Raw genomic sequence first — 144,179 nt, 5'->3', positions numbered from 1 at the left:
TTAAGACTCCACCCCCCCTTCGAGATGGTGTGCTCATGAATCATTAAACCAAAGTGTAAAAGTGTACCACAGAGAATGAAGTCACACTCTAACCTTATAACACCTATGGAAATTAACTCAAAATCAATTCAAGATCTAAATAGAAGAGCTAAAACTGTAAAACTCTTAGAAGAAAAAAGGAAAAACTTTCTGACATTGGATCTGGCCATGATATTTTGGGTTATCAGGTATCAACAACAGAACTGATAAACTGAACTACACCAAAATTTAAAATTTCTGTGCATCTGTAAAATACACAAACAACAGAGTGAATAGGCAACCCAGAGAAAGTGAGAAAACATCTGCAAATTACACATCTGATAGGGACTATTATCCAGACTACATAAATAACACCTCTAATTCAACAACAAAAAATAAACAATCTGAATAATAATGGGAAGAAGTTTTTGAATAGGTGTATCTCCAAAAAAAATACACAAATGGCCAACAAGTGTATGAGAAGAAGCATGACCTCACTGATCATTAGGAAAGGCAAATCAAAACTACAATAAAGTTCACACCAGTTAGATGCCCCTATTACAAACAACAGAATAACAAGTGCTGGAGAGCATATGGAGAAATTGGAACCCTTGCACACGATTAGTGGGAATGTAAAATGGTGCAGTTACTTTGGAAAATAGTATGACAGCTGTTTAAAAAATTAAACATAGGAAAAAGAAGATACAAGAGAACAGGAAAAAGGTAATAACTCAATAAAATAATGACTAAGAAATTCTCAGGACCACTGAAAGACAATTGCCAGATCTGGAAAGCCCAGTACATTCGTACACTATATAACTGATATTATTTGCAATAACCCCCCATACGACTGTACAACCATCTTTTGATTGTTATCCTTTAGCTTTCATTTACATTTTTGTAGGTTAAGTCTCTTTTCTCCCCTTTATATTAGGATATAAACTTAATTCATTTGTTTTTTTAACAAATTTAAAAGCCTCTTTAATAATTTTAGTAAGTTTAAAAGTCTCTTAAGCGTTACAGAAAGGTACAAATTAATCTTAGTTCTCTGTAACTTAGGATTCTTCCTGAATGACTGACCAAAGGTCAATTATCTTAAAATTTGGTTTTAAGGATTTGCTCTAAGGAAACCATGAGGGACAAAATGTAAACCAAGCAAATTACCAGGCCTCAGTTCCTACTAACCTCCATTTCCTGTCTTAACCATTCTTCTAATTCAGTATTCTTCCGAGCATGATGAGCTATTAGATCTGATCCTCCAATGATGTGTGGAAGTTTTCCTGCTCCAAGAAATGTGACCTGTTATATAGTAAAAATAGTAAGGTTAAATGCATTAACAAATTAAGACCATCTCATTTTTTTTTTTTTAAAAGAGAGAGTGTGTGAACATGGGGGCTGGGATGCAGAGGGAGAGGAAGAGAGAGAATCTTAAGCAGACTTGCCACGAAGGCAGAATCCGACATGAGGCTCAATCTCATGACCCTGAGATTATGGCCTGAGTTGAAATCAAGAGTCAGATGCCTAACCAACTGAGCCACCCAGGTACCCTCAAAACCATCATTTTCTTAAAAAGCTTAATAAAAATCACAATATAAATCATGTATAACATAAGTGCCAAAGATGTTTATTCCTACAAATGGAAGTGAGAGAGTAGTAACTATGCTAGACCCATGTTTCTGCCCTATTTATTTTTGGCTGTTGCTCTACCCAGATTTAGATGTCACTGTACCAAGAATTTAGTTGAGATTTTTAATTGGGAGTTTTTATTAAAAAATGGCCTTACCTCATCATTTAGCAGTTAAAGCAACTTAAGGTGAATATAGAGACTGTAAAGTATCATATTTTGTTCTAAAGATTTCAAAGTTTAAGTCTTGTCTAGTACTCATGAAAATTTATGTCCTCAAAACATTCTAATTTATAGATCTCTAGCAAAAGATGTTGGAAATAGCAACAGTTTATGTTTTTAATTAAAATTTTAATGGGCTATAGGGGCACCTGGGTGGCTCAGTCATTGGGCGTCCGCCTTTGGCTCAGGTCATGGTCCCAGGGCCCTGGGATTGAGCCCCACATCAGCCTCCCTGCTCAGCAGGAAGCCTGCTTTTCCCTCTCCCACTCCCCCCTTGCTTGTGTTCCCTCTCTCGCTGTGTTTCCCTCTGTCAAATAAATAAACAAATAAATCTTTTTAATAAATAAATAATAAAATTTTAATGGCGTATAAATAAAGAGGTGCTAAAAATATTGTGAAAATGCAAATCAAGCCACTGTTAATATTGTATTTAGGAAATAATAAACCCTTAATATCTATGAGACATACATTTAAAATGTCAACATATGAAATGGAAAGGGAATTTTAAGACTTTTAAATTAAATTTATTTATGAGAGAGAGAAAGGAGAGAGAGAGAGAGAGAGCGTGCGCGCGCACGAGCGGGGGGAGAGGGAGAAGCAGGCTCCCTTCTCAGGGATGTGAGCCAATGTGAGCCTCGATCCCAGGACTCTTGTAATCATGACCTCAAAATCATGACCATAGCTGAAAGCAGACACTTATTACACTGAACCACCCAGGTGCCCTGGAAAGGGAATTTTAAAATAGTTTTCATCATTGAATACTATTTTAAAAGCACAAATAGGCCACATCATTAGATCTGGGCATATAAAGAAAAACACAAATTCTTTCATTAGAGCCAATTTAGTTAAATCATTCTGCCACATAAATTTTGCTTTGAATTTCTTTTACAGTCTCAAATAAAATTCCTTAATCAAAGGTATTAATATTTTAAAGAATTTTTAATTTTTCCAAGTTACTTTCCAGAAGTTTGTATAACTCTATACTCCTTCACCATGCCTGGGTCAACAGTGAGTATTATTACTTTATCTTTGGTAACTTCATTAATAACAAAAAATACTATGTCTTTTGAATTTTGATTTAACAATGAGACTCAGTAACATGATCCTCAACATGAAGTAACCATATGGTTTAGAATGACCCTGTGGTATTCATGAGCCACACCTTTCAGATGGAAAAGAGAAAGTGGGTGCCATCTAAGTGGGAGATATCTCCATCTTTCACTCCAAGTACAAGAGATGGGGTTTAGAACCTTTTACACATTGTCATAGTATGCAAAAAATTAAGTGACAAATGTTAATAGTAGCTCACATTAGAGAGAAAAACTACAACACCTCACAGTATAGCAAGAATCATACAGATTATACTCTAGTGAAAAGCAGTCTACCACAGAAATCACCTTGGACAAAATTACTGTATTCTGATTAAATGCTTAAGCAAAAGGTAGCAGTAATAAAAATGGGATAAGAAGCAAATATTCCAGAAAAGACAACAAAAGAATACAGAGTAGATCAGAAATATTCTTTTAACTATACTGATAAATTAAACATCTTCCCAGTTCCTAGAGAAGAAACAACTCAGGTCTGATGATAATATTCAGGGTACATATTTATATTTTTTATATATACATGTAATAGTAAAATGCCTACTTTTCATTATTTAATGTGCTCAGCTATTTTCAACAAATCTCTTATCTTCATAAAGCCGTGAGTTAATGAATTCCTTCAGGTAAACATAGATGATTATTAGAAATAGAAGACCCTATCAGTATAACCCAAAGCCTGCTGTTTAAGGTGGTGAAGGCCAGGTAAACAGTACCCTTTAAGGAATTCAGTCTTTTTTTTTCTTTTTTAAAGATTTTATTTATTTATTTGCCAGAGAAAGAAATCACAAGTAGGCAGAAAAGCAGGCAGAGGGGGAGGGAGAAGCAGGCCCCCTGCTGAGTAGAGAGCCTGCCGCTAGGCTGGATCCCAGGACCCTAGGATCATGACCTGAGCAGAAGGCAGAGGCTTAACCCACTGAGCCACACAGGCGTCCCAGGAATTCAGTCTTAATGAAGTTTGTTTCCAAGTATTCATTATATATTCATCATACATTTACTCACATACTCATTACTTGTCAGTTCATGCCCTTCCTAGAGTAATTTTAACTGTTTTAAACAGAAGAAATAAGAGTTTTCAGTATGAACTGCTTTTACTATTTAGCATCAGTGGTATTTCTAAAAACATTTCAAACACTGCCCTCTTGTGATATTTTAAAGGAGTATCATACCTTTTTGAACTTCTTGAAATTCTTCAGTTGACCATAATCATTATTTACACTGGACGCATTTCTGGAGGGAGAGTTACTAACCACCAGTGATCTAAATTCAGTTAATAACACCTTCCTTGGAAGCGTATCACCATCATCCTGAAGTTCATCTTTGATCTTAAATAGGGTTAAGATGGATAGATACATAAGCAGAAAAAAGTAAGGAAAAAGAAAATTACTTGTCATTTGTGAGGCTACAAACAAAAGTTCAAATACGTAAAAAAAATAGTAAAAACGGTTTATTTCTGGCACCTGAATTTTGTATTTGGAATCAAATCATACCTATGCCAAATAAGAAAATTACTCAAATACTAACTTTAGAAACATTTATAACTTCTATGCTAGACGACTAAAAGCATATAGCATTTTAATTTAGTAGTTTATTCTAATAGATATCATCTCAATATATAATTTTTCTTCCATATATTTTCTTAGCAAAAAATCTCAGTATTGTTGACTTTTCATTAAAACCATAAACTAACATTGTTACAATGATCTGTTCTGTAAGTTCTCATGTAATATATTTAAGCTTTCTTGGATTTTCAGTAATTTGTGTTTTATTATTTTTGACACCTCCAAAAAGTTATTAATTCTGGATATACTACTTCATTAACTGAAAGCCACTTTTTAATCACAGATTAATAGTTATTAAATCAGCCTCAAGACTCCTTCTTGGTGCTGGGTAAGTTTCTTTATGTCATTCATTACTAACTAGTTACATATCAACATTGCTACAGCTGCTCAAAGCTGACCATCTTAGTTTTTTAAACTCTTTTACGATATATTAAATGGCAAGTGGCAACAGGACTAAAATGAAGATGGAAACAAAGGAAAAAAGTGAAAAGTCAAAAGACAAGGTTCATCTACTAGTGACAGAACGTAATTAGGAACTCTTAATTAGTTAACAATGACCTAATGCTTTTGTATTGTGTTTTATCAGTTCCAAATATTTTACATTCATTACTCTATTTGGTATAAACAGCCGCTCTGCTGGAAAAGTGTCAACTTGATTTCAAAAAGACTTGAGGTTCAGAAATGTGAAAGTGACTTGTTCAAGATCACACATCTATGCAGTGGAAGGCAGGAAATTACACTTAGGCTTTTCTCCATAATCTTTTTGTTATATCATGGTTTTTTGTTATATCATGGGTTTGACCTAACCATTTCCAGAGGAGGCATAATTATGAAACAGATAAAGATTACAGACAGGGAAATAATTAATCCTAAGAATGTAAACTGACAGAAATTGATGAGATGTTAGTTCTTAAGTCAAATCTTTATAAAAATTAATAAAAATTTCCTCACAGATAGTTCTTCTTTAGTTGACCATAGTGAATCTTTCTTGAGCTCACATTTCTTCCCAATTTCATTTTCTTGCTAAAGAAATAAAAAGACTTTGTTCATAGAAATTACAAAATGGTACCTTTAAAGATATTTATGTTCTTGACCCCACTATTTGATTTTCAAGTATCTTCCCTAGAGAAGCTATGAGATGAGAATAGAAATATACAGAGAAAAAGACATTGTAGTATGAGATACAAAAATAAAGATTTGGAAACTATCTAAGTTCATGTAAGTCATTTTACAATATGAGAAATAATCATAAATGAATATAAAATAGTACAGAATAGCATTAACAGTTGATTCTAAGTTTGCAAAATAAGATTTAAAAAAGAAAATACCTAAATATTAATTATGGTTATCCACAGACTGTAGGATTATCAACAAACTGTTAGGTTTTTGTCTTCTATATTTCTACACAATTATGTATTACTTTATTTTTTAAGATTTATTTGACAGAGAGAGAGAGATCACAAGCAGGCAGAGAGACAGGCAGAGAGAGACGGGGAAGCAGGATCCCTGCTGTGCAGACAGCCTGATGCAAGGCTTGATCCCAGGACCCTTAGAACATGATCTGAGCCAAAGGCAGAGGCTCAATCCACTGAGCCACCCAGACACCCCTATGTATTACTTCTATAGTCTAAAATAAAAAACTGTTAAAAGATTCTATCTAAACGTATGTTTAGTATTTAATTTTGAATCACCCTTAATCCAGGAGAAAGGAAACAGGGTTACTTTAATTGCTCAAGATATTTTTCTGCAAGAAAATGGAAACTGCTTTGTATACAATCATACTATCCCTCACATTCATCTATCCAGACCAGGTTCCAGGTGAAAGCATAGTACATAGATAGCTTTCCAATACTTTCAGTAAAAAATACAATCCCTAGGGATACAGTAGGTGGGCTTATTGTTTTACATCAAATTTTCAATGATTCAGTAATAAAACCTGTAGTAAGAAAAATTAGAAAAGGGCAGAAAAATAAATGTAAATACTTTGTGTTTGCCTAGGGACTAAAGAGAATTAATGTTTTCCTTTTTCAAAAGTAAGATGAAAAATTTATAGTCCAAGCCTATCATGTGCTCTTTCACCACTTTCATATACATCATCCTACAATCAGAACAGTTTACTCCCCACACCTTGTCCCCAACCTGCCCTACTCCCTCGAACTTGCTCATCCTCTTGAGCAAGTTATTTCCTGTCTCAGAGAATCATATCATAACCTACCAGGCCTTCAGACTCTAAGCCTGGGAATTATCCTATGCTCTTCCCTCTCTCAGTCACCAAGTCCTGGAGATTCTACCTTTAAAAGACCTATCAAACTTATCCTCTCAGACTGCCTTTCATGTCAGCATGCCCACTGCGTAGAGTAACTGAGTATATGACACTCTGAGAAAGTTGACAAAAGGACAGCCAAAAAAGAGCAGAGCAGTCCTTTGTTTTCATCCCAGTTCAAAACCCAGCTAAGTGACATTGCCAAGTTACCAAATACCTCCTACTGTCCCTTTCTTTCTTTCTTCCTTTCTTTCTTTCTTTTTACTGCCAGTTTCTTAACCGGTTCAATACATACAGTACTGCTTCTTCACTGCAGGGCTGCTGTAAAGAGAATGATGGTAACCAGGAAGTGGTAGGTATTACTACTAGGCTTTGGAAGATGCTATAGTTAAGAGAGAGGAGGAAACCTTTAGAATAGGAGGGTGTGGAATGAGGTGAAGAAAAGATGCTCTGTGGGCAGTGGGAGCGTTTAAGAAGAGGAATGTAAACAAAGATGATGACTCATGTTTACATTTTATGGAGACTAGGAAATTTTAAGGCCAAGATTCAGGCACAGGGGTCATATTTTTAAAAAATCTATATATATATTATTTATAACATAATATAATTTATACACATAATTATATTATACATGGATATTATATATACCATTTTTAATATATTTAATATATTTAATATATGGATATGGATATATACCTAGCAGGAGTATCTAGCCAACAGCTTTCAATTTCAGCTTATAGGGGTGCCTGGGTGGCACAGTAGGTTAAGTGTCTGATTCATGGTTTCAGTTCAGGTCATGATGATGAGCTCCATGCTTAGAGCAGGGAGTCTGCTTGTGATTCTCTCTCTCTTCCTCTGCCCTCTAGCCCCCACTCTCTCTAAAATAAATAAATCTTTAAAAAAAAGAAAAAATTTACAGATGTGCTAGAATCTATATTAAATCCCAAAATAGAAAAAGAGTAGTTCTACCATCAACATATTTTAGAAATTACTTTTCTGAGATATATGTAAGGAATCCAATGTTAAAGGGAAGTATCACAGTTTTGCCTTAAAACTGCAAAAAGTTTTTTAAATGAAAGGACTTTTTTTTTAAATGAAAGGACTGAGAATTTTTTTCCGATCACTTACAAAGCTAGAAAAATTTAGTGCAATTCCTTTAATCCATGAACATCTAGAAGGACTTTCCAACAAAATGATAAAAATGAAATAAAAATAATCTCCCAGGGATGCCTGGGTGGCTCAGCGGGTTAAGCCACTGCCTTTGGCTCAGGTCATGATCCCAGGGTCCTGAGATCGAGTCCCGAATCAGGCTCCTTGCTCGGCAGGGAGCCTGCCTCTCTCTCGGCCTCTACCTGCCTCTCTGCCTGCTTGTGTGCTTGTTCTCTCTCTCTTTCTGCCAAATAAATAAATAAATAAAATCTTTAAAAATAATAATAATAGGGGCGCCTGGGTGGCTCAGTGGATTAAGCCGCTGCCTTCGGCTCAGGTCATGATCTCAGGGTCCTGGGATCGAGCCCCACATCGGGCTCTCTGCTCCATGGGGAGCCTGCTTCCTCCTCTCTCTCTGCCTACTTGTGATCTCTCTGTCAAATAAATAAATAAAATCTTTAAAAAAAAATAATAATAATAATCTCCCATTGTTTGAGTAAGATTGATGAACTGCAACAAGGTCAGTTTCCTGGCTGTGATACTGTACTGTGCTTACATAAGATGCTACAATTAGGGGAAACAAGATGAAAGGTATATTGGATCTCTCTATATAATTTCTCACAACTGCATGTGAATCAACAATTATCTCAAAATACAAAATTGTCAAAAATTATCTTACACTGAAAGCAAAAATACTTTTGTAACAGGTTCTTACAAAAACGGTACGGTGCTAGAACAGTGATTTAACTTTTAGCATACCCAAAGTGTATCACACAATCAAATCACTATCATTCTCCAGTCTTCTGTAACACTATTTTTATTCAGAATGTTATTAATTCTAAAATAGTAAAATAAGGACAAAGGAAATTTAAGCTTCAGAACCAGAGAGCAAAATAAAATGACTGTATTCCCTGCTATCATTACAAGGCATGTAAATCTTGGCTATTAAATGAAAGGTCTTTTTAGATGACAAAAGACTGCAATGGTTTCTCTATCACTGGTGTATAATGCTCACTTCCTGGCTCTTCCACTCTGGGACCTAATGCCCAGTTGCTTGGGTGACCATGAGCCCTGGGAAAATGTATAGTCAATGTAGAGTATTCAGGAAGATTAATCAGCAGTCATACAGGAGGGATCGAAGAGTTCTGTTTTTAAAGTCACAACCACTTCCAGACAGAGCTGCAGCCACTGTGAGCAGGGGACCAATCTGGGATAGAACTTAAAAAAACAAAAAAGGCTATTAAAAGTTAAAGCAGGGAGTAGGACAAGAAACCTAGAGAAAGAAAAGAAGAACATGTCAGAAAAAACTAGAATTAAGTATAGGGAGAAGAACACGGCAGGGAAACGCATTTCCAAAGGTGTAAGGAAAATAATATAAATAGAGTCTAACTTTCTAAAAAGATTAAGTAAGTGCTTGTAACATTAGTGGTCTCAACACAGATTCTGGAATAGTCCGGACGTAAAATAACACCGTCAAGTTGTAATACAAGCAGAGTAAACATAACTTTAAAAAGAGATAAATAAATTTACTAAACTTATTAAATAAATAAATAAATTTACTAAACATAGGAAATCAACCCTTGGATTTCACTAAATCTCACATTAACTTCCACTATAGTAGAAACCCTAAACTTACAGGATAGTAACTTGTAGGATATATAAACCCACTTAATTCAATTTACCTCTTCTGTAAAGTACCAGCTAATCTTTAATAATAAAGAATACCTCTTTCTCTGAAGTTCTCAATTGACTTAAAGATATCTCAGTATCCGATCTTTCTTACTTATCTAATGCTTAGCTTGCTACGGACCGCAATGTGCCAAGCTTGAAACATTTCCCATACTCTCTTGTAGACTGAGGGTGAGGGATGGGGAGTGGTGCGGGCCAGGACTTAATTCTGGTCAATGAGCAAAGTTGTAAAGTGGGGTTTCTGACAGAGTTCCTTACAAAGTGAGGAGGAACTCAGTGGAAAGGTCTTTACCCTGTCCCCTCTCCACCCTGTTTTCCTCCCTGTAACGCTGACATGATGGATAGCGATATAACCTTGTAGAGAGAAAAACAGATGCCTAAGAAACTTATACCACAGAACTTCCGAGCAGCTTTGGTTACCTACTTCTGGACTTCTTTTATAGGAACAAAATAATCCTATCTTCTTTAAGCCACTGATTTTAGAATTTTTAAAGACAGCAAAATGAATTATTAACCCATAAAATGAGGAAACTTTTTCTGGGGAAAAAAACTGGATATATTACATCAGGATCTTCTGTGGTTTTGGTCTGGGTATCTCTATTTTTAGATAAGCTCACCAGCTGATTCTGACACAGCTGGTCCACAGAAGGGCACTTAGTATTCACTCAAAAGAAATAATGAGGAGTCTCTCCTTTACACAAAGATGCCAATATTTTGGCTAATCAGGACATATACTTTGTTTTTTCAACAGTAGTTATAGATTTATAGTGCTTGATACATACTCAATTCTCAACAAATACCTACTGAATCACTGTACTTTCCAATCACTTAATCCTTATCCTTCTACTTAGTCCTGTCCTTATGCAGTAGCCATTTATAGGAGGGGATGACCACAACCATGAATGAGAGGGAAGCTAACGGACCTATATGAAAGATCAGAATATTACCTTTTAACTTCATGTGGTCAGTGCTCTCACCTAATGACCTAACTATTCTACAGAGAATAGGCAACTTACTTACACATAAAATAGAAAATAATCTGAAATGGTAAGACAAATTTTCAACATTCAGGAAAACAGGATAGGATGTTATATATCAAAATGAAAATAAAAATTCCTGTAATGTTACACCTATTTCATGCTAAAAATTTATTTAGTAGCTTGTTTTCCTAATTTTCTTCATTTTTCTGTGTTTGTTTTCCTCTGTTAAAGCATCTCCTATACTTACCATCAAGGCCAAAGGTCTGATATAGTAGTACAATAATAGTACAGCCTGGAAATCTATTAAAACAATCATGAATAATAATAAGCATGAGTTTATTTTTTGTTGCTTATTATATATTATAGAAGAAACACTGTATTTTTAACATTTACCTTATCAACCAACAAATTCTTATACTTAATACTGGGTATTGAAGATATTAATTTTTTCCTCAAGGAAACAGAATGAATGCTTATACTGTCACAAATTTCTTTTTAACATTCTAAGTTTCTATTTGTAGTACTTCTCATTAAAAAATGTTACTTACAGATATTCTGTTATTTTCTGATATTGCTTCATCAAAAGTGCCATTTGTTTCTATATCCAATCTTGACTTTTTTCTAATATTGACAACTTCCTTTTGTTTTTCAACTTTCACTCCAATTTCTAACTCTGATTTTGTGTTCTTGAATAACTGATCTAATACTTCATCTTCTATGGCTAAATCATCAATTTCTTTTCTTTTTTCTGATCTTAGTTTTTCTGTAGAAAGAGATTTATTGGCAAAATTTTTCACAGTGGATTTTAAATCTCTATCTGTAAGTAAATTATCTGGTTTCTTTTCCATAGGCTTATTCTGAGATAGATGCTGCTCCTTATTTTTCCATACTGAGGGTGCAGAAGGTTGTGTTTGTTCTAAAAGAGAACAAGACATTTCTATTCTTGCTGATTTGGGTGAAGAAGTTTCTTGATTTTCTTCATCTCTTTCCCTTAGATTTAAAAAAGGAGAGAAGAAAGCAAAAACAGAAAATAAACACAGCTAAGTAATTTTTTGGCTTGACAATATTCACTCCCCACTGAATTCACAACATTCTTAATTTAATTAATTAATATCACTGGAAATTAAAAAATGGGACATCTGAAAAAAAAGCATAATTTGTATGGACCCTAATGTTTTTGTAGGACTGTCAAACCAATGGCTAAAGCAATAGGAAGAGATCTATCTTCTCTGCCAAGGTAGTAGTAGCTGATAAATCAATGCAGAGGAAAAGGTAGAAAGATATAAAAATACAAAGTACTTATTGCCAGGAAACAATAGCTTAATTTATAATGTAGGGAACTTGTAGGCAGGGAAAAACTACCTTGGGAATAAAACCTGATGAATTAATGAGAGCTAGACTCAAGATAGAAAGTCAGAGTGGCTAAATCCAGAATATAGTACAGACTATGTATTGCAAGTAATATATGAATATATGACTAAGAATTTTCTATACAATATTGTTTCATTCATTAAGTACTGAATAAGTACTTTACTCATTTAAATTGTACTAAGGTCCAAAGAGAACATCTCTGCTTCCAAGAAGTTAACCAAATTCATGTTAAATTGGAATAGTCAAGGTGATATTTTAATAATACTAATCTACTATCAGGGTGCTGGACAGACTGATTAAGAAGACTCTATAATAATTGAGGTGGTCAGAATGACTCAGAGGTCTGGCAAAACAAACAGATGAAAAGGGAAGAATTTATAAAACAATGAAAATAAGAATCGCAGTGCTGTTCTGGGGAGTCAAAAGAGAAAGAGTCCAAGATTTTGACAAAATGAACTCCTAACAAAAATAATACATATTCAATGACAGAGGGGAAAAGGTTTAGGACTATTATTTGGGAAAACGGCAGAAAATTCCTGTAGAAAAGTAGAAGTGACACTTAAGAGGTAAGTTAGGACCAAATATATTGATCATCTGTAATAAAGTCATGAAACTCTGAAGGTACAGTATGTGGCATATAAAAAGTAGTGGTAGAGGGGCGCCTGGGTGGCTCAGTGGGTTAAGCCTCTGCCTTCAGCTCAGGTCATGATCTCAGGGTCCTGGGATCAAGCCCCGTTATCGGGCTCTCTGCTTGGCAGGAAGCCTGCTTCCTCCCCTCTCTGGCTGCTGCTCTGCCTACTTGTAATCTCTCTCTCTCTCTCTCTCTCTCTCTGTAAAAAAAAAAAAAAAAAAAGTAGTGGTAGAAAAAGGAAAAGTCCCCAGAGGGGGCAAAGGGGAAAGTGAGAGAGGCAAAATAACCAGAAGAGGCCCACACTACAAAAACTGAGAAGACAAATACAGAGAAGAAAGGTTTGAAGAATTGAATAGCACTGAAAGGCCACTAGAATTGTCAAGTATGTCAATGGCTACTTTCAAGGACATCATGTCAAGATGAAATATTGCTGGTTAAGAAATATTTCATACAGAAATGGGAGCACTAACAATAATCTCCTTTTCTGAGAAGTTTAACAATGACTGTGAAGAACAAGAGGCAGTAGCTAGAGGAAAGAACCAAGTCAAGGGAAGGTTTTAAAAAATAAAAGTGAGATAGAGCTTCTGAATAGAGAAGGACCTAGAATAATTAAAAGTGCTAGAAAAAGAGAGAATAATTGAGGGAGCATGGTCCTAGAGGAAGTGAGAGAAGTTCAAAGAACTGAGGTGTGGGAAAGCTCTTCTTCAAAAGGAGTGCAGCAAAGTGAAACAACAGAGAAGTTTAAGGTACACAGGAAAAAAGGGATGAGGGAGATTCTATCTATAATGACCTTAGTGAAGGAGATATGGACGTTTCTGAGAGGGAATGGGGTTAAAGGGTCCGTTTTCTACAGAAAGCATATCCAAGCAGAATACAGACTAAATGCCATTCTGTTAATATTTTAAAGAGACACAGAGAGGTTTTATTTTAAAATATACCTTTTTTTGGTAGAAGGCTGAAAGTAGTTTTTGATGGAGTTGGTCTGTAGCTGCTGAAAAGGTTGATCTCTACTTTTATTTACACCTGAGAATTCAGTTGGTGAAAGCTGACAGGTTGGGATTTTCATCCTTTCCAGAGTATCTGATACTGCATTATTATCATCAGAGCTTATTTTGGGGGGTTCCTTCATAGTGGATGTTTCTTGTGAAGGCATTCTGAATTTCTGTTCCACTCTGCAGATTTTGATTTCTTTAGGTCTTTCACTAAAATCCATACTGTAACAAAATTAGAATGCAATGTCAAAAATCAGATTAATAGCAATTTTTATCAAGAAAAAAGTCTTCTAAATAGTACTAATGTAATACAGCTTTAGAACATAATTATCTTTAGACAATAATTAAGGGGAATATATTTCACGATACCAAAAAAGTCCCTCCTTTTTCATCAAAGCTCCCCAAGGACAAATGATAACTTTTTCTTCTTCATTCCCTATAGCATACAATGTCTGGCATACTCTGCTCTAAGAAACTGTCATACATATATGGTGTATCAACCTAGTATTCTATAATAAATTAAACCAAGTGATAATCTTAGATAATTTTTGCTTTGTTTAAAATTTTACAATTATTTTCATGCAAAAAATTAATTAAAAAAGGAAAATAAAAAAAGAACAATCTCCTATAATTCCAGCATCATACATAATGAGATATTTAGATCCCATTTAGATCTAAATGAGATGATTTTAGATTGAGATGAATTGATATGGTTATATTCCAGCCAGATGGCAAGAATATAGATGAACTGATACGATTACATTTTAGCCAGATGGCAGTCCCTAGAATAGAATATAACTCTCTACTACCAGATAAATATTTAAAACACACACACACACACACACACACACACACACACACACACACAGAGTTCCACAATGTATGGTTACATAAACTACCCTTAATATTCTTCATTTCAAAAAAAACAAGTAAACTGGTCATATACATGACTCTCAAAACATTAATAGTTTCTCTTTAAAAACTTACATCTGAAAAAAAAACAACTTACATCTGGCCTCAATATAAAAAAACAATGTATTAAAAATTTAAATACGACCTAAAATAGTGATATCACAAGTATTTTTTAATATGAGTAGTTCATTAATGTATTATTTAAAAATACAATACGCTCTCTTAAATGAAAAATACCACAGAATACAAATGACCTACCCCTGCTCCATGAAACCCTCAAAGAAATACAAAAAACCTCTTCGAACAGAGAACCACTAGAAAACTACCTTTATGAACAAATATTAGTTATTTAGATAGCCAGGAAGACACATAGAAAGTATCTCCAAAGTTATACTCAGATAAAAGCAATATTATAGTACAAATTTATTTCAAACTTGCTTCAATGATCACAAATAAAGTACTATAATTCTTTTTTTTTTTAAATTTTTTAGGATTTTATTTATTTATTTGACAGGGAGCGATCACAAGTAGACAAAGAGGCAGGCAGAGAGAGAGGAGGAAGCAGGCTCCCTGCTGAGCAGAAGAGCCCAATGCGGGGCTCGATCCCAGGACCCTGGGATCATGACCTGAGCTGAAGGCAGAGGCTTTAACCCATTGAGCCACCCAGGCGCCCCAAAGTACTATAATTCTTTACAGTCTTCCATGTGCATTTGTAAGGAACAAAAACAAAAAAACTTTATCATCAGACAGGGGTTAGCAAACTATGGCTTACAGGCCAAATCTGGCTTGCCACTTGTTTTCATAAATTAAGTTTTATTGGAATACAGCCACGCACATTCATTTACATGTTGTCTAAGGCAGCTTTCATGCTACAAAGGCAAAGCTGAGTAGCTGTAACACAGATCACTCACTCACAAAGCCAAAAAGATTTACTGTCTGGACTTTTACATAAAGCTTACTAATCCTTGACCTACTGTATTATTTTCCCTGGCATCCCGTTCTCCCATGCTTTATCTCCTAAGAGCTGATCTGATAAAGACAATGACTTTACTTCTTGAGCATACTATTAATTTACAGATATTATGAATAACAATAGTTTGTTAACAATAAAGCTTTACCATGTATCTGCTTGTGATTCCGTGTCTGCTACGTATGGTGTGGTATTCGGTGGGGCACTTGGCATTAGGTTTTCGTTGACTGACAAGCCTTGGGAAAGGCTTGGCCCTGGAGTCATCTTCAATGCTGTAAATCACACAAGTGAAAGGAAGAATCAAAACTGCTAGACATAAGATGGACATTCTGTCACTTAAAATGCTAGACTGTGTCATGCTGAGGGAATTAAGTAGGCAACACAGAACACAGCTACCTTCACTCAGTGGAACCAACAAATATTTAATGAAATAGCCCTATAAAAGCAGCCTGTTGGCATCTGTAATGGAATCATTTAAATCAAATCATTTTAAAGCTACATCAAATCCTTTGTGAAGTATTACCAACTTAAATAAAAATAAAATCAACTTATGTTATAATTCAAATTATGATTTGAGTTAGGAGACAAAAACTGCATTTCTTCCCCACAGAAAGAGTATCAACTCTACTGTTTACACAAATAAAAATTAACGTGAGTTTCACTTTCTGAAGGAATACTATTTGAAAAGAAGATACAAATAGTTCAGGCATAAATTCCGTGGTCACTGCTGAAAACCATTACTGATTACTTCATCTTTTAATTTACTAAAATAGCAACTTAAGTCAAGTGATACTCTTCTGGCATACTTTCCTTGAAGCTCCCACAATGAATCAGGTATCCTTCATTTCAGCTTCCATACTCCCTTTACATCACTCTGCTAATTTTTAACACACTAATCATCAGCTGCATGCATTAAGTTATTTAACCTCTTCATACCTTAGCTTCCTCATCGGGACCATCTCGTTTTGAGGACAAAATGAACTGATACATGGGCAGCACTTAGAAAAATGCTTGGAACACAGTAAGTACAATGCAAGTATTAGCTGTTATCATCATCATCACTTTATACTACACTTGTTTACTTGTTACTTTCCATTATTAGACTTGGAATCTCCTTGAGAATAGGACCTGGTTCTTGTTCATTTCTAAATCTGCAGTCCCTGAGCAAAGTTTGGGACATGAGAGATATAAATAAGTTAATGGAATTAAATCATTAAATGAAAAATTTAAAAAGTTGACATCTACTAAGTATCTAAGCAAAATCATCACTGGTTAGGTCCTCATGACATAGGTCCTTAGTAAATGTTTATTACTGATTCCAAATTCTGCCACTTTCCTTATGTGATCTCCTTAGAAGCTCATTGTCATTTCCTTAAACACACATATCCCTAGAATTCATTTCAGCTTACACAGAAGTTTGTAAAAAATAGTAATTACAAATGCTTATATTGTCACTAAAAGAAACTGTAAGTTGGATTTAATGATCCCAGAATAAGGGATCTTTGTCAACAAAAGATTTACAATGTTCTCCTTGCTAAAAATATTACAGGGGCAGGGCTTTGATTTGCTCACTTTATCCCAAGTATTTAAAATAATTACAGGTATGTAACAGATGTTCAATAAATGCTTGCTGAATTCATAAACAAACATAGATGGAAGAAAATAAGGAGGGAGAAAGGGAGGGAGAGACACATGCATTTATCCTATTCCCACCCAATGGGTTGTATTCTAAAACTGTTTATAAGTCACATGTCTAGGACTTGGAGCCTACACAGACCCATCTCTAAGTATGTGCAAGAAATAATACTACTAATTAAAATGCTGATTTTCACTCCTTATGACTCTGTTTCTATATGAAATGATACAGAAAAGGTACTGGTCTAAATGTTCAGAAAACTCACATTTTAGGATTGGGTTGGCCATGAATCATTTATGGAGTCTTAACTGTTCTCAGCCTTACGAGCTTGCTTACCTTTTTATAGAAAGACAGATTAGATGATCTCTAAGGCCCTTTTGGCCATGAACACATTTCCAACAGTGGATGATAAAACTTTGTTGCTCCACACTGGCAAAGATAATCCTGTGTGCCAATAGTTTAGTTTAATTAAGCAAATATTCACACCCCGTACAAACAAGTACTGTGCTTGGTGGTGCTGTCAGGGGATCCAAATTAATTAGAGCTTATAACTCATTTAGTGACTAAAAAGGCATGGAACCAACCGCTTATATTTCAAAGTAGGAAGAAAATCTAGCAAGAATGCAAAAACGTTATTGGGGTATAGAAAATAACAATTCTGACTTGGAGAAGAATTGTGGGAGAGAAAACAACTTAGAAAAACTTCACGAAAGAGGTGAGCACCTGCCAAATGAGTCAAATTTTGAAGAGCAGTGTTAGCATTCTAGAACAGGGACCAGGATGAACAAGATTGCGAGTGTGGAAATTATAAATAATATGGCACATATAAACTGTAGGGAGATATATTTTTAAAAAATAAAGACAGGAGGAGAACGGCTAAACTGCTGAGGACTCAGAACTCAGGACGAAGGGCTTGGGGTTTTATTTTATAAATAATGAGCTAGTAAAAGGTTTTAAGAAAAAGTGGATTCTACTGGCAAAGTGAAATGTTAACTGTAGAGATGAGTATGGAGGCAGGACCATTACTGCTGGCAACTATAAGAGCCCTCAGGAAAGAAAGACAACGTAAAGTTCAAGTGCGGCAGTGGCTGTGAGAACGGATAGTGGCAGACCTCTTGAAGAGAAGCTGTATGGAGAGAATTTCAGGTCTTATTTTAGCTTTTCTTTGGTGGCTGGCTTTAACTGAACTTATCAGTTGTGTCTTTTGCCTATTAATTGCTTGAAGCCTGAGCTTTAGAATATTAAGTTCACAGTAACAGATACCTTTTTTTACTTTATTCACCACTGTATCTTCAGCACTTCTTTAGAAACGGTGCCCAGTAGTTCATGGCAGCCACAAATATTTATCAGGTAAATAGATGAGTTTCAAAAGGTGGTGAAAATCGTTATCCCTAACAAGTACACAGTAATGTGCACAGAGCTATCACCAAGTTACAATTAAAGCTGTTAAAAAAAAAAATCAATAAAATAATGTTCTCATTACCTGTATTGGGCTGGCCCTGAGGATCACAGTAATTCTCTGTAGTCATGAAAATGACTGCCAATCCAATTTCTGCTTCAGGAATAGGTCTAAGCCCCTGCCTGTGAGAATAAAATAGTTTAAGCATGCTAATATATTAATACTAACAACCTCTATTCACATGATGTCAAGTGAAATCTTTTTATTCCTTTCCCAAAGAGATAACACAATTTAGTGGTAATGGAGAGAATTTCAAATACACAGAGTACTGGCCTACTCAACTGGGGAAATATTACACTGGGCAAGCCCACTACCTTTAGCAAGTCAGTCATCTCACCTGTAAAATAAAGACCTAGAGTAAAGGAGATAGAGCCTTCCACTTCCAAAATTCTTTAACTTTCAGAAAAAGAAAACAGTAATACCAGATGAAGCAATAAAATAAGTTTTTGTAAGCTCATCTATTACTAGGATCCAAAGATAACACTTAAAAGACAGAAGAGGGCAGAAAGGGACAGAGGCAGAAAAGTTCAAAGAAATATCATAAGCTGCATCTCTACATGTTTTGTAATTTTAAGTTTAGTAAATAAAATCATTTTACCAAACTTACATGTATTAAGGAATCTTCTTAAAGGAATCTTATAGTGAACCTACCTTCTGGTCTATTATGTGAATGAGACAAAGACAATTTAGTAACATTGCTATATAAAACTATACCTCAGAGTTTAAGACCTATAATACTCCTCTTTTTTTTTTTTTTTTTTAAGATTTTATTTATTTATTTGAGAGAAGGAGTGAGTGACAGAGAGGACAAGCTGCGGAAGAGGGGAAGAGGGAGGAACAGGCTCCCTGCTTAGCAGGGTACCTGATGCTGGGCTCCATCCCAGTACCCCGGGATGATGACCTGAGCTGAAGGCAGATGTTTAACCGACTCAACCAATCAGGCGCCCCAAAACTACTTTAAATATTTATTGCAAAGATGCGTTAAATGGTTGTAGTAGTTTTAAAGATATTTTTCAAATGCCTACTGTTTGTTTTTTGCATGTCCTGGGTTAATGTAACAGAACTCAACTATATGTGCAATTATAATATGAAAATATATTTTTAAAGTATTATAATCAAGTGATCACATATATATACTTACAGTTCAGGCAATTCAAAAATTGGTGTTTTATTATCTTACTTTTTTAAACAATAAATATATTATGTAAATTAGAAAGAATGGCTCCATAAAATAAAAACATTTTAAATATATAATTAATAATAATATTATACAGATAATTACATTATTCTAAATGGGGAAACATCCTAAATGGAGAAACACAACCTTTTAAAATCAATAGCGAGATAAATGTGGCTACTAAGACTACCTCTACATAACATTGCTCTAGACGTCCTGGTAGGTACAAAACAGAGAGAAAAAGAAGCATCAGAAGTATATGGCTTAATGGGGCGCCTGGGTGGCTCAGCGGGTGAAAGCCTCTGCCTTCGGCTCAGCTCATGATCCCAATCGAGCCCCGCGTCCGGCTCTCTGCTCCGCAAGGAGCCTGCTTCCTCCTCTCTCTCTGCCTGCCTCTCTGTCTACTGGTGATCTCTGTCAAATAAATAAATAAAATATTTTAAATTAAAAAAAAAAAGTAGTAGTATACGGCTTAAAAAAAAAGGATAGAAACATTATAAATATGATTTTTACAAAAAAAGGACTATAGATACATTAGAAATAAAAGGGGAGTCTAACAAGGTGGCAGGATATGATTAATATCTAAATGTTTATTGAATTTATATATACTAGCAATAAACTAGAAAATGTGATTAAAGGCATAATATTATCTATTTATATTCTACATATCAGATACATAATATCTACCACAGAATATGTAGTACCTTGGAATAAATCTAATAAAAGATACTCAAGATCTTTACAGGGAAATTACAAAACTTGTTTAATTCTCACCAAATTGATTTGTAAATTCAATGGAATTCCTAATAAAAATCCCAACAGGATCTTTGAAAAGATGATTCTAAAATGTATATGGAAAAATAGAGAGCCAAGAATGAACAGGATGCTTCTAAAGAAGACCAGAGACATTTGCCATACCAAATATGAGGACTCACTTGAAGTCACAGTAATTAAGACAATGTGGTAAATGTGGTATCGGTATAAGAATATATTAACCAACAGAACAGAGGAAAGCCAAAAACACTCCTACGTATGTATGGGACATTGGTATAAAGTAGAATCAATTCCAAATAGATTAAAAGCAAATTTCAAAAAGAAAGTATCAAAACACTAGCAGCAAATTAGTAAAAAATTAGGTGAATATCTTTTTGATCTATGAATAGAAAGAGATTTCTTAAAATACAAAAAGTGCTAAGAAAGAAAAGGTTGTTAATTTTTAGTATATTAAATTAAGAACTTTCATGTATTACACAGTAAAACATTAATTATGAAGTGGTAAAAATTCTGCAACATATATGAGTGAGAAAAGGATTGAGAAATAGAAAGAACGTCTACAAATAAAAAAGAATACACAAATATATAATTAACATATACAGGAATTACACTCTAGGGCATTTATTCCAAAGAAATGAAAACTTACATTCACAAAGAAACTTGTACATGTATGTTTACAGAGGTTTTATTTGTAACAAAAATTGGAAAAAATGTAAGAATGACTCAAAAACTAGTATATACACACATCTATATATACATAATACTACTCAGCAATTAAAAAGGATGAATGATACAACTTAGATGAATCTCCAAAAAACTTTGCTGAATGAGAAAAACCAGTCCTAAAGTGCATATACTATGATTTCATTTATATAACACTTTTTAAAAAGACAAAATATTAGAAATGGAGAATGAATTAGCGGTTTTCTAGGATCTGGGGACATGGAGTGAGAGATGGGGAGGGAGGGAGGGAAGTGGGTATGGTTATAAAAGAATAGGATGGATCCTTGTGGGGATGGAACTGTTCTTTATCTTGACTGATGTGGTGATATATGTACCAACAAGTGATAAAACTGGACAGAACTAAAACACATACACATGCACACACACACATGCAAACAAACAGGGAAATCCGTATAAAAAACTACAATTAGAAAACTGGGTAAAAAACATGAGCAGAGGAGCGCCTGGGTGGCTCAGCGGGTTAAGCCTCTGCCTTGGGCTCAGGTCATGATCACAGGGTCCTGGGATCGAGCCCCACACTGGGCTCTCTGCTCAGTGGGGAGCCTGCTTCCCCCTCCCTCTGCCTGCCTCTCTGCCTACTTGTGATCTCTGTCAAATAAATAAACAAAAATCTAAGAAACAAACAAACAAAACCCAAAATCATGAGCAGATATTTCAGAACAGGAAAAACAGACACCCATTAAATATCAGAAAAAATGTTAAACATCACTGGTGATGAGAAAAACAGAAACAAAAATCACAGGATATGATTATATATCCATTTAATTAGCAAACACTGTAAAGTCTAACAATACCAAGTGCTGAAAACAATGTACATCTACTTGAGCTCTTACATACTGTGGGCGGAAGTACAAAATGGAAAACAAGGGTGATACTCCCGAGGTTGAGTATTCACATAACCTGTGACCCCGCGGTTCTAACCCTAAGAATATTCTCCAAAGAATATCTTGCAGAAGCACGACCATGAAATGTACAAAAATGATCTCAGTAGCAGTTTTTACACAATAAAATGTAATTCTTGTATATCCTTCTACATTGTTAATTCAGTACAATAAAAAAGTTACAGATAAAAGGGTCTTTATTTTTTTTATTTATAAGGATAATTCTGTACCTCTGGAGTTGATCCATAATTGAGTGAATCCATTTTTTCTGAGAGTCAGGAATTAGAGTCTGTGAACTTGTTATTCCTACATCAACGACGCAAATTCCAGGAGCTGAAAAGAAACTATCTTTTTCTTCATTTTCTTCTGTTATCAACCTGGCACTTCCTCCTCCAAAAACAATTGCTGAACTTAACTTTTTATGCTAAAAATAGAAATAGAAAAAATATAATGAAATAGCCACATTCAATTCCTTGAATACATTCTTTTAAATTTATTTTAATTCCAGTGCAGTTAACAGTGTTCTATTAGTTTCAGATACACAACATGGTAATTCTACATTTCCGTATCACCCAGTGCTCAACACAAGTACACATCACAGTCCCCATCACCTGTTTCACCCAGCCCCCCACCTCCTCCCCACTGATAACCATCAGTTTGTTGTCTATAGTTAAGAATCTGTTCCTTGGTTTGCCTCTCTTTTTCTTCTATTTGCTCGTTTGTTTTGTTTCTTAAATTCCACACATGAATGTATTTTGTCTTTCTCTGAATGACTTATTTAGCTTAGCATTATACTCTAGCTCCATCCCCATCATTGCAAATGGCAAGTTTCATTATTTTTTATGGCTGAGTAATATTCCATTGTATATATACATCTTTATCCATTCATTTATATTAGAGAAGTAAAATAAAAGTAGAACTGAAATAGAATTGGTTAGCTTCCACTCAGAAAATCCTCAATTCACCAGATATCTCTGTAGCCTTGGAACTGTTACATTCTTTGCATTACCTTATCACACTTAATTCACAGTACTCTGTAGGCTTGCTTACATTTTCTACCTACAACATAAACTCTTTGAATCCCCATTTCAGCACACTGAAGACATTCAACACCTATTCACTAACTGACCAAGTAAGGATTTAAATTAGTTTTCTATCCCCACCTCCTCACTTATATATTTATATAAACTTAATTAATTGGCCAATTAACATATGTCAAAAAAATATCTCATACATGAATACCAGGCAAGTTCTGTTGCCTAGACAGTTTCACTTAACACTTCCATATAAAAATTTCAAAAAAAATAACTATTGATAACAGTAATAATTTATCTAGTTGATAATGTTTTCTTCAGCAAAATTTAGCTCATAAGATTACCTGTTTGGCATTCAAAAATACAAACGTTTTCCCTTTGAAGATTTTCTTTCTTTCTTGTCGTTCTGACAGATCAATGTTTTTATTTCCAATAGCTGGTTCATCAATAGGTGGGTAAAAGCTGAAAAAAAAATTTACAGTATATTTTAAATATATATTATTCTCTATGTATACTGTTATACTGAACAGAGTGGCTATCTAAACATTAGGAAGGTTTAATTTTCACAATATCATTAATTCATCATTAAACTATTATTTTTTTAAAGTAAGGGTTTTATCTGGGACAAAATGGAGACAGATGCCAAACAGAACAGCATAACTGTTCCTTATTTTTGAAAAAAATATAATCCAAGGGTAGACAATCCTAAAGTACAGTTTAATATACAAGAGTTGAACAAGTTTCGTGAATTACAGAAGGTTGAAAGAGACACTGTCCACAAAGATCAATTTCTGTTCGTATCTTGTGTTTCCCGGGAACCAATGTGTGTTAACAATGTTCACATCCAATTCTATGAACTACTATTTTAAGTGTTTTATTAGAGATCCCTTTAGAGAAGCTCAGGAAATTATAAAACTTAAAATATTTGTCAATTTAAATAAAATTTTCAAAGTGAGATTAGAAAACACAATCTTTGGGGGCACCCAGGTGGCTCAGTTCATTAAGTGTCTGACTCTTGATTTGAGCTCAGATCATCATCTTGAGGTTGTAGGAGCAGCAGGCTACACACTGGGTATGCAGCCTGCTTGGGATTCTCTCTCCCTCCTACGCCCCGCACCCAAAACACACTTTTAGCTCTTTAACATAATGCTGTAAGATAAGAACATCTTAATCATCCATGACAATGAGGGAAAAGAAGAAAATACATAAAATCAACAGGTAATTCTTAAGCCTCACATCAGTTCAGTTTCAACTTTCTGTACAATCAAACCTTCTGCTACAGCAATTTATAATTGATCAGTCCTTCAGCTTAACTCTCTACCTTCAGGTAAAAATTACTAGTTACTAATGCTCATGGATAAGAAAATTCAAAATTGTCAAGATGTCAGTTCTTCCCAACTTGATCTATAGATTAAATGTAACCCCAGTAAACCCCCAGCAAGTTATTTTGTGGGTACTCACAAACGGATTCTGAAGTTTACATAGAGGCAAAAGATCTAGAATAGCCAACATAATATTAAGGAAGAACAAAGTTGGAGTACTAATATGACCCAAATTCAAGATTTACTATAAAGCTACAGTAATCAAGAGAGTCTGGTATTATGAAAATATAAAAAAATAGAGAGCCCAGAAATAGACTGACACAAATTAGTCAACTGATCTTTAATAAAGGAACAAAGGCCATTCAATGGAGCTCAGATAGTGTTTTCAACAAATAATGATGATACTGGGACATTTCACATAAAAAAAAAAAAGAATCTAGATGCAGACCTTACAGTATTCACAAAAATTAACTCAAAATGGATCACAGACCTAAAGTAAAATGCTAAACTATAAAACTCCTAGAAGATAACATAAATAATAGAAGAAAATCTAGATGACCTTTGTTATGGCAGTGACTTTTTAGATACATCAGGCATGATCTATGAATGAAGTAATTATAAGCTAGACTCACTAAAATTTAAAACTTCTAAAAAAATTTTTGAACTCCTGCTCCATGAGAGATGTCAGGAAAATGAGATGTACCAGAAAGTGGGAGAAAATATTTGCAAAACTCACATCTGATAAAGGTCTGTTACCCAAAATATACAAAGAACTCTCAAAATTCAACAGTAAGAAAACAATCTGATTAAAAAATGGGCCAAATCTTATAGCAACTTCTTGCTAGACATGTCTCCAGAGGCAAGGGAAACAAAAGCAAAAATGAACTACTGGGACTTCAGGATAAAAAGCTTTTGCACAGCAAAGAAAACAATGAAATCAAAAGGCAACCTAGGGAATGGAAGAAGATACTTGCAAATGTCTTATCAGGATGTCTTTATACATCCAAAATGTATAAAGAACTTATCAAACTCAACAGCCCCAAAAAAATCCTATCAAGAAATGGGCAGAAGACATGAACAGACATTTCTCCAAAGAAGACATACAAATGGCTAACAGACACATGAAAAAATGCTCAACATCACTCCTCATCAGGAAAACACAAATCAAAACAAAAACAATATCATCTCACACTAGTCAGAATGGCTAAAATTAACAACTCAGGAAACACCAGACATTGGCAAGGATGCAGAAAAAGGGGAACCTCTTACACGCTTGGTGGAAATACTTGGTGGAAATACAAATTGACGCAGTCACTCTGGAAAACAGTATGGAGGTTTCTCAAAAGGTTAAAAATAGAACTACCCCACAACCCACAATTGCACTACTGGGTACTTATCCAAAGGACACAAACAAAATGATTCAAAGAAACACAGGCACCCCAATATTTATAACAGCAATGTCCATAATAGCCACAATATGAAAAGAGCCCAGATGTCCACTGACAGATAAATGGATAAAGATGTCATGTAGATACACACACACACACACACACACACACACACACACACACACGATGGAGTTTTATTCAGTCATCCAAAAAATGAAATCTTGCCATTTGCAGTAACATGGATGGAACTACAGAGTATTATGCTAAGTGACCTAAGTCAGTCAGAGAAAGACAAATACCATAGATCTCACTCATATATGGAATTTAAGAAATAAAATAGATGAACATAGGGGAAGGGAAGGAAAAACAGAGGGGAAGGCAAACTATAAGAGACTCTTAGCTACAGGAAACAAACTAAGGGTTGCTGGAAGAAAGGAGGGTACATAGGGGATAAGGAAATTGGGTGATGGGCATTAAAGAGGGCACTTGATGTAATGAGCACTGGGTGTTAAATGCAACTGATGAATCACTAAATTCTACCCCTAAAACTAATAAGACACTATATGTTAACTAAATTGAATTTAAGAATTTTTCTTTTGAAAGGGCCAAAATCTTAACAGCTATGTGACCAAAGAAATATACTGATAACAAATAAGCACAAGATGCTCAACACATCATGTTATCAGGAAAATGGAATTAGAATGAGACACTACTATACATATATTAGAATGGCCAAAATCCAGAACATAAGTAACACCAAATGCTTCTGAGAATGGGGAGTGCCAGGAACTTTCATTCACTGCTTATGAGAATGCAAAATCGTAAAACCACTTTGGAAAACAATTTGGTACTTTCTCACAAAACTAAACATATTCTTACTGTATGATGCAACTGCACTCCCTGGTATTTATCCAAAAGAGCTGAAAAAATTAAGTCCATACTAAAACCTGCAACAGATATGAATAGCAGCTTTATTCTAAACTGCCATAACTTGGAAGTAACCAAGATACCCTTCAGAAGGTGAACAGATAAACCATAGTATATTCAAACACTGCAATTATTACTCAGCACTAAAAAGAAATGAACTACCAAACCATGAAGACATCGAGAAACTTTAAATGCATGTTACTAAGTGAAAAAAGCCATTCTGAAAAGGCTACCTACTGTATTATGCCAACTATATGACATTCTGGAAAAGGCAAAACTGTGGAAACAGTAGAAGTTCACTGGTGGCTGGGAGTTGGGGGAGTGGCAACAATGAATAGGTAGGGTACAGAGGGTTTTCAGGGCAGTGAAAATACTCAGTATGATACTATAATGATAGATATATGTCATAATATATTTATCCAAACCCACAGAATGTACAATACCAAGAGTAAATCCTAATGTAAACTATGGAGTTTGGGTGATTATGATGTCAATGTAGGCTCATGCTACTTTGATGGAGGTACCCCTGTTGAGGGAGGCAATACATGTGTGGAAACAAGAAGTACTTGGGGAGCCTCTGTACCTTCCTCTCAATTTTGAAATGAACCTAAAACGGCTCTAAAAAAAATCTTAAATTAAAAAAGTTACTAAAATATCATGGTGATGTAGGATAGGTGATGTAGGAAGCAATGTAGGATAGGCGAAATACACAACCTGGACAATAGGTCACTAAACAATCAAGACTTAGCCATCTGCAGAGAGCAAAAGCTAACACAGTAAAAATATTTAGGTCATGAGGATCACTCTCCCACATTTTAGAACAAATTTCCTTACATTTTTTCCCCTCAGATTTCTCCTTGACAACAGAGGTATTTCACAAAGTTAGCTAAGTCATTATTAAACAACTACATTAATTTTTAATTCTTATAACTGATCAAACCACAAATGTATGTGTTTTAACTGCTATAATGGATACTGTACATCTATTCTAAGACAGGGATTCCTAGAATCCGCAGTCTCAAATAAATGAGTTATCTGCAGGCAACAGCTGACCTAGCCAACAGAGGGAAATGCAACCCACTGCATTATTCTGATTTCTAAACACCTGACTTTACAATTCTATTTCTTTACTTTTAAAGACCCAGAGAATAGTGAAAACTACTTTAACCATTTAAGTTATATCTACAATAAGAAAAGTTAGTGCTAGAAAATTAGTAAATATTCTAATTCATAAATAAGATAAATTTTACTATCTCTCTGAATGACTTTTATCCTCTCACTTTTAATAAGAGTTATTTCACATATTTCACACTTCTTTTAGTATGAAAGGCAACTATCACTTCACTTACACACAAATGGCTAGTTCACGAATTAGTGTACATAGTACTGAACACCAGATGATTGAGCCAGTCCTATGTAAAAATGGTGCATAAATGTTTAACACATACATATAGCTGAGTAGATGTGAGTCTTACTGTCTTCCAATGACAATGAAATATGATTTTTAAATTACCTACACCACTGTTAATCACACTGTCATTCTTAATTTTATCCCAACTAATAGTTTACTATACCCAGACAATAGTTAATTATAGTTTAGTTCAATGAAAATTGAACATTTGTTAAACCTTGAATCACGTTCCTAAAGATAGGAGCATCATATACCTTTAGTTTTTCTTGATGGCACTATCAGAGTTCTAACTTTAATGTGTGTCATTTTTAGTATTTGGCTCTTCTACCAAGTGCCATGAGGGCAGAAACTGCAATGCTTTTTGGCTCATCACTATATCCTCAGATCTATATTGCCTAATTCATGATAGGCATTAAGAAATATTTGGTGGTAAACTGATAGTACAAAATATAAATTAAAAGTAGACAAAAAATTATAAACATCCCTAACTGCCCCTATATATAGATTTTAGCATTAAAATTCTGGGACTGAAAAAATATATTTTTGTTTTCTTTCTTTCTTTTTTCTAAAGATTTTATTTATTTGACAGAGATCACAAGTAGGCAGAGAAGCAGGCAGAGAGAGGTGGGGGGAAGCAGGCTCCCTGTTGAGCAGAGAGCCTGATGCGGGGCTCAATCCCAGGACCCTGAGATCATGACCTGAGCCGAAAGCAGAGGCTTAGCCAGAGCCACCCAGGTGCCCCTTGATTTTCTTCTAAAAACAGTGGTAAATTTGAGCCACTCAGTAAGACTGATCTTGCAAAAAAATACATCACTGTATTGTGAAGAATCTAACCAAATGTTGGGAGTCAGGTACACATGTGTATACGTACATACATACATGTATGTATGTATTATACATATATGCATATATAATATATAGAATTATTGGTAATACAGCGAATACACTAAGCTCTCAACTTTATATACCTAGACAAGCCTTCTTCTCTTTACTAGTATAAGGATGAGAACAAGAAAAGAAACTAATAATAAATGTGAGGAAAACATCATTAAAAATCAGTATTTCTAAAGCAGTATGTTCTAGAAGTTTTAAAGTATTTCTGAGGCTCCAGTGATTTGACAGTAAAAAAAATCTGGAAGAGTAAATGAACCTGGCAGAGAGCAAGGTTAGAGGCACATTGCCTAAATAATTTCTGTAATTCATATAGAAACTTTGAGAGCTACAAATAATGTCTTATTATCCAGTAACTAGTACATATAATTCACAAATTCTAGAAAATATTAATCTAGAAATACTGACTTTTTCCTATGTACATTTTTATGGCTTTTATTTAAATTCCTTAAATCATCTTAAATAAATTTCATTTAATCAAAGAACAACATCTTAGTATCTGTCCCATAAATTTCATCTAATTCAAAGCACATCATCTAATTTCTGTCCCCAAATTTTTCAAATACAGAATTTTTCTCAATTTATGTGTAATTCTGGTCATGGAAACTGTATTTCAAGCCACAACATTCATTTGCCCAACATCCGAACAGCTGTTTATTTCATTAGTCAGTCCTATAGCCCTATGTTCATGATTTGTACAAGAACTTATTATACTGCTTCCTTTTGGTGATCTCTGAAAAGCCCAAATTACAGTGACATTCAAACTTGTAAAAATATAAGGTTATATTGTCAGGAAAAAATTTCTGCTATATGTTAGATTTCTTTGCCTTGAATTTTGATAGATTATATACCCTCAACTCTATTAACTAAGACTGTTTCAGAGTAATGTGTCTCTTGGGTCTGATATTTGACTATAAGCCAGTTAGCCTGTTCTTGTTTCGTGGATGTGGGCACAAGACACAAGCCTCCTGGATCAGAGACAATGAGAGCATCATGCCTCAGCATATCTGTGGTAGATCTCCTCCCTGACCAAGTCCTGTGGGGATGATATAAAAGGGACATACAGTAGGTTGTATTACAGGAGAGAGGAACAATGAACTTCAGAATCCATGAGTTTCACAGCAAACTATAAGCAGGACTGTTCTCTGTCCCAAAAGGGACACTACCTCTTCCCTTAAGGCTTCTCACGGCAAACTGTAAGAAATGGCCTGGGTATACAGGGCAGTCAGGGCCTTGCTCTTTTGGCACATTCGACAAGTTGTATTACATGAATGCAAAGATTAATCTTCTCCCAACAGTGTTTTCCCAAAAACAATGCTTTTTATTTGAAATACAGGAATTGAGAGAGCACTCCACAATATGAAACTGTAAAAATTCAAACAAAAGTAACTCCTTCTCTTTTTTAAGGAATCATTTCTTTACATTCAGAAAATACACAATATTTTTATGAGTTTCCTTTAATAAAGTACTGATTATCAAAATAAATATTTTGAATGACATCTTCTAAAAATGACTTCATCTACATTGGTATTTTGATGACAGTTTAGACAAATGAGATACCACAAATCATGTCAGGTACATAAAGCTTAAACTCTGTCTTACCCTGTCTCTTGCTAATAGTGCAAGAGATGATGACAGAACTGTACTAAATAGAACTAGACTTTTTGTTAGGTTAAAAATATCCCTTTTATTTTAAATACAGTGATAATGCTTTTTTAGAACTAGAAGAAGAGACTGTTACATTTTATTATAGAGCCATCACATTTATTTCATAAACCTTTTATAACCCATCCTACTATTTAATATTTAAATTGAATCCTTTTTCTATTTCATAGTTGAATACATAGTCAACAAAGACTTCAACATGGATATCAAAATGGGTCCCAGTAAGATGAAGGCGAAAATTAATTTTTCAACGTAACATAAAATGTGATCATCAGTTGCCATTATCAAGCATAGGCTAATGTAAATGCTTTTCATGGTTAAGACTGAATGAGAAGTTATTAATCTTACATATTTTTAATATGTTTTAATATAGTCATCTAAGTTATGTTTTAATATAGTCATCTAAGTTAATACAGTCATAACCTGAAGCTAGAAAAAAATTATGTTGAACCTAAAGTCAAAAATAGACCCAGGTTAAACATACCAGGGAGTCTAAACAGTAAGTGGAAATCAATGACTAATTCCAAAACTTTTAAGACCATAAAACACATTATCATCATTAGTAGAACCTATCAGACCCTCCACTTCCAAGTAATATAGGATTAATAATCATTTATTATCTGTAGCAAGGATCATTATTTATGGTGTTTATTGGCTTCCATAGGGAGGATCATGAAGAGAAAGACGTGATTCTCCTGAAATACTATGCAAGTTGGTAGCATGAAAGTTAAGTTTCTGGAGGAAAGACTAGTGTTTTCATGTTCTCACAAGAGTCTGGGACTCAAAAAAAGTTTACAATCATCTATTTTAAAATCTGAGGACCTCTTTCCAGAGTCCGAAAATATTACATTATCAGTTAGCCTGAATATAAAATATAAGAAACCTCTCAAATGAAAAAAATAAAAAGAAGAAAAATCTGACTTTCAGTTACTTTTAAAAACAGACACATATTAGGCATATATAGTACCCTCTCCCCCCCGAAAAAAACCCAGCAATGGGCAAAATAGTTTATAACAGCTAATGATATTTTGAACTACTAATAGAATTCTTAACTTGCATGACATTCTAGATTTTTAAAGCCTCGAATATTCAAAGTTGTCCTACAGAGATTAAGATGAGCTTATAAATACACAATCTACCTATTAGCATATAGACTATAATCTATTAACATATTTTAAGCAAGCATGTTCTTATGCAAAATCGACTAAAAACACCCACCATTTTATAGTCACCAGCAATTTAACCACGCAATCTGAAAATAAAAATCCAAACATCTTCTTCTTCAACCATAGCTCATATTACTTCAAAGCATCACAAATACTATAGAGTAGATAGATCCCTTAGTCTGGGGGTTCACAAATTTAGCAGAGTATCTAAAATCATCGTCACCATTATCATAAAGCTATTGTGAATCTTACTCCATACTTACTGCAATCAGCGGCACTTCTTTTAATAAGCACTTACTATAGTGCCAGGCAAAATGCTCAGACTGTATACGCTATTACTTAAAATAACTAATATTATTAAATACTTAAATATAGGACAGGTATTATTCTCATTTTTCAAAGGAGGTAACTGATGCTCAAAAAGAAATAAGCTCCATTCCCAAAGCCACAGTGTTGTTAATATTCTGACCCAGGACTACGTGACTGCAGAACAGTGTTGCTGCACCAATTGCAGGACCGACAATTTCAGGGGTCCTGCCTGCATGATGCGTGGCACTGGAACATGTGGCCTTTTGACTATACCTCTGTGCCATTTGTTGTCCTTTTTTTTTGTTTAAATATTGGCACATATGGGGGCACTGGGTGGCTCAGTTGGTTAAGCATCTGCCTTCAGTTCAGGTAATGATCTCGTGGTCCTGGGATCGAGCCCCTCATCAGACTCCCTGCTCAGTGGGGAGTCTGCTTCTCCCTCTTCTTCTGTCCCCCACTTTGTGCTCTCTAATAAATAAATAAAATCTTAAAAAAAATAAATATTGGCACATATGTAACATTTCACTGAAATAAGGAACACCAACAAACCCTTTTACATACTAACAACAACAATAAACTGAACATTACATCCTGAAACAGTCATTGAAGAGGAAATCAACCTAAATAAAATTAGTGCTATTGCATTCTGCATGTCATATTTTATTTAAAATACACGATGCAGAACTTCCAGGTTGGTGAACACATGGAGGTGCGGGGAGAGGGGCATGCCTAGAGTGAGCATGAAGCTCCATGCCCCTTCCCCATACCTTGCCTTATGTATCTCTCCACTAGGCTGTTGGTTAGCATCCTTTATCGTATCCTTTAGTAAACTGGTATAGGTTAAAAAAAATACAGAATATACCTTTCAATTTGTGGAGGCTGTTTATTGGACTTAACCGCTTTAAGAAATTCAGCAAAATATTCTGGCTTTACAATTGGACGTCCACAAATGAGTGCACATATTGTCTGGAAAGAAGAAAACATGTGAATACAAATAATCATGTGCTAGCTTTTCTTTAAAGGAAAGTTTTAGGTTAGAGACTACAAAGGGGTTGTTCTGTTTATTAGGTTTTTCCTTTCATTTCTCTAAATTTATAAAGGAGCCACAATCTACAAAACTAAAGTATCTGGTCACTGTTTAATTTTGGTATACAAATCTCTGTATCATCACTTAATTTTAAGGAGCCACATATTACAATATTAATTTAAAAATTGCTTTGGGGAGGGCAGAACAATGTAACATAAAATACGTCAATTTTAAAATGTATTCCAATTTAAAAGTTCTTACAATGTTAAAAAGAAGACCTGAGAATTAAGAAAATGTAACAACTACCCTACAGAAGACAATATCAAGAGATAAACATGAGCTATAAGATCTTTTCTGCCTAAATGCCCTTTGAACAGATTGTAACTATGGAATAAAGTATTTTCAAGAAAGTAAATAAAGAAATAACTGTTTGGGGCGGTATAAGAGCTCAAAATAAATACATGGAGATTGGGGTTAGATAAGGGTGGAGAAACTTCAACTAGCAAGTGAACTAAGCTATAAACATCAAATAAAAAGGTACCACAAAATCTGAAAAAGATTAGAAACCACCACCACTGGAGATGAAAATAAGGATTCAGGAAATAATCCAACAGAAGAATTTCTAAGTATGCTTCCAATAACATAAGGTATTACTTAAATATGAGCAAGCAATGTAGGGTGTCTCTCAAAACTGGAATCTGAATACAACAACTGCGAATGTTGAGTGAAATAATTGGCCTCTGGCAGAGAGCAGGCTCCAATACATGTGATCCTGGGCAAAGGATTTAAGTCCTCCATGCCTCAGTTTCCTCTTCAGAAAATAAAAATTTAACTGAATGTTCTGTAAGCTTCTTTTTGGTTCTAACATTTAATGATTTTAAAAATATAAGGTAACCTGTACTTTTGGAAAATTTACCAAAACAAATAATATAGTAATTTGGTTTTCTTTTATGGCACATGGCTGATCAAAAATACTGAAAAAGGGGGTGCCTGGGTGGCTCAGTGGGTTAAGGCCTCTGCTTTCGGCTCGGGTCATGATCCCAGGGTCCTGGGATCGAGCCCCGCATCGGGCTCTCTGCTCAGCAAGGAGCCTGCTTCCTCCTCTCTCTCTGCCTACTTGTGTTCGCTGTCTGTCAAATAAATTTAAAAAAAAAAAAAAAAAAAAAGGAAACAAAAAATACTGAAAGGATTTGCTCTGCACGTCGTTGCTGGTGTATATACAGTGACATTCAAATATCCAGTGCTGTTACTATCTCAGTCGCTGGAGTAGTGTGTACTTTGATGAATGGACGCTAGTTCCAAGTCTGTCATGGACTCAGTAAAGTATCTCTCAAGACCGTTTAACTGCCTTTGCTCTTATTTCATAACAACCAAGCAAGTGCATGATAATCTAAATTTCACTTCTCAGGTACCTTAGTACCTTTAAGGGGATTGTGTTGAAGTCTATACATAAATATAGTCACTATTAGGTTGCATCCCTACTATAAACTAATAAATGGAAGTTTTGATTTATAAGCATAAATTAGTACTCAGGAGGCCAATCACTCTGCTCAATTTATTACCCTCATAAGCTTGCAAACGATCCTTGATCAGTGATAACCCCACCAACATACAAGTTTAACTTGAGGTTCAATTGAGCAGCAAGCCTTTCTCTATGACACTTGTTTAGCTATAATATACATATTCTAATTTTGTATTAAAAGATTTTTGTACCATCTAATAAGGGAATCTAAATATGTGTTGCTTTTTACTATGGATATTAACCTAAAACAATCTCACATATCTATAGTCAACCTGTTTAAAAGGAGACGAATCACCTCCCAATGTCATTCTTCAATTAGCTTTGGATATAACCAAATCTGATGAAGATGTAAAAATCTGAAAACATACCAAAATATATAACTGTTTTAATGAGAGTTGGCATCTTCTAATGGTACATATCTACATATCTCTAGACGGTGAAGATACAGTACGGTAATAATAAACTATAAACTTAAAAGTCTTTTAAGGACATTATACCAAATAAAAACTTAGTAAAGAGAGGATGAGACCATGAGTTGAGCTGGAGGAAAACAACTTGACAGAAGGGACTAGAGATGCTAACTTTGGAGACTGGCAGTGGACTTCCAGTCTCTAAAAGCTAACTTTTAGACTGGAGATACCAACTACACATTGTAATAAACTTATTGGTGAAAATATAACATAAATTATTTTTAAAATGCTAAATTTCTAAAATGCTAAATTTTTTAAATGCTAAATATAATTTTATATGCTTTTGCTTGTCTCAAATAATAAACAGGTTACCTTAAACATTATAGCTTAAATGGTACATAAAGGCACGAATGACACTATATAAACCCACAACTAACAGTTCTGATAGTTTTAAAATAAATGGCTTTAAACATGTCTTGTGTATAGTTGATGAGTAAGCTTAAATTCACAGAATTTATTTTAATATAATATCATGGCATTCAACCTACTTTAATGGTAACTTTGACTGATATCATGACAAGATGAGTACATTCTTCTGTCCAATTGTTTACAGTAAGTCCTCCAAGTTGCAATATAGCTTGATTTAAAGCAGTTTTCCCAGAAACATCTAAACAAGAAGAGCATGCAACCAAAGGCTCATATTCTACTCTGCAAATGAGAATAAGTTACATAAAGTTATATTATCACAGCTCCAGAGATGGCAACTTACAGTACTTTAAGCTCACATCACATACTACTATTTTAATTTTTATGTATTATTAAACTTTCTAATTTATGAAATTATCACTTCCTAAGTCTAGAGTTGCACTTAAGAAAAAACAATGATCTAAGTTAACATTATACTTTAACTTATGTGGAATCAAACAAATGTAGCTCCCATCAAGGATCTCTGAGACCATTCCAACTCTTAACTACTCTTGGCACTGTGACTGACAAAATGCACTAACCACATGCGATGCAAAGTGCACTAATGTAATAAGCAGGAACTAAGTTAAATGGTTTTAATTTCATTATCCATAAATATCGTGTCCTTTAAAATTTGATCAGTGCAAAACAAAGCCATCCATTTTTAATACCAATTAAAAAAAAAAATCTTACCTGAATTTACTTTCAAATACTCCAAAAGTAACTCTATCCCCTGTCTTCAAAGCTTGAGAAAGGCCATTCTGCATTTTTTCCTCATTAACAAAGGTACCATACTTAGAATTATCTTTTATTGTCAATATAGGAGTCTCACCAGTTTGACTCTGAAGCAAATGAACAAAACAAATCAATACAATTAAAGTCTTTTACCACTCAGTAAAACAATTCCGAGGGGAAAAAGGTTTCAAAACAAAAAAAGCTGATAACTTTTTGAATAGGTAACTGAATAGATGGCCAACCTCCAACATAGAAGGCAACAGTTACTGTTTCAGTTGCTGGCAAAGAATGATCACTCAACTTGAAATTAATGGCAAATGTCTGAATTCCAGCATCACTCCTCTTAGAACATGCATTTTCTTGATTTTTGTAAGTCAGTGCAGAATTTTCTAATCCCTTAATTTCACACATTTGAGAATTTCTTTGCTTTTGTGTAGTCTGTTTTATCCATGACAGCTTCATCCCTGCTTGTTTTTTTTAATATTACCAAAATAACATAGTAAAAACAAAACAAAACAAAAACAAACAAACAAACAAAAACAGCCTAATGAGAAAAGGCTAGCGTGTCTGACTTAAAGTAATAATTTTATTTTTCCTTTAGGAATTTGAATAATAATCTTCTCTTATACCTAAAAGAATACAGACACCAAAGCTAAACATTACTGAACAGATCTGGCATTTGTTGGTATGCAGTCTTTGCTCAAAATAATGGCTTTTATTATCACCAGTATTATCATGAGCACAGCCATTTGCATACACTATTATTTTTACCACCCACTGTTGTGATTAAAACAACTAACCAAAACAAACTAACAAACTCAAAGCCATTCAAAGAACTGTGAGACATAAGCAACAGGTGTCTTTCCTACTAAAACAAACCAATTCCCACTATGAAAACCTACATTACATGGGAAATGCCTGTGTTCACATGGCTATAAGAACTCTTTAAAGCACGAATGTGACTTGGGTCTGTTCACTGCTCTATTGCCAGGGTTGGTACAATGATGGATACAGAGTAAGCACTTAATTAATGTTCATTCAGTAAGTATAAATGTATTCTACTTCAAGTCTCTAAATCACTACAAAAGAATAAGACACTGGAACAGAAACTTCAAATATCAAAACAAACACCACTGTTACAACCACCAAAATTAGTATTTAATTTTAACATAAAAAAACTAACACCTTGGGGCGCCTGGGTGGCTCAGTGGGTTAAGCCGCTGCCTTCGGCTCAGGTCATGATCTCAGGGTCCTGGGATCGAGTCCCGCATCGGGCTCTCTGCTCAGCAGCGAGCCTGCTTCCCTCTCTCTCTCTCTCTCTGCCTGCCTCCTTGTCTACTTGTGATCTCTCTCTGTCAAATAAATAAATAAATAATCTTTAAAAACAAAACAAAACAAAAAAAAAAAACTAACACCTTTATGAAATTAAAAATCCTACAAACTCCCTCATACACACCAAAGTAATCTTGTCATTTCAACCTCCCTCATTTTAAACTAGTGAAATAAAATTAGTGACATACCAGGTTGGTTACAGAAAAGTTAGCAGTTAACACAGCATGATTTCGACTGATTGACTGATCACCTTCAATTAGAATGCCACAGTTTTTCCTTCCAACAACGTATTCAACACCAGTCAAAAGTCTGAATGGTTCTAAGAATTTAATAAAAAAAAAAAAAAAAAGTAAATGTATAGACACACACATGTGTATATACATAGGTACAGCAAATATTTACGTAAAATATTTTTATTTTGCTTTTAAACTTTAATAATCAACTTCAGATAAATCAAACTTGTAATTTCTATAAAGCCTCACTGAAAGATGCAAAAGATTAGATGGAAAGCTCTAGCATTTTCTAAAGAGAAAACAATACTGAAAAGTATTGGCAGTGACTGACTGGCTCAGTCCGTTAAGCGTGTGACCTTTGGTTTCAGCTCAGATCAGGATCTCAGGGTCATGATACTGAACCCCATATTGGGCTCCGTGCTCAGTGCAGTGTCGTTGGAATTCTCTCCCCCCTCTGCCTCTACCTCCTGCGCATGTGTCCGCTGGCTCTCTCACACTCGCTCTCACCCTCTTTCAAATAAATAAATCTTAAAAAAAAAGTCTTGCCCAGATCAACATATATAAATATACATTACCAAACAAATCACAATACTATGTTTGGAATCTGATTCAAGAATCCATTGGGGAAAATATAATTTTTAAAAACTGTAAAGAAAAATTTAAAATTTACAAGAACTTTCCCTACCAGATGGTAAACTATGCCCTAATGCTACAGTAATTAAAATACATGGGACTGAATCAGAAGTAAACAACATAGGTCAATGCAAGAAACGTTCAGACCTGATTTAAGTGTGTATTTTGGGGAATTTTGGTTTTTTGTTAAAGGTACCATTTCAAGTACACGTTTAGTTTCTAAAAAAAAATGTTGAAAATCACAAATTGTTAGGTAATAGCGTATTTGTTGGGAGACCAGCAGTTTAGTAGGGGAGCCCGGGACCCCATCTTCGGAGTGGTAGGATAATTAGGGCAGATAAACTACAGAAGTAGAAAGACAAGCCACCTTTGGATATTTTGTTATTCAGAAACTCTTAGCCTAGAGTGGGCTCTTTCGAGGAAAAAACATTGTACCTTGGTTTACTTACATTTTTTCCTAGAGGAGGGGGCCCATAATGTCTGTTAGATTCTGAAAAGAGGCCACAATCTCCTAGAAGTTAAGAATGCTGGCCACTGATGGAGGATGCATTTTTCTACTGTTACCTACCTCTCCCTGTAGGAGCCCAGAGCCAGCCACAGACAACTGTTCCTGGAAAGGAACTAAGTCCTGCTTCCCAGCAACAGCTTCTGTTCTACCTTGGCACCGCTCCAAGTCCACAGGGATGCCTTGATCTTTAGTCTTTTTACTACTTATTTTCCTAACTTCATGCGCCGTTTGTAAATTTAGCTCTTTTGCCTATCAGAATAAACTTCTGGGGGCAAGACCTAATCGTAGGCTACCACCTGCTTATCAACTAAAAAGCACTTTGACCAGGCAACCAATTAGCAGGAGATACCCATCTGCCACCGCTGAAAAGTGCGGAACAGAAACAACAAAACCCTACTTTTTCAGTTCTTCTGATGACCAAAAAAGGCTCTAAAACAAAACTGAAATCATGCCTCTCCTGTGGTTGTCATTGACCCAACTCATCTCTGTGGCTTTTCACAAAATTAAACAATGTGCTCAAAACAAAGTCATCTGCTGCCATCGTGCGCCTAGCCTGGGATAACTTATTCTAGGTGTTTGGCCAAAAGCTTAGGCCGGCCAAGACTCGATTATGTGCGGCCTGTAGGCCGTGTCAGTGCTGGTCTCGCCGGAGGAGCTGGTCCCAACCACTGAGAACCTGGCGGTAGGTTGGGTGAGGGATGCAGCCGCCAAAGACCCGCAGGGCGCCGCGCGGGAAGACAGCGCGGTCCCCACCGCAATAGTACGATGCGCTTATCCCCTTCCCGCAGCCTCCCGGGGCGGGACGAAGGCGGCGCCGGAAGGCGGAGAGAGGACTGGGAACGGACCGGAAGCATCACTCCTCGGACCCGCTGCCCAACGCAGCTGCTCCCTGGAAAACGATGCCGGGCCCTCTCCCCTCCGCCCTTACCTCGGGCCGGGCCCGCGATGGATAGCAGCTTCCACATGGGCCTGGGTCCCCCGAGTCTCCGCCAACTCGCGGAGGCGTAACCGCGGCTGACCGACGTGCGCGGCCGCAGCTTCTTCAAGCGGCGTGGGCTCTGGAACGTGCGCGCTCCCGGGAGCTGGGACGCCTAGGAAGAGGAGGGATAAGCAGGAGTGAGACGTGGGCTCCTCGTCGCCACCAGGTGGTTAAGGAAAGGAACAGTGCTATCTGTATTCAAATGTGTTGTATTAGGTCATGAAGTGTGGATCCCATTGAAAGGTGTTCAACGAATATACATACTTTGAATTATGTTTTCTGATCGTGAATAGAAATAATTTTTTAAAATCAACTACAAAGCAACGCAAGGAGATTTTCTAATTAAAGACATTAACATACTAGCCAAGTTTGTAATTCCATGCATTTGTGATTTCTAAAAAAATTGAAGTTACTTCTTTGTATGCATCCTACTGGTGGTGGACAGTTAGGATGAAGATAAAGATTTTATCCCAAGTCAATCTTCATTCATCATTTGGTTCCCTTATACCTCTACCCTACTTGGGGACCATAATAATACTCAGAGTTCCTAGGTATCAGTAATGACTGTGTCCAACTATTAAAAATGTTTAGGCATTCTCTTTTCTTCAGTGTATGGTTTTCCAAGAGGGTGGCCATAGGTCCCTTTGGGGAAGATTTGGAGGTGGGATTGGTGTAGAAGTCATTACCATATATTATCATTAGGGTGTTTCAGGGTCCTCCCTCCCGGCATTCCCGCCTCTCCTTTAGCCACTGGGTTATGGACTGATGAACTGGCACAAGTCAGGAAACTGAGGAAGAGACTGAAACTTTTTACTGAGGGTGCTGCACTCAGCCTTGTGTTCATCTATCCTTGATTTTTTTTTTTCATCGAGCACGCTCTTATTGACTAGCTTTTATCTTTTCCCCTAGGGGTGCCATTTTCTATTAATCATCTCCACAGCTCTACAGCTCTCTCTAGGTCAAGACCGTTGACGGCCACTACAATCGTGCCACTCAGTAGGACAATTGTACCCTTCTGATGGTTAAGTGCTGCCACCTGGCCTCTATTGTTTTGGGATTCTATTATCCTTGTTGCTATCTTTGAACCTAGTTTGGTGACAGTATCTCTTATCATCAGCCATAATCCACCGGGAAAAGCCAAACCTGAGCTTCCCAGTGATGGGGTACCCCTCTCACCAGAAAATATGTAGTCACTTTGATAAATGGAACATCTGAATCAGAACTTTGTCATCTAGTGGAATAGGATAGTCACTCTAGCATGTCCCCTTCCCTGTTTGCTTCCCTGCTTCCACTATCTGCCATGACAATTCTATTTCTACTTCTCTCAGTGTGGGCCACCACTTTCTTCAAGTTTCTATGAGCCATCACGGAAGTATGATAGTCATATTTTCTGGGATCCTTACCAGGGCATTCATTCTTCTCTTCCTGATGAGTGCTCCCAAATCAATAAACTCTCCCTTATCCAAATTCATTTTCCATGTCCTCTTGTTCAGCATCCTTGGAATACAGTCCCAAAAGTATTCTCCTTGCTCCTGCTGACACATGGTGATGACCCTGCAGCTCCTTTACTATAAAGTCTCATCTTCCCTCATCAGTCCTTCCCCAGCTGGGTTACCCTAGCTTAGCCCTTTATTTGGTTGCAAGAAGAGGAGATAGGGCAACATCAAAGTAATAAAGGAATATTTATTTGTTGCTTACCAATAGCATAGGTCTGATAATCAGAGGTTAGAAAATTTTTGAAAGAGGGAACACAATGCAGATAGAGTTTTAGATCGGTAGCAAATTGCTTACTATTACATGCCCCCTGCTTCCTGTCACTTACTGGCGTCTTCTCTCACCTGCTGTTTTGTTGTAAACAAACCCTGCTAGATTGATTAAGTCTTCATGAAAACTTCCCTCTAGGTTTTGCTTTAAATTAAACATGGCTCTCACCCTAAAACAGTTTTTCTCTACTGGTTCTAGGATAGCTGCCCCAATGCCTCTCCCACAGTTACTGACCAATAGGATATCCACCATATTTTTTGGCCAGGAGGATTACTCTTTCTCCCTAAACCTATACTTTCACTTTCCATTTCAGTGTCTTACTCTTCCCGGAGCTGCAAAATCTCTCCTAGACAGAATCATTATGTGTAAATAGCTACCCTTTATGAATTCTGTTCCTGCTGCCTATTGCAAATAAATCCATGTTACTTGTCCATATTCACTGAGAACATTGCCACCTGTGTGAAAGCTTTCTTCTCCATCCCAACTTCTGCCATTATTCTCAAGTAACTGTAAGACACAAGTGGAAAACTCGTTTTATCTATCAGGCTCACATTTTTTTGGCTTTCTCAAATCCTGTGATTTTCACCTCTACTATGCACACTCAACCTCTTTGAGAGCCACCCTTTAGAACTTTCCATCACCAGAACTTCCCCATCTTTAATATCCTACTTTCTGACTGCAGCTGTCTCACCTTCTAGGTTTCTTATATACTCATTCCATAATACCTGCTTTTTAGCTTCATCCAGTTCTCTTACCACTTGATCCTTCTACTTTACGTAGGTGATCAGTCTCCTCTCCTTCAAGATTCAGGCTGCATACCAGGACTGGAGCTTGAACTACTATTATAGCTCTGCTTTCAGAGAGGAGCAGCTCTCAGAACTACTTTCAGTCTCAGAGCTCTCACCTCTATAGCTCACTTGTCTATGAGTCCTAAGAAACCCCAACTATGAGCCAATTAATTATACGACCACCTTCTGTACTAAAGCTTCTGCATTAAACTGCCTATCTTTGAAAACGTGGAATCAATGAAAATTCAAAACCTCTAATATTAGTTGAACTATAGAACATGACTCATCAGCCCCATTTCCTGCTTAAAAAAATTTTTTTTTTTTCTGGGGCGCCTGGATGGCTCAGTTGGTTATGCAGCTGCCTTTGGCTCAGGTCATGATCTCAGGATCCTGGAATCTGGCCCTGCATGGGGTTCCTGGCTCAGTGTAGTATCTGCTTCTCCCTCTCCCTCTGCCTCTGCCTGTTGCTCCCCTTGCTTGTGCTCTCTCTTTGTCAAGTAAATAGGTAAAATCTTAACAAAACAAAACAAAATTTATTCTCTGAAGTTCTGAAGAGCTATCCCATACCTTTGCTAATATCTACTCAAATCTGGTCATCTCCTGGCCTCCTTCAAAGAATATGGTGTTGTATCTTACTGAGGAAATTCCTGTAAGGAGTTCTTTACAATTTCTCTCCTACTCTGTCCTTATCCCCATTGTAAGAGGAACTTCTTTTCTTTTAAAATCTATACCTACACCTCATCCTTCATTTTTCTCTCTGGTTTCAGGGTATAATTTGACCCTTCAATTTGGGACCAATTCCTCCACTTGTGCTCAATTTAAATCCATTCCTTCTCCTCATCTGTTCCAAGGCCTTGTTTTATCAGTTACCTCCTTCTCCTACATACTTTCCATTTTTCTCTTTGATTCCTTCACCTTATCTTAAAACCATTGAAAGGTCAAGTTGCAGATAAAACAATGGAACAGAATAGATAAAAAACCGGGAAATGAACACACAATGATGTGGTCAACTAATCTTTGATAAAGTAGGAAAGAACATACAATAGATAATCTCTCCAAAAAATGGTGTTTGAAGAACTGAACAGCAAAAGAATGAAACTGGACCACTTTCTTATACCATATACAAAAATAAGTTCAAAATGGATGAAAGACCTAAATGTAAGACAGGAAACCATTAAAATCCTAGAGGAGAACATAGGCAGTAACCTCTTTGACACTGGCCATAACAAATTCTTATTATATAGGTCTGCTGAAGGAAGGCAAACAAAAGCAAAAATAAACTATTGGAATTTCATCAGAATAAAAAGCTTCTGCACAGCGAAGAAGCAATCAATAAAACTAAAAGGCAACCTATAGGATGGGAGAACATATTTGCAAATGACATATCTGACATAGGGTTAGTATCCAAAATATATAAAGAACGTACCAAACTCAACACCCAATAAACAAATAATCCAGTTTAAAAAAATGGGTAGAAGACATGAATAGACATTTTCCCAAAGAAGACATCCAGATAGCAATAGATACATGAAAACTGTTCAACATCACTTGTCATCAGGGACATACAAATCAGAACTACAATGAGATATCACCTCACACCTGTTAGAATGACCAAAATGAACATAGGAGACAATAGGCGTTGGCAAGGATTTGGAGTAAGGAGAACTCTCCTACACTGTTGGTGGGAATGCAAACTGGCACAACCACTCTGGAAAACAGTATGGAGGTTCCTCAAAAAGTCAAAAATAGAAATAACCTATGATGTTTACCCAGAAAATATAAGAACGCTAATTCAGCAGGAGATCCCCAGCCCTATGTTTATTTACAACAGCCTTATTTACAACAGCCAAATTATGGAAGCAACACAAGTATCCATCAATAGATGACTAAAAAAGGAAGTGATATATATGTATGGAATATCATGGAATATTATATGTGGTATATATATATATGGAATAGAATATTATATGTGATATATATATATATATATGTGGAATGTCAAGGAATATTACTCAGTCATAAAAAGAATGAAATCTTGCTATTTGCAACAACATGGAAGGAGTGAGAGACTATTATGCTAAGTGAAATCAAAGAAAGACAAATACCATATGGTTGTTTCATTCATATGTAGAATTTAAGAGACAAAACAAATGAGTATGGGTGGGGGGAAGGAAATCCAAGACACAGACTCTTAACTTTAGAGCACAAACTAATGGTTACCAGAGAGGGGAATGGGTTGATGGGTGATGGATGCTGGGTTTTAAGGAGTACACTTGTTGTGATGAGCACTGGAGATTTTATGTAAGCATCGAATCACTAAATTCTACCCCTGAAACTAATATTACACTGCATGTTAACTAACTGTAATTTAAGTAAAAACTTGAAAAAAAAAGATAAATAAAAGATTATCTTGTTTTCCCCGAATTTCATTTATTTGGCCATTAATTTCTAACTAATGTTATGCTAAAACATAGTTTTAATAGAGTTAGGATTTTGTTGTTTCAGGGTCACATACAGGTAAAACAAAGGGAGCTCAGTCTCCTTGTATAAGTGGGCTTAAATTATATCTACTTTGCAGTATTATTGTTAGCCTTAATTGAGACACTACACCATACATCATGGATTTAAACAAATACTGGTTTCCTCTCCTTTCCTTCCTTTCTAGTTCCTTAAGGGTAGAGGCTGTGTCTAAATCATTTTTGGGTGCCTACTGTCTAAATCACTTTTATATCTCCAATATTTACCATAATGATGAACACCTGATGCAACTGTTTATTGAATTTAAGTACTCATCAAAACACTTTTTGCACCCGTGTTAGTACTTATGCTGAACTGTGAAAGTTGGTGTGGTTTGGAGAAGTGAGAAGCATATGGAGAACCAGTGATGACTCAGCATGCATCTTTTTTAGTCTAAAGATTATCAAATATAAAGAACAAATGAGTTCTATTTTTGTAGCTCAACCCTAAGTCTAATTTACTAGAATTATTTTACTGTAGCAATTCTATTTTATATTTTACTAGGATAAAAAAATTAACTTGTATGTGTCTTGTTTTATCTTGATATAGGAGTAAAACCGTATATATCAAGTTAATTTGTAAATTATTAGTAGAGTTACCCGAAACATCAGCAGATTACTGGAATCAAATTGGCTGCTTAAGTATAATTTTTTTTATTGAAAAATAAATGTATGTAAGTTTCCAAATTGCCAAGGTTAAGACTTGCCTTTACAGGATGAGAAAAAAAAAAAAGTCTTTTTTTGGGATCATGGGTAAGCCTCCCTTCCAGAGGTCATTCAAAAAGCTAATTAATGATTGTAAAGCACTTGAAAATATGAAGCCTAATAGTCACCTAAAATGTGTAAAATTAGACGAGGTATTCAAACACCAGAAATACACAAGAGCTAATATTCTAAATAAAGAATATTATCCACCAGTTTTCTTTTTAAATCTTAAGAGCATTTTACAATGACCTTCTTAGGACCACACCAGGTGGCCTATAATTACTCTGCCAAATCTAATTTATTTGTAATCACAGATTTTTAGAACAAATGACTTTAGAGATAATTTACACCAACACCCCGTTTTATGATGAGGAAAATAAAGCTGATGGAAGTTTATTTGCCCAGTAGCAGAAAGCCAGTCTGTAGCGGAGTCATGACAAACAGGTCTTCTGCTTGTCAGTGCAGAATCTCTGTGGATCCCTTCAGCAGCAGCCTGGACCAAGTCCTCTGAGCACTAACCGTGCACTCAAACTACACTAGGTGAATGATGTCAGCCTCCTGTGACCATTTCAAGTGAGTTCCAGGAGAAACCAAAAACAAGAAGAGGGCGCCTGGGTGGCTCAGTGGTTTATGGCTCAGGTCATGATCTCAGGGTCCTGGGATCAAGCCCCGTATCGGGTTCTCTGCTCAGCAGGGAGCCTGCTTCCTCCCTCTCTCTCTGCCTGCCTCTCTGCCTGCTTGTGATCTCTGTCTGTCAAATAAATAAAAATAAAATATTAAAAAAAGAAAAACCAAAAAAAAACCCAAGAAGAATCAGAAAATCGGTCAGGTGGAGGCACGTGGGCCATATTTTTATCAGATATTATAGAAACATAATAAATGTATTAAGATGACCTATGGGTCTCCCATGTGTTGATATGGAAATCAATAAACCTTAATTTTTACAACTGAACAAATTATACCTTGTGATGTGCAGACCTTGGAGAACTTCTTGCAAGCATATCTACCCCTTACTCTTTTTATATATAATCCCCTATAAACTGACAAGCTTTGGAGCAGTTCTTTCTGCTGGTTTATATCCTCAGTAAGAGGATAAATAGAGCATTTACTAACCTACTTTGAGGTTGGCTTTTCTTTCCAGCTGATACCACCATTTAACAACCCCCCTCAAGTTGTGCAGCCAGGAATGAATGCTGGATCAAAAACCAGAGATAGGAACATTATCAATTGTTGTTGCCTTTTCTCAGACTCAGACTTGTAACTTTAAGAATGTTACTGGTCCCACAGCTGGTACCGCCCTTCTAATGAGGTCATGAGGACCCCTTTCAGGTGAGCCTTCTTTCTGTTCTTCGGGAGTGAAACAGAAACCAGTCAAAGGACTTCTCATGCACTCTCCAAGACAATGTTAAACAACTCTTTGGCCTTTCCTGGAAGAGGTGGTTATTTATTTCCCTGGCAATCAGGCCTGAGCTGATGTATATTACGTGACTTTAGACCTGGGTATTAAGGAGTTTGCTGCAGTTTGAAAGTCATTGCTATTGGGAAAACTTAATTAAAACAAAATCTTCTGGCATCCTAATATAGAAGAGAAAGGAAACTATTTTATTATTGAATAAACATAAGGGCAGAATCCCAGGCATTCTGCTAAAGAGATTGGTAAGAGAAATCTCGCCCTTTTAAATAGGCAAGGAGAGAAAACTCATTCCCTACATGTTCTCAAGGTAAGCAACAGCTAGTCCTTGAGTAGTTCATCCTAAATTCACTTGGCAATTGGAATGACCGTTGTGTTAACTAATTGCCTTTATCCAAAGGACAAATAAACTTCTCAAATCTTTATGACAGGAGGTAGTTTTGCAGTTTGAACTAGGAAACTATCTTCCTCGATGGTTACATTTCAAGGAGATGCCCCCAGGTCCTTGAGAAAGACATTGCTGGGTTGTAAAGGTGGCAGAGCTTTAAAAAAGGATTTACGTACATTTCAAGAAAGACTTTATAATGACAAGTTTTCAAAAGTAATGTTCTAAAAAAGGGGGGTCTTTCCCTTTATTTTCAATAGGGAGAATTGTCTCTTACTTTAGTATTCCCACTTGTTAGGGAACGTTATCAAAAACAATGTGACTACCAATTGACCCGTGAGCTGGACCAGAGAACTTTGAAGACTTTTTACCCTCTTCCCTGCCCTTGGAATGTGGGTTTGACTTGCCTTTCCTGCTCTCAGAGGCTGCTCTGAGTACATAGTCTTAAGATGTGAGGTGATGTTGAAAAGGTCTACAAGGTATACACGACTGAGCCCAATTAGGGTCTCTTTATAAACTTTTAAGATTTGGAGGACAGGTGCAGGTATCTATCTGTGTTGCTGTCCATTCACCCAAGACAAACCTCTTATGTAAGTTCCCCCTTGCTATTACTAAAATTGCTACCTACCAACGTGGAGTGCCCTCTCTCTTCAGTCTCACCCTGCCTCTATGACAGGGGGCTGGTTTCTGATCCACCATTTACACTCCCTCAAGTGTTGGGAAGCTACAGGGCTTAAATTACCAGGCTGACTGCAACTCACCATCGCCCTCTTCAGCCTCCTCCCCTGGGGGCAGAAGCAATGGGGCTTAATTTCATCAAAACACAACTTTATGAACTTATTTTAGACACTTCCTATTAGGTGTCTGTAGAACTCTCGAAGAAAAATATGAAATAGCATTGAGTGTAATTTCTAGACAATGCTTGAGGAAGGCATTTTGTAGGTCTTTCCTTTTTTTTTTCTTCCATGGGTCGTTTATCTTCTGGGTAATAAACTTGTTGAATTTGGGGCACTCTGGGTGACTCAGTTAGATTTCAGCCTCTGATTTCAGCTCAGGTCATGATCCCAGGGACCTGGGATTAAGCCCCCCAACTGCCTCCCTGCTCAGCAGGGAGTCTGCTTCTTCCTCTCCCTCTGCTTCTTCCCCTGCTCATGCTCTCTCTCTCAAATAAATAAATAAAATCTTTAAAAAAATCCTGTTGAATTTGCTTAATAGTTATGGCCTGCGGTTCCATTGGGGGGGGAAACATTATATAGTGAGATCAGGGATTCCCCTTAACTCTGGATTACCTACTGCTCAGTCTGTAAGTGCAGGACCATAGCGAGCATTTTCTGCTGGTTTGTATGTGCCAGACCCTGTTGCAAGTGCTTTAAGTATATTATTTCATTTAAACCTGAGTAAAACCTTTTGAGGTTACCACTCTTCATACCTTCACTTCACAGATAAGGAAATGAAAGAAAAAGTTCTTAATTGGCTAACTGTGACACATCTATGAGCCTTATAGCTCTGCCTGAGACCTGGCAGTCTGACTCCCATGTCTATGACCCCCTTACACAGAGAACAATGCAATGGCTGAGAGCTGCAGCCCCAGAGCCAGCCTCGGCTGCCTCCGACTCCATCACTGTTAGCTATTAGCTTTGCAGTTTGCTTAATTGTTCTGTGCCTCAGTTTCTAAATGGGGATAATCATATTATAAACCACAAATGCCTGTGAGGACTAGGACACACGTAGGGTGCAGAGCACTGCCTGACACACAGAACAAGGTGAAAAATATTAGCTTTCAGGAGTAATATGTCCTCAGCCATTGAATTCGAACCCCATGGCTCCTGCCTAGTTGAAATAACTCCTCACATTTGGAGTGGTTTCTTTTTTTCATGCCCCCAGTCTGTTCTTTAGTTGTGCCTAAGAGTGCTACAAGTCCTCTAAATTATATTTATGGTACCACCTTTAGAAAATGGCAACAGCCATTTATTTTTCAGTAAAATTTGCAAAAGCAAGATATCGTACCATTAGTGGTAAAAATAACTGTTTTCATTCCTACCTACTTTTATTCATTTTTGTGCCCTGCATTCTCCTTCCCTCTCAGAGTCATGAGAAGGGCCCCAGGTTTTACCAGGCCTTTGGGGAGACCTCTCGGGTTATTCCTTTCCCTTGTTGACTTGTTCTTTTGAAGTTCAACCCTTTGCCAACGTGTACCAAGCTTAGTGCATAAACAGTTAAACTGAGTGCCCAGTGTCTAGCCTGCCTGAGTGTATTTTACGGCTTGTCTCCTCTGACTGGTTGTAAAGTGTGGGTCTGCCTAAAATGGGACCAATCACCTTTTCTTCCCATGTCTAGCATAGTGGTTGTGGTGGGAAGAATTTTAAGAAGTTCCCATAACCCCTGTCACCTGATATTCATACCAGATATAATCCCCTCCGCTTGAATATGGATGGGACCTGTGACTTGATTCTAGCCTACAGAATATGGCAAAGGTGAAGGGATTTTGCAGATATAAGTAGGGTCCTAAATCAGCTGATTTTTAGTTAATGAAAGGAGATTACGATTATCCTGGTGAGCCTCACTTAATCAGGAGGTTATCCTGAAAAGAGGGACTGGATCCTCTCTGAGACGAGAAATTCTCCTTGCAAGCTTGATAAAATAAGCAGTCATACTGAGGAAGCTCATATAGTAAAGAATTATAAGTGATGTCTAGAAGCTGAGGATGGCCTCCAGCCAACAGTCAGCAAAAGCTGGAGACCTCAGTCATATGAGTACAAGGAAATGAATTCTGCCAACAACCGGAATGAGCTTGGAAGTAGATTCTTCTCCAGTTGAGTCTCCAGAGGAAAACATGGCCTAGTGGATAACTTGATTGCAGTTTTTTGAGAGCCTAGCGTACTTGGATAGTCCTAGAGTCTATCTCGGACTGTCTAGGACCACATCTAGATTTCTGACCCATAGAAAAATGTGACGTAATGAATATGCATCATTTTAAGACACTAGTGTTATAATATCTCTGTGGAAACCAGATGGATTCCCTCCCCAAGTTTAGTTTGGATATCAAGACTGATGATGCCATACACACGCACACACACACATGCACACACGAATATAAAAATGTTTATTATTTATGAAGTGAGACTGTTTCGGAGGACAGAGCAGGCCTCCTGAGCTGATTTAAATGGTTTGAGGGAGAAAGTATTATGAGCTAAATTGTGTTCCCTTCAAATTCATATGTTGAAATCCTAACCCCCAATACCTTAGAATTTGAGCAATAGATCAAATCATCTGTTTTAGAGATGAGGCTGAATAGAGATAATAAAGTTAAAATGAGCTCATCACGGTGTCCTCTAATCTGATAGGACTGGTGTCCTTATAAGAAGGGGAAATTTAAACACAGAAATGTAAAGAAAGAAGACCACGTGGAGACAGTGGAAGAAGGCACCATCTATGAGTCAAGGAGAGAGGCCTCAGAAGAAACCAATCCCACCAACATCTTGACACCAGATTTCTAGCTTCCAGATTGTGAAAAAAAATAAATTTCTGTTGTTGAAGCCACATAGTCTATGCTACTTTACTAAGGCAGGCCTTGAAAATTAATACAGTAAAGAAAAAAAGAGTGGCTTGGGATTTTTTATCGCTGTTGGATGTTGTTTAGGGGTTAGAGTGAGGGTATCCATGTGTGAGAAGGGGCTTGGCTACAGTGCCAAAGGAGAGAGTATCTGGGCTTTCCTGTCCACTTGCCTAGCTGACCCAAGACAAGAGAAAGGAAGGGTGAGGCTTAAAAGCTACCAGCAGTTAAACATCAACAAATGAAGACAGAATTTTATTACTTGGTGGTAATTCGTTACATTCTAACAGGAAAAAAACAAAAACAAAAACAAAAAACAGTGGTAAAGAGCACAGGCTCTAGGGCTAGACTGCTGGAATCATATCCCAGCCCTACCACTTAAAGCCTGTGTATCTTGTGGCAAATTCCTCACCTACTTTGGTATATGCCTCTGGGAATAAGGGAAAAGAATAATAAAAACCTTATAGGGTAGTGAGAATTAAATGAGGGTGGTTGATTGGTTGGTAATGGAGCATCCCACTCTTCAATCCTTTGGGCCTTACCACTTAAAGGCAGCCCATACACCAACCACAGTGCCTGCATTTCTTTTCTTGAGGTCTTTCACTGAAGCCCTGATGCCAAGCCCACAGGAAAGAAGGGCTGGAGAATCAGTATCTACGCCTAGCAGCACTAAGCCATTGAAAAAGAAGTAATGTGTAAAATACTCCAGCTCCCTCATTTCTCAGTGAGAGTTCTCTGAGGCAAGTCCATTCAGGCTGCTATAACAAAACACCATAGACTGGGGGACTCATAGTCAGCAGAAATTTATTGCTCTCAGTTGCAGAAGCAGGAATTCTGATTCTAGCATGGTCAACTTCTGATGAGAGCTCTCTTCCAGGTTGCAGACTGCAGACTTCTTGCATCCTCACATGTCAGAAGTGACGAGCTAGCTCTCTGGGGCTGCTTTTATAAGGGCACTCATCTAATCTCCTCCCGAAGGCCCCGCCTCTTAATACCATCGCCTTAATGAGTATTCAGTCCCAAACAGCATGTTTTCTCCATTTTCTCCAGAGTGTCTTCTCTGGCATTACCTCTAGTTGTCTGCAATGTCAGCTAGCTGAATAACTTACCCTGTATTGCCTGCCTCTCTTCCTTACTGGTGATTCCCAAAGTTCCCAAAGGAGTCACTTGCACTGGATCCTTGCTCCCTGATCTGCTTTGGGGGTGCCTAAGGTGAGAAAATGAGTTGACACTGTAAGGGCACTGCTAATGCCCTACAACCAGAGTCTGCCAGTGACACATCTACGATAGAACCAGTTGGGGTTTTTATGTAGCAAGGAAGGACACGCACCATGGTAAACCATGGGGTGTCTAAGTAAAAGGGTGTTAGAAAGAACCTGTTATAGGATTTGGACTTTGGTTGGATGATTAGAGAGATGGTCTAAGGAAGTTGGTGGTTCACTCTAGGTTAGATGCTGTCAGAAAGCAGGGGTAATTCTATGAAGGAAGCTCTCAGTAAATCTTATCTAGAGGGAAGGGATCCAGAATGAGGTAAAAGCTATAACTGGTAAAGAAATAGTCACTCGTTTTAGCCAGAGACGGGTTGTTAGGTATAACAACGGTGGTCTTCTCTTGCGCTTAGACAAAATTATAAAGTTGGCTTGTTTTGTCTCACCTTCTGATCTCGGAGTCAAGTTGTGAGGTTGGTGTTCTGTGAGATGGTTTATATTTAAAAGGAGATTAGCATGGAACACCTGTGAATGGTTCTGAATGTCTGCTGTTTTTCTTTCTCACCACTTTGTTAACTCTGTCACCTACCCTCAGGCTGAGCTTGGAGCTTCACATCCATCTTTCAACTGTCACAATAAGGCCGAGTCTGGTATGAGAAGTCGCATTTTAGAAGTGAGGAAGAAAATGTGATCTGCGTTTATGCAGCGTGTGAACATACATGACATTAAGACGCAGAATGACGAACTAAAAGTACCTCTTGGCTTCTAAAGTGTGTGTTATTCACTGCCTTCGCGAAAAAAGCAAAGGCGGAACCCCAGGTCAAAGCCCTTCTGCCTCTCTTAGAGGGCGGCGTGTCCTGCGGAAAATCAAAGCCGCCCGGAAGCTGCTGCTTTTGTTAGATTTCAAGCACTTCGCCCCCGGACAAGGGAGGCTGAGTTTTAAATCCAAAGATGCTATTACTCTGATGATGTAAGATCCAGCGCCACACCAACTACGAATTAGACAAGGGGTAGGGGGCGCGGGGCGTCGCAGCGCGGAGAGCAACCCCGACTCGCCTCTCCTGGCTCCCGCCTCCGCCCCCGCCCGGCCTCCGCCTCCTCCCGGGCCCCACCTCCTGCCCCACCTCCGCCCCGGCCCCGCCTCCAACGCCCTTTCCGCCCTCCTCCCTGCGCGGGGCCCTGCCCCGGCCCCGGCCCCGCCCTTGCCCTCAATCCCCGCCCAGCTCTGGCTCAGTCCCCGCCCGCCCCTGCTCCCTACCCCGGCCCCGCCCCCTGACCCCCGCGGGTATCCGGACTGAGTCCTGGAGGTCCAAAATGGCGCTGCTAGGTCGGGTGTTCCTTGGTGGGTCCCACGGCCCTCGGCGGGTAAGGCGACGCTGGAGGGACTAAGGGTCCGGCTCGGCTCCAGCGAGCGCCCTGCCCTTGCGGGTCTCCGGGACAGCTGCCGGGGGCGTGCACACCGAAGGTCCGGACTCCGGGGTGCGGGGAGCGAGGACAGGGGATTCCCGAGCGCGGGGACACGCGGGGACGCGCGTTGGGAGCCGGGGGTTAGGGTTAAGGAGGAGCAAAGTCACATTCTGCTGTCAGAGAAAGTGTGGTTCTCAGAGTTTGCATGTCCCTGGAAGCTTCAAAATTAATACAGACATATTCACTTAAAAACTTTTATAAGAAGAAAAAAACCCAAACCCAGCTATCTAGACTCCCCTTCCTAGAGCTAAAGCTGGGAGAGGTGTATCTTGGGCTGGGGGCAACCTCTATCTCCCCCATGCTTTGGGAGAGACAACTTTTTGTTTGTTTTGTCAACTTATGTATGTCCGCTGGACCCAGAGTTCAAATGAAAAATGCAGGTGAAGGGGCGCCTGGGTGGCTCAGTGGGTTAAAGCCTCTGCCTTCAGCTCAGGTCAAGATCCCAGGGTCCTGGGATCAAGCAAGCCCCACATTGGGCTCTCTGCTCAGCGGGGAGCCTGTTTCCTCCTCTCTCTCCCTGCCTGCCTCTCTGACTAGTTGCAATCTCTATCAAATAAATAAATAAAATCTTTAAAAAAAAATGCAGGTGAAGACAGCCGGAGAGTATAAGAAAAAGAAGGAAGATGTAGAAAAAAGCAGACAGTGCCTTCCCCCAAGCACATTTTTTTAGTCCAGTAGAATGGACAGCCATGATGTTCTTTTTGAGAAACGGAGACCGTAGTTCCAAATGTGAACATGAGGAAATAGTATGGAGAGTCTCTCAAGTAAGAGAACTTTCTTTTAAAAAGTGGTATTTGTTCAACACTAAGATTTTTTTGATACGCTTTTCCTGTAAAGATTTTGGTCATTGCGAAAGAAGCCTGTGTTTTCTGGCCTCTTTTGGAACTGCTCTGTGTACAACAGCTCCGTGAGGTAGAAGAGTCTTCAAAGGTCGTTCCCAGCCCCCCAACAATCATTAGGACTGTAGTAATAAGGTCACACAGACCATATCCCAACTCTTCTGACACTATTAGACAATACAGTATGAGAGGGAGAAAATGAACTCATTTAAAAATTAATTGTAATCTGACAATTTTGAAATTGTTTTGCTTAAGAAAAATAGAAGTTTTGAAGATCAGGGTTCAGAGCCAACGGAGAGCTCTTTTGGTGTGTTTTGTTTTCCCGGCACATGCAGCCTTGGGTTTGAACTCTTCTGAGAAGCATCTTCACATCTGTGAAGTGGAAGGTTGGTCCAAGGAAAATCATGTTTTTCTTGGCAAATACTAGTTATTACAATTGAATCTTCAAATTTTTGTTACCGAAAGAAATGCTTCATTTGTTAAACAGTTGTACTTATGACATGTTTTCTTAAAATTGTGCTGTTTATGGGTGCCTGGGTGGCTCAGTGGGTTAAGCCTCTGCCTTGGGCTCAGGTCATGATCTCAGGGTCCTGGGATAGAGTCCTGCATTGGGCTCTCTGCTCTGCGGGGAGCCTGCTTCCTCCTCTCTCTGCTTGCCTTTCTGCCTGCTTGTGATCTCTCTCTGTCAAATAAATAAATAAAATCCTAAAAAAAATTGTGCTGTTTAGGTAGTAAGCCTCAACTCAGTGCAACAAACATTTATTTTGATCACCACAAAGTTCATTATAAGACAGTTTGCAAAACTGGCTGTGTGCCCAGCCTTGGGGTTGCAAAGATGAAAAAAAAATGACCTCTGCTCTCAAGTTGCTCTCAGGAAAATGTGCATGCATTCAGTTGCTTATCAGGAAATGCTAAATAAGTGCCTATTAAATGTTGGGCATTCTTTGGAGATATTTGATTGAAATGTATCTGTACTATTATTAAGTCATATATATAATTTTTTTCTTTTTTTAAGGATTTTATTTATTTGACAGAGAGAGACGGACAGATTGCGCATGCACAGGAGTGTGCCCAAGCAGGGGGAACAGCAGAGGGACCAGGAGAAGCAGGGCTCCCCGCTGAGCAGAGAGGCCCATGTGGGGCTAGATCCCAGGACCCTGGGATCATGACCTGAGTGGAAGTCCCTTAATGACTGAGTCACCCAGGCACCTCAAGCCTCATATATATTTTTCAAGCTATAGATAATCATGAGTGGACCTGGAAATCAATTCTGTGGAGCAAAATGAGTTTAAGAAAAATAAAATAGAATAGATTATGAAATACCAGAGTTCATCTTAAGTTTACTTCGTGAATTTTTTTTTAACTTTACCATTCTTCCTTTTGTGGATTAATTAATTATTAAATGTCTGTGATGTACACTGCCATACTTCTTTTCCTTTTGTTTTTATCAAGAGTAATAACTTTTTAGGATTTTTATAAAAATGATACCTAACTAATATGAATTCAGGTAATATAGTTTTAAAAAGTAGCACAAGACCCTAAACTAGCCACCCAGAAATAACCAGGCTTTAAATTTGGTGAACATCATTCCAGGTGTCTGTACTGGAAAAAGGATGGCTGCATAGGCATACTTTTGCTTGGATGTATTATGTTTATTTTCCCCTTAGAACTGAGTTAACATTGTTTTCATTGTCTTCTAACACTGAATATTATCAGGGAAAAATGGAAGGCCAGTAGATTTTTTTTTTTCCCTTGTGTGTTTTGAGTTTTCTTTCCTTTCCTATTTGGAAAGCTTAAGAAATCTTTCTGTACCCAACCTAAAATTCCAGAATAAAAGCTTCTTGAAGGCAAGGATTTATATCTTGTTTGTTCACTGCTGTATTTCTATGCTTATAATATTATAATAGTGCCTAGCATGGAGTAAACAGGTAATAAATATCTGTTAGATGAATGAATGTGTGTACTGTATTGCAATATAAAGTATATTTCTTGCTGTGCTTTATAGAACATATAAATGTCTGAAAAATGGTAGTCTATAGGTCACACAGGATGTGAGTAGACTGAAAATGCAGAGGAATGTTAGAATGTGTATGTAAACAAAATGGTGTGTGCCTGGAGGAACCAGGAAGGCTTCGTGGAGGAGGTGGCTCAGAGCTGACTTTTAAAGTCAGAGTTGGACTATATGGGGCCTCAAATGTGATGATACCTAAGGAATAGCATATATCAAGAAGTGAGGGAGCACAGCCTATTTATTTAAAAAAAAAATGTGGGTTTGTATTGTGGAGTTTAAAATACAGGGTCAGAGAAAAAAAAGTACAGTGAAGATGAGACTGGAGAGGTTGCCGGGGTCAGGGCATGGTGGGCTTCACTCACTCATTGACAGATTGGGCATTTACTATATGCTAGGCAGTGTACTGGAGGTAACGAGGATGAGAAAGAACTGATTCCTTCTCTCTGGAAGCTTATAATCAAATGACATGGCCTAATGTGGTACGTATTATGATGAGTGTTCTCCATCTCAGAAGAGGTCCAGAAATAAAGCATCTCTCTTCTCCAGTTTGAAAAACAAGAGTAAAGACAGAGGCCAAAGTATCACTTATTACCATTCCACGTGAGAGCCAGCTGGCCCCGTTAACTGGACTTCCTGAATTAGGCAGACTTGCTGCCTCAAGGACAGTAGAATTGTTCTCTGAAGGCAGCTAAATCTCAGGAGGAAGGCTTAAGGACTACTCAGGCCCAGCTATTCTCTCAAAGTCTACCAGTCAGATAAACTATCTCTGGAGACCAGGAAACTAAGGCTGTGGGAAGAAGCCTGGAGTTAAACGAGCTGAGCTCCCCTCTGAGAAGGACACATCAGGATTGGGGAGGAAGCATTTCCAACTCCCAGTGGGAGGGGTGTACAGTTTTATGGAATATATTTTGGGGTACACATCTAGACTGAGACCTGAAGGATGAATTGGGAGTTATCCAAGGGGAGGAATATGAGTAAGAAAGTTCTGCGTGGGAGAGTGGTCTGTGTGAAAAGCCAGGCTAAAGTGTATAGGTAGAGAATAGGGAGACAGGTGGGGAGACTAATGAGCAGAAGCCACTGAGCAGCCAGTGGGTCACATTAAAGAGTGAAAGCTTTGGCCTGACAGCATGGGAGTGAAGGTAAAAATAGAGGCATGTAGTCAAATCTGGGTACTTTCTCTGTGGTGGCCTCCCATAGGGAATGGCTGTGGATGCAAAGAAATTCAAAGTCAAGTGATACTTAAGAGGTAAATTGAGAGGCCTTGGTGATTGGTTTGTTGGTGGGGTGAGGAAGGAAGATTGGGCCATATTGAGGTGCGATAATACCATCACAGTTGTGAGCAGGGAAGTAATAATCAGGTAAGACTTGAGATAGGGAGACTAGATGTCCAAACAAAAGTGATAAGGAGTCTGTACTAAGGGCAGCATTAGAGCTATTTAGGGTAAAACAAACTGGACTTTATGGTTTGGATGTGTGGTATGAGATGAAACCCAGATTTCTGTCTTTGGCCCTTGAGCTAAGGGCCATGCCACTGAGAGAGGGCACTTACCAGGGGGAACTGGTTACAGGAATGAAGATGAGAACTTTAATTCTGTCTGGGAGCATTAGGAAAGGGCGAAGAACTCTTACTACCTTTGAGTGATGAATGTTGAGTGATGTGGGGATCAAACTGGTGTAGATAAGGAAGAGGAAACAATTTATGTTTGGAGAACCCTGAGTATTTTGTTTTCTTGAGTGCAGATTTCAAGGGAGTAAAGCAGAGGGAAAAGAGGCTGGAGAGATGGATAAGAGCCAAGTCACAAGGAACTGACATGCTGCGTGAAGCAAAGGAATCTGGAATTTATGCAGCTACCAGGGAGCCATAGATCAGTCTTAAGGTGAAAAGTACCGTGAGCAGGTTTGCAATATTCTGGAGGGCAACGTCGCAGAGAAGTTGGAGAGAGGAGACACTGGAGGCCAGAGACAAGAGATGGCATAAAGTAGGACCTCTGTATTTGTGGGTGACCTTGGAAGACCTTGGAAGTCAAGCAGTGAATGGAGAGGAAAGATACTGACTGGGAGGTAAAATACGTGGGACTGGAGATGGATTGGATCTCTCAGGTGAAGAGAAAGAGGCCTTGAAGGGAGTCACTGGAAGGAATCCTGTGAATCAGTGGTGGTGTCAGAGCTCAAATATGCATGTGAAGAAATTTTAAAACAAACTTCCTCCCAAAACTATAAAGCTAATTTTAGAATGTTAAAAAAAATACATAGTTATCCACAAAAATCATTATAAAAACACATTAAAAGAGGAGGGAATTTCTAAAGTTAGGTTTGCCTACAGCCCATAATAGAAGGCATTCCATCAAGGTTTGGCAACCCTTGGTTTTTAAAGAAAATTCCAGGTAGAAAATGATTAACTGTTTCAGCTATCCTATGCTGTTCTCTTCCTGAGGTGATGATTCATTTTGGAATCAGAAATGCTTGGGTAAATATAAGTAAGTTAAGTAAGGGGACAACTCTACTTTGGTCCCTTCCAGTCTGGGGAAACTCCCACATTGCATTGCATCAGTGGTGGAAATGCAGGCTTTCGAAATTCTTGAATAATGTTGCCATTTACATTTAGCCATGAGTTATTTTCTGGGCTCGAAAACTGTATTTCCAACCACAGGTTAGGTATGTTCACCCAAATGTCCCATAGGTGTTGTGGGTATGGCGTTTCCAATATGGAACTCATTGTCTTCAGTCCTCCAACTTGGGTCTTCCCATGTCAGTCCTATCGTTTATAGCAGCTCCCAACAAGTAGCCATGTAAGCTAGAGAACTCACTCCTCTTCAGCTCTCCCTTTCTTGCTCACCACCTCCACCTGGTTGGCTTCTGAATTCAGGCTAGACTATATGTTAAATATGTGTGGAAAGTGTTGTCTTTATTTCTGCTGCCCTCATTACTTCTCCCCTAGACCAACACCTTCTGTCTGACTGATCTCCATTTCCTTCTGGCTCAGAGTTAGATCTTACTTTCTAAAACACAAAGGCAATGCAAAGAGTAATAGAATACTGAGGTAAAGGGGAAAGAGGTGGAGAAGGCTCTCTCAGCTGAATGGGTTTGATCTTTTCAGGAAAGTAGGGGGCCTTTTATCTGCCTTTAGTGAAATAGACCAACATATGCTGAGGTTGGGCTTTGAGGCAAGAAATAATTGGACCAGACGATGTTAAGTACAGTAATAATTTATTACATCCTTATTTTCTGGGCCCTTCCTACGAGCAAATAATTTCATTTGCTAACTTCCTGCCCCTTCTGATGATGGCATCCAGGTCTAAGCCATCATCACTTCTTGCCTGGCCAGCTACAGAAGCATCATCCTTGCTTCCAACATTGCCTCCTACATTGCTTCTCAACATAGGCAGAACAGTATAGAGCGGTCCTCTAAACACATGTTTCCCCACAGTGAGTATTAGCTTTTAATATACTATGTAAGTATATATTATTTATCCCCCTCCCTCTAAAAATAATCTCTCAAGGTAGAAGATTCTATCTATTTTGCTCAGTGCTAGATGGCCATTTCCTAGAACAGTGCCTATGGCATAGGAGATGCTCCTTAAAAAACTTGTTAAAAGTAGATAAATGAGTTAACTCCATACCAAATCATACTGTGTTTATCTCTAATATTTTTTTATATATATTCAGATTCCCAAATCAAAAAAAAACCTTTCCAAGAACAGGGGTTCTATTTTTTGGTTCAAAAAAGATAGTCATATTAGTTATGATTAGTGTGATGGGCATCAATGAGGTTACTCAAATGAGAGGTAAGCAGGAGTGAAGACCCCACTTCAAGTTTTCAAACTGCCTGCTAATTTGTCTCCTTGATTTCATCTCCTTTTATTGGGAAGTATGGGGGAAGCATCTGTTTGGTCCACATCTAACTGCAGACAAGTAAGAACTGTAATAAAAATGGGAAGTGTACAGTGAAGCTCAGAGCAACTACTTTTTCAGACTCATGTTCATTGCTATACGGTGTATCATGACTTAAAAATGTAATTTCTGTGTTGCTCTTGGCAACAACTGCATAATTCAGCCTGGCCACTGCAGCTTGGGGTCCAGCTCACTTTCTTTTATATTTGCTCAGCCTTACCTTCAAGTTGCTGTGGCAACAAGATCCGTGTTCTGCAGAAGCTCAGAATATCAGTGGCCTCTGTTCAGTGCCCTGCTTTAAGTAAAGGAGAGAGTAGAGATACTCAAGCAATCCACACAGGCACACAGCTTGAGTGCAACAGGGCCTGTGGCAGAGTTTGGGCTCTTAAGTTTTTTTTTACACTTTGTAGGATTTCTATTGTTATTCGTGGGTGGGACAGTTCTTCATTCTGCAGCCCTGTTTCTGTGCTGGAGCATCAAGTCGAGCATCCTGCCCAGCTCCCTCTTGTAACTGCGATATGCTTCTGGCTAAGAGACACCTCCGCTTTGCTGAAGTGGCAGTGGTCTAGGTGTTGGAAAGTGCATGCAACTGGGCAAAATACATCAGGAAGTAATTTACTAGAGGCTTATTGTGTGCACGGACTATTGAGTTGCATTGGGAGTGCAAAAATACACATTTCCTGAAGATATCCTTTGAAAAACAAGATTGTCAGTTCTTTACCAAGCTGACATTTTTATATGACAGTCAAGGCCCAGTCTACAAAGCTCTTATTCTGTGAATTTGAGTCAGGATAAATTTACTCTTAAAAAAATATTCATGTTAGCCTAAACCAATAGGTACTTAGAACCCCCCCAAAATAAGTAGATATGGTCATGTTTCATTTTCCTTTTAAGTATAGCTCATACTTATGTGTGGAATAAATAGTATTTACACTTTAAGTAACATCCTCAGAACACTGATCATATGCTAGTATTCTTCTTGCTGTAACTTTGTTTTCCTTTATACCATTTTTAGATCATGCGCTTGCAAATATGATTTGATTTTGTGTTAACTATTTTTAAAAAAGATTTTAATTTACTTATTTTAGAGAGAGTGCACAAGCCGGGGTTGGGGGACAAAGGGAGAGGCAAAGGGGAAGCAGACTCCCCCCAAGTGGGGAGCCTTATGCTGGGCTCTTCATCCCACAAGCCCAAGATCATGACCTGAACTGAAAACAAGAGTCAGACACTCAACTGACTGAGACATGCAGGTGCCCCTATGTTAACTATTTTTAGTAAAATTAATTTATGAACATACCCAACACTCAGCAGCACAAAATGATATGCAGTGACTGTATAGAAAATCCCTCTCCTAGGGGGTTAGTGCTGTGAATAGTTTCTTGTAGATCATTCCAATAATTTTTGTTCATATATCAACATATGTATGAAGATATTTTAATTAAAAAATAGCACACAGATAGTATTTTATATATATTTCCCTACTGTAGATTTTTCCTTTAACGTGATGCCTTGTATTCTTGGTATTCAATAAGTATTTGTTGAGTGATTGAATAACCACATATTGTTATTAGAATACAATATATTCTATTAAAAGATACACAGTATCTTGTATAGATGTGCCCTAACTGGTTGCGTATATCCCCTATTGAAATGCTGATAGGTTGTTTTCTAGTCTTTTTGATGACAAACAATCTTTCATATACTATATGTTTGACTATTCTGTATCCCTTGCATTTCTGAGTCTCTAAAAGTGAACTTTGAGATATGCTCTTCAACTTCTGCAAAAAACCCAACTGGGATTTTGATAGGAATTGCACTGATTCTGTAGATCATGTTGGGACTATTGCCATTTTAACAAAATTAAGTTTTCCAATCCGTGAACACAGGATGTCTTTTTATTTATTTAGGGCCTCTTTAATCTCTTATGATGTTTTATAGTTTTTAATTTATAAATCTTATACTTTTATTAAATTTATCAATAAGCATTTTATTCCTGTTGATGTGATTGTGAAGAGAATTGTTAATTTCATTTTCATCTTAGTGCATATCTTTGAACATAGCTTCTTCCTCCATACCCAAATGAGTGATTATATCTATTGGATTAATTCCTAAATATAGAATTGCTGGGTCAAAGGGTATGTATAGTTTAGATAATATTTTGATATATTTTACCAAATTGGCCTCCAAAGAAGTTGCCCCAACTCATATCAGCAGATTTTAGGAGTGACTTTAATAAGCTATTTTCTTGTATTATGTATTATGAGATTTTGAACCTTACCAATCTTGTGAGAGACAAATGATATCTTCTTTGTTTAATTACATTCACTTGGTTATAACAACGGTGGTATTTTTTGCATGTGGACTATCTTTAAAGCCTTTGCCCAGTTTTTCTATTTGCAAATAACTTGTTAATATTCATGTATCAATAGGTTTTTGGGTCAAACTAATTTTGGGGGTTAAACTGCTTTTCGAGATGGTATAATTTAGAATCATGGGAAGTGACTGTTTCAACTTGATGAAACAAGTCACAGAGAGCTGGGTTTGTATCCATAGCTCTGTTAAGACTCTACTTGTCTGCACTCGTGCACTTTTGATGGCATTGGCGCCTGGCCAGTCAGGATTACAATCAATGAAACAAGCATTTACTGAATGTTTAACCGGTGTTAGAAACTCAATTATAGTAATGAATGGCGACTGTTTTGTCTTCCTGGGTGCTCACAGTCTGGTGTGGAAAACGGAGATCCTTTTTTTTTTTTTTTTTTTTTGACAGAGAGGTCACAAGCAGGCAGAGAGAGAGGGAGAAACAGGCTCCCCACTGAGCAGAGAGCCCGATGCGGGGCTTGATCCCAGGACCCTGAGATCATGACCTGAGCCGAAGGCAGAGGATTAAACCACTGAGCCACCCAGGCGCCCCAAAAACGGAGATCCTGTTGGAGGGAGAGATTCGTTTGGCCCATTTGTAACAAAGGCACATGTTCAAAAGTGTCAACAATTTTTGACACTTTGACTTGGTTTTGAAGGCTGGTTCTGCTAGGTTGACAAATAAAGTGGGCAGTTCAGGAAGACAAGAAATCAGGAGCAAGGCCAGAAGGAGAAAGTTATTGGCAGGTTTCAGGAATGTTAAGGGGTTGGTGGAGCATAGAATATACCTCTAAGTGGTAGAACTGGTTAGAAATAGGGTCAGGAAGGTAGGTTGAGGACATGTTGTCCAGCTTGAGTGTTATCCTAAAGAGTTTACTTTTTGCATTTTTGACTCTGGAGGACATCAGTGTTTGTTGTTGTTTTTGTTTGTTTTAAAGATTTTATTTATTTATTTATTTATTTGAGAGAGAGAAAGAGAGAATGGGAGTGGGGAGGAGGGAGAGAGGGAGAGGGAGAAATAGACTCCCTGCTGAGAGGGAACCCGAGGTTGAGCTCAATCCCAGGATCCAGAGATCATGACCTGAGCTGAAGGCAGATGCTTAACTGACTGAGCCACCCAGGCACTCCATGGACATCAGTGTTTTTGAGGTATGGGATTTTAATGTGGAGGCCCAGTCAATTAGTAATGGTGGCAATGATGGTAAGATCTCTGAGTTATTTAAATATTACATTCCTTAGCCCCATGAATTCTGTGTGAGGGTCTGTTAATAATGATTTTTACAGATTTGAAACTCAATTTTCTTTATAGTATACCTAGAACATTAAACAATTGTTTTTATATTGATATTAAAAAAAAGAAAAAATCATTTTCCACTTTCTAATTTGTATTGGATTCTTGGGTTTTATTTAGATAAAGGGTCATGCACTCAAATGCCTCAAGTTCTGGATGGTCCTAGAAATGACAGTGGTAGCCCAGTGAAAAGGATTCACTTTATCTGTGTGTGTGGGGACTGGAGAGAGCTCAGGCCTTGTCTCAAGGAGTCAGTAACTCAGCCTTATTAGAAGCTGGACCCAAGTGTTGGTAGAGCTTCTGATTTTTATCTGAATTCTCTTGGTACCCAAATATTGGCTCAAAAATTTTAAAACATTGGGCAGGCCTAACAAAACATGTGGTATGGGTCACCAGTCTGCCTTTGTTGTAGGTATTTATTCTAGCATTTGAGACTAGCCAAAATACTTAGATAATTTAAGATTAAATCTCAATGGTATATAGTTTTCATTCTCTAGGAAGGAGACAGTCAAGACTCTTAAAAGAATTGCCATTCTGAGGGATTAGAAGTATGATCACTTTTTATTAGTTTAGATGCTATCATTTAGGACCACATGAAGGAAGAAAACATTGTTTATATGATGTGGGAGAGTCATAGGGAGGGGAAGGTAGATGATAGCTGAATTGTGTGTGGGGGGGATTTTAGAACTTCTAATAAGTAAATTTGTTTGCCAAAATTGAAGATGTTAGAGAGTTTTAAGAATTTTAGATTTTAAAGCTGTCCAGAGAAAGACAAATACTGTTTGATTTCCCTCATATATGGAATTTAAGAAACAAAACAGATGAACATAGGGGAGGGGAAGGAAAAATAAGATAAAAACAGAGAGAGAGACAAACCATAAGAGACTCAGCTATAGGGAACAAACTGAGGATTGCTGGAGAGGAGGGGGGTGGGGGAAATGGGGTAACTGGGTGGAAAAATAAAATAAGATAAAAACAGAGAGGTAAGAAAACCATAAGAGACTCAGCTATAGGGAACAAACTGAGGGTTGCTGGAGAGGAGGGGGTTGTAGGGAATGGGGTAACTGGGTGACGGGCATTAAGGAGGGCACTTGATGTAATGAGCACGGGGTGTTATATGTGACTGATGAGTCACTAAGTTCTACCCCTGAAACTATTAATTTACTACATGTTAACTAACTTGAATTTAAATAAAAAAATAAAAATAAATAAAAATGTCCTGAGAAATCAATCTTGATATGAAAGGTGTTATATCTATTTTCAGAAGACAATTTATTTCTAGAAAAAACACAAAGCAAGATTTGAAAACTTTAAAGTCTATTTTGTGTTCACTTTTTATGAGTCAAAAAGAAATGGCCAAAATGCTATCTCAGGTGATTCAGGATCCTCCTTTTTAGAAATAGGAGACTGAATACAACATGATTCTGTGAGGTCTGTTCATCTCTATGGGTCTTAATATTGAAATGAAAAACTTGTTTTTAGGCAAACGGATGGTTTGAATTTAATATTCAATAGCATATATGCTATGAATTATCAGAACATAATATGATTTAAATAGATCAATTTCTTCACTTCTGGTTTGGTGGGAAAAATCAGTATTGATTAGGTCAAATAAAATACAACAGATAAGCCTGTTCTATGTAGTAACCTGATACCTTACAGACATTTAGTAGGAATTATTATCAAAGTGATTTATTATTTGGGAGGTTGGGAAAATATTTTAAGATAAATAAAGTTTGTGTATACAAGTATTTTATTTAGTTACTTAATTTATCTTTTATAAAGCACCACATCCTATTCCTTATGCAAATCAACACCAAATAAATAAAAATTCATTTTAGAGCCTTTGAAAAATTAGAATACATTTTTTTCATTATTAATGGGAAATGACTAACTCATCAGCCTACTTGTGCAAATTTCCTGATTCATCATCTTAATGTAGTAGTCTTGGAGGTGGTGGCAACCTTCAGTAAAACTGCCATTTATGTAGAGAAAGATGATTCTTTTTTTTTTTTTTTTAAAGATTTTATTTTATTTATTTGACAGAGAGAGATCACAAGTAGGCAGAGAGGCAGGCAGAGAGAGAGGAGGAAGCAGGCTCCCTGTGGAGCAGAGAGCCCGATGCGGTGCTCGATCTCAGGACCCTGAGATCATGACCTGAGCCGAAGGCAGCGGCTTAATCCACTGAGCCACCCAGGTGCCCCGAGAAAGATGATTCTTGTAGGTCACTTGGATTATTATGCTCTGGCAAAGGGATACAAAAGGAAAATGCTTTGTCAACCTGAAGTTAAAGGAAATACAATGACCAGCATGGAACATAATCAGATTTACAGATTTATCTTCACCAATTACTTTATACATGTTTTCAAATTTTTGTCTTTCAACAATGGTTTTTCCTGATTATAAAAGCAAATCATACTTCTGAAAAGATCTTGAAAATACTAAACACCAAACAAACAAAAAGCAAATATAATCATCCATAATCTCATCATCTAGAGATAATAACTGTATAAGGTAAGTAATGGATGGACTCTGAAGTCAGACACATCTTGGATTTGAGTCAACTCCTTTCAACTTGTTATTTGTCTTTAAAAGTTAGTTACGTGACCTTTCTATGTTTCGGTTTTTTCATCTATAATTTGGGGATAATGATAGAATTTATAGGACTGTTGCAAGGTAATGCATTAAAAGTCTTTAGTAGACCTTGGCACATGGTAAATATTGAATCTACTACTTACTGTTGCTATTTTGTAGTTTGTTTTTTTTTTAAGATTTTATTTTTTTTTTGTTTGACAGAGAGAGATCACAAGTAGGTGGAGAGGCAGATAGAGAGAGAGAGAGGGAAGCAGGCTCCCCGCTGAGCAGAGAGCCCAATGCAGGACTCGATCCCAGGACCCTGCGATCACGATCTGAGCCAAAGGCAGTGGCTCAACCCACTGAGCACCCAGGCGCCCCGTAGTCTTTTTTCTAAGCATATATTTTTATTTATAGTTCAGAACATATTGCGTACCTTTTTATTCACTTAACATCATATCATATGCATTTTCTTGTATACTACCTATTGATAAACAGCCTTCTCTTAAATCATTGACTACATTGCCAGTTGTTTCTTTAGTATACATTTCTTGATATCCTAGACCAACTGATGGAAGCCCACTTAGCATACAGGAACATTCTATCAGGAAATGATAAGATTCTGGAGTTTTAATTTCCAGCCATGACCTGGGGAATATCATGTGCCTCTTTGGTGTGATCATTAAGCTCTGTAGAAGTTCAGTGAGTAGTGAGGAAATACACAAGGTGATGATGAGGGAGGCTCTGGAGCCTATCAGATTACATTGGAGTCTTGGTTCTGTGATGTGGGCAATATATTTAACTTCTCTGGGTCCTTCCTGTACAGTGGGGTAAAAATAGTATCTATTTCATAGAGTGGTGAAGATGAACTGGTTTGATAATTGAAGCCTGACACATGGTAAGCATTTAATGAAATTAACTCTTTATTGATTGTTATGTTCAACACTTAAAAGTCTGTTTTTAGAATTAGATGTGAGAGAGTGGCAGTGTTTTTCACAAGTAATGTGAGAATGTGAATTGTAAGACTTATAAGATAGGGCAATACAAATATTTTTAGTGTAAAATATTATTTCCCCCCTATTTCAAATATAACAAATAGTTATCTATTCTAAATTTACTATCAGGAAGACAACATAGGAAGAGACATTTGATTTAATAAGCCTTATGAGGAAATTTGAATAATTTTTTTCAGTGATTCAAAAATGGAATGTGATTTTTATCCAAATTGTTCTTGTTAAAAGATGAATGTGCTTTATGTTCTTTCTTTCTTTTTTTTTGCAACTTTTATTAGAATGCATCTTTCAACTAGGATCATTTTTTATTTTTTTATTAGTTTCAGTGGTAGAATTTAGTGATTTATCAGTTGCATATAATACCTAGTGCTCATTGCATCACGTACCCTCCTTAATGCCCATCACCCAGTTATTCCTTCCCTCCACCCACCACCCCTCCAGCAACCCTCTGTTTGTTTCCTAGATTTCAGTGTTTCTTATGGTTTGCCTCCCTCTTAATTTTCATCTTATTTTTCCTTCCCTTCCCCTGTGTTCATCTATTTTGTTTCTTAAGTTACACATATGAGTGAAATCATATGGCATTTATCTTTCTCTGACTGACTTATTTCACTTAGCATCCATCCATCCATGTCATTGCAAATGACTACTTCCATCCATGTCATTGCAAATGATAAGAATTCATTCTTTTTGATGGTCAAGTAATATTCCATTGTGTAAATATACTACTTCTTCATCCGTTCATCTGTTGATGGACATCTGGGTTCTTCCCATATTTTGGCTATTGTGAACATTGCTGCTATATACATTGGGGTGCATGTGTCCCTTTGAATCACCATTTTTTATATCCTTTGGATAAATACATAGTAGTGCAATTGTTGGGGCTTAGGGTAGCTCTATTTTTAACCTCCATACTGTTTTGCAGAATGGCCGAATCAGTTTGCATTCCTGCCAACAGTGTAAGAGGGTTACCCTTTCTCTGCATCCTCGCCAACATCTATTGTTTCTGGAGTTGTTAATTTTAGGCATTCTGACCAGTGTGAGGTGGTATTTCATTGTGGTTTTGATTTGTATTTTCTTGATGTGGAGTGATGTTGAGCACTTTTTCATGTGTCTGTTAGCCATTTGTTTGTCTTCTTTGGAGAATTACCTATTCATGTCTTTGACCCATTTCTTGATTTATTATTTTTTTGGGTGTTGAATTTCATAAGTTCTTTGTAGATTTTGGATTTTTTGCATGTTAGCCCATTATCTCATAAGACACTTGCAGATATCTTCTTCGGTTATGTAGGCTGCCTTTTAGTTTTGACTGTTTCCTTGCTATATTAGTGCTTTTTAAAGTTAAATTTAAGCAGAACCCCTGTAAATAATAATAATAGCATTTATTTATAAAGTGCTTGGTATAAACTAAACAATGGTCTTGGTATTTTACTTATATTTACTCATTTGATGCTTACAATATCCTTTGAGTTAGATTCTATTATTGTCTCCATTTATAGAAGAAACTGAGGCACCAAGAGGTTGAATCACTTGCTGAAGGTTACGCAACTAATGAGAAAATTCTGTCCTTTGTAGTCTTGCTCCAAAGCCCATGCTTTTAACCATTCCACTATGTTGCTTAACATTTCAGTAAAAAAAGAATCATAACTGGTTAAATACAATACTGATATGTTTACAGTGGGTTTGTTAACCCATGAATTTGATGAATAGTAAATTCAAGAGTAAGTTATTTGAAAATCATCTATTTTGTGGAAATGCAGTTTTGAAAATTTCAATTAATCTCTTTTTCCCTTTCAGTTTTTCAGTTATGGAACAAAAATACTGTATCAAAACAATGAAGCTTTTCAGTCTAAATTCTTCCAGCCCCTTCAAAAAGCCATGCTACCACCTAATAGTTTTCAAGGAAAAGTGGCGTTTCTTACTGGGGGAGGTACTGGCCTTGGTAAAGGAATGACCACTCTTCTGTCCAGCTTGGGTGCTCAGTGTGTGATAGCCAGCCGGTAAGTCATGCTCAGCGAGTTGCCTGGCAAGAGTCTATCATAGAACAGTTCTGTGCCATGATACTGAAAACACTGTTGCCGGAGTTTTGTTTTCCATCTTAATTTTCTATGGCATATCCTTTAGATTATTTAAGTAAATCTCCTTGGAAAAACCAGTTATAATTTGTAATGATAGAAATACAGATGGACCATGACTTCCATTGATTCAGTTTAGGATTTTTCGACTTCACAATGGTGTGGAAGTGATACCCATTCAGTAGAAACTGTACTTGAAATTTTGAATTTGAAAGCTTTCCCACGCTGATAATATGTAGTAAGATGCTCTTTCTTGATGCCGGCAGTGAAGTGCAACTTCTGGTCAGCCGCTCAATTGTGTGAGGGTGAACAACCAATAACACAGTCATTTTGTACCCATACAACCCTCTGTTTTTCACTTTCAGTACGGTATTCGGTAAGTTTACATGAGAGATTCAACACTTTATTATAAAACAGGCTTTGTGTCAGATGATTTTGCCCAAATGTAGGCTAATTTAAGGTAGGCCAGGTGAAGCCTTGATGTTGAGTAGCTTAGGTATAATTAAATACATGTTCACATTATGGTATTTTCAACTTACAATGGGTTTACCAGGGATGTAACCCCATTGTTAGATTGAGGAAGATCAGTAATGATTGATTATGGAACTGATGGTGTATACATTTCCCAAATTCAGTGACAGAATTTTTTTTCTTGTACCTGAAGCTTAAGTTAAAAAGCACTGTAAAAAGTTACTGCTTCAAGGGATAATTAACGTTGTATTAGGACAATGGATATAATCCTTCCATTTTCTTTAAGACGGGCAGATGTTTCAAAACATCTATTGTGATAAATGTAGGAAGGATAAGGCCATGTAGATGGAATTTCTTATTTAGGCCTGTCCTGGGATCCTATAACTCTGTAAGTCTAGAACTTCAGAGACTGAACTTCAGAGACCAGAGTCTGGTCAAAAAAATCTACACCTTCTTCCTATTTTGAACAGTGTCAGATTTTTAGATAGGTTGAATAAGAATCTGAATGACAAGTTGTTACATAAATTACAAAGGACCAAAGGAATTTCTTTTGGATATTTCTTTAATGCAAATTGGCAAGAACATTTTTTAAAAATATTATAATGTATTTACAAATATTAAAATACTATTTTCTTTGTAATACTACATAATATATGTTTATGGTTTATTTTTCATGTTTCAAGAGTATGAAACAATACATATGATGCTTTTATATTCTTAAATTCGGTCTAAAATCTAACATAGATTTTATACATAATAGATTTTATATAGTAGAAGTTTACATTATATCATGAATGTGTTTTCTTTCTAAAGCAGGTTTGGGCAAGGGAACAGAAATTATTGTAATTAGTGAAACAATTTTATTTGTTTTATTTTTGTCATGTTTCAAGTTTCATTTAAATTCTAGTTAGCTAACATAGAGTGTAATATTAGTTTGTGGAGTAGAATTTAGTGATCCATCACTTACATATAACACCCAGTGGTCATCACAAGTGCCCTCCTTACTACCCATCACCCATCTAGCCCATTCCCCAACCACTTCCCCTCCGGTGACCCTCTATTGTTCTCTATAGTTAAGGGTCTCTTATGATTTGCCTCCCTCTTTTTTTTCCCCTCCCCTATATTCATCTGTTTTGTTGCTTAAATTCAATCTGAGTGAAATCATATGGTATTTGTCTTTCTTTGACTGATTTATTTCCCTTAGCATAATACTCTCTAGCTCCATCCACATTGCTGCAAATGGTAAGATTTCATTCTTTTTTGATGGCTGAGTAATATTCCATCAAGAGACTCCTTCTTTATCCATTCATATATAGATAGATAGATAGATAGATAACTATCTATATATATCTATCCATTCTTTATCCATATAAATATATATATATGTGTGTGTGTGTATACACACACTGCATTTTCTTTATCCATCATCAGTTGATGGACATTTGGGCTCTTTCCATAATATGGCTATTGTTGATAATGCTGCTATAAACATCAGGGTGCATGTACCCCTTTGAATCAGTATTTTTGTATTACAGAAATAAGTTTAAATCTGTGTGTAGATATAAAAGAACTAGTTTAAAAGTAAATAATTCAGTAATTGAGTATTAGATATATAAAAATTGTACTAATTTAACTTGTAGAAAGTGAATTCATTCAAACTAATTGTAGATACAACTTTTGTATTTTGCCAAGATTGCCTCTGTTTAAGCTATAGATGCTCTTTGTTTTTTTTAATTTATGGAATTAAAAAGAAAAAATAATATGAAGTCATTTCAGAACTCATGTGAAGTACCATGTGTTTATTTCTAGGAAGATTGATGTTTTAAAAGAGACTGCAGAACAAATTTCTTCTCAAACTGGAAATAAGGTATATTAAAAAGAGTTTTTAAATTTAGATTTAGGAATTAAAACATGCTTAAGTAACTTATTCGTGTTTTTGGTTTAAGAAGTCTAAAAAATTGAGGATTCCTTTTTCTCTCTGATATTTTTCAGGTTCATGCACTTCAGTGTGATGTGAGGAATCCTGAAATGGTGCAAAACACTGTGTCAGAATTGATCAAAGTTGCGGGACATCCTGATGTAAGTGTAACGGTGATGAGGCCAAAGTATGGAGCCTTTGACATTGATGACACCCACCAAGATATGCTGAGGATGCGCTAAGGAAATAAAATACTGATGTGAGCCAGTGCTGTGTTGAGGTGCACCTATTTTCTGTCCCTAGGAAAGATCCAGCTTTGCTCAGAGCAGGGAACGGATTAGGTGAACTGCTACACCATTGCCTTTCGGAAATACTTTAAAAATGCGTTTTACAGTCAAACTTGATTTCACTTTCTTTAATAAGATCATGAAATAAGAAGAGCAGTTATCCAAGAGCACAATATCTAGTTTAAATGATTCATGCTCTTTGCTTTTCCTAATAACTTTTGATTATCTCTATCAGTAGAGGAGAATGATTCAAGTAAAGAAATCCACAAGATACTCCAAATTTTTCTTTTTAAGACTTGGAATGTGCATGGGTATTTTGCTGTTTTTTGGTTCATGTATCGGAAAGAAGCCATTTCCTTTGGTAGTCTCAGAGCACTGTTCTAAGTTAAAGGTGTTTTCAGACAGACCAATAATATTGAATCTGCTAATAGAACTAGGTAGAATCTTTATTGATAGTGAAGAAGTATGTTATCAACCAAGAATTTCATTGGGTAAATTAAGCCAAAATATCACCAGAAATTGAAAGACATTTTGAGATTCCTTGAAATACAGTATAGACAGATGGTAGTTATGCTTAATCTGTATTTGTTTTCATAATGATAGATTCTACCCTAACATTGACAGGGATTAGGATTCTGAAATTTGGTAAATAACACAGGAGATTTTCACAGGCTCAAAAAAAGTAAAACCAAACCAAATCTGATGGTATTATTTTATAGGGGACTATCAGCTTTAGCTGTATTGTATTATTTGGAATAATAAGTTTCAGAAGTAAAAACTCTTCAGGGAAAATGTTATTCCTTATCTAAAAATTTCTGTAACTTGCCTTATTCATTTATTAGATTGTGATAAACAATGCAGCAGGGAATTTTATTTCTCCCACCGAAAGACTCTCTCCTAATGCTTGGAAGACCATAACTGACATAGTTCTAAATGGTACTGCCTATGTGACACTAGAAATTGGAAAGCAACTAATTAAGGCACAGAAAGGTATGTTTATTAATTTTTCATGTATTTATCAGGTTCCTACTACACACAGGTTCTGTGTGATAAGTCCTGGGATATTTTCTTTTTTTTTTTTTTTAAGATTTTATTTATTTGACAGACAGAGATCACAAGTAGGCAGAGAGACAGGCAGAGAGAGAGGGAAGCAGTCTCCCTGCTGAGCAGAGAGCCCGACTCGGGGCTCGATCCCAGGACCCTGAGATCATGACCTGAGCCGAAGGCAGAGGCTTAACCCACTGAGCCACCCAGGTGCCCCAGTCCTGGGATATTTTCAAACATCAATAAGGCAGTGTCAATAGCTGTACAGCTCATGGTCTAATGGAGAAGAAAGATACTTAAATAATTACCACATGCTATGATACAAGATATAATAAATTTCATGTTTATTGGAAACCCAGAGACAGGAATAACTAACGCTCCCTAAGGATGATTATGAGGTTGAGGAACAAGATGCAATTTGAGCTGAGTTTTCCAATATGTAGTTGTGGAGAAGTGGGGGATGGAAGGAGGGTGGGGAGTAAATGTAAATGTCCATGGATAGAGGCCTGATGGAAGAGAAGAACGAGGGTTTAGGGATTGTTGACAAATTTGATGTGGTTAGAGATGCAGAGGGAGAATGGTAGGAAATGACTGTTGGTAGGTGGGTTGGGTGTAATTGGGAACGTTCCCAACACCAAAGTAGAAAATTGGATTTTAATTCTGAAGGAAATGGGGAGTTATTTCCTTATGGATTTCTCTTGAAGGTGTTTCATGAAGAATGTGATTTGATTGGAAAGGATACTGGCAACAATGTGGGGGATAGAACAGAGTAGGGAGACCATTCCAACTTTTCTTTTGGCATGTAGCTGCATGATGTGAGGGATAAATTAGGAGACATTTAGCAGATAAAATCAACAGGCCTTTCTGATTAGATGAGAGAGTTTATGCTGAATGAATAGTTTGGATGATGATGACATCAGTGTGGTTGAGAACACTGCTGAGAGTAGGTCTAGAGGGAAATTACTAGAACATTTTTGTTTAGTACTGTGTACAAACCTTATAAAAGTTCATGCAATATAAGCAGTAAGTATACATATATATATATATGTTTGTGTGTAAATATATATGTTTGTGTATATATACTTATATGTCTAGAATCAGTGTAGATTTGTTCATTTAAGGGACACTTACTGATAACTTTTGTGTAGCAGGTCCTGTGCTGTACGCCCAAATGATAGAGGTGAATGAAACTCTGTCCCTAAAATATAGGGGTATTTCTCAGGGTGGAGAGTATTCTGAACAAGGAAAAGAAGGAAGAGCCCTTGTTTTCCTTGAAGGATGTCCTTTGGGTTTTGAGGGGAGAAGAGAAGGCATGGAGCTGGCCAGTTTCCTTCCTCTGGTTCAGAAGTTTTTGCCTCATTAGATTCAATTTCTTCTTTTTTTTTAATTTTTAAAAAAGATTTTATTTATTTATTAGAGAGAGAGCACAAGCAAGGGGAGTAGCAGACAGAGGGAGAGGGAGAAGCAGACTTTCCACTGAGCTGGGAGCCCAATGTGGGACTTGATCCTAGGACCTGAGATCCTGACCTGAGCTGAAGGCAGAGGCTTAACCGAGTGAGCTACCCAGGCGCCCTATCAATTTCTTCTTCTTTACTGTGTGGATAATTCTCAAGCCAACTGGAGAAAGGATATAGGACAGGCATAAGGCTATTAGAGAGGTGCTAGATGTTTCTGTGCATGTATAACCTCCATCCTTTCTCCATGCACTCATTGAAATCTAAGTCCCAGGTCACTCATTCCCACTACAGCAAAGTGAATATCAATTCCATTTGGAGTTTCCATGATTTTTTGTTTGTTTGTTTGTAATTTTGTGGGTTTTTTTGTGGTAATATTGTGTTTTTTTGCTTGTTTGTTTGTGGTTGGTTTTTGTTGTTGTTGTTGTTTTCCAGAAGAGATGGATGATTGGGAAGAGAGACAGAGAAGAATGGGCTGGCTCTTCCTCTTCCTTTTTTCCAAGGATCCTTGACTCTGTTTTTCTTCTCTCTCCGCCTGTCACTGTCTGATTTTCTCTCTCCTTATCTGTTACTTATTTCTCTATTTCTTTCTCTGTCTCTCTTTGTCAGCTCTTCACTCTTGATTCCCTATTTTGCTTGGTCTTTCTCCTATTTGTGTTTCTCTGCCTCATTCTCTTTTCTGTTCCTTCTGCTGACTCTTGATTTCTGTCTGACTCTCCCTTTTCTCATTATTGTCTTTCATTTTAACAGAATATGATCTATTTTTATTCATCACGTTGGATTAAAATTCTATGGGCTTCATTAAAAATATATTAGCTAAGACTTTTTAAAAAATGGAAGCCAGTTTTTATTCTTCCAAGATTCCTGTCAGTTATTGATGCCATAACCTGACAGAGTTTGAAGGACTTATACCACTGGGCTCTGGAGAGTATAGTGCACAGGGTTTGTTCTGGTATTAGAGCAAGAATTAAGAAATTTAGGTGCTAATGATCTCTGAAGTAGGTCAAAGAAGTCAGTGCAGGGTGGGGGGGCAGGCAATCTGTGGTAATCTGTGGTCAGAAATATGTTTGGCGGTCTGGAATTTAAGAAGTCAGTCAAGGTAAGATGTCCATGGAGGTCAGACTACAGAAGATAAGTGTACCCACAACCAAAAGATAGACATTTGCTTGCAGGAATTGTTGATGACAGACACTCAGAGAGGGGATAGCAGATGACTGAGGATAAAGAGAACAGTGGCCATAGCTAGAGAAGATAAGAATTAGAAGGACATTATTAAACTATGTTTTAAGTAGCATTGATAAAAATTAGTAATTATGGGGAGGGGAGGCGAACCATAAGAGACTATGGACTCTGAAAAACAACCTGAGGGTTTTGAAGGGTCAGGGGTGGGAGGTTGGGGGAACAGGTGGTGGGTAATGGAGAGGGCACATTTTGCATGGAGCACTGGGTGTTGTGCAAAAAGAATGAATACTGTTACGCTGAAAAAATAAATAAAATGGAAAAAAAAATTAGTAATTATGAACAAATAAAAGATTTAGGAAACTCCTAAAGACATTAGCCCAATGTGCTTTTATAACCACAAAAGTCAGTAAATACGTGGCTGATCCTTATTGGGAAGGATATTGAAAATACTATGCAGAAGTCCGATCATCTCTAGGATGTCATGTATCAATGTAAAAATTAGTGAACAGTATGAAAAAGAAGACCTAATTTTATTGAAGAATGAGAAAACTTGCAATGAGAAGAGATCAAAAGAGAGACTAATATGGGATTTTATTTAAATCTAGTTACAAAGGATAGGATAAATATTAAATTTTTCCATCAAACCCTAGATCACTAGAATCAAGAGATAACTCTTAAAACTCTCAAGAGGTGATTTTAAGACTTGTAAGTTTTTTTTTTTTTTAAAGATTTATTTATTTATTATTTTAGAGAAAGAGAGCGAGAGCATGGGTGGGGAGGGGCAGAGGAAGAAGAAGGGAGAGAATGTCAAGCAGACTCCCTATGAGCATGGAACATGACTTGTGGTTCAATCCCAGGATTACGGTCCAAGCTGAAATCAAAAGTCAGATGCCTAACTGACTGAGGCATCCAGGTGCCCCAGGACATATAAGAAATACTTTATTAGACAAACATCACATGATCTCCCTGATACGAGGAATTTGAGAGACAGAGTGGGGGGTTTGAGGGGTAGGGAAGGAAAAAATGAAACAAGATGGGATTGGGAGGGAGACAAACCATAAGAGACTCTTTTTAATCTCACAAAACAAACTGAGGGTCATTGGGGAGAGGGGGGTTATGGTGAAAGTGGTTGGGTTGTGGACATTGGGGATCCCAATTTTGATCTGTCTTTTTTATTACCGATTTTTAGAAATTATTTGTTTAGTCTGGACTGTATATTTTGTCAGATATAGTATATATTTAGAATATTTTCTCCCAATCTGCTGCTTGTCTTTTCATTTCCTTATCACTGTCTTTTGGTGAGTAGAAGAAACTACATTTTGACAAATCCATCCAACTGTTTTCCAAATTGGCTCTAGGAGTTTATATTCCCAACAGCAATTTATAAGATGCATTTGTGCCACATTCTAGCCCACACCAGATAGGTTCTATTATATTGTAGCCTTCCTCAGTTTGTGTCACTACATCCCTCCTTTGTAATATCCCCTTATATTTCCCGAGTGACTAATGAAGTTGAGCATCTTTTCATGTGATTATTCATCAGTTGTATAAACTCTTTGAAGTGTCTGTTCTAATCTTTTGTCCATTTTCTTATTAGGTTGTTTGTCTTCTTGGTATTGGATCAAAAAGTTATTTTCCATATTCTGAATATAAATCTTTTATCAGATGCATGTTTTGCAAATACCTTTTCTCAGTCTATGATTTGTCTTTCATGTTCTTAACAATGCCTTCTGAAGATGAAACATTTTTAATTTTGATGTTCAACTTAATGAAATTATTCTTTTATGACTCATGCTTTTTGAGTCCTAAGAGATCTTTCCTTAACCCAAGGTAATCATTAATTTCTCTGTTGTTTTCTTCTGGAAACTTTATAGTTTTCATTGTTACATTTAGGTTATCCATTTGGATTTAATGTTTGCATTTGGTATGAAATAACAGTCAAGGTGATTTTTTTGCCTCCAATTGCCCATCCTTTCCTCAGTGAAATACTTTGGTCCTTTTGTGGAAAATCAGTTGGTGATACAAACGTAGGTCAATTTCTGAGCTCTTTATTATGTTCAACTGCTATATCTATCGTTATTTGATGACCTAGCTTTGTAATACATATACATATCCTATAAAGATTACTTTAGCTTTATGTTAACTTGACATCAGGTATTGTGAGTCACGACCTGAGCCGAAGGAAGATGCTTAATGACTGAGCTACCCAGGCACCCCTGTTTATAGCATTTTCATTATAGATTTAGAATTCAATAATTTTTACAAGAGAGTCTACTGAAATTTTGATGAGGGTTGTGGTAAATCTGTAGATTATATTGGGGAGGAGTCACATTTTGACAATATCATCTTTTAGTCAGCATGTAGTGTCTTTCCATTTGTTTAGGTCTTTAACTTCTGTCAGCAATGTTTTGCTATTTTCAGTGTGTAAGGTCTTACATAAATTTTGTTAAATTTCTGCCAAATAATTTTATATTTTTGTGCTATTTTAAATGATATTCTAAATTTTATAATTTTTTACTTCTAGTATTTAGAAACACAATGGACTTGTTTTTGTATATTAGCCTTTTTTTTTGAGCTTGCTAAAATTACTTAATAGTTCTTACACCTTTTTCAGTAGACTCCTTAGGATTTTCTATATTCTCGATAATTGTTTGTGAAAAAATACAATTTTTATGTCTTCCTTTTCTAATCTGTATTTCCTTTTCTTGCCTTAAGTTACCATCTGGGACCTCCAATGTTGAATAGGACAATGTTGAATAGGAGTGGTGAAAGCAAATGTTTCCTCTTGATAGCAGGAGCAAAGCACTCATATAATCATCATTAATTAAGAGTTTACCTGTAGGTTTTCACAATGCTCTTTATCAGTTGAAGAAATTTGCTTCTGTATCTCATTTACTGACAATTTAAAAAAAATTATGAATAGGCATTAAATTGGTCAAATCTTCTATCTTTATTGAGATGCCGATTTTTAACAACCCGGTAGTATGGTAAATTCCATTGATTAATTTTTGAATTTTCAAACCAACATTACATTATGAATATAAATCTTGCTTAGTTATGATATATTGTCTATTTGTATATTGCTAGATTTTGTTTTGCTAAAATTTTCCTAAGGCTCACTTTTTCAGCTTCCAGATACTACTTTTAATTGCGTTTCTTAGAGCTGTGACAGTGCTGGTTCAGTTTGGGGATGAGCCAGATATTTGAGGTGAATTTATATGCAGATGTTGCTTCCTCTTCCCTACCTGTTCTGGCATTCTCAGCTCTCTTTTTTGTGAACAGATGATATGATGTGTTGGCTACAGCCCTGCCTTTTGAAATTGATATCATGTTTAACCTACACCCAAAAACTAGGCCTCTGTTGAAAACATACTAGATGAGCGTTCAACATGGCATGATATATGTCCTATTTGGCTGTTTATCAGAATCTTAAATGACTTGACATTCAAGTGAAAATATTGGCCACATACCCATGGTTGTCTTTAAAAAAACATGTTTGTATTCTATCTCAATAAAACAAATTTTTATTAAATTTTTATTATAGGATAGACTACCCAGATATTATACTTGATTTTGGACTAGCTTAGGTAACACGTGGATTACTTCATACCAAGAAGCAAGAATTCCTGCCACATGAGATCATATGAGTATTCTGTAGTCATTACTGCAACTTCTATAATTATTAAATAAAGATAGATGACCCAACAGGTGTTAGAATACTGAACAAGCAAAAAACAAAACCTTATTTATAAGGAAATGTTTTAATTTTAACCAAATTTTCTTCCTCTTTCTCCCCTCCTTTCCTCCTTCCATCTTTCCTTTCATCTTTCCTTCCTTTTTTAAACACCAAACATTTATTGAGTGCTTATTCTGTATCGGGTTTTGTTCTAAATGCTAAAGATTTATCAACTCACTTAATGTTTGCAATTACTCTGTGAGATATGACTTATCTTATTCCTGTATAGTTACAGGTGGCTCAGAGTTAGTCTTTTTTTAATATATGAGGTAGATGTTTTAAATTCTCAGTTCTGCAGTTAAGAAACTGTGGTTTATTAATGGTTAAGCATTAACTATCATAGTTAAAATTGACAATTGACTTTTTTTTTAAAGAGAGAGAGCACACAAGCTGCAGGGAGGGGGGAAGGGCAAGTGGAAGGAGAGGGAGAGAGAGAATCATGCTCAGCAGGGAGCCCTACATAGGGCTCAGTCTCTGGACCCTGAGGTAATGACCCGAGCCAACATTGAGAGTCAGATGCTTAACTGACTGAGTCACCCAGGTGCCCCTACAATTGACATAATATTTTTAAAGTCTAGTGAGAAAAAAGGAGAACTGTAGTTTAGTTTAAGTCATAGTCACCTAGTTTACTCTGAAACTTGGACACTTAGGGAGTCATGATATTTTTACCGTTACTCAGCTTTCTCATCTGTAAAACAGATTGCATAATTAATTCCTTCTCCAAGGTTTAGTAATAAAACAAACTGATAGTTACAAAAGCTTCATGGAAAATGTAAATTGCTTTACCAATGTGCATGTACTTCTTCATGCATGTGAATAAACATATGGTGGTCTAGATAGTTTGAAGAATTTGGGGTGTCTAAGCATCAGGGATAGTCAGAAGCAGTTCAAGACAGCTTGAACCATGTGAAGCCTTTATGGGGGAAAGAGAGGGAGTGAAAGGTCACTGTTTAGTCAGATTAATTGTATAAAATGAGGGGAAAGAGGAAAGTAACGAAGAAATGTGTCCAAAGGAAATTGTGGTTAGATGGATGTCATTGGAATTATTCCTGAGGTGATCTTACCAGCAGCCTTGTGTAGAGGAAGAATAAATTGAATCAATTCACTAACTGAAGAAAGAATAAGAAAAGAGAACATCCTTTTGGTCAATAGATATGAGAAATAGTAGAATTCGTTGAACTAGGTAAAATACTTTATGCCTTTCATATGCTAAGTTTTAATAAATTATCAGAAAACAAGGTTTTTAATGATCTTGCTGTCTTAGACTAGTGTGTGAACTGTAAACACAGAAATAAATTTTAAAATATTTTTATTTCTAATCCATTGATACTGTCCTTGGCCAGTTCCTTTTCCTTCCCTCTCCGTCACCCAGTGCCCTCAGTCTGTCCAATCTCATTCCTTCCATAACCACCCCTTGTTTGGCTGTTTATCTCTAAGCCGCAAGGAATCTTCATGCCCAGCTGTAGTTCTACAACTCAATGAAAGAAGCCCTTTTAGAGGCCATTATGGACACCTTAGCATTTCAAAATACACATGCTGCATGTTGTTATTACTCCCTGTTGTAACTCTTCTGTCCCATCCATCAAGATTGGACATGCTTTTACCAAACAAGATACATGACTCATATCCCATGTGCAAACCCTTTCAGCCCTCTCTCCAGTCCTCTCTCCACGAATTCCTAACTCATTACTAAGCACAAAGGTGATGCTTTGTTTATGAAATGAAACATTTTTGAGACTCACAAAAACAAGAGGAGTTGAGGGCATATTTAACACTTCTTTCAGTTATGTCTGTCAGTGTCACTACGAGAAGAGAAGATGACCAGTCATTCTGACAAAATCAAGAAGTATGAAAGCAGTGCTCCTTGCTTGACAAGCAAGGAATCATAGAGCAGGAGTAGAATATGGCTTTCCTATCTTTCAGTAGAATGAGTGCAAGTTAAATGCTGTTTAGATCTTAAAGTATAGTAGGACCATATGAGTACCTTTCCGTGTATTGTGCCCATGCCTTCCTTAGAATAGTGGGGACATTTAAAGAATGTTTCAAAACATTTCTGGTCATCAATTGGACTTTATTAGGGTAGTGTTAGTATCCTTTTTTTTTTTTTTTTTTTTTTTATTTTACCCTTTTTATTTATTTATTTTTTTTTCAGCGTAACAGTATTCATTCTTTTTGCACAACACCCAGTGCTCCATGCAAAACGTGCCCTCCCCATCACCCACCACCTGTTCCCCCAACCTCCCACCCCTGACCCTTCAAAACCCTCAGGTTGTTTTTCAGAGTCCATAGTCTCTTATGGTTCGCCTCCCCTCCCCAATGTCCATAGCCCGCTCCCCCTCTCCCAATCCCACCTCCCCCCAGCAACCCCCAGTTTGTTTTGTGAGATTAAGAGTCATTTATGGTTTGTCTCCCTCCCAATCCCATCTTGTTTCATTTATTCTTCTCCTATCCCCCTACCCCCCCATGTTGCTTCTCCATGTCCTCATATCAGGGAGATCATATGATAGTTGTCTTTCTCCGATTGACTTATTTCACTAAGCATGATACGCTCTAGTTCCATCCACGTCGTCGCAAATGGCAAGATTTCATTTCTTTTGATGGCTGCATAGTATTCCATTGTGTATATATACCACATCTTCTTGATCCATTCATCTGTTGATGGACATCTAGGTTCTTTCCATAGTCTGGCTATTGTAGACATTGCTGCTATAAACATTCGGGTACACGTGCCCCTTCGGATCACTATGTTTGTATCTTTAGGGTAAATACCCAGTAGTGCAATTGCTGGGTCATAGGGTAGTTCTATTTTCAAGGAGTCAATCCCATTCACAATTGTACCCAAAACTATAAGATACCTAGGAATAAACCTAACCAAAGAGACTAAGAATCTATACACAGAAAATTATAAAGTACTCATGAAAGAAATTGAGGAAGACACAAAAAAATGGAAAAATGTTCCATGCTCCTGGATTGGAAGAATAAATATTGTGAAAATGTCTATGCTACCTAAAGCAATCTACACATTTAATGCAATCCCTATCAAAATACCATCCATTTTTTTCAAAGAAATGGAACAAATAATCCTAAAATTTATATGGAACCAGAAAAGACCTCGAATAGCCAAAGGAATATTGAAGAACAAAGTCAAAGTTGGTGGCATCACAATTCCGGACTTCAAGCTCTATTACAAAGCTGTCATCATCAAGACATCATGGTACTGGCACAAAAACAGACACATAGACCAGTGGAACAGAATAGAGAGCCCAGAAATCGACCCTCAACTCTATGGTCAACTAATCTTTGACAAAGCAGGAAAGAATGTCCAATGGAAAAAAGACAGCCTCTTCAATAAATGGTGCTGGGAAAATTGGACAGCCACATGCAGAAAAATGAAATTGGACCACTTCCTTACACCACACACGAAAATAGACTCCAAATGGATGAAGGACCTCAATGTGAGAAAGGAATCCATCAAAATCCTTGAGGAGAACGCAGGCAGCAACCTCTTCGACCTCAGCCGCAGCAACATCTTCCTAGGAACAACGGCAAAGGCAAGGGAAGCAAGGGCGAAAATGAACTATTGGGATTTCATCAAGATCAAAAGCTTTTGCACAGCAAAGGAAACAGTTAACAAAACCAAAAGACAGCTGACAGAATGGGAGAAGATATTTGCAAACGACATATCAGATAAAGGGCTAGTATCCAAAATCTATAAGGAACTTAGCAAACTCAACACCCAAAGAACAAACAATCCAATCAAGAAATGGGCAGAGGACATGAACAGACATTTCTGCAAAGAAGACATCCAGATGGCCAACAGACACATGAAAAAGTGCTCCACGTCACTCGGCATCAGGGAAATACAAATCAAAACCACAATGAGATATCACCTCACACCAGTCAGAATGGCTAAAATTAACAAGTCAGGAAATGACAGATGCTGGAGAGGATGTGGAGAAAGGGGAACCCTCCTCCACTGTTGGTGGGAATGCAAGCTGGTCCAACCACTCTGGAAAACAGCATGGAGGTTCCTCAAAATGTAGCCTCAGCAATCAGACAACAAAAAGAAATTAAAGGCATCCAAATTGGTAAAGAAGAAGTCAAACTATCACTCTTCGCAGATGATATGATACTATATGTGGAAAACCCAAAAGACTCCACTCCAAAACTGCTAGAACTTGTACAGGAATTCAGTAAAGTGTCAGTATCCTTTTTAAAATTACTGTTTCCTAGAGTTATCTTGCTCGTTTGATGGAACATTTAAACTTCATTTGTTAAAATTTCTTGTAGCAACCATATATATCTTACTTTGATGTATTATGAAGATAATATAAAGATGGAAGGGGCAGAAAAATCAGTTGGAGAAAGAAAGACTGAAAATTTTCCATATTTGGCAAAAACTACAATCTGTAGCTCCAGGGCGCTAAACAAATCCTAAGCAGGATAGATACAAAGAAAACCATACCAGGGCATATCATAATCAGTCACTCAAAACTAATGATAAGAGAAAATTTCTTTTTTCAACAACATGTTATTTTAAGTAATCTCTACACCCAAAGAGGGGCTTGAACTTACAAGCCTGAGATCAAAAATCATCTGTTCTACCAACTGAGCCAGCCAGACACCCAAAAGAGAAAATCTTAATAGCAATCAGAGGAAACAGAGAAAGGGAACAATTAATAAAAATATTCACTGACATCAACAAACAATGTTAGCTAGAGAACAATAAAATGATACCTTGAAGGTGCTGAAAGAGGAAAAAAACAAAAACCTATTAGCCCCGAGTTCAGTACACAGCAAAATATTCTCAAAAATAAAAGCAGTATTTTCTGACAAACAAAAGCTGCAAGAATTCAATGCCAGCAGATGTGCACGACAAGAAATATTGAAAAACGTTCTTTAGGAAAAATAAAAATGATACTAAATAGAAACTCAAATATTCAGATGGAATGATGGCTGTCAGAAACAGTAAATGTATCAGTAAATATTTAAATTTCGTGTTTTCCAAACTGCTTTTGAAAATAACTCACTGTATAAAGCTATATTTCAAAAGACACCAAACTTACAATAATCAACAATGCTTGGGACATAATAGGTTCTCAGTAAATTGAATGAATAAATGAAAGTTTAAAATAATAATCTTTAGCTGCCAAGAAATCAGTGATTTTCTATTTCTTATTTAGGTGCTGCACTAAAAAAATATTATAAGTTTAATATTTGCAAAAGGATGAAACTATATATTTTATAAAGCAGTACATACTTTAAGAAATTTTAAGGATACAAGTTTGAAAGATAATAAAAATAGTTTGAAGAATATTCAGAGACATTTTATTCCTCCTCCAAAAATATTTAGTCTCTCTTCCCCTCTGCATTTTCCAAAGTAGTAACAAAACTCAGCATATCCTGCCTAACATGAGGGGTGAAAAGGGGGGCAGGAGTGCCATTCTGAGAGTATGAGAAATAAGAGTGGTTAATCATTATGGTAACTCCTTTTGTATATCAAACTCTTCCTCTTTCAGAGTTCTGAAAATACTTTGCTTCCAAAATCACTCTGTGAAAAAAGGAGGGATATAGAACAACCGTATACATAATTAAAGAACGTTGACAGCAGATGCTAACTTCGCCACCCTTAGAGCAAAACCATAAAAACTACTTTAAAAAGTGATATTTACTTACATAAAGCAAATGCTACAGTAGAAAGTGCTCTAACTTCTGATTCAGATTTAACAAATTTTATTCAGGTGTGGGAGAGGAAGAATTAAATCATTTTATATAATTCAAAAACTGAAAATGAGAGACACTCTCCTCTTTTTTCTCCCTTTAGGTTTTATTTTCTCAGCCTTGAAGAGCTGGGTTGCCCACTGCTTAGAATGAGACAGTGCTGCCCTTGAGTGTAAGGAGGAGGTAAAATTCTACAGTACTATCCCAATTGGGTTAATGCTGCAGAGTAGAACAATACAGCCAGACTTTAAAGAATGAACAGTGGTGGAGTACCTGGGTGTCTCAGCTGGTTAACTCTCAGACTCTTGATTTTGGTTCAGGTCATGATCTCGGAGTCCTGCGACAAAGCCCCGTGTCAGGCTCCATGCTCAGCATGGAGTTTGCTTGAGGATTTCTCTCTCTGCTTCTGCCCCCTGCACCACTCATGCACACCCTCTAAAATAAATGAATAATTATTAAAAAAAAAATTAACAGTGGTGCTAAAAGCTCAAAAATAAAGAATTCTCAGATTCCCAGGGTTAGTTATCGATATATTTTTCTTTTTGCAGAAAGGCCAATTCTTTAATTTATTAATGTTTTTATTTTTTCGTTTTTAAAAGATTTTACTTGTCAGAGAGAGGAAGAAAGCACAAGCAAGGGGAGTAGCAGGCAGAGAAAGAAGAAGGCTCCCCACTGAGCAAGGAGCCTGACGCAGGATTTGATCCCAGGACCCAGGGATCATGACCTGAGCTGAAGGCAGATGCTTAACCCAGTGAGCCACCATGTATCCCAAGGCCAACTCTTTAAATTAGAATAACTTCTTATAGAAGAGGTTTGGAAATGCCAAATTTCTAACATCCCAGTGCAGACAAGCAGAAATGAATCTGTTATTTACTGAGGTCAAGTAAATGAAGAAAGGGAGCAATAGCTTGTCATTTTTTTTTTGGTAGAAAATGGTTTATCAATTCCATTTTTGTATAAAACACACAGAGAAACCTAGCAAATTGACACGTAAGTGCTGCCACATGGAAAGGTACTTTATCAAACTTTGAGCCTAAGAATGTACAAGTGTCTCTTATCTAATTGTCTATGCTTTTCTATCTGCCTCTTATAAAAATTCCACAATATTATTTCTTCTGTCCCAGTTACAGTGCAATGACAGGGAGGAAGGGGATTGGTTAAAACAATGCTCTAAGTTTCTCTGCTGCCCTTTCTTTCCAATCAGAGAGACTTGTGGATGTGCGGGATCACACCACCCTCGGTGATGGACAGAGAATCCAGCTCTGTCATCACAGATTGCAAGCTGCATGTGGCTTCATTACTTCAAAATGGGAAAAATCAACAACAAGGAAACACTAAAAGTCACAGTCTAGAGGCACAGTCGATGGAGCATGTGACTCTTGATGTCCCCGTTGTTAAGTTCAAGCACCAAGCTGGGTGTAGAGATTACCTGAAAGTCTTTTTTAAAAAAAAAATCACATTGTCATTAAAAATAATAAAATGTAAGATTATGTCCAGTTTCAAAAGACTCAAATGTTTTAAAATCTAGTTTCAATCCAAGTTATGAAAACTAAAATAAGAAATAATGTTAATTCCCATAACCAACAGAGGTAGAATAGTATAAAGATATCTGGGCCTGATTACTAGTTGTACAGCTGCTGACCTTGTCCAAGTCACTTCCCTGCTCTGCGTTGAGGATTTAACATCTGTAAAATAGGAAAATAGGATGTCCAACAAAAGTCATTAGATCAGCTCAAGCATTTCAGTGTTCATTTTTAGCTTTATTTGGGTACATCTAGAGTAGCCTTTATTTTTGAGCTAATTTAGCTCTCCTAATAAGTCATGGCCTTTCGAATTCTCCACTGAAAATCCTGGATGATCAGTGAAGCTGCCTAGAACTCGCTTATCTCCCCGCCCATGTGAGCTCTAGGAATTGCTTAGCGTACAGCTCCCTGACGGTTCTTTGCCTGGTCTAATGAAATCTCCCCCTAAACATGTATAGCTTGATTTTGGCCAAAGACTCGAGGAGATACTGTGCAGATTTTTTTTTTTTAAGATTTTATTTATTTGATATATATAGAGAGATCACAAGTAGATAGAGAGGCAAGTAGAGAGAGCTGAGCAGAGAGCCCGATGTGGGGCTTGATCCCAGGACCCTGAGATCATGACCTGAGCCGAAGGCAGAGGCTTAACCCACTGAGCCACCCAGGCGCCCCGATACTATGAAGATTTATGGAACTCTGTCTCTGTATCCTTCCCTCCTTGGGAGAACTCTCCTCACAAATTCCAACTTCCTCAGTCTTCCCAAACTCTGAAATCTGTTTCCTCAACTCAGTGAGAATGCTGTGTTTTACTTGTTTTCTCCTCCTTATTTCATAGTTTGTTTAGTGTACAGTTCCTGTGTGTGTGTGTATAATGTGTATATTTGTAGTATACACCATAGTATATTGTATATATATATATATATATATATATATATATATATATATAGTACCTTTAGGCAAAAATCTGGGGTGACATTAGGGCTCATTTCATTTGTCTTCTCTCAGGAGTCATTGTCTTTCCCTGCTTGCTATATAGTATCTGAAAATAGTTGTATCATATAATTATGTATCTTATACAGTTTCCTTGCTATTTACAGGGAGAGGGCAAGTCCATCATGGCTTGAAGTCAAGTCCTTGCTAATATAGTTTTGATTCTATTTGTTCTTACTTTTTAAAAAGATTTTTATTTATTTATTTGTCAGAGAGAGAGTGAGTGAACACAAGTAAGGGGAGCAACAGAGGAAGAGGGAGAAGCATGCTTTCTGCTGAGCAGGGAGCCTGAAATGGGGCTCAATCCCAGGACCCTGGGATCATGACCTGAGCTGAAGGCAGATGCTTAACCAACTGAGCCACCCAAGTGTCCCCGATTTATTCTTGTTTAAGTGGGTGCTTAGTTAATGGAAATCCCATCCAGTTGATTATGCAGCAGGTCATATGGCCATGCCTCTGAGTTTTGGGTCACCGTCTGACTCACCTGCATAGAATTTCAAGTAAACATAGACTGGGTCATCTTGCATGACAGCAAGATTACTAGCAAGATGTAGCAATTCCATTAGATTACTCTCTCATTAATTTAGGGCTACTGAAGTTTAAAAGATGCTACATTTTTGTTATATCCTCTTGAATCAGATCCCATTCTTTTAAATCATGTTTTCCTGATGTGAAATGACTTAGCTATATTGTATTGTTAATTACTATATCCTTTTCAAATTTCAGGAGCGGTATTTCTTTCTATTACAACCATCTATGCTGAAAGTGGGTCAGGTTTTGTAGTACCAAGTGCTTCTGCCAAAGCAGGAGTGGAAGCCATGAGCAAGTAAGTACTACTATATTAATCCCATCAGCTTGTAATTCTGTTAAGACGTGAAGTTGCTACTTCCTTAGCAGTTTGGAGCAAGTGTAGTACAAGTACATGCCAAGGGGAGGTATGGTCTTGAATTCTGTCAAAAGCATCACTCAGAAGCAGTTTTGATATATGATTTGCCTGAAAGAGGTGCAGTCCACCCATTCTCTAAAATGCACCCGTGGACTAAGATAGATCAGCAGATTGTAGTTGGAGCACTTGACCCCTATACTGTCGAATGAGTTTGCTGAATTGGCCTTTGAAGGGATCTTGTCAGACTGTATTAATTGATATCTATCTATCTATCTAACTGATAGTTTCATAAGACTTATCTCTTTGTATCTATTGCAAGGATACAGTATTGTGTTGCTGTATTACACATTTTTCATTTTAGAAGTCTTCTTGAAAGAAATGCTTTTCTGATTTTCTTTTTTTTAATCAAGAACAATTGTGCTTTTCCTGAGAAATTAACTTGCCTTTCCCTTATGGGCTCTGCAAAGTGTGTAATTGATTAGGACTTCTTGGAAAGAGTGGATGCAAATTTGTGACCAACCTATTGTGATTGTATAGAATGCCACAAAACATTTAGGTATTAGCTCCTTTCTTGGTTCCTTTATCTTTCCTTATCCATTTTTCGATTCCTTTCTCCTTCCTTGGTTCCTTCTTTTTTCTGTCTCTCTTTCCTTTCAACGATTTTATCTTCTTCATTTGCATTGTATTTTTTAAAAGTCATTACCTTAAGTCATTTTTTAAAGCTAGCCTCAGTATATATACACAGAGATGTACATATAACCATAAAGTCGTAAAACGAGTTTAGAAAGTGAAAGTTAGACCTGTCTATCAAGTAGGCTTTTAAAGCAGATTGCTTCAGATTTCCATGTTTGCTATTATTGTTATGTTTTGTTTCATGACATTTAGTAAGATTTTGTTAGATTCCTATTTCCCTTTGCGTGTGGTGCAGCAATTGTATTAAAGCCTCATTAAACATGGATGTGGTTAATATTTTATAAGTATGTAATCCATCTCTTCCTTAAAAGTACTCATGATGTTGCAAACATTATAATTCAATGTACTATATATAAGTTGTACGTGTTGCGCTGAACTCTGGAAAGTGTGGCGGAGGGGCGTGATTCTCTCACCTCTTTATGCTGAATTATGATACTTACTCTAATAATGTATTTTGATATTGGACTTAGTTCTAAAATACAAGGAGTAGGTAGTACAGCATTGTGATTAAGAACACTAAAATGCAAATGGTAGATATTATAGCAGTGATTGAAGGCACAAACCTGGAGATAGACCACTTGAGGTTTTCACTAGCCATATGACTCAGAGCAAGTGATTTAATCTCTCTGTGCCTCAGTTTCCTTGTCTGTAACATGAGGAATGATAATAGTGCCTACTTGTTGGGGTTGTGGTCTCTGGCATATAGTAAACATGCAGTGAGTCTGGGTTATTATTTTTAACATATAGTATAATATTTTAGAATATTAAAATATTTTTAATTTTTAGGTCTCTTGCAGCTGAATGGGGTAAATATGGAATGCGATTTAATGTGATTCAACCAGGACCTATAAAAACAAAAGTAAGTTTTAGTTTGCCTATTATCTCCTGTATGATTAAGGAATGAAACCTCGATAGGAATATTCTGATTGTTGTGCGCAGGACTTGTCAGAGATGCCTGACTTTGGAGCCCTGGTGGTAGGGAAGAGGGGTTTGCCATTATCCAATACAAAGAAGGAGGTGGGCAGGAATACAACAGCTGTGTAACTTCTTGATAAGAACTGTTTCAACATCTTAATCTGGGATCTTTTGTGCCATCCATTTTGGTATTTCGTCTGATTTGCTTCAGTAATCTGATATTAACCTATATTTCTTAATCCTCACCATATTTTATGGACTCTTAACTTTGATTGACATCTCTTTTTTAGTTCATGGAAATGTAAGTATATTTTTATTTTAAGAGATGTTCTGGAAAGTTATCATAGAGGCTTGGTCTTTCTATAGGTAGCATTTCTTTGACTCATGTCTGTGCCTTTCATTTGTAAACACTCCATTATGTATGTATGTCATTTAACTCCCATGTCTCTCTGATTACAAATCTTTCTGATAGCAGGCATTTCTCCTATAATCAAAAATGCTTACAGATACTCATTGTGACTCACAATGATCACTAATGCGGTTACGGCCAGAAGGCCCACAGGTTCTGTGTTCTCTCACATTGCCCCAGATAACTTCACTCTCACTCTTTGTTTCTCTGTAAAGCAAGAATTTACAATCCCAATTGACCTGTAGCTCCAAAGGCCTACATGAAGTATGATAGCTTGTTGTGGTTGTATAAATACCTTAGAAAACAGTGCTAAGGAGCATTTTGGATTATAGGTAGTTCTGGGTACTAAATGTTAATATGGACATGGCTGCATAGTTTATTTAGTTGTTCAAAAGGTAGAAAATAGAAAGAAGAACTAGTTGAGTGAAGGAAACTTGATTACCTTGTTTGACACTCCAATAATAAAGAATCTAATACAATTAATGGAAAAATAACTCAAAAGCATTCATTAAAACACATAATTCAGGGCAGCCCTGGCTGAACACTCTGTGAAGAGAAACCTGGAGTCACAGAAGCTTCTTTTTACGACCTCAATGCCTAAGAAAGGTCACCTGCATTTTATTTATTTATTTAAAATATATTTGAGTGACCGCTGTGTGCAAAGGTACTGAGCAAGATACTAAACATTTGTGACAGAGTATTTGTCATCAAGGCGTTTACAGGGTAGCAGTAGAAGTATCAGTTGTACACAAGGAACCAAGTATGTAGCTTTAAAGAGATGAAAAGAGAACAAAGTATAGAAACTTCACAGCAATTCCGACAGAGCCAGAATTGGGACTGTTGCTGCCCTTTGTCTCTGCTGGGTTATACCTGCCCAGGGATGGCAAAAGGGCTGGAGGGCTCACAAGGAGCCTCCTGAGAACAACCTTGCTCTGTCTCTCACCTGTTTTATTGAAGAAAACTGTCACCTAGACTTCCAGGCACTGATACAGAGAAATTCAATCTTCTTCTTCTTCTTTTTTTTTTTTTTTTAAAGATTTTATTTATTTATTTGACAGAGAGAGATCACAAGTAGGCAGAGAGGCAGGCAGAGAGATTGAGAGGGAAGCAGGCTCCCTGCTGAGCAGAGAGCCCCATGCGGGGCTCGATCCCAGGAACCTGAGATCATGACCTGAGCCAAGGGCAGTGGCTTAACCCACTGAACCACCCAGGCGCCCCTCAATCTTCTTCTTTTTTAAAAAATCAGTGCCCATGCATACTTCCTTTTGGCCTGCACCTTTGCATCATTAGTAGAAGGCAGACATTGGTTGGCAAATTTAGTTACAGGGTTTTTTTTTCCTCTAGGAGCTACTTCAGTTTAATATTCCTACATACTTGTTTTCTTCCTTTCCAGTTATTTTGAGAAGAAAGAAGAAAAGGAATTTCCTTTTAAAGGTTTCCCACTTGAGTCACTCTTCTGTGATCATTCAATCAAACATTGTACCATGGCATCCCCCACACTAAACTTGTTCAGATTTCAGAGTACTTTCATATACATTTTCTCATTTGATGCTTACAACAGTTTTTCTCCTCATTTTATAGATGGGGGTAAAAAGGTTATATTTTCTGGTGATTTTTTAAGGTCAGTATTAGATAAAATGACCTGTTTTGAGCTGAAGTGACTTTGGAAGAATTTGACAAAATTCTTTGTTGTTTACAAGGCCTGAGGTATGAACAGGCTGCCGTAGTAATATTCCATTTTGTGCAAACTAGTTCTTAAATTCTTTTTAATGCAAACTATTTTCTCAATTTCTAAGGGTGCCTTTAGTCGTCTTGACCCAATGGGAACATTTGAGAAGGATATGATTGATAGAATTCCTTGTGGTCGACTAGGAACTGTGGAAGAACTTGCAAATCTTGCTGCTTACCTTTGCAGTGACTATGCTTCTTGGATTAATGGGGCAGTAAGTATTGTTTTCTCTTGACTTTTTGGGGTGGGAAGGCATATTGTGGAACCATTCCAGACAATACTGAATATAAATGTGACTTAAAAACAGTGAATCTTGGAACACTGAAAAAATAAAATTAAAAAATAAAATATTTATTTAGCTGTAAAAAATATTAAAATATTAATATAGATGTTTAGCCTCTGGAGTTTGTTCATTGATAAATTAATTTTATTAAATGCCAATTACTCTGGTAGACATGCCTTTAAGGTGATCTTTAATATTGGGTAGAATTTGAAATTGTTGAGATGGGGGAAAGAGGTTCTAAAATTAGTAAATCAGATTGGGTTTAATCATGACTTTTGTTTTCAAACTTTGGGTTTTGTGTGAAAGCGCCAAGGAGATGTTATATCCAGTTAAGATGGGAAAATGGCTAACTCAGAAACTTTTCAAAAGGAGTTAGTTTCAGAGTTTTTGTTATTTTTTTTCAGGTCATTAGATTTGATGGTGGAGAGGAAGTATTTATTTCAGGGGAATTCAACAGTCTGAGGAAGGTAATGCCATTTTGTGAATATATTAGCAGCTAGGATACCAAGCTTTAAAAATATGCAAGCACCACATAAAATTGCCTTTTTCTGTTTGTGTTAGGTTACCAACGAGGAATGGGACACAATAGAAGGACTCATCAGGAAGACAAAAGGCTCCTAAGACCACTCTTGCCTTTATCTTGGTTACAAGGGAAATGTTATAGTTTATGATATTTTGAATTATTTTCAAGTCTAATAAATTGTTAATCAACAAACCAGGACTGAGTGTATATCGTGTGCCAGGCCACTGGAAGGTAGATATTGTATATTAACAGATACATAAGATGGGATATTTTCCCTTCAGAATTTTTTTTAATAATTAAAAAAAAGGCAAGTAAGAGAAGGCTATGGTAGAGGTAAAATGCTTGGGAGTGCAGTGAAAGAAACAGATATTATAGCCTGGAAAAATCAGGAGAATCTTGATGGTCGAAGTAGCATTTGAGTTATGTATTAAACCATGCCTATGATGATGGGGCCTTAAAAAAAGAAAGTGATGGTATACAGTAAATTTAATGGACTCTAATTTATTGGACTCTGCCTTTCCATTAGATTTCCTTTTCATTGGACTTGTGAATTATCTTCTTTAGATAGCTCAATATTAATTCAAACAACCTTTTTCTGGGACCTATCTTACAGTCTGCCATTTTATTTGGTACTGAGGATACAACATGAACAATCTACAGCCTTTGCCTTCTTGAAACATTACCTAGAAGGGTAGAGAGACCTATAAATAATTATTTGTGGATTCAATGTGATGAATATTATTCCAGCAGTGTAAAAGTATGGAGGAGGAAGTAATTCATTCTGTCTCCAAAATGTAGAGAAAGTGATACCTAGGAGATAGCATTCCATCTCAGCTTTAAAAGACTAGATTTCTCTAGGTAGAAATGATGAACAAGCTTATAAAATATTTTTGTGTGTCATTTCATTTTGTTTCATACGTGGTTTGACTAATTTGTCATCCTGAGAATCAAATAATAAACCCACAGTCTCAAATGTATATAGCTGTAATTTTGAGCTTATATTAAAAAAAAAGGTCTATTTTGCTTTCAAAGGAATTACTCATAAACATGATCTCTATAAACTGTCTCCATTGCTCAAATTACCAAGAGAGGGAACTAACTTCCATCTTAGCTCCTCTGAATAGATCTGCCAAGGAATCTAGTTTTCCTGTTTGAATATATATGCTGTAAGTCCCACATGGAAATACTTACCACATTCACAGTTAATTGTGTCATAATTTACATTAAATTGTGTACATAAATGGGTAACATTGTAGATTTGGAATAAGTGGCCTTCACATTCTCAATCATACTGAGCTTTTCTTCACACTCTTACAGTGCAGGCACATTCTGCATTTTATCCTTAATGCTAACCCCCATTTTCTTCTTGTCTGCCTACATATTCTTTTTCAAATTATTAATACCTCTTATAGTGTAGGGGGAAAAAAGATTCCAGTAATTATATAAATGTACTTGTATAAGTTTCATTGCTTTTTATTTTCCTCCTTATAAAATTCAGGATTTTAATATCTGTTTCCTGGGGTTCTCATAAGGAATAAGGGAGGTAAAAAAGTGAAAACGCTGTAAAATGTAAAATACACAAATGAAAGGTGGGCCTTTCTGTCATTTTGTCCCTTCATTTTAAGACTTGGTTATTATAGAAAACTTGAGAATTGAATAGAAAACATTTAAGACTAACTTCCTAAAGATGTTTATGTTAATACTTTGGTATATTTATTTTCAGTCTTTGGCTTTTTTATTTAATTTTATACTTTATGAAGGTAATTTGTTTATATAATTTGCACAGAAAGAGCATCACCTTAATTCTCCCTCTAAGCTCACTTTCCATATAGTAGGCTTTTCAGCTTTTTTGAGTTCATTTTTGTTTTTTTCCCCCCAGAATATACTCTTTCCCTCTATAAATCTACCCATAAAACCATATCCTTAATTTTGGTTCAATTAATATTCAATGTTTACATTTTTTATAACTTTATATTTTTTCCAGTGTTTTTTCAACTTTCCTCTTTTTTTTTTTTTTTTTTTTTTTTTTAAAGATTTTATTTATTTGACAGAGAGAGATCATAAGTAGGCAGAGAGGCAGGCAGAGAGAGTGAGAGGGAAGCAGGCTCCCTGCCGAGCAGAGAGCCCGATGTGGGACTCGATCCCAGGACCCTGAGATCATGACCTGAGCCGAAGGCAGCGGCTTAAACCACTGAGCCACCCAGGCGCCCCTCAACTTTCCTCTTTTTTTTAAAACAGTTTAGATTGTATGACAAATCAGATACTGTGTTTTTCATCAACTTTTTTTTTTGTATTTCATGGTTTACGTATATCATACTTTACTTAATTATTCTCAGAATTAGGTTTTTATTTTCAGTATAATATATTAAAAAACTGTGATGAACATCTTTGGGTGTGAAACATTTTAGAATTTGGAATTTTTTCCTTGTGACAGATATCTGGAAGTAATACTATTAATCAAAGGTTATGAAACTTTTAAAGACCCCTGAAACACATTTTCAAATTGTTATTCCTAAGATTTGTATGGGTTTAGAACACCCTAAGCTGTGTGTGACTGTGTCAGTTTCAACAAATAGCTACCAGCATGGAGTATTCTCATTTTCAAACTATTTACTAATTTCATAAGTAAAAAATGATAGCTTCCCTTCAAGCATGTATTTATTTACTGGGGCTCTAGAATACTTTTCTATAATTGTGAACTTCCTGTTTGCTTTTTTTAACCTATTGGTGTCTTAATTGGGTCTTGTAAAAAATTTGTCTCAGTTTTTAAACATATTTTTCTTCTATTATTAGAGTTTGCATCATTATTTTTTATATATAATATATATAATACATATATATAATAATATATATATATAATTTTGTGTGTATATATATTTAAAGCTCTATTTAAGAGAGAGAGTGCAAGGGTGAGGGCTAGAGAGAGAGGGAGAGAGAGAGAGGGAGAGAGAAACTTTGTAGCAGACTTCTGTGCTGAGCGTGGAGCCGGATGCAGGACTAGATCCTAGGGCCCTGTGATCAGGACCTGAGCTGAAACCAACAGTGGGATGCTTAACTGACTACACGACCCAGGTGCCCCCTCATTGTTTTTGTTTTTAAGATTTTATTTATTTGAGAGAGAGAGAGAAAGCATGAGAAGTGGAGGGTCAGGGTGAAAAGCAGACTCCCTGCTGAGCAGGGAGCCTGATGTGGGACTCAATCCTGGGACTCCAGGATCATGACCTGAGCCAAAGGCAGTTGCCCAACCAACTGAGCTACCCAGGGGCCCCATCATTATTATAGTCTATTACCAATGATGAATGAGGAAGAAAAGCTTGTAAACATGGAAGAGAAGGCCAGAAAAGAGAAATTATGAGAATATCAATTAATTGAAATTTTTAGGAAGTCTGAAAGAGACATTTTTGATGAATAGTTACTATATTTAATGACCTACCACCTTGGGGCTGTAACCATATCCATGTTTCACCTTAAGAATTATCACTTTGCCATTCCATTTAGTGCCATTTTTTTTTTTAAAGATTTTATTTATTTCTTTGACAGAGAGAGAGATCACAAGCAGGCAGAGAGGCAGGCAGAGAGAGAGGAGGAAGCAGGCTCCCTGCTGAGCAGCGAGCCCGATGCGGGGCTCGATCCCAGGACCCTGAGATCATGACCTGAGCCGAAGGCAGCGGCTTAATCCACTGAGCCACCCAGGCGCCCCCATTTAGTGCCATTTTGAAGGGTCTTTCTTCCAATACTGGAAAAGTTAATACTCAGTAAGTTAAAGGGAGGGCTACTGGTAGCAATATCACCAGTCTTATAATCAATATATGAAAACCCCTCTAGGAAATGTTTCAGGTATGGAGTAACAGCTGTTGTTATATTGTTCTTGTGGCAAAAACTAAAGCAGCAAGAATTTAAGTAACTTTGAATAATGGAATTTTGGAGCTGGAAAACCTTAGAAGATATGTCTTAACCCCTTCATTTTATAATTGAGGACACTGAGAGCTCAGGGAAGTTATGAACTTGCCTTAGGTCACTCAATTAGTCAAGGTCATTTCCTTCCCAATTTGACTATTTTTTGGGATCATAATTTAAAGCCAAGAGGCAATAACAGGATGTTGATGAGGTATATAGTTCTCTTGCAAAAGCTTTTGAGGGGAAAAGCTTGTAAATTTCTTTTGTTCTTGATCAATTTTATTGTTTATTGGACATAAAGCTATTAGGTTTTTCTAACTTCATTCTCAACTTTAATTTGAATTTTCTTCTGACATCTTAAATTTCTTGACTGTGAGGTAAAATAATCCTATGTTTGGAGACAGAATAAATGGCCCTTAATTATAAAATCTTAGTTTACCTTGGCAGTGGAGGAGCTGCCTGCTCTGCCTCAAACACACTCTCCCCTGAACCCAGGCTCTGCCGCAGCAGCTTTCTTTCCATTCCTTGGGGTTGTTTGACCTAGAACCCTTTGCACTAGGTGCTTATTTGTCCTAGGAATGTGGTTGTCCTGATTTTGGGGGGCTGCCTTCTTCAAAGAGGCCTCCCTAAATTCCTGCTCACACACCATTATTTTTTTAAACTTTTTATTTGATGTAGGATTTCTTAATGTACACAAATCATGAATTATCACCAAATGGATACACTTGTGTAACCACTACCTGGGTTAAAAACAAAACATCACCAGGAATCCAGAAGCCTGACTTCCCTTTTATGAAACTAGTCACTATCTTGGCTTCTAACAAAAGAGCTAAGCTACTTTTGTTTATTTATGTAGAATCACACACTAAGTATTCTTCCGTTTCTGGTTTTTACCTGTGTGACAATTGTTTATGTATTCTCCTTGCTATATAACATTCCATTGCATGAATATAGAACAGTTTATACATTAGTTTGGCTTTTGGAGGACATTTGGGTTTCTAGTTTGCAGCTATGTCAAATATGATGCAAGGTGCAACTGTAAACCTTCTTTTCTTTTGGTGACCGTACAGACCTTTCTCTGTCGGGTTGATAAAACCTAAAAGTGAAATTGCTGGTTTATAAGGTGTCTGTATATATTCAAATTTGGTAGATACTGCCAAAGACCTTTCCAGAATTATCTCTATTTAACTTTCTACCCCGCAGTAAGAATTTCCACTGTGCTACAACCTCACTAATACTTAGCATTCAAAATCTCTTTAACTTTTCTGATGAGTGCATAGCAGTATCCCATTTGTTTTAATTTGTTTTTCTCCTGAGTACTAATAAAGTTGATTGCTTTTATTTATTTTGGCTATTTAGAGGTCTTTTTAATTTGTGAAATGCCTGTTTAAATTTCTCACACATCTTTTGGGTTATGCTTTTTAAGATTTATTTTTAGAGTAATGTTTATATATTTCTGGATATGTACCTTTGTCAATTATGTGTTACATATTGATGGGGGAGGTCATCAAGAGGACATGACCACTCATTGACCCAAGAGCTGCACCTGCAATCAGAAGTTTCTCACCCATCCCCCATCCTTGGAATGTTGGTTCCACGTGTCCTCCTCAGTTTCAGGCTGGAGCGGTTTTTAAGGATGCAGCCTGGAGACAGCAATGCCTTGTTGAAACCACCTGGACCACATACTGCATGATGGAAGCTGGTTAAGGGCCTATATAAACTTTACGATTCGGGTGGACAGTGTGAGTATTTACTGGTTGTGGGGCTGCCTAGGACAAACCTCCTAAGTAAGTTTCCTTGCTTATTAATCTGGTACCTGTAATTTGGAGTGGCCTGCTTCTTCAGTCTCTCATTGCCCTCTAGCTATGGTGAAAAATTTCAGATTTCACCTGGAAAACTCCCAAGGTTTTGAGCCAACCCAAATATCTTCTCACACTCTCATGTTTGATTTTCCACTTTCTTAGTAGTGACTTTTTGGGGAGTAGAGTTCTTAAGTTTTTCCAATCTGTTTTTTTCATAATTAGTTGTTAAGGAGTCCAATTTTCCAATCTGTTTTTTTTCATTATTGGTTGTTAAGGAATCCTGTGCATGAGGAGTGGGAGATAACCTAATACGCTGCTGTCTGTGCACCTTTGCATTTGGATTGATAAAATACCTGGAATGAATTTTGTCTGTGATATGAGATAGGTGCCTATGAGCTATCTGACACTTGTCCTGTCAGAGTCGTTTTCCACTTTCCTGTTTTCTGCTCCAGGAGGCAGGCCTGTCACTTACAGGTAAGGGTGACTGCTTGAGCTGAGTTATAAGAATTTCTTTCCCTGACAGTGCTCAGGTGTTGAAGTTCACCATAACAGGCTGGGTGCTGGGTTCATGACCATTATTATTGTTATTAGATTTCTAGGAAGTCCCCCCAGATTATACTCCTATCAGACTTCCTGCAGCTGTTGTTTTTCTTTCTTTCTGGGTGCTACTTATTTTGGTGTACACTTCATAATGAACAGCCATTTCATCTGTAAGGAACAGATGACTGTAGGAAATCTGTATATCCCTCTTATTTCTGTCAAGGAAATCTTTCACCGAGAACTATTTGATCATGTTAGTTGGGCAAAGGACTCCCAAATACTTGGATTTTTTGAGATTTCTTTGTAAATCTTGATGTCAGAGGCTCCTTTAAGGTATCCAGTAATTCACTGAATCAGGCAGATTGACATTTATTTCGATTTCTTAGGCCATAATAACTTGAGCATCCTACATTTTCACCTGGATTGATGACTGATTATGTGTCAACTGACTGTTTTGAGGTAGAAACAAAAATACAAGAGATTAAAGTTATTTTCCTCTTTATTTATTCTTAGTTGTTAAATTCAACCTAAGGTCAGTGCTTCCATGTACACATTAGAAGCAAAGCCAACCTAACACATCATTCGTTAAATTTTATTTTTTGCCAAGTCTCTTTTCTGTTCATCCTTGGGGGAAGAGATACTTCACTTTTTTGTTTGTGATTTCTATGAATTGAGAAAAGTAGTGCTGAATTTATAGAGTTGGGGACATTTAAACTGACCCACAGCCATTAACTCTTTGGTGGTAACTTTATAAATTTCATACAGACACATGTCTCTTAGCTCTTTGCTTCACAATCAAAGTGTCAAATTACCACCCATTACATGTCAAGTGTAACCAGTAACAGGATGTCCTAGCTACAGATCTATGAAACTGACTTGGATGTAGGTCAAAAGACTATAGAATCTCCCTTGCTAAATAAGTTAAATGATTACATTAGTATTTCTTCTCAGATGTTATTTTTAACTCATTTGAAACTATTTGCAGATAAAAACAGAGCTATCTTGAATGCTGATCACAATACGAAATATATAGAATTCACAGAATACACAACATTATTGATGATTTAACATTCAACAATCAGGGTGCTATGAATTTTACATTAAAATTTAATTATGTAGTAAAAAATAGAGTTGTTATAGCTAGAAAAAAATATTTTCAGAGGCAGCAGATACCCTTGGTGGAAATGGACAGTCCTACATAGGAAGAAAATCCAGGAAGTATGCAAAGTAGACACCAGGATACTAGGCATATATAATTTAATCAGAGATCACACAATATGACATAAAAACAGCAGTTGACTAGAATAATTATAATCTGCAACACGTGAAAACAGTTTAAAAAATGGATTAAGGTCGTACTCTCTGACAGTAGGCTTCTTGGAAATACAGATGTAGAATCAGACAGATTTGTGTCATCCCTGCTACCTTTCCTTGTCATCAGATTAACTTGAACCAATAGCTTGGTATGGATTCAAGCAGTAGACGTGTTGTTGATTAATTAACTAAGCCTTGTCTAGTGAGAGTGTTAACCTCATAGAGCCACAAATAACTAACTATTGATTGATATTTTGGTATTTTAGATGCAAAAGCACATTCTTCCTAATAACTGGAAATACAGCTTAAGACTTTTGTGGGACAGACCTATGATTGTCTGAAATGGTAACTTGTTAGGTATAATTCTCCTAATTAGTGACAAATGTGCATTTACACATCAGAGACTAGAATTTTAGAGATTAATCCTAGTGGAATTTTCAGGGAAATCTTGTCCAACTATATTTATGAAAGCAAGAATATATTGTTATTTTTTTTTTTCAGTTGGGTCTACTGACTGGCTTAAGCCGAGACTTTCTCCTTTTTCAGTCATGTAGTTACAAAAACTGTACATTACAAACAGTATAGAAACAAGCTGAAAAGAATGTGCCACACATCCTGGGTAATCATCTATATGCAGTTAAATTTACAGATACAAAAGAAAATACAGCCTACTCCCTTATAGTGCACAGTTATTGTTAGATACAATGTATCGCTAGTAAATGGTCATGGTCACCAACTCTAGTTGTCTCCAGCAGAGAGAATGAGAGCAAGATCCGTTCGGTACAGCTTCCCCCCATCTGATAAAGCCATTATGCTTTTCTTGTATGTTGGAATATTATTAATATCCAGATCCTGTATAGAATATAGATAGCATTGTTATCCAACTAAATATGGAAGTTAATTAACCACTGTCAAGTGATAAAATGTAGGATGAAAACTTCTTGTTACATCAATCCATTAAGAGGTAGATTAAATTCTTCCACAAATATGAATAATCGCAAGGTTGTTTAAAAATCTATTTATCACAGTTACACAGTTTCAGGCCAGTACCAAATCAGGTTAAGAATTGAATTCTACTTCTGCTGCTCTATAAATCTTTAAAGTAGATTTCCAGAAACGGATGTGTGGTGCTTCTAGATGGATCCTTATAGTCTGCTTAAAAAGTGAGTGGCATGGTAACTAGATTACCTGTTTATTCTTCTCACACAGATCCTTCAGTAAAGCATCCAATTCGTTTTCATCTATGTATCCATTGCCATCCTGAGGGAGCAGAAATAAACCAGTATACAACCCACTGCCCAATAACAGGGGGTGTAAGAAAACAGAAATAACTGATTCTTCAGAAAGTCTCCCCACTGCATACTTGGCAGATATTCCAACATCTTAATGTCAGACCCTCCAAATTCTTAATTGCTCCAAAGGCCCAAAATACATGTGAATTGCCTCTCATGCAACACCTTACATTTAAAAAACCCTTTGAACTTTCTGAAGTACTTTGACATATAAGGTCTCACTTTATGTTAACAGTATCCCTTCCTGTTGAAGTAATTAGGTTGTTGTTAAGTATGTTCATGTGAATATGGACCCTGAGGCCTGGGGAAGCTGTGTGACTAGACTGATGTCACACCAGGTAGTGGCAGAGCTGTGCCAGAGCCCACAGAGGAGTGATTTGATCCAGGAGTAGGGAAATTAGGAGAAAATAAAGGATGGTAACTACTGACATCACAAACAGCCTTTCCTCATATGCATGATGTTACCATCTATTATATGGGGAGGATTCTCCTGGATATTTTCAACTAACTTAATCCTCATCCCACCCTGGAAAGTGGGTATGATCTCCTGTTTACAAATGAGGAAACTGAGGGTTAGAGGAGCTTGGTATCTTATTCAAAGTCTCAAAATAGATCAATTGTAGCATGGGCCTTGAATCAAGAATCATCTAATTGGGAATACCATATGAGAAGATAGTATGACAAGAGTAAATTGGCTGAGAAATTTTAATAGCTCATGTTTCTTGTAATACGGACCTTGAGTTTTAGGGTTTCTTCCCCGTGAGCATTTTCCAGATTCTTCTAAACAACCAAATTATAGATAAGAAAGAACTTTTACCTGATCATATAACTCAAAAGCTTTATTGAACTCTTTCCCACACATTTTGACTCCCTGGATGATAGAGAAGAGAGCAAAGGTTAAAGTATTACTGTTCAATTTCATTGTGTTTCCCTTGGCAAATCTCCCACAGTCTAACTTTTCAAGGAAAATATTGTTTATGGTAGGGAAAAGAGAAATACCTGAAATTTAAGAAGAAAATTCTCCTGTACAGGTAGTAACCTTTTGAGAGAGAAACAATAATAGATTAGATTTTTTGGATAAGGATCAATTTATTATAATACCTGTGTACTTCTTAAACTTACCTGGCCATCTCAGTTAATTCCAGCTTCCCATCATTATTTGAATCAAATAATTTCAGCTGAAAGAGAGAACGTTTTTATTAAAACCACTGAAGAATGATTTATTGTAGGAAGGAGAAGAAAATTCAAAGTAAAGTATTTGGAGTTATCAATTACTCATATAGACAGTAAAATTCTAGAAACTAGCTTTTATTAAACTTCTAGTGCAAATTTTCAGTTCTATAAGTTGGGTCAATTGCCAAAGTTTATCAGGATAATATAGAATAGTCAAGGTAATAAAGATCTTAGCTAGATTATGGAATACCATAATTTATTTTTCTTGCAACTATGTGTATGTGTCAAGATGTGGGAGAGTTGGTGTCTGGCAGTGTAAAGTATATTCTAAAATCTTCCAAACAATAATATGAAAATAAATATTGGTCTCCCTCTTTTATAGCATAAATCACAAAGAGAAGCAATAGGCAGATAGTATGAACAAATTCTTAAGAGAACAGAATTTTTGACTAATTTTCAATTATTTTCCTTGGAGAGTAGATACCTCCTCACCATACTTACATTCACATCATACACCATCCAGATATAAATACACTCATACTCTTATTCAGGAAGCATGCGTGTTTTTAGAAAGTAGCAACTATTGTACATGGAGGGCCTATAGATGAGATATATTAAAATATATAAAGTTTGCAGGCTACATATGTGAAAAAGTAACATTATATTTGTTTTTTCAAAAAATATGATCGGGTCATAATGGTTATAGGTTTAGTGAAGTCTCTTTATGGAGAAAAAGAACAGTCTCTGGTTTGAAATGTTCTAAGAATGCTTTGTAGGAGGCATATTTTTTCAGTCTGATACTGACACATTTTATAAATTGTTGACCATAAGTTCTGATATCACCAAACTGTCTACCAAGACACTGGACACCTGAGCACACAATTTAGTGTCCATAGGGGACTATTTCCCTACATATATATTTAAATCTTAATTAGTACTTGATTAATTTGCCTCTCAGATTTGAACTGGTTTATGACATTGAATCAGATATGCCAGGCCAGTCCAACAGGGGGAAAACTCCCATCTGAGTAGTTTTTAAAAGACTGCTTCAAATTTCTACCTGAAAGGAGTTCTTACTTTAAATAGACATCCCATAAGGCTGGCACAAAACAGAAAATTGATAAATGTAGGTTATTGTCCATTTCCCATAAGCTATTCAGAGCTTAGAAGTACCCACTGTGACACATTTGTATGCTAGTGCTATGATAAATGGATTAAAGAAGATGCTTTCTTGCAATGAAAAATTTTTAATTTTGAAATTAAAGATTTGTCCTGCTTTATAATATCATTCTATAGTGAATAAGACAATAGTAGAGTTCTAGTGTTTTTTTTCCCCCTCTGCATAAAAGTAGGCTCACAGTTTAAAAGTAAACCTCATAACAGGTTTATATTCAAGCCTTGTATAAGATGACTTCCCAGGGTAACTAAAAAGCCTAATTCCTTTATCAATCTAATAGAACATAATTTTTATAATATGCACTATTGTGGGGGTATTTATGTAAATCTGTAAGGTAAGAATTCACTGTACCTTTACAGTACTGAAAGCATGTATAAATATATGTACTGATTTGGACAATTTAAAAATTTTTTCTGAATTTCAAAAATTATAATGTTGCCAAAATATTGACCCATAGCTGAATCAGTTTGGCAAAAACTTTTCCTCATAGTTCTAATGAGTCAAAATGAGTTCTATGAGCCAAAATGAGGAAACTACCTACTTGAAATTGATGAACTTCATGGGCATTGGATTATTCTATCTAGAACTTCATAAATTTGTTCGTTCCTAAAACATTAAGGGTCTATGTGTAAAGCAGTTCCCTTAGCTCTATTATCAACATTCTATAAGATATCTTGGTTACACTATTTATCATAGTATCAGGCTCAGGGTACATTTGGAACTCCTCACGCAAGCACCAAGACAGTATTCTAAAATACCCATTTTTTTTAGTCACTCAATGAATAAAGTAGTTGTAAGTTCTCTTTAAACTCTTAACAAAATTAATGATTTTGTGAGTCATGATAAAAACAAATTTAGAACCTTCAAAAAATGTTTTTAGTTATCTAATTTATGTATTTACAATGTAACTTACATGTGTGTAAATTATATAATTACACTGGCTTTGTAAGAAAAATGATCTTTTGATAGCTATAAATTACCTACCTCCACAAGAAAGGAAATGCTCATGTGTTGGGCCTTAAACCAATGATGACAGCACTCACTCGGCCTTACTTTTCAAGTGAAATGATACCTAAGTGCATGTGATGCCCACATGGTTTATTTATCTTATCCTTCATAGCCTTGAGAATTAACAAGAACATAGTAATATTTCATAGGTTCTTAGGTACTATCTCTCCAAGATCAGTCTTACCATTAGGTCTGTATACTCAGCTAGTTTTGTATCATCAACAGTCTTGTTTGCTTTTTCCAGCAGGTCCTTTAGAAAGTTCTGTTAAGAAAAAGAACACTCAGGTAAGTGTCTTAAGTACCTATCATCTATTTCCATTTCAGCCTGCCTTGAAATGGAATGTCCCGAGACTGCAAAGAAAGCCTCCTTTGGAGGATAGAACTGGGTGAGGAGAGGACCTCAGAAGGGAGACTATGCCATTTGGTTCACTTGGCATTCCAGCCACAATGCTGTCTCTAACAGGTAAGATATCTGCCTTTTACTGAGACCTGATCTGTTGTGGTCTATGTTGCACTGCTTTTATGACTCAATTAAATGTATATCTGGATTGTACACTGTGTAGGAACCTGAGTACAAGCTTGTATACCAGCCAGCCCAATGGGTGCATTTCTACATAATGATATCTTCATAAAAGCTCATATGGCTTTCCTGTAAGAAACACAAGGACCCCCCTCTCTGCCATTGTAACAGGAGTGAAAATTACTAGCAAGCCAGATGGAGAGCTACCTCTCATTTGAAGTGCATTTTCTGTGCTCACAAACTGTGAGGTTTATAGATTGTAGGAAGCTTGTTTCTCTGAAGGGCCAGTCACGTAGCTTTTGGGCTGAATGCAGTCCCAAACACCTTGGTTAGAAAGCTTCAGCTGGCTGTTCAGACTAAGACAGTTGGCCACAGATAATGTTCTCTAATCCTTGAAGGGTATGTGAATCATATTAAAATAGAGATTATTGTGGGAAGGATGAAAAAAGATCATTATTAATTTGACAGTTGGAGTTTAAGAGGGAGTTAAGTTTTTTTAAAGAGAAATAAATCAAAAGTTTTCCAAAAACCACATAAATGACAGTGTTAACACTTAGGCATATAATATTCATTTTGTCTAGAGCTGTTCATTTGTGACTCCTTTATTTTTTTCCAAAACTGAATTAATGCAGTTATGGAAAACTAAGCAGATACTGTGTTTGGATATATTGAAGAATTGGGTTTCTTTGGTTCTGCAGTGGTTTATCTTCTTCCCAAATGTACGAATTCTCCTGGGCTGGTTTAACTTTATTCTTTTTGAGGAAGGAGACCTTTTTCTTGGTTTGATTAAGTGCATTTTCATTTCAAGCATTCCATTTCAAATCCAAAGTGAAGCATGGAAAATTCAAAGTTATGTATTGGGGGTGAATTTTATTTTTGAGCCTTATGAGTCTTTTGTCAGAGATTAATTGGGTTAAAAAGCTTCATCAGAGACTAAAATGGTGGTCACAAAAATAGCCTGGGAGAAACCTGGGGCCGCTGAGATTCAAAGTCGTGTCTGAGAGCAACTGATGTTTTACTCTATTATGGATCTTAAAATTAGCTTTCTTGAAAGATCCATTAAAAAAAGAATACCAACTTATCTTCAAAATTCCCCAGAGAGGAGGACTTCTATTTAGAATTTCTTTTTGAGAATAAAATGTAGAACAAAGAAGGTCAGTATTAGAAATGAGCTAAGGTTTTCATGATGAACTTGAAATGATTTTTAAAAGATTGGGTTTTTTGTCCTATAGAATAAAGACACAATAGCTTAACTGTTACCTAGTGAGCTCTAGGTTGTTGTGCAGCAAGTCTGTATAAAATATAATGTTTTCACGTTAGAAATGTTTATATTTGCAAGAGGCTGCTGTTGACTGTGTTTGAGCAATTTTACAGTGGTGCAAATGTCCTAGTTCCATCTCTAAAATTGTCTGTGACTCAAGCCATGTTAAACCATGGCAAGGAAACTGAATTTGATATTCCTATTTCCACACTTGACAAGAATCATTATCAGATAGTTTAGATTCTTTCATGAGCAGCTAGGTAAATTTGAGAAATCGAATCTCTCTAAATTTCTGTTTCTCTGTATAATGGAAATGATAATACCTGTCTTGCAGGTTTTCTGAGAGGATTAAATCTTAAAATACATTTCAAGCACCTAATACTATACCTGCCACATAAGTATATTAATTTGCCTCCTGTTTAGTTACTCTCTATCCTGGAGATTGACAAAATAGGGTCTCTGGACTGAGAAATCTTGGGGTCGATTTAAGGAAATGACAGAAAGAATGTTGCCATACTTCTGAAAGACTACTAAATTACCGAGTTAATGAGTAATACAATATATTGTGCCATGTGTATCTCACAAAATCTTTCATATACAGAATTGCACTCGAGCTTCACAGTAAATCGGAGTGAAAGCTATTATTATCCCCATTTAAAAGAAGACAAAAGCAGACGCAATAATTTGATTTTAGATCTCTTTGGCTTCTCCTTCATATCTTTTCCTCCCCCACCAGCTCTTCTGTACATCTGGGAGAGATGAATTGACAAATTCGTTTTCAAAGTTACAATTTTTCAGAAGTTTGATTACAGTAGGACTTTGTTGTTGTTTTTGTTGAGAGGCAGGAGGTTTTATGGAATGGGTAGGGAACCTGGAGGCAGAGGAGTTTGGGTTTAAACATTGCAGCCCAGCATCGTCTTTCTGTGTGGCCTCACTATATCATTAAACTCTTAATCTTTTTCCTCATGAAGGTAGTAGTGATTTCCGAACACACATGAAGATTAGATAAAATAATGTGCATACATATTGTAGGTGCCCAACAATTGTTTGTCTTTCTCTTGAGAGAGAAATCTGTTTATATTCGTTTAATTTATAAAATAAAATGGCAAATTTCAATGAAAAGGAGCATCTTATTTGGCTTAGAATATTATTGTTCTATCTGTCTATCTAGTATAACAACTTGTTTATATCACAGAAAATGCTAATTTTTTTGCATTCCTGAATAGAATTTGAAGAAGTACTTGATGTCTCCTTTTTAATCTGGTACTTCATTAACGATGTGGAAGAGTGGGTGAAAATGTGCCATTGCTCAATGTAAGTTTCTTTCGTGGGAAGTTTTTTAAAAAGTTAGTGTTCATAATTCTATTCAAGAGAAAAAAAATAAACAGGTTTTTATTTGCTTACCTTAAGTTCCTCAGTTTCTATGAAGCCACTGTGATCAGTATCATATTTTCTCCATGTCTGTAAGTAATTTTGGATAAGGAAAACCAAACACATTAAAAAATACACAACAATTTTCCTACACTAAGTAACTTTCTGAAGACCTCACTCATGGACAGAGCTCTATTTTACCTTCATGAATTCCTCACAGGACTTGAGCTGCTGGCATCGGAAGAGCAGCAGGAAGTTCTCTTCTGTGGGTAATACATGAGCCAACTGAAAAAGATTTATAAAGTTGTAAGGGAAGCAAGCCTTATCATTACTTCCTGCTTGGTTTTCTTGTATATATTTATTAGAAGAAGTTTTATTGCCCAGAAAACCAGGAGAGGAAAAACGTTAGGACTGACCTTCCCTTTCTAATACTTTGTTCCCACAGAGAACCATTGTCTTTTCTAATGCATGGGTGCCCCTGAGTGATGGGGCTGCCTGGTCAGTGAGGTGGCTGCAGCAGGGGTGTTCAGAAAGCTCAGATAACACAGGTCTGACCACTCCTTATCTGCTGGACATCCAAGTAGATTCATCCCAGAGGCTTGAACCCTTCATCTTTTCCGTACCACAGAGCACTGTGCTCTTGTCAGGGTGCACCGAATGTGGTATGTGTAGAGAGATACATGACACAGAGAAGCAAAGAAACTATGAAAAATGCGAGGGAGGGTAAAGGAAGGAAGGAAAAAAATGCATCCCCAGATCTGAGGAGAAAGCCTAAGAGACGCAGGGAAGATAAACTGAAGACGGGGCACCTGGGTGACTCAGCTGGTTAAAAGTCTACCTTTAGCTCAGGTCATGATCCCAGAGTCCTGGGATCACACCGGTGTCAGGCTCCCTGCTCAGTGGGGAGTCCACCCCTTCCTCTCCCTTTCCCTCTGCCACCCCCCCCAAATAAATAAATAAAATATATTTTTTAAAAAAGGATAAACTGAAGACTATTATAAGGCAGTGGAAAGAGAGATGGAAAAGACAATACACGATGAAGAGTGAAAATGGAACAGTAATAGGAAGAAACAGTTCTGAAATTGTTGGTTTTAGCGAAGAGGATGTCCACTTCAGATCCAGGGCTTGGGTTTCTGACCCTATTTCATGATTTTACAACCTGTCTCCTTAGATCTCATTTTATAACTTTAGAACCCTCCTCCTCCTCCTTCTTTTTTTTTTTTTTTTTTTTTTTTAAAGGGCTCCAGATCCCATTTTAAGATGACTGTAATCTGTTATGTGCAGGAGGGAGGGAGCTGGATTGATGGCCTCACTGCAGGCATGGGTTCTATTCCTGGCTCAGCTGCTAATTAGCTGTGGTCCCCAGCAACTCCCTCAGCCACTACTGGAACTTAGTACCTTCATCACTAAAATAAGGAGTTATGAAGTAGAAACCAATGTCTCTTAAATGTACTGGATTCAAAATGACCTGAGACTCTGTTAGAATCACTACATCTTTACCATTAAAGAATGAAACTACACATACAATGTTTCACCTAATTTCCTTGAAGTTCAGGCATGGACCCTCATCCCTGGACTTTAGACCAAGCACCTTTGGTATGGATCAACCTTAAGTTCCATATCCGTTTCAAAATTTCTACCAAATTATAGGAAAATCTATCTCCCCATACCCCTTTAAGTTCAGTATCTGTTCCAAAATTTCTACCAAATTATAGGAAAATCTATCTCCCCATGTCCCTTTAAAAAAATGTATCTTTTCAAATTTATGTGCAAGTCCTTTAACTTGTTTTTATGTCTTTAAAATAATACCTCAAATTAGATCCATTCAGCTTATAGACATTACATATTGGAGGTGAAACTAAGGAATGGAGCCATATATCTTATTAGAATGTTAATATGACTCCTCAGAAGACCATTTCTTATTTTGAAACAAAGGTCACTCATATAGTCGTGCATTTACATAAGCATTCATTTGGGAAATAGGTAATAGCTAATGCCAATTCTTTTAGTTATCAGTATGTAACTTGTCAGATACCACTTTGTAAGCTGTTGTTGGACCATCCCTTTCCGGAGGGCAGGGACCGTGCTTTGTCTGAATCTCCTATATGCCTAGGGTGGTCCTCTGTGTATTATATGCCTGACCTAAACGCTGGGGATTGGTTGATAATTTGGCTTCATTAAAAATACCTTCTTAACATGATCTGTAGTATTTGTTTTTACTATATTCATTGTAATTTTCTATATTGCTTGAATTTTAATAGCTGTATTTTCACCGAAATGTAACTTTTCTTAAAAAAAAATTAAAAGAATGAACTAGTAAGTAACTACTAAGTGTAAAATAAGGGAAAATTTAACCATCTTTGTGTCAAAAATTAAAGTTTGTATGACTGGCATAAAATTTAGAGGTCTCTAGAATGTCAAATATAGAATGTCAAATATAGAGATGGTAAAATTGTTCTGCATATATAGTAAAAATGTGTATTTCTTTTCCCATGCCATTTTGGTCCTCCTCGGTTTCATTTATTTAAAGGTAATACAGACTATATCTGCATGCACATTTTGAATCTATTAGTTTGAACTGTTAATGTTAAACTGAATATACAGTCATCCTATTTTAATCATTAGAAATGCATCTCAAACTTGTAAAAGATTATAATGAAACAAGCTAACCATTAAAAGAGAAACAATGAATATGTTTGGATAGGATGTAACTGTAGTGAACATATATCATCTTTTTAAAGGTGTGTTTCACCTTTGGTCCTTCTGTTGATGCTTCCATCAATGTACTGGGAATCAGTGTTCAAATTTCAGAGCTGGGTGCAGTAACTCTCCAGCACTAGTGTCCTAGAGCATTTCTACAAAGTCGGAGAGGTCTTTTGTTGAAGGTGTCAAGTAAGGCAGCTTTATTCTCAGATTTGCTAAGTCTCTGCTGTCCACGGAAATATTCAGTATTGCCTGATCCAAGGTTACTGGTAATTTCTTAATCCCTGGGCTGCTTGACTGTTCCTTTATGAACTCGCAATACTTCGTTATGGTTTGGAAAAGAGGGAAGAATATCAAGGCAATAATGAGAAGGCATTATATATATGGCATTATAATGCCATAATCATATTATAATATGATTATAACCAGAATTCCTCAGAGCTTCAGGTGTGAGCACTGGCACTTGTCACTGAGAGTGGGGAAGTAAAAGTTGCTTGTCTCTCCTAGATATATGAAAAATACACACATCTTGAGGATTGGGTCTGTGTCTTATTACTGTTTCTTTGCCCAGCACCTGCAAAAATGTCAGTAAATACCTTATTGAATTTATGAATGAAGGCAATGGACTATGGCCTAGGGTCAGCATAAGCTCCTAAAGTTCCTTTGGAGATAATTCAAATAACTTATTACTGAATTGTGGATAGATTTGGGGTGGATATTGTGATCCTCTACCCAGAGGTTCCTTTAAAAGGTGCTGGGAGTGTTACTTTGGGAGAGCATCTGGGGTGCCTTTGGGAAATTATCTAGACTGAAGAGAGCTGCCTTCCCAAGGATACTGTGTCCTATGACTGATCCACGTGAAGAGAAAAAGGCACAGCCCTGTCACTTAATTTGGGACTTCTGTGAGGAGCTGTTACAGCTTTCAAGTCTGCTGTAGGGTCAAATGAAGCCTCTACTATACAGTCTGAGACTATATCATGGACCACTGTCTCCCTCTGCCCAGTCCTGCTCTTTTTATTTCCCCTCAACAGGTACTGGTCCTAAGAGCACCTCCTAATAAATTTACTTATTGCTCATTTTCGACTTATATCTGCTTCCCAGGGAACTGAACACACAGGGTTTTACACTTCAGTTGAACACTGAACACACAGGGTTTTTACACTTTTGTTCTATTCCTAGGCATGATGTAGAACCCTCATATTATGTCTTGGAGTAGGCTGGAATTCTTTGCTGTAGCTCATCTAGCTATGATTCAGAACCTACTAGGCACTGTGCTAGATACTGGGGATTCATAGTCACTGTGGGTAAGAACCTTATAAGGAAGGAGATAATTTTAAAACATTATTCCCACAATTTCAAAAAAGGAGATGTAGTGATAAATTTCCAGTATTAGTTACAAAGAGAGCACACACAATGGGCAATTTTACTAAAAATATAAGTGACCGAGTTACATAAGTCAAAGCACACATGAAGCATAATTCTTAAAGACATTGGTGGTGCATGTTAACCTCCTTCAACACGTATTAACAGAGCATTCACTTCTTCCATTTGGAAACCAGAGAACTCTTCTTCCTAGGCAATTAAGTGATTCCAAGAAATTTGGAAAGCAAATAATCTTACATAAATTTCAGGCCAGTTGGGTTTAATAATTTAAATATGAAAAATTATATAAGAAGTTGTTAAAAGTCTTGATCTTCAGAAGAATGGTGTAGATTTTCAGTTTTTTAAAAAACGATTGCAACTACTACAGTGTGCCAGGTTGACGTATTTGTTTGACCTGCTTTCTCACATTTGATGTTGGGACTTATATATCGTCCCTCTTTACAAAGAAACAGGCAGAGAGGATAAATGAATTGCTCTCATTTAGTGTGAACCAGATTTGAAAAATCCGACCATCTGACTTTCTTGACTTTTGAAGCCTTTGGACCATATGACTTTCTTGACTTTTGAAGCCTTTGTCTTTAACCATCACACTCCATTAAAATCTCCACTCAAAAACCTTTTCCTAATCATTGAAAATTATTTATTTGGAGGGAAGTTTTTCATCTGATTTCACTGTTCATAATTTCCCCAAATTCTGAGGTGAAAAAGTAGTCTGCTATGAAAAATTACATTCACTATAGCTAAACTTACATGCTCAAATCCTACTGTGGAAGAAAAGAGGGAAAATAGTGTCTGCCTCCCTGGGAGAGATGTTACAGTTTTAGGATTAAAATAGCTTTTAGATCTTTTTTTTTTTTTTTTTCAGTGTATGCACTGACCTGGACAAAAAAAAAAAAAACAAAACTGAAGAGGATGGTAGTTTCCCACACGTTGCCCAAGGGATTAGGTGAAAAACTTAAAAAGCTGATATCCTGGGGCGCCTGGGTGGCTCAGTGGGTTAAAGCCTCTGCCTTCGGCTCAGGTCATGATCTCAGCGTCCTGGGATCAAGCCCCGCATGGGGCTCTCTGCTCAGCAGGGAGCCTGCTTCCTCCTCTCTCTCTGCCTGCCTCTCTGCCTACTTGTGATCTCTGTCTGTCAAATAAATAAATAAAATCTTAAAAAAAAAAAAAAAAAGCTGATATCCTACTAAGGGAGATATCTGTACTTACTAGAAATTTCTTCTCTGGCACTTATATTATCTGCTGAGTCATTCAGTCTTCCTTTCTAATTATTTTAACCAGCCTTCCCCGCAATAAAGCTATTAGCCTGAATAAATTTAGAACATTTTTTGACTGTCATGGTGTTTGTAAAAGTATCTCAGAATTTCAGTGCTCCTGTTTTGAGTTCATATTAACAATCTCTTTATAAATGAACTGTATTTGTGTGAATTTTAAAATCTAAAGACATGAAATTTTAAAAGTTCAGAAGAACGACATCTATAAACTACCCTTCATTTTAGGTATTTCTGGATAGCAAAAGTACGTTGTTTGCAAGATCAGTCCATTTCAGGATAGAACACTGAAAATTAATCATTATATTTTCTGATCTTTTGGACAATGCATTTCAATTAAAGTCAAATTCCTTTAGCTCATTTCCAATAGGAAAGCAGACTACCATATGAATATCATTTGGTTTGCCTTAATTAGATTTTTGAGGATCCCATCTGTATGCCTATTAAATATATAGGAACAACTAATGTCTTTCCCCTTTGAGTGATAAAGTGACATTATCTTGATGTGACTAGGTAGATTATCATAAATTTTGGAAAACGTGGGGTTTCCCATTCCATCATGGCTGGCTGAAGTGTGTGTATTTGTGCCCCATGTTATATATAGGATTTCTTAGCAAGTGATATATGTTCAGTTGGGGGGAAAAAAAAAGATGAACTTCATTTTATTCCAATTCCTAGTGGACACGCGAGGATGTGTTATAAATTTGGGCATTCCCACTATTCTTCTCCTCATTTATGGTACATAATCTCTAACTTTCAATTTCTTGTTTCCAATGATTTCCAGAACCTCTCTTTACTCTCTTCACTCCTACTTACCCACTCTAGACCTAATCAACATGCCTATGAACTCCTGCAGTGATCATTCTTTCTGCTCTCCCATTCTAATGCTCTTCTCTCCAACTAATCCCCATTCTACCCGTCCTCTTGCATGTGGCTGATAACTCAGATTAATGAAAAGAATTCTAGAATCATGGTCAGATCTAGGCTTGCATACACATGTTGTCCCTCCCTGCCACTGGGACCGTGAATACCACATTTAAGCTGTCTGGGTTTCAGTTTCTTCATCCTTAAAATGAGGAGTTTTGGCTAGTTTTCCCCAGGAGTCCCATCAGGCAAAAAATTCTGTGTCTTGGGATAGTTAGTTAAGTGAGACACATAAGAATTTATTCGAAAGTTTTTCTCCCTTTAAACTCTGTCTTCTTCAGCTGTTCTGTAAGTTTTGCCCAAATCATGTTTCAAATGTTTTGACTAGATAACTGCTCTATATTTCATGCATCCTGTTCAACCGAGCTAAACATAAAGCCTTTCCCTAAATAATCAACCAACTGAAGCTTGGAACTATCTTTTAATGCAGAAGATGCACAGATTATTTATTATTTAAAAAAAGTAGAGTGGTTTAGAGGAACACGACTGGGTTCTGGCTGTTTCACCATTTATTTCCTATTTTTTCTTTGGTCAAATTCTATCGAAGCCACAGATTCCCCAACTATAAAATAGGTCCTTATACTATATATTAGGCTTCCTTTATTTTGTCACAAGGATCAAATGAGAGAATGCATTTTAGAAATTGTATATTGTCATACTAATGTAAATTTTCTTACTGTGATTACTATAAAATTTCTCAATTCTTCATTTTACTCTCCATTACCTCTTTATCCTCGTCTATTACCTATCTTTCCTCACACATAAAACTTTTCTATAATAGTTTATTATCTCAAACTTCTAGAGAAATTTCTTTCCTCAAACTTCTAGGACAAACTTCTAGTGGCCCCCAGGCTCTCCTTCAAATATGGCTTCAAATTATAATTCGTGAGTGGTGATACTCTATCATGTATAGTAAAACCTGGATTCAAAACAGATTCATCGAGGCCTTTTAAAAGTGTGAAATGTGTGAATTGGATCATGATTTTTTTATACTATTGTTAATTTACTCTCACTGAAGAAATTAAGTAAAATAAATAGCTGAGACCATTGGAGTCCTTTAAGGTGAAGTATGTTAAATATCAGATGATGGTCCGTCCTCTACTGGAATTATAAAATATGCCAAGCTTTGAAATAACCACATCTATAATTTCACTGATTTTAAATTTTCCAATTCACTTTGAATAGATTTACCTCATCTCATTTATGGTCTTTCAAAAGTTATTTTCTTTTCCTTAATGATTTCATACCTTGATTAGTTTACATCTATATCAATCTGTAAGTCTCAGTACCGTGAATTTATCTATTTATATTGTAATGAGTTATACAAAGGCAAAGGGGAAAGTGTATACTCCAGGGAAATGTTTTAATTACAAAGGTAATAATAGTATGTCCTTTCTTAACTCCTTTTGTAGGTAGCTGCTTAAAAATAAGCATTTCACATTGAATGACAGATGTCCTGTAAAATCAATTAATTGAAAGCCAAGTTAATTCTCTGCATCGAAGGTAAATTATGACTACATGTTGTTGACAGCCAGACTACATCACAATCTAATACAGTAAGAATATTATAATAATATAATTATACTTTTGATTTGACATATTTTAAAATATCACCTATTAATTTTTCTGGACAAAGCTGTCCATTCAATTTCTCTAATAGGTTGCAGAGATCGAGAAGCTGAGACACCAGAGCTTCAGAAAGTACAAGTAAGGAAAACAACAGCTCTTGCACAAATCTGAGAATGCTGAAGAGCTGATGCATAGTCAAAGTCTGGCTTCCTTGACTCATAAACAAAATTTGTCCTCCATAGGAATAGTCCTCATCAGAAGATAGGATTTGACACCCACAATTTTATCTTTTAGAGACTCAGAAGAAATCCTTACCTATAACACATCATAAAATATTCATTAACTTTAGTTCTTTGTTTTTACTAAGGTCAACTGCCAATCTAAAATAGAATTTCAGGAACCAGGATGCAGCTTTCTGCCATTGTCATAGTGATTACAAATACACAGAAAACTGTATGCTGTTAAATAAGAAATACCAATGAACCATGTACTTGGTTGGTGTTCTATCCAAGTGAGGAAGGGTAATGTAATGACAAAGGTATTTGTCCAGGTGTCTGGGACCTGGGCTTCTAATTGTACCGATGCCAGCAAACAGGCACATAACCAAAGGCAAATCATTTCACCTCTCCACATTTTGGTTTCATAATGTATTATATTTAGGCTCTGGATTAGACAAACTCTAAGGTCTCTTTCTTTCTGAGCATTTTGATTTTATAATTTTGAATAGAAGATAACATTTTACTTAGGCAAAATAAGCCTCTCCAAATTGATCTTGTCATATCCTGTCTGAGTTGGATTCAAGTACAAAATAAAGCTCGTTTATTAAAAATATATCAGAAAAATACTAAGTTCCTTACCTCTACAATTCCTATTTTTCCATCATCTCTCTGCCCATACTGATCCACGAAGGTTTTCATCTCTGGTGATAACTCCTAAAATTATATCAAAAAGTAAGAAGTTTATTTAAAAAAACTACCAATTATGCTTCTGATATGTTAATAACTTCTGCAAAGAAAAACTGGAATTGAAACCATTTAGAATTATGCACACTGATGAACTATTCTCATGAAAACTGAAGATATAACTGATACACAATATTTACTGGTTTCAAATGAAAGGGCTACTATTATCATTTCTGAATCAATTACTGATTTATCTTTAGTTTTGAGAATATGCTATCCTTTGAAAATGTAGTCAGAATTACTGAGTTCCTAACTGTTAGTGAATTTAAATATAATGTACTTTAAACATTGCTTCCTTCAGGAAATATTCTTGTTCCAACTAATTGCCCTATAACATTTTCCTTATTTTAACACGTTTATCCATGGGAAGTAATAATAGGTGTTTTCAGTTTGGACAAGCAAGAAATGTGAATGTTGAAGAGTGCCTCACATTGTCACTCTTCAATGTTTCTAGTATCTTCAGGTTCCCAACACAGAAATGGCATTTACTGATTAAATACATTGAACAATTAAATTAAAAAAATTAGATAAAAAAATGACTTTACCAATTTGTACTTTCATTAGAGACAGACAATTTTGATGATCTTATTGAAAGCTATTGGTTATATGTTCAGGATCTTTGCCTCCCAGAATAACTTAGAGAGTAATTTTCCAGTGTTTCCATTTTTTCCTGAAATGTTTTCTCTCCCATGTATTTTAGTACAAGAAGATATGTTTAAGAGGGACAAAGTGAATGCTTTCATCTCATTTGAATTATTTTGTCCAATCTATTCTATTGCTTACATAATCTCTTCACATATTGACAGATTAGAGGGCTATGAACTGTAAACTAGTGATCTGAATATAGAACTAGTATTCAGGAAGTTGAATTTATACCCTTGGGTCTCCAACATAGCCCATTTTAGATAGCCCTGTTGCATCAACTGAAGCCAATTTAAAATAGGTCAGCCTTTACTAATATCCTATTCTATGTCCTTGGGAAAGTATATTAAGGTCTCAGTTTTTATCATAACAAGATGATGGTATTATCTAGCCCATGAGTTTGCTTTAGGGATATGTAGGTTAATATAGTTAATATAGTTCATTCATATTGAAGCTGAATATCATTACTACTAGTTATTGCAGAATTCTTTTTGAACCAAAGTAAATATTTTTAGTAGAACTGAAGTAACAAATGGTAATCAAGCAATTTAATTATAAAGTAGTCTTTGAAACAAAACTCTCCTATGGTTTAATTATAATTTGCATTTATTAAATTTTATTACAGCAGTAAGAGAAGGAAGGAATTCATCCCTTGGCATTAGTGGGATCTTCAGTTTTGTTTTTGGCACATACCTTAAGGTAAACAAAAACAAATAATTTGATTTTAAATCTCAAAAATCACATAGTACCACTAGTTTAACTAGCAGACATGACATTTAGTTTGTGAACTTCTTGGGTGGTAATTATGTCAAAATCTAGGTTTTAGAGAGTACAAAATGTAATGACAATGATAATAAAATCAAGCTTCATAAAATGCAAATTTAAAGACAAAATACCATGTTTAGTATAAAAGGGTAGTTTTGAAAATATTTTGGGTTTTTATATTTCATTAATGTTATATTCAGTTGGAGTGCCTGGGTGGCTCATTGGTTAAACATCTGCCTTCTTTACTTAGATCATGATCCCAGGGTCCTGGGACAGAGTCCCATGGCTGACTCACTGCTCAAGGGAGCCTGCTTCACCCTCTCCCTCTGCCAGTCCTCCTGCTTGTGCTCTCTCTCTCTCCCTTTCTTTCAAATAAAAAAATGTTATATTCACTTATAATTAGTGAAATTTTTAAAATTTCACAGTAATAATATGACAACCCAAATAGTGCTTCCATTAATATAATGAAATTTATTATCCTGTGGCCAGAAATGAAAAGAAACCTGGTTTTTAAGATTAGTCTTTATGTTCTACAAAAAAAGAAGAAAGAGTTTACTACAATGAGGCCAGTAGTATAGGGATGTATTTGTCCAGTACATGAACCTCTCAGTCTCAGTCTAGATCTCAATTTAGATTTTAACTATCCAAAGCCTATACACATAACCCAGAAAAATACTCAACAATCAACATATTAAGCAACTTGATATAATCTCATACCTGTGCTCAAGTCTGCTGTTTTTGGATTAATACCTAATAATTAGAATTTCCAATAGCTTAAAATTGGAGCCCGGACAGTAGAAAAAAACCTTTAAATCTTTAGAACTCTAACATGAAGTTATTCGTTTACAAAACAATACAAATATTTAAATGGGAAAAGAAAAATCTCAAAAAATATAGTTTCTAGATATCTGAATTTCTAAATTGAAAATAAATCACAATATTAAAATTCTAAAAAAATAAAAATATAATCATTTAGCTACTAGAAGTGTCTTTCAGTATTTTAATTTGAAACTATATGGCAAGTAAGATTATTCCAAACAGATATTTTAAATGAAATAAGGAATTGTTTTTGCTTTATTAGTCAAAAATATATAGAACTATAATATTACATTAATTTATTTATGATAATATATAAGGAGGGGAGGGTGTAGAGACAGTGTATAAAATGTTTCCCATTTTATTTGATCCTTGCAGGTTTATATAATATTAAATCTGGGTAAAACAATCCCCAGAGTGTTATCTGGTTTTAAATCCATTCGGTCCATGATTTTAGCAACTGATAGTTCTGTAATAAATTATAATACATTTTAGAGTCCTCTGGTAGTTTTTTGAATATGTTGTACATAGATGTGTATTACACAATTTTCAATTTAGATAGAAAAAAAGTAACTCTGTTAGTAACATATTTATAAAATATCTATACATACGTCAGTGCTTAAGGTGATCTGCTAAAGATTACATACATCTATGTTTTCCTCTAAAGACATAAAAGTTATATATAATATGTAATGTAAAATCTCTAGCCAGTAGTTAAAAGGCCCAAATCATTAACCTCTAACTAGCCCAAATCCAACAGTCTTCTGAAATGTAGTCTTACATAAACCCCAGTATACTAGTAAAATTCTTGTCCTATTTTCCTCTGTACAGTCATCCCATCTATGTTCTAAACCCAGGTATACTTTATTTTTATGCCAAGAACATCTTAACAGGTAAATTTAAGCCTACAGGAAGTTATTCATAATTGGTAAGAATTGTCATTTATTTAATTACCTAATGGCTTAAATTACAAATATACCTTGCTTTCACGACCCCATTAGTTGTTTTCAATCAGAGTATAGCTTTGCTTTTTAAAAACATATGAAATTCTTAAAATTGTTTTACTTTTTACATCTCTGACTTTTGGGTTTCTCCCTCTTAACAGAAATGAATATCTTTCTTGTTCTTGCTCATTATTATCTTACAAATTGTCCAACTTTCCCCCAGTGAGAAAGGTCAAGATAGAACATTTTCTTATCTGTCCAACAATATCAAACCTCAAAATAAGTAGCAATAAAACAAGAGATCCATAATCTGCAGATCTGTTTCCTGACCACCAAGGGGCAGAAATGTATTTCTCCGACCCCCCCCCCACGCCCCCACTTCTCACGCAGTTAAAGAGAAGTTAAAAATTACCTTGTAGAACTCTCCATGGAAGAGGAGGTGATCTGCTAAAAGATCTCATGCACCCACACTTTTAAGCATTATTAAAGCAAGCACAAGTATAGAATCTATATTTTAAAAGCTCTGATTTCATAGTGTAAGGTTTTTCCCTTTAGGGGATCTCTTTCTCTCCCCTTTTCAACCCCCCCCCCCCCCCCACACACACACAGTTTGGAAAGGTGCTTTTCCTCTCCTTTCTCAAATCAATAAATCTGCATTCCCTGGAAACCACTTGATCTCCGATGGCTCATTATGAAAACTTTAGGATATTTATGTCTTAAGGTTGAAGGTCTTTTTCCTTGGCTGCAAACTTAAACCTACCAATCCAGCTTTCTTCCTTGCTTGCTGGAGTTCCTGAATCAAGTTCTGCAGCTCCTTTCCTTCCAGGTAGCCACTTCCTGAAAAGACAAAGAGGCACCCAGGTATCAGACACCTCATTCTGAGTTTCTTCCCCTTTCAATTTCCATAACAGCTATAGTTCTGGCCACCTGCAAAGCTCTCTCGCCTGTACATTGATTAACTCTGAAACGATGCGGAAAGGGTAGCGCAGCCCTCTCCTTGTGTCAAAGTTTGGACCCTCTAAAGGAAAAGAAGGATCATACAGATGTTAAGTATAGCCAGAGAAACTTTAGGGTGTGGTGTCCCCTTATCTCTGCTCGTTCTCTCTCCCTTTCCTCCTCCCCCGCCTTCCTACTATTAGCATTCTTGGAGAGAAAAAGTTGAAGATTTTGGGCTAACATAGAAAAACACATATAAACTTTCAAGTTGATGGTTTGAGAGGAAGCGGGAGAGACAAGATCAGGGAGGTGGGGGAAGAAGTAAAGAAACGAGAGAAAATAGGATTAGGAGGCTCAAGGGAGGGGAAAAGGATGGAAAAGGGCAGGGACATGGGGTCTTCAAACAGTTAAAAAGAGAGGAGATAATCACCGTCTGCGTCGAAATGAAGCCAGATCTCGAAAAACTGTGAGGCTGTGATCAGAGATGATTGCAGGTGGGATTCTGCCATTGTACAGCCGAGTGTGTGCGTGTATGAGTATGCGTGTGTGTGTCAGTGCGAGTGTGGGGTGAGCAAAAACCTCAGCGTGTGTGTGTGTGTGTGTGTGTGTGTGTGTATGTTTGCGTGTGTGAAAGAGATCTGCGGAGGAAGACGGGGGCGGGCGCTGCCGGGAGCTGTCCTCGGTGCTGCTCTTCTCAGGCGGTCTTCCCGAGTTCTCTCTCCACACCCCGCACCCAGTTCTCAGTATTTATCCTGACAGCGGAGCTGGGCCACGCCTCCTCCTGCCTCCCATTCCTCATTCCCGCCTCTAGCTCGCATCAACCTTTTTCCCCTCCCAGTTTTCTCCTCTCCTCGCAGGAAAGCTTGCTGGAGCAGGAGTTTTAGAGTGTAGGAAGCAGCAGGTGGTGGGAGATCCTTAGCTCAGAGACTGAAGCCTGAAAACAGACACTCTTTCCCCCACATTCTCCTAATCCGTAAACGATCTTCGTTCCTGAATATTATAGTGAAATAACTTAAAGAGGTTTTGATTTTCAGATGCAAGGGGAAAGCTGATAAACAATACAACCATACAAATGGGGTGTGTGTGAGAGAGAGAGGGAGAAGAAAGGAGACTTCTCTGAGACATTTTGGTATTTGAACAAAGTCAAGTATTGGCAAGTATTAGGTTACTTTGATTAATGCGTACAATTAATTTATTGCTATCAACCACTCTATTTTGTACTGGAGCGTCATCCTAGGAATGTTTCTTAAGGTGGTTTAAATGAACAAGCCCTGCCAACATGATGAAGTAGTATTATGTGGGTTTTTTTTTCCAACGTGAAGTAGACTTATAACTGGAAAGTGATAAAATTATAAAATCTTAAAATGTTAGAGAAAGAAGTGATCTTAGAAATAGTATGGTTTACTTCTATGAGCTTAGAAAGAACAAGCCCAGACAAAGAGAAACCAAGATTCTGGTCTAAGTTTATACCTAGGTGAGTTATTGACCCAGCTAACACCCTATTCGGAGGCCTTAACACGTATATCTCTTCTTTCCACGCCAAGTTGTATTTGTTGAAGATTTTTTCCGGAACTGGAAGTGACCATCGGAGTTGGAAAAAAGAAAAACCTACCTAACTGAATACATGTTACATTTTTAATATGTGATAAGTGTAGATAATTTATGAAATAAATACTACTAAAGTGTTTGGTTTTGAATCTTTTGAGATCTTGAGGTCCTCTAAAGGCATACCCTAAGTATCTGATTTACAATGGTACAAAAACAAAATGGAGGAACAAGAGAACATCCAAATGCAGCCAATGTAGACTTAAAGTGAATTAAAGTGAGTTTACCAAGCTCTATTTTTTTTAACCTTCTGTAATTAAGTATGAGAACCCTCAAATTTGTGTTTCTTGGGCTACAACTCTACCCAGTAGTGGATTCATGGAATATTTTATGTGGATTCTTTTCAGAGACCCATCATTTGAAAGTTGATCTCTTTCAATAAACTTCTCAATGAAGTTCTCTCTTCTATAATACTTGGCAGTACACAAATTATTTTCATTTTAGTTACTTTATCTGATTCTCACTTTTAGTGACTTAGAGTGTTATGTGGAGCAATACTATTATAATTTTACACAAGATGAAAATAACTATTCTTGGAGTAAATAGGGTACATTAAATGCTCAGTTATTTGTATTTGTATTCATCCAATGAACTTTTATTAATACTTACTATGTCAAGCACTCTGCTGGACATTGGAAACCAAAAGACATGGTGGCTGCCTTCTTGAAGCTTAGACCTATGGGGATATGGTTACATGCATACAGATGACTGTATGCATGTACATACAGATATAATAGAAGAATGCATAAGTTAATATGCCTGCATAAGCCTCCTTGTTTTTCTGCTATGAGAGTTGAAGCTTAACTTATCTAGCTTTACTTAGATAACAAGCACAGAGAGAACTTTCTTCCATGAAGGGTACTTCAGGTTATAAGGTGAAACGGTCATGAGAGTGAAAGACCAATTAGTTGATGCAAGCAGTTGATAACTTCCTGGAAAACTAATTCTAAGAAATGTCCTGGTTGCTACCATATGAGCAGCAGAATCTTTGTATGAAAAATATGGTATGTGATCTTGGAAGCAAATACTGGTGGATAAACTTTGAAAGGGAAGTGAGAAAGTATTGATTATGGAATGACTTGAAGAAGCACTCTGACCCTTTCTGGTACTGATGCTAACAATGTCTAGACTCTGGGTACAGCTCTGAGACAAAAAGGCTAGGAAAAAACCCCACGGGAATTAAACAAGCCAGTGAAAAGAAAACTAACGTTTATATGCTTTTTGTTAATCACATCTAATCTCCTTCCTGAAACCTACTTCTTTACCCCCTGATGGGTGCAAAGGCACACACATGCACACACACTAGTATAAATTCTTCAATAGTTCCACAACTTTTTTTTTTATGAGTTTCATTTTAAAATATTACATGGATTTTAAAAAAAGATGTACATGAGAAGGCCATCTCTTTTCCATTTCATTTCTCTAAAGCTATGATGACTTTAGAATTTCCATGTGGCAATGTTTAGGTGTGGTGATTTTAGGGTGGGAGGGTGAGAAAGGAGTGGGTGTCTTTCTTGTAGCTGTGTACAAATAGCAAGCACACTTTTTACTTTTTATGTTCATGTGGAGTGGCTTTTAAGGGAACTAATGTAGATTACGGAGATCTAAAGCTCCCTTTTAAATCACCTCTTAGTACTGTCACTACCCTGAGGTAATCAGTATTAAACGCCATATGCTTATACAAACATCCAAATACACATATATGGGTTTGTTATTGTTTTTATTTGGTTTTACAGAAAAGAGGCTATATTCTGTATATCACTCTAAATTTCACTACTATTTCAAGGACATCCCTCTTATATTAGCATCAGCATCTAACTCATACTTTTCCTAGCAGCCTAATATTTTTATTAACCATAATTATAGATGTTTAGATTATTTCTATTTTTTTACTGTGACAAATAATGTTGTGACAAACACCTCTATCCATTTATCTTAGATACATGTGTTCATAATTACAATAGGACAGAGTCCCCAAAAGTAACATTAATGAATTACATACATAATTACAATAGGACAGAGTCCCCAAAAGTAACATTAATGAAGCAGTGTATTTAAATTTTAACACACATTTCCAAATTATTTTCCCCAATTTGTAGCAGCTCATAGTCAAATGAACAGAGTCTGAGGATGACTTAGGCTCATTAGTAATGAGCAGTTATTGCCTTTTAAATTTTATGCTAATCTAATGGGTAAAAATAGGTTATTATTTCCCTTAATTTGCATTCACTATTATTAAAATTTACCTTCTGTTTTTCTAAGGGATAAACATTCCTCTCTTGAAAAAAAAATCCTCTCTTGTACATATGCATGCTCACTATATAGAGAGAATTTTTTAAATAGGAGAAATATATAATTCCATAGACAATATTTTTCCTCGGGACTATTATTGGTCTAAGGTCCCAGACTATCACCTCAAAAGAATATCTCTTTTCAGACTATTTTCAGCCATTTATAGAATAAATTCTACTTTATGGTGCCAGTAAAGAAGTATATGATTTATACAGATTTGAAGAAATGAGAAATTCTTTTTACTACTGTTCCCAAATTCTTTGGTTCCTTAATTAATGTAAGAAGGATCTTCTAAAATGCATGGGAATCCTTTCATGTCTAAGATTTTTGAACTACAAATGATTTTAATAGTAAGAGATTTTCCCATAAGATTGGGGTTTCTAAAGTCAGCATCGCTCACAGAGCATTTTTATGACTTGCTTTATAGTCTCGTTACCCAACATTAAGGTGAATGGGTTCGTGATCCGGTATTGTCATAAAAGTAGAAGTAATTTATTTGCAAAAATATTCTCCAGGGTAATTAAACTGCATTTCCCATTTCATGTTACTGAATTACCTCATCTCCATTCATATTCAGGCTACTGCAGTTCCAATTCACTATGCAGATTGGAATACTCAGAACTTCCCAGGTTTAATGAATGCACTTAGCTTCCATTCAGAAAAGAAAATTCCCAGAAATCTTTTAGTGTGGATCCAATTGCAAGGGGAATATAGTGCATCACTTTCTCTTTGTGTTCTACTCCCCTCATAGACATGTCTTTAATAAATGAATTAAACCTTCTTGCAGGGAGTTCATGGTTTTACCCACTTATATTCTCTGAAGGACACATCAGCATCATCTTGCTATTTGATATGCTGTCCCCAAGTATTGCAGGATTTTGCATAGATTTAGTTATGGAGAATTCTGTACTTTGGGTTAGCTAGGCGACAATGGGAAAGAACTGAATTTCATTCTGGGTGCCACAGTTTTAGAAAAAGAAGTGATCTGAAGTAGCTCATATAGGGGACAGTAGAATGTTTTGGAAACCATGGTATGTGGCAAATTGTGGAATGAAATAGCAAAATTTGGCTGGGAGAAGTCACCTGTAAGTATTTGCAAGGCTGACATAAAGAAGAAGGGACAGACTTTACCAGAAGGCACCAGAGGTGGCTTTCAGCGCAGTTTCAACAGACTTCTCTTTCGATTGGAGCTCTCCTCCAAAGAGGGGCACTGTTATGTGGGTGGCACAATTCCCCCACAATAATACCCACTCGTTCAGAAATATTTACTGTCCTCAGTATATGATTCAAAAGGCTACAGTGGTGAGGAAGACAGTGTCTGTCTTCACGAGGGTTACAATTTAGCAGGAAAGAATGTGGAGGTCAAAACTGAATGGCAGGCTGTGAGGAGGGTTGTCGAAGGGATATATGCACTGGGGAGAATTTTAGTGTATAACATCTGTTATCCTTCCCAACTCTCTCACTGGTTAATACTGTGCTTCTGCTTGGCCTGTTGTTTTTGTGGTTAGTAGTGTGCACTTTCAAAACAGATACCAAGTGAGGAGTATAGGCTATGGCCTTGAGCAAAAATGATTTTTCTTAGTGATTAACCAGCCTACTTAGGATAATTCTGAAGTCCATGGCCTCATTAAACCCATTATTTAACCTCTTGAGCTACAAATACTAGTAAATACCATTCAAATATTTTCATTTTAATTAACAGTCTTTTTACCTTTTCAGACACAGAATCCTTTGATATATGAAGAGAAAGAGATACAAAACATAGAAGACAGATTTTATCAAGTTTTTTTTTTTTTCCCACCTAGATATCTAAAGTTATCAGGCTTAAGCAATTGATAATTTACATCAATTCTAAACTTCATATTGTTTCACATTTTAATATCTCTCTAGTATTCCACAATTGGCAAGTTGAGACATGATAATCAGGTATCTTAAATCAATGGTATTTTGAAATTGATGAAATTTAATTTCCATGACACAATTTTAGTGGGTTCCTATTTACATGAAGGATAGAATTTAAATCTCTCAGTCCAGAATAAAAACATCTGTACAATATACTCTGAGTCTTATTTCCAACACCATTCCCATAATATCTAAACTCTCCAGCCACAAAAATCTACATATTTAGAGCATATCTTTACTCATATTATTCTCTTTTTGAGGGGGAAATCTTTTCCCTTCTTCAGTAGTTTCCTGTTGGAGTGCTGCCCATCAGCAGCTTCCCGCAGCTATACATCTTGCTGGGCTGCTCTGTCCTGGTCTCTCACCAAGACATAATACTTCTGTCTGTAAAGTAACTTTGAGTAGCTTACTGTTCTCTATCTTCCCTGCCTGGCCTCTCAACTGGATTAAGCAGTTATTTATAAATTGGTTTTAAAGGCCCAGATAAAAGGAACTGTATTCAGAAACTACATTTGGCTACTAATAGGCAGGAAATTTATCACATCTTGATTTTAATCTGCATTAATACCTGACTAGAAGAAAGCTATTATATGTTAATATCTTTGAATTTATAATTGTACTTTTCCCCCCAATGGACCTTTGTAACATTTAAAAGTATGCAAGGTGGAAAGTTCTCAATACATGCAATGAATTAAAAAATTAACCTTTAAAAAATGTCCTAGGAAATGGAAAATGGGTAACTAGTTAATCAATGAAATGAGTATGTACTGTTCAAGCATTTCAAAGTCATTAACAACATCTGATATCTGACTTTTTTCTAGAATAAATTTCTTTCCAGCACACTTGTTCTATTACGTTTTGTGCCCCATCTGTATTGAATCTTTTTAGTTCTTCAGGACTCTTTTTCTCTAGGGTATTTGCATATGTGCTTCACTCCTCCTCCAGGTCCTGCTCCTTTGCACCCTTCCCTTTCTTCTCCTTTTCTTCTATCTTCTTCCTCTCTCCCTCTCCTTTTTTCTCTCCTTCCACTCCCCCTTACCTTTGCCTTCCCCTCTCATTGCACTCTTTAGAATCTCCAGCATAATTTAAATCGATCTGGTGACAGCAGATATTTCTGCCTTGTTCCTTAGGAGGAAAGTGTTCGGTATTCCTTCATTAAGTATGACATTAGTTACAGATTTTTTTCACGGCTATCTTTTATCAGTTTAGGTAAGTTCATTTTTATTCCTGCTATGATGAGTTTTTACAATCATGAATTGGTATTAGGCAAAGAAGATGTGGGGTATATGTGTGTGTGTTGGAATATTAGTCAGTCATAAAAAAGATACCTTGCCATGCAACAACATGGATGGACCTAGAGGGCATTATGCTAAGTGAAATAAGTCAGACAGAGGAAGACAAATACCATTTGATTTCACTTATATGTGGAATCTAAAAAAAAAAAAAAAGCAAATGAAAAAGAAAACAAAAAAATTAGAAACAGAGCCATAAATATGGAGGAAAAAACTGATGGTTATCAGAGCGGAGTGGGAGGTGCTAGCTTCCTGTTATGGAATGAACAAGTCATTGGGGTGAAAGGTACAGCATAGGGAATACGATCAATGGTATGGTAATAGCATTGTGTGGTGACAGATGGTAGCTACATTTGTTGTGAACATAGCATGATGTATATAGAGTTATCAAATCACCGTATTGTATGAAACTAATGTAACATTGTGTGTCAACTAGCAATAAAAAAGTCACGAGTTGGTTTTGGATTTTGGCAAATACTTTTTTGTCCATCAATTGTGATGACCCACATAGACACACAAACCACACATGTGGTTTTTAGTCCTTTTGTTCATTAATATGATATTTACGTTAATTGAGTTTTTAGATGTTAAACCAACTGTACATTCTTTCTTTCTTTCTTTCTTTTTTTTTTTTTAGAGAGCACATGCATGAGAGAGAATGAGAGAGAGTGAGAGTGTAGGAGCAGGGGGAGAGGAAGAACCAGACTCCCAGCTGAGTAGGGAGCCTGATACAGGGCTCTATCCCAGGACCCTGGGATCATGACCTGAACTAAAGGCAGACACTTAACTGATGAGCCGTTCAGGCACCCCACCAACCTTATATTCTTAGGATAAAATCAAGTTGGTCATATTGTATAACTGTTTAATATATTGTTTAATTCAGTTTGCTAATTTTTTACAAAATATTTTCTTTATTTATTTGACAGAGAGAGACACAGAGAGAGAGGGAACACAAGCAGGGGAGGGAAAGAGGGAGAAGCAGGCTTCCAGCCCCGCAGAGAGCCTGATAGCAGGGCTCAATCCCAGGACCCTGGGATCATGACCCCAGGTGAAGGCAGATGCCTAGTGACTGAGCCATCCAGGTGCCCCTCAGTTTGCTAATATTTTGTTAAGTTTTAAAACCTTATTATTTTATATTTTTGTGAATGTTTTTGCATTTATATTCATGAACAATATATTTTATGATGTCTTTATTTGTCTTAGGTATCAGAGTCCTTCTAGCTCTGTAAGATGAGTTGGGAAGTGTTTCCTCTGTTCTGGAAGAATCTGTAAAGGATTGGTATTATTTTTTATTTAAATATTTTCTAGAATTCATCTATAAAGCCCCTTCTGAGATTGAGATTTTCTTTTGTAAACACTTTTTCATTATGAGTTCAACTTCTTTACTTATTATAGAACTATTCGGATTTTCTGCTTTTCCTTGATAATTTTTTTTTGTAATTTGTATCTTCCTAGGAATTTGTCTATTTCATCTACATTTTTTAATTTGTTGGCATAAAATTGTTCATAATGTCCTATTATAATGCATTTAATTTAGGTAGGAATGCTAGGAATGACCATTTTTATTTATTTTTGGTAATTTGGATCTTCTTCCTTATTTTCCAGATTAGTATAGATAAGGGCTCACCAATTTAGTTGATATTTTCAAAGGGTCAACTTTGGAATTCATTGATATTTCTCTATTGGTTTTCAGTTTATACTTTAATCTATATTAATCTTTATTATTTGTTTCTAATTTAATCTTTATTGTTTTCTTTCTGCTTGCTTAATTTGCCTTTTCTGGTTATTATGGTAGAAGTTTAATTTGAGATTTTTTTCTAATTAGATATTGGTGCTTAAAGCTATAAATAGGACATGTGGGTGGCTCAGTTGGTTAAGCATTTGCCTTTGGCTCAGGTCATGATCTCAGGGTCCTGGGATTGAGCCCCACATGGGGGGGGGGGTCCCTGCTCAGCAGGGAGCCTGTTTCTTCCTCTCCCTTGCCTGCAGTGCCTCCTGCTTGTATTCTCTCTCTCCCTGTGTCAAATAAATAAAAATCTTGAAAATTAAAGCTATAAATATCCCTCTAAACATTGCTTTAGCTGCATCCCAGAGGTTTTGATATGTTGTACTTTTGTTTTCATTTAGTTCAAAATATTTTAAAATTACATTTGTGATTTTTTTATCCCATGCATTACTTAAAGTGCATTGTTTTTTTTCTTTTTTTTTAATTTTTTATTAACATATAAAGTATTATTAACCCCAGGGGTACAGGTCTGTGAATCACCAGGTTTACACACTTCACAGCACTCACCATAGCACATACCCTCCCCAATGTCCATAACCCAACCACCCTCTCCCTCCCCCCTCCCCCCGGCAACCCTCAGTTTGTTTTGTGAGATTAAGAGTCTCATGGTTTGTCTCCCTCCCGATCCCACCTTGTTTCATTTATTCTTTTCCTACCCCCCTCCCCAACCCTGCACGTTGTTTCTCGACTTCCTCATATCAGGGAGATCATATGATAGTTGTCTTTCTCTGATTGACTTGTTTTGCTAAGCGTAATACCCTCTAGTTCTATCCACGTCATTGCAGATGGCAAGATTTCATTTCTTTTGATGGCTGCATAGTATTCCATTGTATATATATACCACATCTTCTTTATCCACTCATCTGTTGATGGACATCTAGGTTCTGTCCATAGTTTGGCTATTGTGGACATTGCTGCTATAAACATTTGGGTGCATGTGCCCCTTCGGATCACTACATTTGTATCTTTTTTTAAAAAAAATTATTTATTTATTTTTTTTTTTTATAAACATATAATGTATTTTTATCCCCAGGGGTACAGGTCTGTGAATCGCCAGGTTTACACGCTTCATAGCACTCACCATAGCACGTACCCTCCCCAATGTCCATAACCCCACTCCCCCTCTCCCAACCCCCCCCAACAACCCTCAGTTTGTTTTGTGAGATTAAGAGTGCATTGTTTAATTTATAAATATTTTCAGTTTTATTTTGTTTTTGATATCTAATTTAATTGTATGGACATAGAATATATATTGTGTCAATTCAGTCTTTTGACAATTAATGAGACTTGTTTTATGGCCCATTAGATAATCTATCCTAAATATTCCATATGCATTGAAAAAACCATGAATTCCACAGTTGATGGATGGGCTGCTTTAACATTGTAAGTTTGTTCAAGTGGTGGATACTGTTGTTCATATCATCTGTATATTTGTTGAATGTCTATATAGATGTTCTTTCAATTACTGAAAGTGGGTTATTAACATATTCAACTATTTGTGTTCAGTTATCTCTTTTTCTTTTTAACTTTGTCAGTTTTTGCTTCATGTATTTGGACAATCTCTTCTTATGTGTATTCCTTCATGATTGTTATATATTCCTGATATATTGATGATTTTATCATTATAAAACTTCCTTCCTTGTCTCTTGTAATATTTCTTATTTTTTTTAAAAGATTTTATTTATTTATTTGACAGATAGAGATCACAAGTAGGGAGAGAGGCAGGCAGAGAGAGAGAGAGGAGGAAGCAGGCTCCCTGCCAAGCAGAGAGCCCGATGCGGGGCTCGATCCCAGGACCCTGGGATCATGACCTGAGCGAAAGGCAGAGGCTTTAACCCACTGAACCACCCAGGCGCCCCTAATATTTCTTATTTTAAAGTCAATTTAAAGTCAAATCATCAGGTCATGATCTGGGACTCTGGGATTGAGCCCTGCATTGGGCTCTCTGCTCAGTGGGGAGCCCACTCCCTCCCCTCTCTATGCCTGCCTCTCTGCCTACTTGTGATCTCTGTTTGTGAAATAAATAAATAAAATCTTTTTTTAAAAAAGTCAATTTGATGTTAATATGTTACTCCACTCTTATGGTTACTTTTGCACATTATACATGTTTTCTATCCTTTTACTTTCAACCTATCTGTAGTTTTTGAATATAAGGTATTGTTCTTTTGGACAGCATATTGTTGAGTTTTGCTTTTTTTAGCCAGTCTGACAATTTTTTCCCCCAGTGTATAGTGAGATTAAAAAAAAAATATCAACTTCTTTTTACTGTTATTTCATTATTCATTAAATGATATCATATTCCTTGTAAGGAACTGTAGATAATAGGAAAAGCACAGCCTTTGCAGTTAGGAAGACTAGCTTAAAATCCTGGTTTTGCTACTGTTTAATTTTGTGACCTTGGTTAAGACTAGTTCTAAGATATGTAAAAATGGTGATATCTACCTCATGGTATTGTGAGATTAAAAAAGAAACCAGAGATAAAGAGCCTGAAAGGATGCTGGCCAGATCAAGTTGTTAGTAATTAATACAGTTATAATAAGCATCTATTAAGGTTAACATAATAATGTGTTCAGTTAGAGTCAAGATTCTTATCTTAAGATGCATTAATCCTGATCCATTATAATTGACTGGGGAAACAATCCCATGTCCTTTATGATAGCAAAATTCTATGGCAATTTTATTGGTGCATGATTATTAGATGGTTATTGTTAATTTCCACTCACGGGCCACAGTTCATTAACTAGAGGTGTTGTTTTAAATGATCTTTTGATTTCTGCATTGCAGACAATGCCAGCATGAAGTAAACCATGAAGGTGAGGGCAACTGATCATGATAAGAGCTCTTCATGTTTTTGAGGTACTTAGTGATTATTAAAGTTGAATGCAGTCTCAGTTACTCTGAGGATATCCCCTTCCAGTTAGCCATGACACAAAAATCAAGAAATCTCCTGGGGAAAAATGTTTTCATGGAAGAGGAAAAAAGAAGTATTTTAAAGCCCCTACAAAAATGAGAGTAAAAAAAGATAATCAGTAATGAAACAAAACAAAAGCAAACAAAAAGAATCCTCCTTACACAAAACAAATTTTATTCTAGCACCTTGCTAGTGTATCTACTGGAGAAGATCATTAAGAATGTTCTCTAACAGCAGGGAAAAGTTGAAAATTGAATTCTGTTTTGTTTCTTGGAATAATAGAGCTTTGGTATAGTAAGGGCTAAATCAGACAGAGAGATTTTACATTATGGTCTTAATTTCCTCAAAGAAAATGCTGTTAAAAAATTTCCCCCCAAAACATCATGTATGTGCCCAGGGAGAGCAATGATGAGCAGTAAACAAATATCTTGATCGATAGATGGAAAGAAATTAGAATATACTTAGAGATACTGTACCCAGCACTATGGTTTTTGGTCATGAAAATGCAAATTAACTAAATCACCAATAATCATAATGTTAATGATGATGAGCATTGTTTAAAAATTATTTGAAGATGAGTAGACAGAGCTTTATCTATAAATAGGCACTAAGTATGTATGTGTGTGTATGTGTGTGTGTATGTAAACATACGTAGTTAAAGAGTCATTTTTCTCTTTATGAAATATATTTGTGCTAATGAAGTTGACTTAAAATGATTTTCCATGAAGCAAATCCTATTTTCTAATCTATCCCATTTATATAATTGGAAATGTTTTTCCATGGAAAATAATGAAACTGAAAAGAAAATACTGGCCTGTAATTTGTTAATACATAAGATCTCTATTTTCAAGGGGTTTATTCTTCAGTTAGAGACACAGAAAAGTAAACAAGGAATTTCAACACAATATAATGTGTGTTATGAAAAGATAATGCTAAGTACTATGGGAGAGTACGGAGTGTACCCAATTCAGTCAGTTGGAGCAGAGAAAGGTTCCTGGAGGAGATGTGTATAAGCACATGAAAGAAATTACTAGATAAAAGTAGAATTGAAGGTAAATATGGGGGCCTCGTGATGGTGGTGGATGCAGGGGGATGGTGGTGTTGGTGATGGCAGAGGGTGTCCTGGGCAGAAGGAACAGTATGTATGAAGGCTCAGAGGCAAGAGGGAGCAGTACAGTGATTATTGTCTAAAAGTTTACTGTTTTTCTAGGCAGTCCTCCCACATTTTTCTCCTGCTCTCATTGGTATTTCTGGATTGCTGGATTCTTTAGCCCTTTAAATGTCCTATTCTATCTGCCTGCCATCTTGCCTTTATTCAAAAGTTACTTTAGAAGGCCACATGGATAGAAAATTTAGGAATTTTAAAGTGAGAAAAATATTAAAAGTCAAAACTCTCCAGAAATGGGATCTTGATAGGTAGATATTCTATATCATGGGCTGTTGAAGATGAAATTCAGGAAACAAAAGAGGGGTTGGACTAATTGGCATTTAAGGTACCCTCTAACTCTAAAATTCTATGATATTATGAAACTGGCAGCCTGGAAAATCTTCCCCACTGAAGGGGATTGTGGCATTGGAGCAGCACAACTTGAATGTCCATTCCATGGTCTCTCCATACGGAATTTTCTTCTTTGTTTTAAGACCTATTTATCTTTATTTTATCCTCTAATTTGAATTTTCAAGCATAAATTTTAATTTATCCACATAGTCCAGATAGGAGTAAGCGGGGGATGAGGGTGGTGAGGGAGACAGAGAAGCGCATTCTTCATAAACATAGAAGGAATATATTTAAGTAGTGTTTAAGAACTCAAGATGGGGTTCTGTTTTCAGCATGTTTACATTATGTTCAACTTGCTGAGATCACTGGGACTAGCTACAAAAACATTCCTAATATTTAGCCCAAATAAATTTTGTGTATACTAGATAATCCTCAGGACAAAAGAAGGCATTGGCACTTATGTAAAATACATGTGTTTGTTAATTTAAAACAAAAATTATTTCGAGTTTAGAACATTTGGATCTCAACTAATGAAATATAAAGTTTTGCTTACATGTACGTAATTCCATTAATGTATTTGTTACTATCCAAGAGGTCATAATTATCCCTTGAGAAAAATCGTCATTTTAGTAACACAATGGAGCTAGAAGGATCTTTAATAAGGAGTAACAGCCCTGAAATGAATACTGGAAATTCTGGATTGTATAATTCTAAATGCTTCTACTATGGAGATAGGTCAATTACATGTGATTCAAAAACAAATATATGACGGTCATCTCAATAAAGTGTTACATGGAAAAAAGCAGTAACTAAAGTACAGATCCTGAAAAGGTTAACTAGTTCATCACTTGACCCCTGTGAACTTGAACTAGGTCTGTACTGCCATGCGGAATGATAGGGAAACTAGTTAGCATAATTAGAATGTGCTAGTGCAAATTTGTCATTCAGCTGTGGAGTTACCGCCAAAAGATTAATTTACCATGTCATCACCTACACTTATTTTCAGAGAGCCACTTTGGGGGCTCCAGTAATACGACAAATTTGGTATTTTCATTAGCATTAGTGGGTGTGAAGCGTAAATAGTGAAGAATTATTTCCTTTTGCAGTTATCAGAAATTATAAAATGAGAGCCCTCGCAAAGCAACTGAAATAGGTTTCTTTTTATTTGCTGAGCAATACTGGAAGAGTTTTGTTTGTTAATAGTTAGAAGACGAGATTTTTCAGTATTACTTTGTACCCAAACTGTGAACCTTTTATTATTGTTAGTAATGTTTTTTTATATAGGCAAAGATCAAGTGGCCAGAAATCCTAGCCTGGTTAAGAATTTTGTTGGTTATTAAGTGTGTCCTAATAATATAAAATTTAGGATTCGGTGAGAGAGGATTGACGTGTGATGAAAATTAGAATGAACAAGATTTATGTACCTATTTAATCTGTACACACATATGAAGTATGTATGTTTATGTATATAAATATATATATCCGTATAGAATCTACATATACATGTATACCCATAAGGTATACATGCATATATATGAATGTGAATTGTTAAAATGTAAACTGAAGGGCGCCTGGGTGGCACAGTGGGTTAAGCCTCTGCCTTTGGCTCAGGTCATGATCTCAGGGTCCTGGGATCGAGTCCCGCATCCGGCTCTCTGCTCTGCAGGGAGCCTGCTTCCTCCTCCTCCTCCTCTCTCTCTCTCTCTCTCTACCTGCCTCTCAGCCTACTTGTGATCTCTGTCAAATAAATAAATAAAATCTTTAAAAAAAATGTAAACTGAAGCATTAACAATTTTTAAAGATTTTTTTAAAAATTTATTTGACAGACAGAGACACAGCAAGAGAGGGAACACAAGCAGGGGGAGCAGCAGAGGGAGAGGGAGAAGCAGGCTTCCTGAGGAGCAGGGAGTCCGATGTGGGGCTCCATCCCAGGATGCTGGGATCATGACTGGATCCGAAGGCAGATGCTTAACAACTGAGACACCCAGGTGCCCCATAATTAACAATTTTTAGAGTTGGTCAGACCCTCTAAAGGTCCTGAGGTTGGAATAACCTTTTGGTTTTACAAGTTCCCTCTTTATCTTGGGTCTTTCCTACAACCTATTCCTGGAATTTGTCAATTTTTCCCAGATCAGCAATGGGTTGTCCAATATGATAAATATCTTGTTCCATGACTGGGCTCAGCATGGATTGGCATCCCATACTAGGTGGTAGGAGCAGACTGCAATATCTTGGCTTTCATTCCTGAAGTAAATGTGGCTGGAACAGCACCTTCAAAGGCAGAGTTAGAGATGGCCTTTCTCATTCTTTTTTTTTTTTTTTTAAGATTTTATTTATTTATTTGACAGACAGAGGTCACAAGTAGCCAGAGAGGCAGGGAGAGAGAGATGGAGAAGCAGGCTCCCTGCTGAGCAGAGAGCCCGATGTGGGGCTTGATTCCAAGACCCTGAGATCATGACCTGAGCCGAAGGCAGAGGCCTTAACCCACTGAGCCACCCAAGCTTCCCAGCCTTTCTCATTCTTAACTAAGAATTTATTGCACTGGGTGCCTGGGTGGCTCAGTGGGTTAAAGCCTCTGCCTTCGGCTCAGGTCAGGGTCCCGGGGTCCTGGGATCAAGCCCCGCATCGGGCTCTCTGCTCAGCAAGAAGCCTGTTTCCCTGGCTCTCTCTCTGCCTGCCTCTCAGCCTACTTGTGATCTCTGTTTAATAAATAAATAAATCTTAAAAAAAATAAAAAAATTTATTGTACTTCCTCCATAGATTTTCAGGGTACCACATGCCCAGGGAGATCCTCCTCATCGTGACATGACTCCCTGCAGGCTAGAATAATCCAGTCTGCGTGGGAGTGAGTACCTTGAGTCCCCTGAGTGCCATGCACTTGCTGCCGGAGGGTGGGGTATTTGATAATGTTCCTGTCTTCTCTGCTTCCTGCCCAGTTAGAGAAATGCCATTGTCCCGCCATATCCCATAGCACACCAACCATGCCTGAATACCTTCCCTGGCCTTTTCCTGGAACTTAGCAGTTTTATCAATAAGCATTGCCGGAGTATATATTCTCTCATCATGAATGTTTCCTGAACTGGAGCTGTCCCACTGGCTGGGGTTGATATTACTGTGCTTTTGCTTTCCTTTGTATTAGTAGTTGGATGGCATGGGACACTTTGTCCATTTCACTGCCCATCACAACATCCCCTTCTATGCTCTCCTCACTTCCCAGGAATTCCATCTTTTAGCAACCAATTCAAGTCTTGTCACAAGCACTCAGACCTTAATTCAAGGTAGTTCATACTCTCTTAGCTTTGCAAAATGACACAGTAAGGTCTCCAACCTATTTTCCTGCTCTCCCACCTGTATGCCACCCCTGAAATAGACAGATTTGGGAGAGCTGACTTTGATGAGAATTCTCGCCATTTGCTGGCTTCTGCCAGTTTTCTCAGGATCCTGTCTGCAGGCTTTGGAGTGATTGGGGGTGTTTCAATAGGTCTCATCCTAATTACCAGAAACCGTATGGAGGAAAAATAAATTTCCTTTCACACTTTATAGTGAGTCTTTGACTGAGACTTCCTTTTCTTTAGAGTACCTCATAAATGGATAAGCTTATCTAGGTTAAAAGTTCTCTACTGTGGCCACTGTAATTAAAGATTTTCTTTGGTAAAGTACTTGCTCACTTGGCCTAAAATTTTATTCATCCTAGGCCTCACACCAAATAAAGTCCAGCTGAAATTGGACCCATTCCAATTTCTAAGTTGGACCCAGTCTGACTCAAGGCCCAGTCCAGTTTCCCAGTCAGACCTACTCCATCTTTGGATCCAGTCTGATTTCCAAGTTGGACCCATTCTATTTCTGGACCCAGTCTGATTTCTAAGTTGGCCCAGTCTGACTCCAGCCAGTTTCTGGACTCTGTTTGGAAAAAGAAGTGCTCAATATCTGATGTTCATAAGGCAAAAGGTGTGGAGCTAGGATCTGAATGGGACTTACCCATGACCTTCAGAGGCAGTGAGAAAACAGCGAGCCCAAGGGGCTCGACAGGTACCTACATCTGGTTGCTTGATGTTCCTGGGGACCTTCGAGAGTCTTCTTTGGTTCCCTCCTCTGATACCAGAACTGTTAAAAGATAAACTGAAGTATGTTAAAAATTTCCAGAATGTATTTGAACAAAAATTTACTAGAGTCAGGCAGCATTCAATCTCGCAGACAGAAAGGAGCTCTGAGGTGCTGTACAAAGTGAGACTTACAGGCAGAAGGAAGCAGGAACCAGGAAGTTATACTACATAAAAAAGGCAGGTTGGTTATTCTAAGATTACTCTCCTTTAGAGGATGGCAAAAGTCTATCAGGCAGATTAGCTAACTAATGCTGGATTGGGCAATTCCTGAGTGATTTGTTTAAGATTACATTTTCAGAAGAGTTGAAACTATGATCAAGTTAAGTCTTGGTTTGGCAACATGGGCTTAACATAAGGATTCCATTGTGGGCCAGTTGTCTTGTTTCTAAGAGTATACATATGTAACTTTACATATATATAAAACTTTCACCTGAAGTTTTCTTCCTGTTAATTTCTCACTTTTGCAGTGAAAATACTATTTTCTTGTTGTTGTTACTACTTTAGTCTTACATATTAAAATAATTTTGTTTCTCCTTGTGAAGTTCTGTCATAAAAGAAAGGCATACTTTTAGACTTTTTTCAATTTCCCATTTCCACTGCTGTGAATTTTACTTCAAGAGCCCTTATTAGATGAATTCCTTGATAGCAGCCTGAATTATCTTTATTCCAAATAACAACATGAATTCAAATTTAGATTAGATGAATCTTATTGCTGACTCTTTTAGGGGCCCATCCATCAAATTAGAGACAAAATCAACTCTTTGATTTAACCCTAAAAGTTAACTTTAAAATTTGATGAAGTAAAAATTTGAACCCTATACTTTCATATATCTTTAAATTTGGAATTCAAAGCTATTTTTATTTAACACAAACTCCTAAATTCGAGCATGCTATGCCAGTGGCATATAATCAGGTCTCTGAAGAATAAAGGTTCATATAATAATACTAACAGGAGTAATACTTGTGTAAAGAGAAAAGGGTAAAAACAGAAGTATAATTTCAGTATTTCCTAGAGTGATAGAACATTGTGATTTTTCATCAACTCTCCAATCCATGTTCCCCAAACCACAAGTTTATTTTTTGTCAACTATAATTGAAAATGTGTTTTCCAAGGTGAAAAAAATTTGAGTCTGACCTATGAATACTAATTCATAGTGATTCTCAAATTAATGGTATGGTCTTGAGTGGTCATTTCATCCCTCTGTCTCAGTTCTCTTGCTTATAAATTGAAGAAGTAAGAATGGTTCATTCTTTATGTGTTGGTGCAGACTAAGACTTTTTAAATTTATAGGCGTTGATGGTTCTTGAACCATAACTGAATCCTTCCAGGGGATAGAAAGTCTATTCTGTAGTTAAAACACCTCTTTGTTCTATTTTGACCTTTTTCTATCCTTATTCCAGCATTTAATGACCTTTACTTAAAATAAAACTTTTCTTACAAATAGAATTTAGATCTTTTTCCTTCTGTTCTTGCTCCGCTGGAGAAAAGAAATGCATAGACTTGAAAATCAGAGTGTCTCACATCATTGCTAGAAAAGATTAAATGGTTTAAAGTGTCATTAATACTGGTGATACTTCACTATCATGGCACGGTTAGGGCAAAGGACGTCCATGTAAATAAAGTAAGCAATTGCTGAGAAAAAGTAGATTTAGTGAAACAGTATCTTCAAGTTTTAATCATGTTTGTTTATATATCTTCCAATCTACTAGATGTAATTGTCAATTCTCCCTATCATCATTAGTGCAAATTAGCAAGTGAGTTTCTCCAACCTGTGATTTCTTATTAATGGAAAAAAGTTGAGATTACATTGCTTACTGGGAAATAGGCAGAATACTGCAACCACAGGAACCTAGAATAATAGAGAATACAGTACTGTTATTCAAAAAGTTCAAAACAAACCAGTATACTCGGAGCAGTAATTAGGGTAATGGAAAAACAGTTGCCTATAACAAGATGCAGTAGCTTCTTTAAGCCAGTAGGGTATTAATAGTGCCCTGGAAGAAACAGCAATAAAATGCTCAGTATTTTATATCCTTTCTTGCTGAGAAAACTGAGTCTGAGGCAGACAAAGCAATTTTCCCCAGCCTACCCGGAAGCTGAATCGACTACCCGATACATCTGAAACAGGAAGTTTTATCTTCTTAATATTTTGTTCTTTTTTGTTTTTTTGTCACTATAATTTAAAAGATTATTAGCTAACTGGATGGAAGAGATGGGTTATTATTTCCAAATCTTATAGTCCGAGCACCTGGGTGGCTCAGTTGGTTGACACTCGACCTTTAGCTCAGGTCTGATCTCAGGGTCCTGGGATAAAGCCCCACATCAGGCTCCCTGCTCAGCAGTCAATCTGCTTCTCCCTCTGCCTGCTGCTTACCTGCTCGTGTGCTCTCTCTCTGTCTCAAATAAGTAAATAAAATCCTTTAAAAAATTAAAAGTAGGGTTTCACCTACCTGTACCATTTTAAAAAATAGAGTAATTCATATGTAACATTCAAATAATTTGGAGATAAAACAAATTTATATTGCTGAACATGTCTACGTTGTACTCACTGACTGGTTTGATCTCTTTGGAGAAAGCCCGTTGAAGAGGGAAAAGCCTGGTTTGGGGTCAGAAACTTTTGTAATATTTCTATTCCTCCACAATGTTTCTTAATAATTCAACCTAATTAATCACTTTATCCTGAGACAATTAGAGTTAACCAATGTGAGAAATTTGACAGTGGAAATTTACTCAAGAACCGTATTACTTTGGCTTTTAAAATCAAGTAACTGTTAGTTGATTTTTCATCAAATTGGCTGCTTTTTCCACTTTTAATCAAAATGACAAATAGGCACTTGGTTATTGAGTAGACTTAGGCATTAGGAATATTGCTTCTGTAACCTGGGGTTGCATCTACAAATTAGTTTCCTAAATAGAAATCATCAACTAAGAGTTTGTTTATGGAATTAAATTGTTCATCACACAAAATGAATTCAAACACAGAGTCCCATATCTTCTAGATAAAAATATTCTACTCAGTATTTCTGCTCTTGGAGAACGTGTGGTAAATATACTGTTTCAAATAGATATTCTTTATATTTGTCACAAAATCCCTTTTATTACTATCAAGATGAAACCTGAGATTGATTTAAAGGATAATTATATAACTATGAACTTTAAAAAACTGTAAACATTACTTATGTAGCACAGGGCTCTTTTTTTTTTAAAGATTTTATTTATTTACTTGACAGAAAGAGATCACAAGTAGGCAGAGAGGCAGGCAGAGAGAGAGAGGGAAGCAGGCCCCCTGCTGAGCAGAGAGCCCAATGCGGGGCTCGATCCCAGGACCCTGAGATCATGACCTCAGCTGAAGGCAGCGGCTTAACCCACTGAGCCACCCAGGCACCCAACATAGGAATCTTTTTACTAACTGTTGTGTTTGAGGAGGTAAGTTATGTTTGGAACATAAAAATATTTTACACTGATAGGCATAGAATATTTAAAAGATGCACTTGGTTGACTGATTGGTTTGATTTCATGGAATTGCATATAGGTTAATATACACTGTATTAAATGAATTCGTTTGTGTATGAAAAAATGTGCATACCTTTTTGTTGTGTTAGTAAGATTTTATTATGAATGAAACGGTTACAGTATTGTTATAATGTATGAGCAGACTAACAAAATATAGTCACTTGGCATACAAATGTTATTCTTTCTTTTTTTTTAGTTTATTTAAGTAATCTCTACTCCCAGTGTAGGGCTTGAACCCACGACCCTGAGATCAAGAGTTGCACACTCTTCCAACGGAGCCAGTCAGGCCCCCCTTTATATGTGTTTTTTCCATTAAAACTAATGTGTGTCTTTGCCAGCGAGAACAAATCCAGCTGCTTTTGATAAATTTAATGAAAATTCATTCTTGATCTTGTAAATTACCTTCATGAGTAGCTAGAAGGTATAAATGAGCAAATGAATACTTCTGCCCAAACTAGTTGACAAGCCTCTAATATTAAACTCAGTCATTGTTATCTATAACATATTAAGTCACTGATTGTATCTTATCTTCTGCCAGTTTTTGTTCAATATGAATCATCGAATTCATCAAAAACATAAACCTGATTATTTTTTACTGTTGTGTATAGAGTTTTTTTGGTAAGAATTTCAGATACTTTGCAGCTATAGAGGTTGCTTTGTTAGAAGTTTTTTCTTAAAACCATCAAAATTCCGCTTTCTTGTGGCTCCAGTATTAAAAGTTTATTTTGCTTTAAATCACAATTTTATTCACAAGCTCTAAAAAGTCATCTATTTTAATGCTGCTCATAGATGATATAAATATTTATTTAGGTCAGTGACTTCATTGGAAAGACAGGAATAAAAATGTGAGTCAAATGACTCTGTTCAAAATATTAAAATTTTATATTTATTCCTCATTTTTGTTTCAAAATGGAAAATGTTTTCCTAGTAATATAAATCATGGTAAAAATTATGAAATGGAAAAATTTGAAGTTCTCCTGTAATCTCACCTTATAAAGCTATTTAAGATTAATGTTTTAGTATATTTTCTTCCATCCTTTAAAATTATACATATATATTTACATATAATCATAAGTATATATAATATGTATATAAGGTTGCATGTGCTTATTTAACTTAAAGGTATTTTGTGGACTCCTTCCCAAGTTAATACAGAAGTGATTGTTTTGAGAAGTTATTTAGTATTACATGATGAACATTCCATTTTTTCTTTACTATTGTAACATTTCAATAAATATCTTTGTACTTACACCTTTTTTGTTTGAGTATTTTCTCATATATT

The 144,179-nt window shown here is 36.6% G+C and overlaps 3 protein-coding genes across 8 annotated transcripts in view; 1 reads left to right on the top strand and 2 right to left on the bottom strand.

Annotated features, from left to right (window-relative positions):
* NBN (nibrin) overlaps positions 1–40,213 on the bottom strand; it is a 48,983-nt gene extending 8,770 nt beyond the window's left edge. Inside the window, exons 1-14 of one of the 2 annotated variants that reach the window (XM_046015727.1) lie at positions 40,061–40,213; positions 37,947–38,077; positions 36,385–36,533; positions 35,775–35,934; positions 33,130–33,233; positions 23,533–23,650; positions 22,385–22,578; positions 18,603–18,700; positions 15,632–15,755; positions 13,548–13,823; positions 11,156–11,597; positions 5,478–5,549; positions 4,134–4,289; positions 1,204–1,317 (exon numbers count right to left, since the gene is read on the bottom strand). In XM_046015727.1, coding sequence (XP_045871683.1) covers positions 1,204–1,317; positions 4,134–4,289; positions 5,478–5,549; positions 11,156–11,597; positions 13,548–13,823; positions 15,632–15,755; positions 18,603–18,700; positions 22,385–22,578; positions 23,533–23,650; positions 33,130–33,233; positions 35,775–35,934; positions 36,385–36,533; positions 37,947–38,077; positions 40,061–40,097 — 2,175 coding nt within the window. In that variant the 5' untranslated portion in view covers positions 40,098–40,213. The remainder of the gene's footprint in view (positions 1–1,203; positions 1,318–4,133; positions 4,290–5,477; positions 5,550–11,155; positions 11,598–13,547; positions 13,824–15,631; positions 15,756–18,602; positions 18,701–22,384; positions 22,579–23,532; positions 23,651–33,129; positions 33,234–35,774; positions 35,935–36,384; positions 36,534–37,946; positions 38,078–40,060) is intronic. The other variant, XM_046015736.1, reaches the window with a different exon arrangement.
* A 13,502-nt stretch (positions 40,214–53,715) lies between these two features.
* Positions 53,716–94,701, top strand: DECR1 (2,4-dienoyl-CoA reductase 1). Of its 5 annotated transcripts, none has more exons than XM_046024744.1 (11): positions 53,717–53,806; positions 67,730–67,773; positions 69,683–69,885; positions 72,241–72,298; positions 72,424–72,510; positions 73,479–73,626; positions 89,013–89,112; positions 90,652–90,724; positions 92,986–93,132; positions 93,606–93,668; positions 93,763–94,701. In XM_046024744.1, the coding sequence occupies exons 2-11, from the start codon at positions 67,771–67,773 to the stop codon at positions 93,820–93,822; spliced, it is 942 nt and encodes a 313-aa protein (XP_045880700.1). In that variant the 5' UTR covers positions 53,717–53,806; positions 67,730–67,770; the 3' UTR covers positions 93,823–94,701. The 5 variants fall into 5 exon arrangements, with proteins under 5 accessions (XP_045880692.1, XP_045880700.1, XP_045880729.1 ...); XM_046024754.1 differs by having other exon boundaries at positions 53,796–53,906; XM_046024736.1 differs by lacking the exon at positions 67,730–67,773 and having other exon boundaries at positions 53,716–53,806.
* A 5,748-nt stretch (positions 94,702–100,449) lies between these two features.
* Positions 100,450–122,733, bottom strand: CALB1 (calbindin 1). The gene is made up of 11 exons (XM_045991247.1): positions 122,425–122,733; positions 121,819–121,895; positions 117,787–117,861; positions 109,281–109,364; positions 109,113–109,169; positions 106,112–106,189; positions 103,692–103,747; positions 103,569–103,608; positions 103,387–103,440; positions 102,466–102,537; positions 100,450–102,129 (listed from the first exon to the last, which is right to left on the bottom strand). The coding sequence occupies exons 1-11, from the start codon at positions 122,501–122,503 to the stop codon at positions 102,016–102,018; spliced, it is 786 nt and encodes a 261-aa protein (XP_045847203.1). The 5' UTR covers positions 122,504–122,733; the 3' UTR covers positions 100,450–102,015.
* Between the last annotated feature and the right edge of the window lie 21,446 nt (positions 122,734–144,179).

Source organism: Meles meles, chromosome 1, assembly GCF_922984935.1.
Source record: "Meles meles chromosome 1, mMelMel3.1 paternal haplotype, whole genome shotgun sequence".
Classification (NCBI taxonomy): Eukaryota; Metazoa; Chordata; class Mammalia; order Carnivora; family Mustelidae; genus Meles; species Meles meles.
The sequence above is the reverse complement of the archived record's forward strand: the minus strand, read 5'-3'. Positions and strand labels throughout refer to the sequence as shown.

Excerpts from the sequence above, each read along its gene's own strand:
- DECR1 (XM_046024736.1), top strand. The coding sequence starts at position 53,756 with ATGGCGCTGCTAGGTCGGGTGTTCCTTGGTGGGTCCCACGGCCCTCGG. Across the intron at positions 90,725-92,985 it reads CAGGACCTATAAAAACAAAA|GGTGCCTTTAGTCGTCTTGA; the intron begins GTAAGTTTTAGT and ends TCAATTTCTAAG. Across the intron at positions 93,133-93,605 it reads CTTCTTGGATTAATGGGGCA|GTCATTAGATTTGATGGTGG; the intron begins GTAAGTATTGTT and ends ATTTTTTTTCAG.
- CALB1 (XM_045991247.1), bottom strand. The coding sequence starts at position 122,503 with ATGGCAGAATCCCACCTGCAATCATCTCTGATCACAGCCTCACAGTTT. Across the intron at positions 117,862-121,818 it reads CAAGGAAGAAAGCTGGATTG|GAGTTATCACCAGAGATGAA; the intron begins GTAGGTTTAAGT and ends ATATAATTTTAG. Across the intron at positions 103,609-103,691 it reads GAATTAACTGAGATGGCCAG|GTTACTACCTGTACAGGAGA; the intron begins GTAAGTTTAAGA and ends CTCTCTCAAAAG.